Raw genomic sequence first — 110,963 nt, forward strand, 5'->3', positions numbered from 1 at the left:
GAAATTATGCCTGCAAAGGCCATCAAACCCAACAACAAGGGCTTTGAGCTGGACCCAGCTATCCTTTTTGAAGAAGACCTTGTTCTGTTTTGGTTTCATCATCTAGCTACTGACAAAGTTCTTGGTTTCAAAGTAATTCAAAAAGCCTTTCTGATGCCTGTTGCTGATAGAAAACAAAAAAAAAAAAAGAGTGAAAGGAAAAATAACACAGTTATTCCCTAGAATACTAGCTTTCCATTGATTAAAATAGTTAAACAGATTCTTCAGGAGCTGCAAAATCTCTGTAAGTGATATAAGGGATGGGGAAGAGTAATAGCGAAATTATAACTGCGTGTTTCTGTGATAGTTTGTAATCTACCTGCAGCATGACACCTTACCCGTAAGCATCTGTAGACCTTCATTCTGTTCCAGCATACTGCGGCTAAAATTAATATTATGTTGGCATAAATTAGCACCGGTGCCACAAAAAGCAGAAAAGTTCACTTCCTGTGCCTGCTTGCTCCTTCCTGCCCCTCTGCATGGCAAAGCTTTTGAGCAATAATGGCATGTGATACTGGAAAACAATTTAAGTTGAAAACATTTTTCGCTTTATAGGGACGTTTTAAAGCTGGATGTGTTTCCCAGGCTAGTTCATTCAGTAGCTAAAAACCACTGTGCTGATGTTGGCAGGAGGGTTAACACATGTCCAAAGATCAGGGACTGCTTAAGCTGGCACCCGTACATACCAAAAATAAAATACCTCGTGTCATTGTGTTAGCCACCACTGTTTCAGTTATGCTGGTATTTTTAATGTAGTCTTATGGAAATGTGGGGGTTCTGTGTGGTTTGGTTTGTTTTAATTTAGCAGGTGAAGCTTTTGCATTACCACATGTCTCTGGCATCAGTATCCTAGCTGTATGAATGCCCGAGTATCACTTTGCTGTAGGGTATGGTTGAATTCCACTGAGGGTGTTAATTCTAGAGACTGTAGCAGGCAGTGTATGTATGGAACATCTCACTTTGGTGTCTGGGGTTGATATTGAATAGGATATTTTGGATAAAATGGTCAAAGGGTAATCCAGATCTTACCTGTGTGGTGGCTTTCTGCTCTAGAAGTATTTCGGGTGTCCTCTGCTTTGCTTTCTTGGAAACTGAGTGACCTTCAAACATCAAGGTCCTCACTGAAAGGCGAAGAGCTAGCTAAAACATTCCTGTGAACAGCTAGCCAAAACAGAATTTCCAACACAGGGAAGTTCTGATGAACAGGATTTGTTTGGGTTTGGGGGGAACAGCAAAGGACAGTGGGTCTTTTTCTTCATGGAAGTCAATTGAAATTAACTTTTTGACGCTAGAAATTCACATCTTGGTTTTTTTTATTGGGAATGTTGAAGTTGAGCTGACTTAGGTTATTTCAACCTGCATTTTGCTACTGTGCCATATCATCTTAGGGTGTTCTCATTTAGGTATCTCAATATTTTATTTACCCAAATGAATCAGAATCTTTGGTCAAGTTATGGCTTTCAAAATGAAAAACTTTCACCCAGAGTTTTGTGTGCTGTGCTTCCTGCACAGGTAGGTAGGAGGCAAAAAAATCGTCTTCTAAGGAAGAGATTGTGATCTTCTGAAAAAAGTGAGGGCTTTAGGAGCTTGGAGAAGAAGCTGTCATGTCTCAACTTTTGTAGGAAAAAGAAGTTAAATTAGTTTTGAATTACATTAAAGCAGAGCACATTGAGTTGCTTTAAATAACATGTTGAGATGTTCCAACTCAGATCAGGCAAAGAATGAAAAAGTGCCTTATGAGTTTGTTGCTTGGAGAAAGGAAAGCTTGCAGGAGAATTGAAATTCCCTGTGGAAACGTTGATTTAATGAAAACTGCCTTACTGGTAAGAAAATACTTAATTTGAAGAGATCCTGACAACATTTAAATTTAATAAGTAGTTATCTCTACGTTGCGTATACTTTCCAAACTACCTCTGTAACCCTGACTTTCATGTGTGACTGGTATGAATGAAACAGAACACAAGGGCTCCTGCTCCAGTTCAAGCACTTGATCTGCTAGTCGCCTTGGCTTTTCCATAAAGCCTCTTTACCCTGTTGTCAATAAAGTAGTAATCCTTATCTTTCTACTTAAAAACACTGAGTGGCTTTGAGTGTAGGAGATGCTCTACTAGACTAGCCTGAAGATCCCCACAGTTAGTGTCCTGTCTTGAAATGACAGTAGTGAATGGGTAAAAAATAAGACAACACTGTGCGAGCCTTCCTTTGGCATATCCTTCTCCTTAGTGGGAAACAGTAATTTAAGAGCTTCCTGAGCTACAATTTGTGCTCAGTATTTAGTAATCTGTAATGGATCTGTTGTTCATAAGTTTGTCTAGCCCCTCAGCTATGTGATGTGGCAGTGTGTTCTGCAACTCAGTTTTATTTTTAAATTAAACATAATATTTTTTTCCCCACTAGGTATCCCCTGCTGATTATTGTTGTTCTGGGAAGCGTAAGAAATATTTCCTATTCATTTTCTTATTCATCATATAATATAGTCTTAACCTCATTCATCTCTTGCCCAGACTGAAGAGTCAGTCTCTTTAGTTTTTCCTTCTTTGGAAATAATTACAAAATTCTAATAGTTCTTGTCAATTGAAATCATCTAATCTCAAAAAAGATGGAGAGACAACCACACACGCGACGTACATGGTATTTAGGTTCATACCATGCAGTGTTTGGGGACTTCAAAAAGTTCATTAACTGTGTTTTGGGGTTTTTCAAGTTGGAAAAAATCTGGTCCCCAGAGCTCAACATCTTCATGTTTGTGATGAGTTGACCTTAAATTTTAAATACAGTCAGCAGAACCTTAATTTCAGTTTAGGAATGTCTTGGAGGATTTCTCAATAACTCTGGACATTCCCACTTTCATTTTTCAGAACTGGCTCCAAAGACTTTGACCAAGACAATAGCAGCAGCTTAACTTTATATTTGTACTACTGCTGTGTAGTACAAAGTAAATCCTCCCTCCCCCCCTAATCTTAAACAGTTAAAAGTATTTTCAATTAATGTTATTAAAATGGCAACTAGTACTACAAAACAGACTTCTATGGGCAGTCATTTCCACTTTAGTTCTCCTAATTTTATTTGTCAAACTGAATTTATCTAAATTTGGTTGTAGCTTTGAATGTTGGGGTTTTTTTTTGTCGTACTGCTTTTTTAAGGAAGAACTTATTTCACTTTGTTAGAACAACTTCCCTCATTCATGACAGTATTTTGAATTCTCAATTTCCCCTCTCATTTTATATAAGTACACCTAACAGCATTCTTCAGAATATAGTCTCTTCATGGTTGCCAGATCCAAGTATTAGTACGTCAGTCTGAGCATGTGAATGGACTATCCATCATGGTATCCAAAGTGGTGGTCACGCCTAAAACAGTAGTAAGCGTTTCATTGTAAAGGCATGCTGCCTTGGAAAAAAGCCCTGTAAGGGAAAAGGAAATGCTGGTGAATTTGATTTTATTTTTTTAAATTGTTACTACTTAGTTTCAGGGAGGAGTGGGGATTTAGTGTAAGAGTGAAGGGGCACAACTTAGGCAGCAGTGTTCTAGGGTGTAAGGAGGCAGGTTGAAACCTTTCCATCAAGGCTGATGGTGGAAGAAAGGTGAGGCCGCTTCTAATGCATGCATTACACTTAACAAAAAGGCTGTCACTAATAATGTGAAGCTAAAAAAGAAAGGCAAAATGAATGTGTGCTCTAGCAGTAGTTGGTTTGTGAAATTGTGTCTGGAATGCTGTCATAGAGTGGTAGGAGAAAAAACATCTCGTTAGGAGTTAAGGCACTGCTAGCACGGTGTCTCTAAGGTGCATGCACACCCACACATACCGAATCCTTTGGTAGAAAGAAACCATTTTTCCCCAGATTTCTTTTTGAAAGTGACACTTGCTGTTGGTGTGTGGTGGAAACTGAAATGGAATTTCACATTCATAAGTAACTTTATCCTTTAGGGTTAAAGAGGAGTCTGTTTCACTTCCCTTTCTCCACCCTTCAGTCAAATGTCACAGAGTTCTGGAAACATCAAGAAGAATAATTTCATTCAGAAATTGGCATCTGAATATCTGGGTTAAAATAAATGATTAAAGAATTGCTTGACTTAAATGCTTTTCTAGTTTGGAAGCAGTCATGCATTGTTGGTGTTTGTTTTTATTTTTTTAAACAGAGCTCTCTGAAGGAAGATTCCAATCTGGCCCTTGAATAATTATTTCTAAATGTGAGATGACAAGTTTAAATGACATGGTGCCTGCAGAATAAAAATAAAAACTTTTACATAACCCTTCTTGCATTTATGGAGAGTACTAATATAGGTACCTTGCAAAATTTTGTTTTCTGGATTGGGATGGTTTCATTTTTACTTATCCTCTGTTTTCGTTGTTAGAAAGCAAGACTTCTTTAAACATGCAGTCAGTGTAAGGAATACATAGGAGAAGAGACAAAGTCCTAATCCTTTGTTTGGACACCACACTGTACTTGATTACTGTGAAAAGATTCGTATCATAAAACAAACGATTAAAGACTTTGGATAGAAAAGCTTTTAAGGGAGAGGGACTTTTCTAAGTTGTGGGCTCATCCTCATGTAATTTCAGACATTTCAAAAACAAGGAGTGAAAGACAAACGCATGCAAGCAGGAAATGGGAAAATTTTAATTCATACACTTTCCAGTATTCTATGGAATGTAATTAATTAGTCTTTAAGAATTCTTGATTATGCAATTCATTAATACTTAAATACAACTTATAATTATTTCCATGCATATAAACTCAGTATTCCATCTTTAAACTAATCCCCCAAAATAGTACATTCCTTCAGATAACTTCATTTTTTTTTTTTTTTCAGGTTGAAGGACTCTGAGTTAGGTTTCCTTTGTATTCATGAGAAACCCCTATAATCTATCCTGATACTGAACTGCAGTAATTTCCCCGTAATTCCACATTCTAGTTATTCCAGAAAAAGTCACCACTGCTGTATCTCCACTTGCTTCTATTTTTTTTCGCCCCTGCTCTGTCCCGCTTTCATCATGTAAGCATATGATTACACAGTGAAGCAGCTGAAAACCAAAACATTTTAGAATGTATTTATTTTTAGGCAGATCCATTCACCAGTTTAATTTGTACCATTGCTACTTTCTGGAAAAGGAAGGAGTCAGCTGTGCTCTTTACAGCAACAGAGCCAAGCTGTTCCAGATTCAGCAGAGTATGAAACAAAGGTGTTTGTTGTCACAGGTCAGAATTATGAGAACAAGAAAGGTTTTTATTTAAGACCTCATCTGTAGAGGGGGGAAAAAACTTAAATAAATCTTACAATCCCTCAGAAATGTACTACGTGCATTACTAACATGCCTTAAAAGACCCCAACAACAATGACAACAAAAACCCCAAGCAAAAAAACTTTAACATTGTAGGAGGAATGAATGAAAATTAATCAAGGAAAGGAATCAAGGAATCAATGAAAAAGCCTGGCCTTAAAATCAAAGTCTAAATTAATCAGTGATATATATCTTAGTGACTGGCTAGTAATAATAAAAGCTGTATCTTTGTGTTCCTCAAGTACAAGGTCTGGAAGAGGCAGGCTCATGAACTGCATGACAAAGTACTGCAGTTGTGACACAGCTTCCAGGAAATCCCTTTACAGAGTCATTAGCGCTTTGCATTTGCATCTACATTTGTGCATTGGTTTCAGAGGTTCATTTCTGTTCTCTGTAGTGCCACTGCAGCAGTAACAATAGCAATTGATCTAGGCTCATTTTTGAGTTACCGTAGAGATAAGACTAAATTCTGTGCTGAGGAGCACAAATTTACTGTGCTAAAGTATTAAAAATGCTATCAAATGCTGTCACAAAAGACCTTTAATAGGCAAACATAATTTTTAAAGTTACGTTTTGAAACCACTAGCTATTTTGAATTCACAGGTGATACTGGACATCGCTAACAGATTACTAGATTAATTACCAGCACCTGAAAAAGGGAAATTATTCTTAAAGAAGATCCTATGTTCAAAGATTTTTTTTTTTTTTAAATGACTATATCTATAAACAGATGGACTCTTGGCAAAGAGATTGAAACATAAATTCTTTGGATGCACTCTAGGTATGCAGTAATAATGCTAGGTGTAAAGAAAATTTGTAGGGAAAAGAACTCTCACGTGTCCTTTCAGTCAAATTTGAAAGAAAATGGAATACGCTTCTGTATTTCAAATTTACTATAACTGTACCATGACAAAATAAGTATAATGCCATGTTCCTGGAATGGGGCAACTTCTAAATACATAATTTCCATTTTGTGTAGGCAGGGATTACCAAGGCTAGATGTTTGGAAGACCAACATGCTAGATCTTGCCTGAGCATTCCCTGCATTACTTCTTCAGGAAAGGGTTTTTATGAGGCAGTAACTAATTCCGAAGGGTAATTCCCCACTGTTGACACTGGCCTGGGATGACCATTTCCCAGGGCAGGCAATCCATATAAATGTTGCTGATGTTGCAATGTGAAGATAAATTTATGTTAATTTTTACATTCTTCTTGTGGCATTAGTTGGGATATCAGGTTTTTCAGTGGAGAAATGGCATTAATGCTAAGATGTTATATATTAAAAGCAGCTCTTGGGTAAGGAAGTGTTCACACTTACAGTGCATTTTTAAACTGACTTTAAATACAAAAAGACATAGTGAAGAGGAAAATACATGCCAATGTATTACATGCTTAAGTATTGATTCTCCATGTGCACAATAGTGAATTTGTCTATTTCATATAAAAAGATGTGAGATGCTCATTTCTTCTCTAGATTCTCTACAGTATGAAAGTAATTTCAGATCTGTCAGGGAAACTGTACACATAACTAAGACAAAAATAAAGGTTTGGGGTTAACTTAAAATACTTACTATATAATAAAAAGCCTGTTTGTGAGCAGTAACTGTACAACAAACAGTTGCATAGATTAAAGAAAACACTGACTTTTACTTTTTAAAAAAATTAAAAGTAATGTTATTTTGCAGGGTATTTTACAAATTACTTCAGTGTTGAAACTAGAGAAATAAGTAAAAGTTTAATATGCCATTACAGTATAAAATGACAAGGAAAATAATCCTTCGGGCCTTATTTGGAGAGCAAACCATGACGTGGGATTAGCAAAAGCACTGTAATGAGCAGTATCGGATTCAGACAGGGACGAACAGAGGGAAAGGAATAAAAAGCAACTGAGACTGAAGGAGATGGCACAAGAACTAGTCTTTTAAACATATGAAGTGTTATGTTAGAAGTGAGTACACCAGGTGGGTGAGGATGCACCTAAAACCAATACAGTACTCATATCTGGTGGAAAATATGGAAAAATATCATCTTCCTCCTGCAAAACACCACAAGGTAGTTTACTTACAGTATTTTTGTAGAAATAATAGAAAGTTGACAGATTATTTTATATGACATCTCTGAAGAGGGAAAGACTTGAACGTAAGTAGAGAAGGAAACTTGTTCTTGTAGAAGTTAACTCTTGGCTCCTTTGTTCTTGAGGGTGGATTTTAGCAAGTGGTAGTGCCATGCCATTTCTGCCTAAATGAAGACTTCAGCCATGGTTCTTTTTTGAAAAAAACCATTGGTGAAATCTTCAGAACAAGTTGTTTAGGTTCCTTAATACCTGCATTGTGACCTTAAAGGGCAGTTTTTACTGTTTTATCAAGAGACCAATACCTACTTAATGCTAAAGCCAATTTTGAGATATTTTCTGGACAAAAATAATGGGCAGGAAGTGGTGTTTTGAGTAACAAATAACTTTTTTCCTTTTTTTATTTTAATACCTGATTTGGAAAACTGCACATATTTTTCCTTATCTTACTTCATTCTACAGGGTGGTAAATGGAAGATTCCTCTGAGAAAAGACATGAAAGGTTTTTATATATGTATAACTTCAGAAATTCTTTTTAACCGTGCAATAGAGAAGATGCTGCTACCCAGCTTTTTAAAAAATATCTGAATTATTGAAAAATTAGTGTAACTACCTCAACACAAGCTGCTGTTAATGAAGCTGCCATTTTCCAAGCCTAAACCACTTTGCTTTTCATGCTGTTTGTTGTCATTGCCAAAGCATGAGGGGTTTTGAGATAGGACAACATGTTTTATAAACCAATGTCAAGGTAATCGGGTTAATATCTAGCATCTGTTACTTTTGGTATGCATTTATGGACTGATGGTGCATAAGACCAGTAAATAATGAAGCTAAAGCCAGAGCATAGTTTCAAAAGAAAATAGAAGAAATTCTTAGAGGTGTCAGTCCTTTTGATTCAAGACTTGTAATATCAATGTAATGTGCTAGGTTGAATGAGTAGTGATTTGGTGTTAAAAAGTATGTATCATGCCTAAAGCATTAGATGCATTTTGGGAAAATTGTAATTATTGGAAATATATTTTTATACAAGAGGTATATATATATATGTGTATGTTAAAAATAGTGATACCATGTAGGTTAGTTTTATTTCTGATTGGCATGTTTGAAGGCTGAAAGGATGAGGCTTAGGAACCCCTTGTGAAATAAGAAAGTCATTTGAACACATACTTTATTGCAAAACTTGTACTACTCCTGTGCTGTGTGCGGGCCTAGTCAAAAGTTAATTATGTGCCAAAGATCATGAACTTACTGGTATGTACTTATCGGTATATTTTGTTAAAAAAGTAAGCACTGGAAGAACATTATAAAACTTTCTGGTTTTTATTTAAAATAGAAAAACTTAAAAACCTTGCAATCTGGAAGAGTCTTTGTCAGATAGAGCTACCAGCATTCCCACAGATGTATTTGTACCCCACAGCCTGGTTCCAAAAGCAAATGGGAGAGTAGAGTCATGGAAGCCGCAGTGGTATTAAATAAGAAACAAGAATTTAGGTTCAAACTAAAAACTGGGGAGGCGGGGAGGGACTTGAGACCTAAACCAGAGAAATGCCTTTTTCCAAGTGGAAAAATAGTTCATTTACTAATAAATCCCATAGATAAATGGAATGTCAGAACTAAGAGGCAGCTGTGCAGCATTGAAGTTGATTAAGTAGGGGAAATTTCCATATCACCAGCCTTTCTAGATGGGATTAGATCAGGTATTGAGAGAAGCCATATTGCAGACAGAGTGACTCATAGAGCATGTTCTTCTAGGGTGTGTTGGAATTGAGGGAAGGAATACAGAGAGAGCCAGTAAATAGTGTTGTTCTTAACTATGGTCTGGAATTGTTTAGTGTGTTTTCCTGTACTTGAAAACAAAAATGCAGTCATGGTCTTGTATCCAGAAGCTTGAATTATGTCTTGCTGAAATAAGCTTCTGGTGCAAGGGTGAGGGGAGCCTGGTAGGAGGCCCTAAGCGCCTACTGTGCTTTCTCAGATGCAGTGACTCCAAAGAAGGCTGTTGCTACTATCTTTATTTGGGACAAGCACCTCAGGACCTCTGCAAGAAAAGAAGAGACAATAAGCTTCTAAGAGCTCTTATGAGGTCTGTGTCCCTTCTTACTGTGGTTTGGTCAAGTCTATGGTAGCAGACTCATGTCACTATCACTTCTACAGGGAGTAGGCTGCTGAAAAGCCTTCTGTGGTGTTGGTAGATAAAAGTGTTACTGTGGAATTAAGTAGAGTTTGATAAATTAAGTAAAGCATACCAATTTTACTCAACTGTCCTGTGATTTTCTTGCTCCTCTTTCTTTCTACAGTTCCTGTTTCTGAGTTTGCTTAGCCATGATAGTGTTCTCTAACGTATGTGGAGTGAGGTTCTGTAGTGACCTATGCTTTTTAGATAAAATATTTTGAGTCTTTATCTGTCCCTTGTATTTATAGTCTTTGTAATTGAGCACTGTTGAAGGTTCAGTTTCTCCTGCTTTAAAAGTAAAAGTCTGTAGCCTTGATGCTTAATGTTGACGAATTCTTCATCTGCTACTCTGCATTATTCTAACTGAAGGATAAAGTAATAATATTTCTATTGGCCTTATCCTTTAATTAAACAGTAGTCAAGCTGTTGAAGCTTACTGTGAGGTACCTTTAATTTATTACTACATTATCACAACTTATCGTATCCCAAAACATGACCATCTTGTTTTGTCTTTTATTTTGCCAAAGTTGCCAATAATAAAGAGACGTTCCTGTTTTCTATATTTTTTCTTCGGGACGGTGTTTGTTGCATCAAGTCTGGGACCTGCGCTTCCCATGACAGCAGTGGTGAGATACTAGCAACAGAATTTGACAAGTGTAGAGTTAGCGCTGGGGAAAAAAAAAAAAAATCCAGGATTTGCTTCCTGGGGTATAGCTTTTACACATGAATTGAAGATGGGAAGAATTTCTTTTGGAATACTGTGTGTGGGTGATGCTGAAATCTTCTAGTAACTAGTGATGAGAAAATTCTTAATAACACAATAATACTTACATAATAGCTTTAACTGCCCAAAATATGTGCCTTAAATTAAATGCTAGTGGTTTTTAATAGTTTCTTCTGATTAGGGCCATTTCCATTTAAGATAAGCCTGTTTGATGCTACTTGTTCTTATTTCCAAAGGAGGAAAACAGTGCATGTTTGGTAAGAATACGGTGGTGCAGGCATTTGGTTATATCCAGTATTTATACAGATATTAACAGCTTTTTCTGTATTTTCATTCTTCTTTTGTGCAAAATAGAAAATGTGTAAGTCCCTCATCTCTTCGTAATAAAAGGTTAGAACAGTTAGGAACAGTGCATTGATGAGAGTAAGGTTTTCTAACCGTTTTTGTAGTAGTTAGATAATTATAATTAGGGTAAAGCCATTGATGAATTCTGATTAGGCTGTAACTTGCACCACAACTTGTTGTGATTACCTCTGTGTATATTGTATGTGGAAAGATCTGTGATGCTGACATTTTAGCATCAGTCATCAATGGGGACTCTTGAGGAAGTGAATCTCAGGCAAATTGTTTCTCCAGTTAATTCTCTAAAGCAGTAACTGTGTCACAGGCCCTCCCTTCCCTCCCCACATATTTTCCTGGTGTCCTCTATGGAAAAAGCTTCTTACTAAGATCTTTTTTCTGATTGCAAACTGTATTTTTCAATAGATCATAAAGGAGTTGCAGGTACAGCAATATTCAGTTTGTGGAATGTAAGTGCGAGGCATAAAACTTCCTGAAGTGCCTTTTCAGGAGGTGGCTGTGCAGCCAGGCATGGCACACGCCACAGCTGTGATTCCCTGGAACCATTGGCATTGATGAGAATGCAGTAATTAAATTATTTTGTCTGTTGTCTTTGCGAAGACTATGGAAGGATATAAGTCATAAAGTTGATGATAAATTACGAGCTTGACTGAGGCAATTGTATTTTTTATAGGCAGCTTGATTAGAAATTTATACAGAGGGTGAATTAAAACTTTAATTATGACCTGCAGGCCAGTATATTAATTGAATGTTGAGGATAGCCTTGAAGTTAGCTCTTGCATGACTTGTGCCCAGGAATCCTAAAAGACTGGACAGTCTTTGATTGACATAAAACTTGGAGAGACATCTTAATATTTGTTTTAGCACGGTTATTTAATTTTTGGAAGGAGGACTGGGATACACAGTTCTCTGTATTGCGCTGCTAGCATGACGGACCACCAGAAGTGTATTAGCCCTTTACACGACTCCTGTTCATACACATAAATGTGTTCCAACTTCAGTGCACCCAGTGCTTCCTCTACAGGAGTCTGGGAGTGGCTGCAGCAATGATCCTGTATGAACTCCTCCTGCCGGTCCTGATTGCCGGGAGACATTTGGGTGGGTGAACTCTGCACTGGCAGGCTGTGGGCTGGATCGGGTATCATCCCTCATCCCAGAGCTGGCATAAAAGTAACACAAAAGCTGTATCAGCTGCTGTAACTAATTTGACAGAAAGGCAATAATCTGCCCACATCTGATCCGTGTGTCGAACAGCTCTGGCATCCAGAACAATATATATGTGTAATACAGTCGGTACCATGGCCAGAGCGTCCTGTACCGTATAGACACCCTGGCCAGTCACGCCATAAGGCTGCAGCAGCTCAGTTTACAACAGTTCATCGACTGTTAATCCAATCACTCTGTCCTGCTAATCAAATCAGTCAGCTCCAGGAGCATGTGGTGGCAGGGTTGCATTCGCTCCCAGGCTAGCGTGAATGGCGTAACATGGAGCTGCAGTGAAGATGAACTCTGGCATTTATAAGGTATCCTAGTGTAATTTTTAAATTATGTTATTCAAACTTAAATCATTGAATACTATGGTTTTGGTATTCTGAATGTATGTGTGTTAAGCTGTTTTTAAAATTTATCTGCTGGTTCTGAGTATGCTCTGAATAATAATAATAATAATAATGAGTATTCTCTGAGCTGGTGTTAAGTCATACTATTGGAAAGGATGTATTTTCTAATAAGGTGTGTGTACACTGAAGATTTTAGGGAACATTTTTCAGACCTTTGGGTGTATTTTGACATCCTCATCAAATTTACTTTTGAATAACTGTCTTCCCAAAATTACTTACTTTAAGCAAAACTTGGTACTTCAGGTGTTTTCATGTGTTATATGCTGCTATATATTAGTTGCATTTTTAATGTAGAATGCATTTATTTTATTTACATTAAGAAGTATTTGAATACTGTTTACCACTGACTTCTGCAACATGTTACTAAATAGAGGATATAGTAATTCATAAACATTGCTGATTGCTTACGGATGATCATTTAGGTCCAATTTGTGCATGGAACATTTTCCAATTTAATCAAGGGTGACTGTTCACATGTAGCACATACATATGTGCAAGACTTGCATTTATTCTAGCTTCAGTCTCTGAGTTGGGGAATGTCTACAGTAGTGATTTGGCTCAGTTGGAGAAAATCAGTAGATTGAAGCAGTTGGTGCTGTGACCCCCACCTCTACATATTCTGCTGTGCAGCACTTTTATTTTGGACTAGATGTAGTGGAGCTTCTCAGGATCAAATATCCACGTCACAATGTGTGTTGAAACTGTTCAGAGCTGTTACGTGCTTGGACCTGTGTGCCCCCTTAAGGGTTGAAGCATGACAGATAACACCATTGCATTGGTAACACCATTTCCAGACTATATTTCTCTGGAAAGAATCTACCTCATGTATACAAAACCAAGTCTGTGAAAAAAATGGTTGCACAGTATGCAGGAGTAGTGGGGAGAGGAGAAGGATTTGCTTCTAAATTGCACTATTGCTCTGAACCAAAACACTAACGTCAACATAGCCTTCAGCTAACTGAACAAGGCCTTCTCCTAGATTTTACAGGCAACAGATAGAGTATGAAGTCAAATAGATTCTGTTCTGTTAACTTCAATTTAGCTTGACATGAATACGAGGACAGGGAGGAACATCATGGGAATGGAAAATGGATTTATGATAAACGAGGAAGCATTCACTGAATATTTACATGCCTACTTATATGTGTGTATGCACGTTTTATTTTTGATTGTGTCCCCCTCCCCACCCCCTGACAACCATACCTTTAGTTTAATCTCCTCAAATCCTCTGCTGAAGCATGCTCTCTTCATATATATAGAAAAGATACGAATATATACCCATGTGGACACCCAGAGTATGCCTTCTATAGCATTTACAAATGTGCTCCAATTGCAATGCTTTAGACTGAGAACAGTCTTGAATGTTATCCTTACTTTGATTGACCTGAACTAATGACCTTTCGTTGTGGATTAAGATCGTGTGTCCTTTTTCTGACCGAGGCAGGACGAAGAGGTTACTGTACCTGCCCTGCCCATAGGGGTTTGTTGTCCTGGGCTGGAAGTTGCAGCCCTCTTAGATGTGTCAGCAAATACCGCGTATGTGGCTGCTCTCCAAACCAGTTATTTCAGGATGCCTGCATTAGCTCAAGTATTCTTAATATCTAAACCAGGTCACTTTGACAGAACTCCATTAGGGAATAATGACACGAGAAGTTGTGCTGAGGGATGAGGAGGAGCTGTTGTCTCTGAGCACAGGTCAGGGAGGAGCTGTTGCAGTGTTGCTCTTTTCACCTGGTGCAGCTGTAGCCAAATAGCACTTTGGCCTGTGACCTTACCTTGTTCTTGTCCATTTTTAAAAGAAAAAAAAATTATATACAGTATATTTTGTTAATAAAAGAAATTAAAATCGAAGTTTCTGCTTCTTCAGAGAGAGAAAGCAAACATGAACTGAATCTCACCACGTTGATGGAAGGAACGGAAATGTACTGTTTTACAGAGGGGAAATCAGATATAATTATGGTGTGTGGGATTATAATTTGGGCACTTCACTGTTGGATTATACCTCTGAGCAGTGCGTTGTTTTTCTGTTGTTTTTTCTGCGGGCTGAGCTTTTGAGTGTCATTGATCAGTACCCCATGTGGGGAAGGAGATAACAGCATGCTAAAATGAACTGGGAGATGTTATCTTTTGTTGCCTGGATAGTTTGCTCGATAACTTTCCCTCACACTTGTTTTACCTTTCCATTTTATATCATTTTCCTTTTTCTTTTGATTCTTCCACAATGCTTGAAAACTAAACATCAGCAGCAAACTCTGGCAGTACCTTTGAATTACTAAAAATAAATACTACCCTGTGGCGGAAGGCATTGGATGCTGTAGAAATGGTAGTTGGCACGAACTGGTTGTCGCCAGCATTTCTGGCACGATCGTGGCTGAGGATGTGGTCTTGCTCTTACCCTGTTGCCTAGGGGCACTCTGCCAGTTTTTATCTCTCTGAACTAACTCAGCATAAGATCGGAAAAGTACCCACGCAGCCCCAGGGTAACGATAGCAGGGGAGAAGCAATACTGCCCGGTTGGATGTTACCTGCCTGTTCCAACACGTTAGCTGTATCATCAAACTGCACCGTAACTGAGGTGTCAAGAAGTAGGAGCATAAACTTTTTTCATTACTTAATCATGTTCTTTTCTCATTATGGTACTGAGATGTAAGTCATTAGTATCTAACATGAGACTTTGAGATGTCTTGCATTGTATTTCATGTCATGTCACCGTTGCATAGCAAAGTAGAAATGTATGACTTGGGCAGGCTTTCTTTTTCAGTAGGAAAAGAGTAGAAGTACAAGTTTGTGGTCTCTGTTTTTGCCAAGAGACTGAGTTTAAATATGCCACTAGTTCAGGATGAAAACTCCTATATATTGGGTTCTATACCCAAACCCTCTGTACATTGTAGAAGCACTCCAGTTCACTCTTTGCAAATCTGGATGAGAAACACGTATGTAGCTGTTACCACTAGCAGAAATATTGAAGCAGAATATTCCTGAGCAGTTTTTTTAAGTGGTCCTGAGCAGTTTTTTTAAGTGGTCCTAGGGGAGTTAGACTAATCAAGCTGAAACAATCTCAAAAGTCCCTCACTAAAGCTCTGAAGCCACATGACAAATTGTGTATCACGGATTAATTACTATAACTTTTGTGTTATAAATAAAGTGTAAATAAGATGTCTTCAAGAAGAATTAGAGGATTAGGAAAAAAGTCTCCTTTTAGTCAGAAAGAGCAATGTCAAAGCAGGCATTGTTGCAGACTTGGACAATACAGCTAAATATAACAGTTTTCTTTATGCAGTTCTGTTTGCTCTATAAATCATCGGGTTGGGAATGGGTTTTTGCGTCTGCTATTCTAGAGTTCATCTGTTATCTCTGCAAGGTACCTGGCTTTTTGGATGAGAGGGATGGCTTCCTACTTGAAAAGGGCATGTCCTTAATGGGTGGCCTTTCAGTATTGAAAGACGTTAGTAGAACTTTGTGCCCAGTAATCAATACTGTTTGTAACAAAGATTTCCTGCTAGAAAATAAAAATATCTTGCTAGTAGTAGAGATCTTTCTCTGAGAATCTTGGTTTTTTTAAATCTATTTTAGAAGGTCAAGAGAGGATAAGCAAGACTATAGCTGTAAACTGCTTTTTTGACAATATATCAACTTTGATTCATGGGTGTTTTGTTTTTTTTTTTTTTTAATTTAGCATTTCTGGCGTAATACTTACAGGTATTTTACTCAGTCTCTACTAGAAAATTTTGAAGGCATATTTCTCCATAATGACTTTCTTATTTGGGGTAGCATTTTTGTTAACATATTTTAAGGTACAGTTTCATGGAAAACTCAATAGTTTCATATTTCTAGCTGCATAGGTTTATTAAGCCCAATAACTTTACTAAAAAGTGAAATAACCAGAATAAAAACTGTTCTAATGTATTTTAATATTTCAAATAATATTTGGACAATTTATATTGCATTATTGTCTATAAAATGTATTGAATACAACTGAGTACGAAGGTAAAGGTGGAGCTGATTTTTATTTGTGTGTTGTTGTTTTGGTTGGATTTTTTTAAGACATGCAAACAGAGCTGTGCAACATACTAATGACAGAAGAGCATAGTACAACACCTGCAGGGTACCACATGAAGCTGTAGGATGTGTAGGGATGTTGTTGCTGGGATTATAATAATAGCAATAATTTAACCCCACTGTTGAAAACCAGGCAGGACATTATGATACCATGCCACGTATGAAACTGAGGTGCACTCTTAAGAGACTCTGTTGTCAACAGTCATATGATTTGGTAATGAATCATATGGCACATATGTGTACCATATCTATGTATACCATACATACCTGTATTTTCCTTCCATCCTTCCAAACTGTTCTGTAGACGTCCCATTCGGGTAATGCTATGCCAATAAATGTTACTGGTCTTCAGAGGTTGTCCTAGGTATGTGTGATCTTGGCTTACATGCGTGGTCTTTGTTCATGTGAGGTTAAGAGTTAAATTAATAAACAATCCCCCTCCCCAGCCTTTTTTTTTACCTAACCAAAATAAGATAGAGATGTGGAAGAAAGCTGTGTTGGCTGGAGGTTTTACCCTAAGGATTGGCCTGAGTAGGAAAAGTGAATAAAAAGGGAAATCCCAAGACTAGCCTTGAACTTGCACCTCTTTCTGTAAAAGAATTCCCTTTCTGCAGGACTAGCATGACTGGCATGAGTTTTGGTGCGAGGCATGAGCCACTCTCCCTGCAGCTGCTGCTGTCTGCCCCGTCTGCTTTACCCCAGTGCCTGAATTCTTTTAGCCTGTGTGACCCACATGCAGTTGTAGCATGTGCATGCTTAATACTTGTGACATAAATATCATCTCCATTTGCAGATAAGTGAGGCATGGTAATTTGTTCAAGTATGTGTATCAAAGTCTCTGGCCAAAACAACTTCTCTGTTTTCACAAGAACAACCACCTCTAAAAAAAAAAAGTATTATTTGCCCCAATTTTTTGAGCTGCACCATATTGCCCCTGGTAACAAAAGGATGGTTCACTGTAAGCAAGAGATTCTCGCATATGTCATATGCTAAGTAAGCAAATTATTCAAACAGTATCAAATTGATAAGTTTCCTAAGGTAAATACACTTTTATACAGCATATTTAAACATGATCTCTGTATTCAGAGAGAGAAGTCCTATCCACATCGAAGTTGGTGTCAAAACTTTGATGAGGGCAGTGGTGATTGTCTACTGTAATGCGCCATATTCAGATTCTTGTGCAGGCAAAATACTTACTGAAGAACAATTTTGGTATTTTAGAACTTCTTTTATGAGATGGAAGTACCAATCTGAAGTTTAAAGAGAGGAATTTCTAGTCAGCAGTGAAAGACTGTAAGCTATAGAGCTACAATACAGAAATATAAGACTATTTTAAAATCTGTTTACGCGTAGCAAATTATTTGCATGCAAGTTGCTCACTTGAGTTGCGTATCTGCCCATGTCTAATGTTTAATTTTCCTTTTTAACAGGTAGAGAGAATTGTTGACAAGAGGAAAAACAAGAAGGGAAAAACAGAGTATTTGGTGCGATGGAAAGGATACGACAGTGAAGATGATACCTGGGAGCCAGAACAGCACCTTGTTAATTGTGAGGAATATATACATGAATTTAACAGACGCCACAATGAAAAGCAGAAAGAAAGCACATTAACCAGGACAAACAGGACCTCTCCAAATAATGCCAGAAAACAAATTTCTAGATCTACCAATAGTTCTTTTTCAAAGACATCTACTAAATCTTTAGTTATGGGTAAAGACCATGAGTCAAAAAATAATCAACTCTTTTCTGCCACCCAGAAGTTCCGGAAAAACAATTCACCATCTCTTTCTGGAAGGAAAAATATGGACCTTGCAAAATCAGGTATTAAAATCCTAGTGCCCAAAAGTCCAATTAAGAGCCGGACAACAGTTGATGGCTTCCAGAATGAAAGCCCGGATAAAATGGACCATATAGAGCAGGATCAAGAGGACTCTGTAGCACCAGAAGTAGCAGCAGAAAAACCAGTGGGAGCTTTACTGGGACCTGGTGCGGAGCGTGCTAGGATGGGGAGCCGACCAAGGATACATCCATTAGTGCCACAACTGCCAGTGCCAGTAACCGCCACAATTGCATCAGCATTAACAATAAATGGAAAAGGTACGTGTACGAGTCATTTTTGTGTAGATTTTTCATTTGACTGATCTTTTTTTGCCGTTCAGATGCAAACAAATTACCCACTCTGTTTCAGCCATGTTAAGTCAAGTCTGGAGAACTTCACAACTTTATTTTACGTAACTCTGAGTACAAAGCCATTTCGAATTTTGCCAGCTTTTGCTTTCCTCGCAGAGATCCATTGGTATTTGTGTTTTCAGAGTCACCATAAGCTACGTCTGTGTTTGCCTTGACGTTGTGTGGTACACATATTCAGTGTACCATTTCCAGAGATTACATCATTGCTTTAAGTTTATTTAAATAGGTCAACTTTGGTATGAATACTAAAAACATAAATTACAGGAATAGATGAATGATGTGAGCAGAGATTCTTTGTAACAGTTTACATATCTATTTTGTTGTAAATATTGCCTGGAAAAACCCTGTGAGTATGATTTTGCTTAAAAAAAACGATATGGATGTTGCGGTGAAAATTTGAGCCAGTTGTGGAGACACATATGCCTTCTGCCTGGATTGAATTCTCTCCTCAGTATATTTTATCAATATTTTGTTGTTTATACCTTATTTGATGATGGGAGCTTATTTAGGTTTGATGACTGGCTTGCTTTTATCTTACTTGATGACATTTTATTCAACTTGTACTGTAAAATTGATGATGCCAAAGAAACCCAAACCGCTGTTGTGGGAGGAAGCTGTTTGTTCCCCAAACCCAGCTGAGACCCCCATGGAAGGCTTTGTGGTCCTCATTCTTGTGGCCCAAACCTTCATTCTTCCCTGACAGACCCACGTTGTTGTGTAGTCAAAAGCATGCTTTTGGGGCTAAATTTTCAAGTGTAATATTGCGTCCTCAAATAAAATGTAGTGAGTTAAATCTGCAGGTATGGTATTTGATGATGGTTTGCTAGAAAAATTGCTTGAAAACCGAGGGCTGGGCAAGCCAAAAAACACACTTAGAGACGAAGAGTATAGGCAAAAAAAAATGTGTTGAAGACTTTGGGAGAGTTGTGTTGGATGCCTCAGCGTTGCTTGCATTCAGGTTTTCTGAAAAAGCAGCCACAGCAGCAGGGAGAGGTTGAAAAGCAGTGGACAGGGGAGGAGTATGCTCCTGGAGCTGCCGTGTCAGGTCATGGACCAACCCATTTTGCTGCAGATGAGCTAGGTAACCATGGTAATGCACACAGGATGTGTGTGGATGCCAGGAATATCTCTCCCTTTGCATGGGCTAAAGAAGGAATGTAAATCACAGAGGATGTAAACAAAGCTGGAGGGGAAAGCGCAAGAGATGCCAGTTTGTGAGCTTTCTGAGTAGGTGAGGTAGAGGAGTGTGTTGGCACATGTGATGGTTTTGTGGTAATTAATATGCATTTTGGAGTATGGTGGTGTTCCTAGCACAGCAGTTGATAAGTGTTGCCTTTGGTGTCCTGTCTTTTTGCCTCGTGGTGTTCAGGAAAAAAAAAATAAAATAAAAAGGGACACAAAGGACCTTCTTGGGTAGATCAGTAACCACAAGTGACGAAACCATTCCCACCAACCTTTCCCTTTGTTAAGAGTGGTACAGCAAGGGCCCAGTTACAGGGCATCAAGTGGAAGTTGAAAGACCTGCACAGGAATGGTAGCGACACATAAAATATTAACAGAGCTGCATTTATCTGTTTCACTGACATGTTACCATCTCCTCTGCTACCACCTCCTTCAGACATTTGTCTGGCAGCTTACACTGAAAGTTATCAACTGACCCTAGGGATGATGGCAGTACGAGATTTTTCTCGCACGTTTTCACGAGATCAAAGGTGTAGATCAAAAAAAGGAGAGCCAAGGAGATAGTGACAATACGTGGTTGAGCAAAAAGATACAGTATGTTTCCACCTTCTGACTGCTACTGGAGGGATATTAGTACAAGAACATTAACAGAGGCTTTCCCTCTCTGTCCTAATAACCTGCTGCCAATCACCAAGCTGAGCTGTGCAGTCTGCTGGGAAACAGATGCTAAACATCCACATTTATTACAGCTTTGCAGGCAGTTGTGCTCATCTGCAACACTTTTGGGGCTAACATCCGTATCATGCAGTAAACCTCTGGTTGTGAAAGTTAGAAACAAGGTTACAATACAAAAAACCCCACCAACCAACCTTTGCATTTTTATCTGACATCAGTCTTTTTTCCTAGCTCTTGAGGATTTCTTGGACAAATATCTTTGTCATGGAACCCCAGGCTCCAACTCGGACATTCTGCATGGCCAGAGTGGATCGTTATTTAGAGAGAAGCCAGGGGCGGCAGCCCTGTCTCCCAGAGCTGTCCTTGAGCTTTCTGAGCTGACGCATTCCCTGTCTCTTCATTAGAGCTGAGCTCTTCTCCTTGCCGTTTTTATTTTTAACTTCGCACTGCTATTCATTAAAAACATAGTAAATCGATGCTTCCTTCCCCTCCCCTGCATGGGGCTGTCGCGGTTCAGGTTCCCATTTCCCTCCTTATTCAGGACATTCCTTCTGTCTTAAACGGACACCTCATCACATTTTCAACACCACCTCGGGAATCATACGTACGTCACAAGAGGTGTCCATGGCACAGGAACGCCACCAGGTTCATACTCTCGTCTTCATACGCACCAGACGTGACATATTAATAATACAGATGATAGATCTGGCATTTGGAGCACTCTTTGCAAACTTCCCACCTCCTCCGCATCCACCTTCTGTTAATTTTAAGAGTTCCTACTGCCACATGGAGGATGCTGTCAAGAAGACAAAAGTGTGTTGTAAAAAAATTAACTTTTTACTTGAGCTGGTTTAGGAATTCTTTATCAAAGCATTTTTGTTGGAAAAACCCAGTTAGTCAAAACAGAAATCACTAATTGGAAAGTATAATTTTGAAATACTCTAGAAAAATACATATTACACTTCAATAAAGTTTGGGACAACTTTTTAAATTAAAGCTGATTTAGATTTCAATTTTTTTAAAGTAATATTGGAAAAGAAATTTAAAATTTTAATATGAAAACATTGTTCCTAATTTTGAGAATATTGCTATGACTGCTTTTGAATGGCATGAGTCATCTTAGTTTTTTAGTCCTAGTTCAGGATGGTGAAACTCTTCAGCTTTTAGTGTGTTCTTTCTTTGTTTTCCCCAGCCTTGGATTTTTTTTTTAATTTCATTTATAATAAAAATACACAACAGGGAAAGAAAAAACACTTGTATGCATAAGAAAATCCCATGACTGCAATTACTAGGAAATATTAGTATTATTTTAGCACCTAGTCCTGCCTTTCATGAGACAAACCTAGAGTGCAGTTCTTGTTCTGAAGTTCCTACAAGCTCAGAAAAGAAAACCAGCAAATGTTTCTACAAATATGCAGGAATACCAGGGGAATAAAATAACGGTAGTGTTTGCTCTGGGACTTGGTGGTTTCAGCACACTAAAATCTAGTTGCTATCCAAAGTGTATTTTTTAATAAGCAAAACCATTGTATGGAACATTCATATTTTAAAAGCTTGGCCTTGAAAACCGAGTTGGTGGAGTAATACACTACATACAAGTCTAAGAAGGGTGATATATGGAAGAAGTGGGAATGGGTCACTGGATGAACATTACTGTGGTTCTGGGTTTTTTTGAATTATGTGGTGATCATCAGCTGTTACTAAAAGTTAATAGAAGTGACCCTGAAGGAGGTGAATGAAAAAGACAAACACCACGAGAGAACTGAAATGTTGTGGAAAAGATGTTAATGGCACCTAAAAGCAGTGCATATTACTCAAAAGTAGGGAAGACAGAAAGTGGCTTCCTGTCCAGCAATAGGTCTTTAAAGTTTTTGAAAACTTCCTTCATCAAAATTGAATTAAAAAAAAAAAAACTTTGAAATTTTATTGAAAAAGTTTTCGGCATGACATACTCATAATATCCAGGGAAATTGTATTTAATAGAGTACATAATAAATAATTTGTAAAGGGAAACTAATCTATCAGTCACACAAGGCTAGAGAGTTGTCCTGTAATTTTAGAAAGGACTAAAAGACTTAATTGATTGTTCATCTTCTGCAAAACTTGACGATAAACCAGGTGAATACCATTGCTTGGCAGATTCTATTTTTGTTTTTTGTCTGGGTCACTCTAAAATTGGTATAGTTTTTACTGGGCTAACAATGTCCAACATGTGGATGTAATTGAGAATAAATGCCACAAGAAGGGAGATTTTGGGCAGAAAGGCATGCAAAGCTCAAAGTACAAACTGAGCAGGAAAAGCACATCTAGCTGCATATGTTGTTATAATTAGAATAAGGCAGGCTGGTGTATGGGAAGGGGAGGAATACAGGAAATACAGTGAATTACACCACTTGTTAGACAGACAAGCACAGCCAGCATGCACAGTGGCATTAGCATCTCCCTCCTTGCACATATTAGTTGAGATGAGTAACCTGCAGGAGCAGCGGGGCTGTCTGACAATACAAAGATGATTGCAATGTATCACCCTACAAGGAACAAGTGTGACTGCTGATTTTTCGCTTGGATAATGGTGCTGGTTTTGTCTCAAAACAATGGTGTAAGTACCAAAAGAAAAGCCAAGCATCAGGGAAAAAATGACTAAAGTTCTGTTTGTTACCTGTCTCCTTTACACAAAGCAGTTTATGGGATTAAAACCCACAGATTCAGAAAACCAAAAATGCACTCTAACATCCAAGGAACATAGTGCTTGTTGTTTGATTAAGTGCCTGATATCTTTAGTCTCAACAGGAAGCAAGAAAGCGTAGAAGTGCGTATGGAGGCACCTGGAACTGGGGAAAAACATACATTCTCAGTACAATACCAAGCCAAGCTGAAAGGACTTCAGCCGTTCCCTCTTCCCTAGGGTGAGGGGAGCTCACCCAGTTCCCTCCCAAATTCTCCCAGTTATTTTCTTCCCTCTTCCCTGTATGTGTCTGGATGTTGGGCTTTATGTGAGGGACAGTCCACTGCAACTAGCACAACGCATGAGGCCACCCTCAGCGAGTCCCGTGGGGAGAGCACAACCGTTGACAAAGGTGTGTTGGGTGTGAACCACACTGATTGTCCGGGTGGACCACAAGCTGTGCGTATAGCCCTCTCAAAAAGCAAACTTAAGAGGAGAGTTGCAGAAGTTGAGGTTGCTGTGTGAATTAGAGTGGGCAGTGCAACTAAAGGAAAGTTGAGGTGATGTGTCACAGTTTTTTTCGATTTCTTCTTGGCATCCAAGAAGGACAGAAGCAGCTTTGATCCCTCTGTTTGTTTGGTTTTGGTTTTGTTAAGTAGTAAAATTTGATTCCAAAAAAAGCTCTAAGACAGGATCTTCCTTTTTCAGTGTTTGTACATTGCTCTTGGATGGTGGCTTGATCTCTGCTGAGTGATCTGGAAAACAACCAAGGATTTTATTAGTGCAAACAAAAGCCTATCAGATGAGTTAAAGTCCTTTGCAAAGCCTGCCTAACTTCTGAAATTACTCGTTAAATTTAATTGTCAAATGCAGCAGTGTGTAATTTTGTGTCTTCTATTGTGTATGCATTTAGCAAATCACTAAGGGTAAAGAGCAAACCAGGTTGCTTTTAATGAACCTTATAGACACCTTTGTTTTTCTTTTATTCTTCAGCAGTTGCATTTCGTTTAGATCTTATTCCTTAAGAGCTCAGATTATTACTTCCCTTATGCACTCTGTTGCATTTTAACCTACCATCAAATTCTCCATCTGTATTACTAAGTAATTTTCAAGTTCTTCAGCTTCTTTACTCTCAAATGAAATAATATTCTGAATTGTTGCCAATTTCTTGTTTATCTGTGTTTTCTGGCTTAATATAAATGCAGAAGTGTTAAGCAGTATGGTAGACTGGATGATCTGTATTGTGTGGAAAATTGATCTGTTATCCCATACTGTTCTGGTTTTTGTTTTCCCCGCCCTGCCCTGTTGCTTGTGCTTTTTGGTACAGATTATTTTGCGTGGTGCTCCAGGATTGAGAACTTCTTCTAAAAACCTCACCTCTTCAGGGCCATATTGGTTTATGTCAGTAGATTATCATAATAATAAGTCAGGATTTAAGTGCAGGGGGTGCTGGAGTTTTAAGACTGTTTTCCTGAGAACGTGAGGTGTAAGTGACTGGTTTCTTCCTTTTTCTGCCTTCTGCCGTCCTCCACTACTTAGAACGGAGTAGTGGAGGACGGCAGAAGTTGGATGCTACATTGGTGTAGGGTTTTCAACCAGCTAAGCTGGTGTAAAAGATGGTTTCTTTGAAAAGAGTGGTCTCAGTCCTTTTCCTTGCTTTCCCAACCCCAGGTTATAATATGGCCTACCCAACTGCTCCTTTAAGGACAGTCTTATTTTTATCAGCCTTCTGGAAGTGACAGTGAGGGAGAGGATGTGCCCCTGCGGAGGGACAGAGACATGCTTTTTCCTTGTTTTAATTCTGTCCCTGAAAAACCTCTAATGGTAACACCAAATAAAAAGTGTTTTTTAAAAAAGGGAACAAATTTGTCAAGAAATGCTCTGTTTGGACACAAAATCCTCAACCTAAGTTGACAGAAAAATTCCTGTTGTTTTCACTGAAATTCATACCACACCTGCAAGTCCCACTGGGGAACACAAAGCTCTTAGCCATGCAGATCTTCTGACCTTGCATCCGTTCACACGGACTGAGGATCTGGAGCCTAAATCTGTCTTGGATACTCAGGTGGGGTCCATGACGGTGAGCCCTTACATCCTCCTACAGCGCTTCTACCAACAGGAGACAAAAGTAATTTCTGAGGACACGTTTGTCATGCTTGCTGTGTCAAAACTTCAGGAAGCTGAAGCACAATAAAGCAAGGGCTCTGTTTACAAAGCTCACTTTCAACCTACTTCGCATGTCTATGCAGAGAAAAAGTGAAGATCAGACTGCATGAAAGAACAAAAGAGTCGAGGTAGATTTTTTATTTTGTCTTCCACCACTGTCAAAACTGTAAGACTTCAGAGCAGCTTTTGATAATAGAGCAGAAATGTGAAGCGCAGTCAGGAGTACTCATGCCGTGCCCTTTGCAGTTGTGCCTGGCAGAGTAACCAGAAACGGTTTTTGTCTCTTGCTGTGTCAGTTTTACAGAAGTTACATCTCCCATCTCTGTTAAGGCTGTGAAGTGCATGTTTGCTAAGGAAATTGTCAGTATGAATCTGTGTTCTCTTGACAAGAAGATTAATCTTAATAGGTTGGTACAAAAAAATAATTTAAAAATGGAACAAAACAATCGTAATACGGTTCAGGGAAGATTTGCCTAGATCATATTATCTACTTAAAGCAAAAAGTCAACAAAACATCCTCATAGGGAGACTGCTACAGGTGGGATAAGTGACCTTAGAATTAGTGAACAAACTATTGCAGGTTTTTTTCCATCACTGCTTGTGCAATAGAGAAAATTGTTAAATTCAAGGAGATGAAAAACTGAGATTTTTTTTAAAGCTGGCTGCTCGGATAACAGCTGGAAAGAGCTTTGCATTTTACAGGTCATTGCAAAAAAAATCTCTTTTTTTATAATGAGAACTAATGAAATAACCAGATCCTATATTGCCCTGGGATAGCCATACGTCCTACCCAGCCAGAAAAGTTGCAGTACTCCAAGTGGTATAATCATGATCCTGCACTGCTGCTGTGAGTTAATGATAATAATACAGCAAAGTATTACTCTTTTATTGAAAAGAAACTACAGAAGCTCTACTTTTGTGATACTGTATAATTTTTTCCAAATCAAGCAAAAATACCTAAATTATCTTCTGTATACGTATTTATATTTTAAACATATATATATTTTAAACATATTTTAAACAATAAAATGCATTAGGCCACAAATTATCAAATAGTTGATTTGGCTCTAGTAATTGTTTTCTTAATTTTGCAATCTTGGAATGCATAAAAAAGGCATTTTTTAAATTTAGTAAGTATTTTCATTTTAAAATGCTTTAAGGTTTATTATATTTTAGATGCCTTTAAGAAACAACGGCAAATCATAACCACTAGTACTTTGAACTAGAATATTCTGTATTTGAACACAACTGAAAACTGGGAATTTCTAAGATTTAATGTGGAAGAAGAGGAAGAAAGAGAGCATCTTAGTATTGTGTTAAGAGTTCTTTGAACATCTCAGTGAAACATGGATAAAGAAGTAAGGATTATAATTTATTTGCTTTGAAAATATTCCTTCCAAGAGGCAACTGAAGAAAGTAAGTAGTTGTGCTTTGAAAGGCTGCTAAGAAACTGGCTGGGAAGATGGAAAACGGAGTAGGCTTAATGGTTCATTGTAGCTGTGTCAGAAGGTTAACGGTGGGGTGCCATAAGATTCTGTAACAGGATCTGTGATTATTTATATTTATTAGTGATCTTTAAAAACAAATGCAGTGAGCAGCAAAAGTACAAAACTTGCAGAGAAACACTATTTATTCCTTAAGATACAAGAAAACGGGAAGTTCAGAGGGAACATCTCTAAAGCGGGAGGCTAAGCAATGTGATGAATAGCAGGAAGATAACTTGAACTGATTGTTTTCCTTGCTGGCACCTAAACAAGAGATTTTTAGCCCAGGATGCAGATAGGGATACCTAAACACTGTTAAGGGCAACTCCAAGAAGACTTGGCCTGATATCGGACTAAAGAAGCTCTCAAGGTTTCTCTGTCACACACATTTGTCATTACTCTTCAGTCAATCTTGGGGTATAATGGATCTGCAGAGACTATCCGTTGGCTGGCATAGTGTCTTCCATGCGTTAGCACTGCTGGCCCTCAGATTGCAGCTTGGATTGCCATATCATTTTTAAGATGGGCTTGAATGAGCGGGAGTGGAGAAACTGGCTGGCTGCCTTCTCAGACTAGTTCCATCTAAGACGTATGCAAGTGAACTTCCAATGTACGCACAGTTGGAGAATCTACACCAAGCCATTGACGAAAGCTCATACAGCAGGAACAAAGAGGATATAAAATAATCTTAAAAACCCTAAAACACATGTATCTGAAAGTAATAATGAAAAGTTTTTAGGGAAGAAAGAAATTATAGGTGTGATGAAATAATAACTTGATGTAGTTGGAAATTTCTGTTCTGGAACTGAATGAATAAGACAAGGGGACGTCTAAAGAAAAGGTGTCAAATTCAAACCAGAAAGGTAATAGCTTTTGGTATAGTTTCCATTTAGTCCTGAGAACTGTTTGCTAAAAGATATTTGAGTCCAGGAGAAAAAGAGATAATGACCATTTGAAAGAATTGTAGGCATTTGTAAGGTTAATGGAAATAAACGATGTCTACATGAAGGGTACAGTTTTATAAAGAATGTTATGTTCTCTTCCTTGAGAAGTAAGGAAATGTTTTGTGACATACCTGAAAACTGCAATTTGGGGATTTTTATACCTCTTTCTCCACTGTTATCCATTATTATTTATGGAATAATTATTATTTATTAAATTACTTTTATATTGTCACGCATTCAGAGATTCTAATTGGTGCACTTTAGGATATTAGGATAGGCACTGGAAAAGCGTTAAGAAGGTGGAGCTCCAGTCTGGTCCCTGCTGAGGTCCTTACTGGGAAACACCTTTCTCTACTCTAGATCCATATATGACATCCTTTAAAAATGTTTAGAGGACTGTATAAAACAATCATTTGGGGGTAAGGGGTGAAAAAACACAAAATATATACTTTAAGTAAAGAATACTGATTTTCATTCATTATTTTTTGTTTTGGGATAGTCAGCTCAAAACCCCTGCAGTGTAAACACATTTGTTAAGCTGTATTCTCCCCTCATCCCTGGGTTTTCTGGACAGATTTCTAATTCAGTGGGCACCTTTGAGAAATACACGAATGAGTTGAAACCAACTGTTAATGCAAGGGTAATCCTTATTTTACCTGGCATAACTTTTTTTTTTTTTTTTAACATAGATAATTTAAAAATTATTTTAAGCATATTGAAAGAATATCCTGCTAGGACTTCTCTTAAAGTTGGTGATTGTGTGAAGATGTATTTGTAGCACTATAGGGCAACACCTGTTCACCAAGGAATTCAAAGATAGGTATTTTTCTTATATTAGTGCTAACAAGAAAACTTAATATGGTAATAATGAGTATTTCAAACAATTCACTGTGTGTTTTGTTGTTCCCTGTTTTAATTTCTGAATACAAAGGATGACAGACTATTCTGTGTTCTTAAGTTTAGAGAATCATCTATTTTTACTTTTTGTGCATGTGTAGGCAATTACCTGGAAACCTGTTTTAAATATTTAAAAGTTTACACAAAACACAAATTACATCTTTGATAACTATTATTGAAAGCTAGTGAGACATTTTGTTTTCTTGTTTCTTTGCTTTGCGTGTTGACAGTGCTTTATGTTCCATTAGCTTTATGGGGTCCTGTATAGTCAGTTAGGCTGGGAGGTTGTTTTTAGGAATGACTTTTCTGAGCACTAACAATGGAGCAGCAAAGAAAACTTATTTAAATATGTGAGAGTGAGAAAAAAGAAATTTAGACATATTGCTTATTTTATATACCCTTTTTGGAAGTGGAAAGTTTTCCATTAAAAAAAAAAGAAAAAATATAGATAATTGTACTATTAGGAAAAAAATTTTTGTTGTTTTGTTATAACTATACAGTGAGAGAACGTGTTTTCTCAGATGATCATGGTAGTGTAAGATAGAGATGATAGTAAATGGAGTGGCTGCCCAAACTGTGGGTCAGGATCCAGGACCTGTTTTGGAATAAGTACACTGAAATGAGGGGTTTCTGAACTTGATGTAGTTCTACGTGATGTTTCTGCTCTTAAGAATCAGAGGAAATGTTTATTTCAAAGGTTTTCTTTCTCTTTGTGGAATGCTAGATTCAACAACCCTTTAGATGCTTTAAAGTAAAAGTAACAAGCGTATTATGTTTAATCAGCTTTGAAAGCAACAGGTAAAATTATTCAAGCAACACATGACAAATCAGTGGTATCTCTCCCCACCACCCTAGTTGACTATTTAGATACCTATAGTGTTTATTGACTTCATGGGGAAGAGCTGATCCTCTGCATCTTTTGGAAATCAGATTTGTTTTGATTTGCCTTTTCAAACACAAATGTATCTGGCTGACATTAAAGGTTGAGCTCTAAGTCTTGGAGTGAAGTAATCCAAGCCAAAGCAATCATTATCCCTCACTGATCTCCATTTTTTTGGCTTGCTGTGAAACTTAGAGGAAGAAAATGGACTTCTTACAATGGTATGTTAAGATATCTTGCTCTTAAGTCCTTTTCTAGTATTCAGCTTTACTCTGGCACAGTGGTAATCTTCAATAAATCATTATTTCTCTTGTTATATATCTCCTCATAGTTAAGGCTACTGTTTTGTTGGCACAGTCCAGTTTGAAATGTCATCTTATAATTGAATAAGATATGTTAATAGATTAGTGATTGATGCAGGAAATGTTAAGGAGCACTCCATGCTCTATTAGATATTTTATGCATCTCAATAATACACCTTTTTTTAACAAAATAATAAAAGACATAATTGCAATTGTGTGAGCTTTGTTTTTGAGAAGACAGTGAATTCTTATCATAAAGTTGCACTTATTCCCAGATTTATAAAATTATTTTGGTTTCTATTTTCAAATTCCTGGTATAAATTCTGGTACCAAATTAATTTATATCATAGTTGGTTTAGATTGTAGCAGGTGAAATTTAGGCCCCAGTGAATGTAATACATCTGTCTAGATTCTTTTCAGTTAAAGTGTGAAACGAAGAAATTATTACTGCTCTATTGTGTATTATAAATTGCAAACCTAATAGGATAACAATACAAATAGGCCATATACTTACATATGTTAGGTTAAAAAGGGTGGGGGTAACACTAAATAATTTTTCAGGATAAACCTGTATAGAAGTCACTCAGTGGGTTTGTTGTTGACCTGGCGCTAACATCCCTCTACTTTTGCTGTAATTTTGGCTAATGTTTTAATATTTAGTCAGCATAAGAATTAGCTATGCTATGGTCTTCTAACAATTTAGTTAAGCTCAATGATCACATTTTCAAATATGTGCTGATTTTTTAAATATATTTTTTAATACAGTTAAATATTAGCCTATCTTCCTCCTATAAGTACTTCATGCATTCTTTGGGTAGGTCTCATGTTCTTTGAAGACTCCAAAAAGAAAAAAATCGTACTGAGGCAATTTTTGACGGGTTTTAATTGCAGCTTGACTACATATTTTTATCACTAAAGCACTTCCCTCCCTCCTGGGTGGTAGGTGCTCTCTGTCCCCTGGCTGAGCCCTGCTGTGTCCCCAGCACCCTGGCTAAGGTGCTGTGCCTACTCTCCCACCACCCAGGGATGAGGGACCTGCACAGGAATGAGTTTGGCAGCACCGTGTCAGGGTGAGGGAAGGCCCTTGGGAAGGCTCTTGGAGCCGCTGGATGAGAACTGAGATGCTGCAGCATCCCTGACAATCCTCAGCAGTCAAAGAGGATTTCTGCTGGTTGCAGAGTGATACTTATGTGATATTTATGTGATCCTTGTGTGCTTTTACAGACCTTGTCAGTAAGTTCCTTGGTATGTATCCAGTTTTCACAGATACTCTCATAATTCTGTTCTAATTGTACTGCAGCTTCACTTAGAAGGAGTAGAAACTTTTTGTAGGTAGGGAAGTTAGGTAGGTAAATTGGTTTGGTGTTCATCTATTTTACGTTTAGATTTTGCAGAAATTGCTATGAGAGCCTGGGACTGCTCTACCCAATGTTTGTTGTACCACAAATCAGTCTCGTTTGCATCAGTTCAATACTGCAGAATGACTGTTTTGATCAAATCAACAAATTACAGTACAGTCGAAGTGATAAAGTTCGCAATGCTTAGGCATTGACTTGCTGATTCATTTCAAATTAAATAATATATTTAAAAAATGTGGTTTAACAAATAAAGAACTATGAAGAAAAACACACAGTTGACATTTTGTTCACAGTGTTCATGGAAAGAAACATTGCTAAAGTTAGTTAGGGTAAAGCCCATCAGAGGAAGGGATGAGAACGGGAGTGTGCTTTGATCTTCCCTTAGTGGGGGAAGTAAAACCTTCCTCAACTTCTGAATTTTCATTACCATCATGAATCGTAAGCTCTCTGTCTCAGCTAGTTTGTATTCTCATCAGGGAGCAAGTAGAAGACTAAAGCCAAAAGGTGACTACCTTAATTTCATTATTTCTCAGATACAGTAAGTAAGGGGGTGAGGGAGTACATTATTTTTAAACATCTTAGTATCTTGTGAGATGCACTTGTAGAACTTGGGTGTTTTTAGGAAAAAAGGTAAGGGAGGTGCAGACAGGTCTGAATAGTCCTTTCTTACTGGGTGATCTGCTATGGTTTCAGCTAATGCTGAGCTGCTAGTCGGCTGGATTTCCGTAGGATTAGTTTTGGGAGAGCCTAAGGAGGAAGATAGAAGCTTGGCAACTCCTTCATATGGTACTATCAGAGCTTAGGTTTCTCTGTCATCGTCACAGCTATAAATTCCAAAAGGAGAGAGACAGAGAACACAGGATCAGACTGGCTGGCAATGCTTGCAAATCGTTTGGGCATCCACTTCAGTATGAAAAACTACACGGGAAAAACTACACAAACATGAAAAATCAAGGTTTCGACTTTGCTTGGCATTCTCCAATGATATTTGCATACCTGTTAAGTTTTCTCGGCTTTCTGGATATAGCAGAGGGGTGAAAAGCAGTGATGCAGGCTAATCTTTTCAAGGGTACTAGAGTTAGGCAAAATCATCCAAATAATACTAATAATGGGCCAGACTTTTCTAGAAATAAGAATTACACATTTAAACCTAAGCTTGTTTTTTCACTCTTAACCATGTTCAGACACAACAAAGTAACGTGAGAGTAAGTCATTGGTAAGAAATGGAGTATTCACACTAAAATTTTTGTATTTCCCTACTCAATTTACCTTCATAAATACAAAAAGATAAAGAGGATATAAAAATTTCTTACTGATACAACTATGATTCTTTATACTTCTATCATTCTTGAGTATGAGAACTCTGGGTACAAGTCTCCTTGCGATGCAGTTAATTTGGCAAAAGGTACAGTTTCTTCATTTTTACAACGTCTTTAGCCACGCATAGCAGTTGATCGCAACAGGTGGTTCACAGATGGAGATGGACCCAAAGGATCCATCTTTGGGGACTGCTGCTCTTTTCTGAAGGAGATGGAGAACCCTTTGAGCAGCAAGTGCAGTCCAAGTCCAGAAGTTCTTCGCTTCCCCTCACTCCCAGGAATCCAGGCTTGCAGCTCCTGCTCGTGGGAGGGAAGCCTCTGCTTCCCGCAGCAGCTGTGTGCCCTGTCTGGCAGCAGCAGCTCTTCCAGACCTGACTGGTCTGGGCTGCTGAATTTAGACCACCATGGTACAGTGTATAACATAAATATTCCTTGAGCTAGTACTAGTATTCTTTCAGCATGCTCTTATTTAAAAACAAAACCAGTACATTGTTAAATTCTTGAAAATATTAGAGCCATCCATGTTCTTCATGCAGAAAATTCTAAAATCACTTTAGTTTGTGGGAGTTCAGTAAATTTTAATTGTCTTGTTTGAAGATGTGATGAGAGGTTGACTCAGTTTTCGTGTACCACATTGTACTATTGTGTGGTAAATGAACCTCTGTACATCAACACACTTGGGTAAATATGACTTCCCTCTTAAAAGGAAATGCTGCAGTATCTGTCTGGTGCTGTAGCGTGTCCAGAGAAGGGCAACAAAGCTGGTGAGGGGTCTAGAGCACAAGTCCTGTGAGGAGCGGCTGAGGGAAGTGGGGGGCTGTAGTTTAGAGAAGAGGAGGCTCAGAGGAGGTATTATTGCTCTACATGAAAGGAGGTTGTAGCGAGGTGGGTGTCAGTTTCTTCTCCCAAGTACCAAGAAATAGGATGAGAGGAAATGGCCTTAAGCTATGCCAGGGGAGGGTTAGTTTGGATATTAGGAAAAATTTCTGTAATGAAAGGGTTGTCAGGCATTGGAACAGGCTGCTGGGGGAAGTGGTTGAGTCACCACCCCTGGAGGTATTTAAGAGACTTGTAGATGTGTCACTTGGGGGCATGATTAAGTGGTGGACTTGGCAGTGTTATGTTAATGGTTAGACTGGATGATCTTAAAGGTCTTTTCCAACCTAAACAATTCTATGATTCTAGTAAAGGTGGCACACAGTGGTTTCAGAATTGAGGTTTTGAGTAGGAAGGGTCAGGGGAGGGGAGCATTTGGTAATGTTTGGCTTTCTTCTAGATTATTTTATATCTGTATGTAGTGATAACGTTTTCTTTAACATTACATCCTTCCCCAAGTCTTTGCAGTGGTTGCTTAGGCTTTGCCGTGATTAAAGGTCATGATTCAGGATGAATTGCATAAAAGCATAATATGAAAGCTGTCAGCAGTGTCATACAGAATCCTACAATACAGTGACTGGGTGGCAGTATTATTAACATAGGCTATGACAGGATTTCTTGCCTCCTGTTTTCCTTTGTATAAATACAAAAAGTTGCATTAGGCACTATGACTAACCTTGGGTCATGAGGTTTGTCCATCAAATGTGCTCATCAGCACAGAGACTGCAATTTGTGATTTTTTTTCCCCACAGTTGGAACGTTTGGGTTTTTTTATATATAACATTTAAGTCAAAAGACACTGCGGTCATCTAGTCTGTGCTCCAGTGTATTACAAGTCATTACATTTCATCATTTATTGCTCTACCCTGAGTTAGCTTGAGTTAGCCTAGAGTATTACCAGACTCTGGAGACTGAATTTTTGTTTGTCATTTAATGCTGAATAGCGGGGAGTTGATTAGAAAAAAATATGCTCAGATGAAAATACTTGTTTTGTGTCATGTTCTGCATAACGTCTTGAGAGGATGCCATCTGCTTCTGAATAAATAAATAAACTGGATTCCTATTAAAAGAGCTTGCTTGCAGAAAAGCAGCTTATGTTTCAGCCGTGTACACATAGCCTAGCCCTGGTAATGTGCCCTCCAAACACTTCCTTCTGGCAACCTCTGCTCTTCCCACCAAGACCCATGCAGATTGTTATGCCTCCCTGAATGCCTGAGTGTGCTGACAATGAAAAACTCTGTAGGCTGGTTATTAAAACTTCTGTTGAGATCATCCTGCTAAAGGGCTTGCTTTCACTGTTAGCAATTTCTTAGTGTCCTTCTCAACCGCGGAAGAGAATAGAGGTGGGCTTAGACGATTCTCTGCTGAAACTCTGCAGCATAAACTCTGGAGTTTCTCTTGCATGTGAAAGTTGATTTGGCATAAGGGGCTTTATGAAGAGAAGATAAATACAGAGGGGTTTTTTGTTGTTTCTCTTTTTAACAAACAAAAAAAAGGGTTGGGGTTGTTTTGTTGTGGTCTTTTTATGGGTTTTGTTTTGTTTATTTGTATTTGTTGCAATTGCCTATAGTGTACCATATAACCAGAGAGATTTTTGAATTTTACGTGTCAAGCTGAGCTGTAGCCTAGAAAGATTCAATGTGAATATATTTTAAGATAGAAGGTCTAACAAACATAGTGCTGGGTTTTTTTTCCCTTTTCTTTTCTTACGTTGTCCAGGCTATAAAGTTCTGGAAAAGTATTTTAGACTTAAAATTTTCAGAAAGTGGTTTCAGAAATATTCTCGGGTTCCCTGTACTGAGCCGTCAGAAAGGTGGGAAAGATCCTGTCAAAAAGAAATGTGTTTTTCTCTCTAAAAAAGTGTTTTAGTTGTTTTCCCTGTGTCTTTAGCTCGACCACTAACCAAACACTAATTAAAAACTGAAGTATCTTGTCCAGATTCATTCTGTCTGTTGTATGTGGCTTTTTCAAAATCATCAATCTATACTGCTGCTTTGAGGGAAAGGAGAAATACAACCCCAGATGTCTATTAGTCAACCTAGCCCAAGCCAGCTGATTTTCCTCCCATTTAGAACTGTGGTTAAACATTAAGTAGAAGTGCTTCCTACATCTGCTTGCACAATGTCTTTTTTTCCTTCTATCTCTCCATCTTATCACTCCATGGCTTTAGCTGCTTGTTCCTGTCCATATCCTTTAATTTATGCCAGCCCACGTAAAGGGGCTGAAACCAGCAGGCATTGGGCAGAGGAGGATCTTTAAACTGGTGCTGCTGCTTACAGAAGCATGCCTTAGATGTGTTTTTGAAAATACTTTTTTTTTTTCTTCTACTGCTAAAAACATCTGATGAAGTGGTGGAGAGCAGTAAAGAGCTGGTTCCTTGGCGGAGCGAAAGCTCTTGTTACAGTGAGTAGCGATACAGAGATAACTCTGAGGTCCCCTAATTAATGATCTATTCAGTGCTTATAACTCCTACGCAACGTATCAGTCTCCTAACCCCCTCATAGAAGCAAGCAGTGTCTCTAAGCAGCTTCTTCAAATACAGGCAGTATGTAATCTGTGAACATTAAAACCTCTGAACCGAGTTTTATACCAGTAGAAAGATTGCTTTACATCTCAACTGAGCTAATAGTCTTTTTAATGGAGATTCCCTCAGCCATCTTCACTCTGCATTGGCAGCTGTGGCCCTGTGGATGGTAAGAATGGAAGTAACTGACTCAAAACTTTGCTTCACCCAGGAAATTTATAATTCAGGCCCAGCAAAATGTGGCCTGGGCCATTAGTCAATATGACTTCTTGGAACTGCCTGATGAAGAAAGATGCCTTTTGACTTCATTAGACTAATGTGATAGCAGGTCACAGAAAGCTAGATGCTAAACATTTTAAAAAGCAGTATTTAACAGAAAAATACATCCCTACTCTTTACTCAGCTCTATAATAAGAATAATTATCAAGATCTAACAGGCAGTCCAGTAAACAGAATACACTGAGTTGTATTTTGTTATTCAAAAAAGATTATGTGATTCAGTCTTGTGCTTAAGGTCCTATATTTTTCCCTTCTTCTCATCAGATGTTCAGGTATCCTCTTGAAGGTTGCTCTTCCACACATTTTCGTGATGCTTATTCCAGTGCTTGTCTACCACATGGTGAACTTTAACCTGAATTTCCCTCATTACAGCTTCTTTCCATTGCCCTTCGTCCTTTAATGTGCACCTCCAAGAATAATCTGGTCCTGCTTCTGTACAGCCAGCCGTTAGGTAGTCAAATATGACACAAGTAAGATCATCAGCTCTCGTTAGGTGTTTCTTTCTAGTGTGTTAGGCCATCCTACGTAGACTGTGGGAAGTAAAATCTGAATAGTTTTTGGTTTTCCTTGTTAACTTTCAGCATTGGAAGTCTGATTTTGGTGGAAGAAGAGGTAATTTCTTAGTTCTGAGAATCTTCCATCCACTTCATCAAATAGTCAAATAAGCTTGTAAACGATTCAACCTTGTTGTTGTTCAGTATTAGTTACTGTTTGAATAATCTGATTATTTGGACCTGTAGCCTCACTGTCTTTGTTACAAATTTGGAGAGTTTGAGAAATCAAGTAGATGCTGTTACCAGATGGAATTTCTGTGGTGTGCGTTCTGGAGTTGGTTTAAATCTCCCAGAGAATTGAGGCCCCCATTGGCTTTGTCTTTAGTGGTGTGGATTTCTACCAGCAGCTTCAAACTAGAAAGTTGATATGTGTTTATAGTAAGCCTGTTACTCAAACACTTTTCCTCCATTGAGGAATACCTAAACATCTTAAGAGCTGTGTAGAACAACATGTCACTGAAGCAATAAATATTGACACTTGTTCATACTACGTTAACATTGAAACCGGGACTGTGCATGTGGAAAGCAGATTGGTTGGGGTTTTTTTCTGAACCTCAGGGATGTAGTTAGGGCTGCAGCTTGGACTAAAGGAGATTTTGATCAGCTTAGTCCATCCTTGTACTGAGAAAGAATTGAGCAAGTGTTTGTTTTCCTTGACAGGGGTTGTATAACTTGTTCTTAAAATACATCCGTAATGGGGATTAAATAATCTCTAACTCACCTTCCATGCTGCTTTGATTAGAAAAGTCCTTTTCCTTTTCTTTCCCCAATGTATTTTAATTGATAGAGGTTAAGCCAATGCCATTCAGTGGTGATTCTTCCAATGAACAATTCATATTTGACATGCACATGCTGTGCAAGCTGTCAGAACTCTGTACTACTTTTTGCAGATTAAAAAGACCCTATTCCTTTCACTTTTCTTCATGTCTTGTTTTTAAATCTCTTGTCATACTTTGGACAGTCCAAAGTATGTCTCTTTAGGTATGGTACTCCAAACTGGATTGTTTCAGCAGAAAATGCATACTACTAAGTGCTTGGGAGCTATCTCCTTGCACACGTAAATTTTCCTTACCTAAGTGCTTCAGAATAGGGCTTTGCCATCTTACATCACACTGTTAAGTGGTGCATACTTTGTGATTGATTATAACCCAAAAATCTTTCCTGTGTTCTGCTTCATAGTCTGTTACTCTACATTTGTAGTGCGTGTTTTATTTTTCTTCCATACAAGAAAAATTCACTTTTCAAGCTGTCTTCCAAATTCAGCAATATAATCTAGAAGAGTGATCTTCCCCTTCTGAAGGCTTGCAGTCCTTTCAGTTTGTTGTAATCTGCTCATTTCATAAGTATAATTTCTCTTCCATTATCCAAGTCTTGAATAAAAAATACTGACTGGAATTGGGCCCAAGGCAGACCTTTGTACTTGAAAAGTATTTTTAGTTTGATAGTGTATGAATAATAATGTTTCTGCATATATTTTTTTCAACCGTTCATATACCTAGCTTCTCTCACCTCTCAATGGTTATTACCCTTACGCAATAATTTCTTACCTTCTTATGCCACCAGTGCCAAAAGCATCTACTCCATCTTTTTCTTCCCTCTACCTCTCCTTAGAGATAAGTAATTTACTTGATTTCAAGCAACTTGTAGAGCAGGAGCCAAAATTTTATTGAAACAATAACAGCCGTGGTCCAAGCATATTTACAGGTGGAAGTATAATACTTAGGTGAGGTTTTTTTGCTTCAGGCCCCGCTGTCTATTCGTATACCCACTGCCCCAGTAACCCTCATGATCTGTCACAGCATACATTTTTCTGCTTGCCTAGTCCAGCAGCTATGATTGCCTTCCTAGTCTTCCTAACCTTGTTTTGCTGTTTCTCGCACTGAGGGGTGATGTTAGCACCTGTGAGGCTTTCTAGATTCTGCAGACTTCCTAATTTCATCCTTGTGAAGCTAAAAAGGTGTGGTGAGGTTGCTAGATTGTGGGTTGGGTTTGTCAGTGTTCGACTGTGCAAGATTGGGCTGTGCTCACTGTCCTACCTTCCTCTCGTGTAGCGATGAGTAGTGCCCGTGGGCTGTTCAGTTGTAGCCCCCTCTCCCAGAGAAGAGTGTAGCGATTGAGTAGTGCCCATGGTAGCCCCCTTTCCCAGAGAAGAGTGTAGCGATGAGTAGTGCCCGTGGGCTGTTCAGTTGTAGCCCCCTCTCCCAGAGAAGACCGTTGCACGTCCTTTAGGGCTGTGTGTGATTGCAGCCTCTGAACTCCCCCGGGTAAGGTTTGTCCATCCCACTGTCGAGCGTGACCTTGGGCTGCTCTGATTTGTGACTGCCTTGCATTTTGTCAGGGTTTGTAGATCAAAGTGTTTGCTGTTTCTGAATCAGTTACAAATCTGAAATGTTTTGCCCATCAGATTTTAAAGATCACTCTGGAGATTAGCAGCCCAAGTCAGTGTGTAGATGTTGTCTGTACAATATATTGCTTGCTCAGTCTGGTCAGGTTTTTGCCTACATTTGCATCACACAGCAAATTCACTTACATCTTCCTTTTTTTAAAACAAATTCTCTACACTTTTTTTTTTTTTTAATGTTGGACTTTATTGGACATATTTCCTTTTGGTAGCATTAACTATGTGTTTTGATCAAGGAACTCTGTAATTATAGTTATTGTAAGTATTGATTTTGGAGGAGGAGTGATTTGCAGTACATGTCTTTTCCATGGGAATCCTTCCCAGTGCTTATAGTGTTTATAGGCAGTTTCAGTAGTTGACACTGCTGAATCAGTTGCACTTTCTGTTTCATTGTTAGCCCCAGACATTCCAAAAAGTTAAGCACTACTTGTTTCAATAATTTGGATTTATTCTTGTTCCTGTTCATACCACAGTCACAATGCTTTGTTTTCCCACATATTTCCCACTCTGTGGGCTGTGACTTTGTAGGAAAAAACAGGCAGTTCCTAAGTTTTGTATTTGTTTCAGGTAGTGATCCTCATTTTTTTTTTTTTAAACAGCACCATAGTTATTTTAATCTCTTTTTCTCCATGAAGGCAAATGATTTATAAATCACTTATATGCAAAATACATGGATTAGTAGCCTTGTTAGTGGACTTCAGCTCATATAAATTAAAGTTTGTGATTCAGAGGGTAAGGGGAAATACTCATTCTCAAAGTATCTCATAAATTAATGTAATGCTAGACTATGTACTGAAATAATGACTTGCCGCGTTTATTTTATTTTATCACTCCTAGCTTGAGATGATACAAGACAGCATCTAGTTCCATACTGTTTGCTAACTGTGCAGACTGTCGCGATGCACACTGATTGCTAACTGTTACAGAATGTCCTGTTCAAACAAAATACCTGGTTAGGATTTAAAAGAAGGTGCATAAGGGTTGAAGTCACTAATTATAAATTGGCAGAACTTCAATTCAGTGAATTTCTGCTGAGAACTTTTCCTGTCCGGGCTCTGGCTTCCTGTCACAGGCTTAAAGAAACAGCATGCACATCCTAAAAACCCACTTGTCTCTTTGTCCTTGCAAGCTTTTCACTTTAAGACTGCTACAATGAAATTTGCTGTAAGCAATGAAGCGTTACCTGGAGACTTTCTTGAAAACCTTTGACTCTACTGATTTTAAACATATTCTAGAAACTTGACAAATTTAGCCTGCGTTGGGTTTTTCTTCTTTGCAAGGCAAATAGGACCTCAAGCTTTTTAAAAACCAACTTCACAGGCTCACCACTCAGCAGGATTATTTTACAGTTAAATTTAATGACAAATTTTCTGTGTTTAAGGAAAGGAATTACTCAGGTTTGTCCTGTCCTTTTCATTTTGCACTTTTTATGTTTGTCCAACAGTGTGACAAATAAAGATGCGCATCTCCAAATTTGAATGCAGTCTGCAGTTCATGGGTTATTGCAAGGATCTTTGTAGTTCTGGAAGAGGTAACATTTTGCCAGAAGGAAGAGGCGATATACCTTCAAGAACAATATACCTTTCTAGGGGATAGTTGTTGCTGTAGTCTGGAAAGCCTGGAGTGTAGAGTAATACTTTTGATACTGGATGGTGGCAGGAAAGGCATCCTCACTCACTGTGCAAACAAGAAACTGGTCTTAGTTTACAGGCTGACCAGAAATACTTAATTTAGGGCCTTTTGTGGTTACATGCAGTTGCAGGGTTGCTTTTGCTTTTGTCAGTGGCAAATCATAACTACTGCTATGTGAAGGCTATAGTGGGATCGCTTCCTTTTAGTGCACCTGTGAGGGAAGTGGCATAATATAATTCTCAAATGTGGATTTTCTAAGGAGAAGTCTTTATTTATTTGGTAGTGTAACGTGTGGTGATGTATATGCACAGCACTAGGACTGCGTTACTGATGATGCGGAGAATGACCTCAAGTGTCTAACATTAAGCATGTCTAATATTACCTGCTCCATAGAACTCCCAACACCGATGCCCAATTCTTTAATCACTCCTTCAGAAACTCCTGCCTTGTAAATTCACAGATCGGCATTAATACTTATGTAATATATAGCCAACCTAGTTGGGAATCTTTGTGATCTATAGGCAGTATTTAATAGGAGAGGGGGATTTGTTATATCTGAGTTAGATTAAATCCTCTTTAAGCAACATACTTTGTTTTTTTGTTGTCAGCATAACAAATTTTTGCCTACAAGATCAAACTCCAGGATCAAGGTTTTTTTTTTCCTAAATTAGGGAGAATTCAAATTTCATTGCCTCGGTCTGCTTCTCTGAATTAATAACATGATTAAATCTAAGAGGTAATAATCTCCATATCTCTACCTTAAATTTACGACTCTACAGAATTTAATAAATTCGGTTGGTTTTTGGGGTGGGTTTTTTTTGCATGTTATTAAAGGTTGGGATAATAAGATCCCATAAGGCTGTGTTTGCAAGTACACGGAAAAGCCCTGCTTCTCAACTGTTCTGCTTTCTGGTCATGCCAGAGACCTAAGCTCAGGGTGAAGTCATTACAGCTCTTTAGGCTGGTGCGAAATGCTGCAAAAGTATCGGGTTGATCTAAATCCCGAAATTTATGAAGACAGTTATGTTTGGTGAAAAGTAATTTCATTCGTGAACATTATGGATTCTTGCCACCTCTTTCATTTCTTTTAGTCTTCTCATGGTTTTCTCATGTGATTCTTGCAAAATTGAGTCCGATGGGAGAAAGGCTCGGTAGCAAATCACTCAAATGCCCACAAAATGTAAAGTGTTTTAAAAAGGGATTCTGACCACTATTTTTTGAGAGCATCTCATCAATGCTTTCCCATGACACATCTGAACTTACTTTTCTGGGCTTAGTTTCAGTACATAATATAAATAAAATAAATGGTTCCAACTAGGAGGTAGAGCCGTCTTGTTTGCGTTACAGAATCTAAACTTAGGAATTTAATAAACTTCTTACAGTAACCTACAGTAATGGATAACTAATTGTAGCGTTCCTGAGATTTAGATTTTTGGCTTAAAATAAGCAAATGTCAAGGACATAGTGCTTTTTCAGTATCGCATAGCTCATCTTATGTTATGGAGACATATGGATTTGTTCTTTCTTACGGAGATTTTTTGCTGATTTCCAGTATGAGCATTCATTAAATTCACTGGCAGGTGTTTGATTTACTCATAATTAAAGTTGGAGTAATTCTGGTTGTTAATTGCTTTATAATTTTTCAGATAGTTTACCATACTCTGATCTTTCCATAAAGGACCTAGTGTATCTTCAAAGCTCTAGTTTGTGTTCTTAATAAAAAGTTGATTTTCACTTGTGAAAACATGCGGATGTATTTTAGGGGCTTTGGGGAATTTATTTTTTTTGGTCTTTAATGTCAGTATATTCTTTTACAGTAGAGGCAGATACTATGATACTGTCCTATGCTATTGTTACTCAAACACAAAAGCCCTTACCTAATATCTCAACACCAAGTTCAGATTTATACTTTTGATTTCTCTGTATGTTATCTTCACTCTTTCTGTCATCTTGTTTTAGCTTTTCAGTGCAATCCCCATAGTAAAGTTTTGCATTTTGATACTAATAGGCTTCTTTGCTTGTTGGACTGCTCTCTGTTTTTTGCCCTTCACTGCGTAAGATTTTCTCAGTTACTGGGTGGTGAAAAGGCACAGGGAACAGTAGCGAGATAGAAATGAACCCTGCAGAAAACCATGTTACATTTTAATTTCTAGCTTACTTGAAAGGATTCAAACAGCAAAAATCTGTAAGATGACAAGAAGTGTTTAATAAGAATGCCACAGGCTTTAGTGAGTAGAAATCTACTTTGAAAGCGCATTCCCCCAAATCTAACCAAGTTTCTAGAGTTTCTTTTTTCAGCTGAAGATTCCTGTTTCACAACCCCCTTTTTTTGCCAGTTAATTTTAGCGTGAAGTCCTACAGAAGGATGCTCTTTGCTTGCTTGGTCCTAGTTCCCTCTTTAAAATATTTAGAGTTCTCTAGGATGTCAGTATTTGTGGTTGGTTTAGGGACTATATTTGTTTTTTCCTCTCACAACTGTTGTTAGACATTTTAAATTGTGAAACAGATTAACAGCTGAAAGGCAAATATTTTAAAGTTCAGAGGGTATTTATTTTCTCTGTGTATCTTTCTCTCAAATCATTGTACCTGGGTATAATCTAAAGGAATTCCACAGACAAACACTATTTGACCAAATGTGTTTGCCTGGTAATTCTGTTATATTAATTTTATTGCCATTGTTACAAGCAGAACAGAAGTAATATTCCGTCTATTCCCCACTGCTGTAATGTTGATGCTGCCATAATGTTGATATTCTTACTCTCTCATCTCATAAAGTTACAGTCAGGCTTGTGCTTTCTAAGTTGCACTGGTCTTTTTTGCTCTAAATCTCATGTTGATGTTCCTGGACTACTCATAAATGTGTTTTTATTCTCCTTATTTTATTTATTTATGAAACTTTAGCACTTGAACTTTTAATAGGGATGTGAATGACTTTGAATGACTGGCTTTCACAGTATATCAAGTTTGAGAAAAATGTATATATGCAGAGAAGTGTCTATGTGCTTCTGATTGTTTACATCTGATTATAAAATAGCAAAAGTGAAACACAGTAATACCTAACACAGTGCACTTTGTCATATCTTGTAAAAAAAAAAGAAAAACAGGCCTTAATGTGGTCACATTGTTAAATTAACCAAGAAATGAGTCTTTGCCAAGAGATAACAAAAGCATTTTTTGAAATATAGGTTATAGATGTAAATTAGATCAGCAAATGTTAAATGATTTTAATGCAGTTTAATGCTAAAATCCGCATAGTGAAAGAATCAATTACACTGGCCAAAAAATTACAAAAACTGAATTCAGCAATAATTGATTCTCCTGAATCATAAATGCAGCTTTGCTAAGCAGATGAGAAGGAGCAATTTGCAGTGCAAATTAACCTATTTTACTATGGTAGATAAAGGAATATCCTTTCCAGGAAGAAATTTTAAAACAACAACAAAAAAGTTTACACAGGATTTTTAGTGAGTGTATGTTCACACAGGACAGCTTTTATGAGATTTCCACTGAAAATCTTAACAGGGCGTCCTTGTTATATGTCATATTTGTGGGTGTTGGATTTGGTTTTAGCCATCTTATTTGCAGTATTTAGTCTTTGGGACAGTGATGAAACTTTTATTGGTTTGAGATTTTAGCCTTTTGGGAAAGGAGTGGCAAAACCCTCAGGCTCTTCACCTATCAGTGAAACTTTAACGCCCTACCAGATGAATAATGGAAAGGAGAAGGAAACAGTCAATAGCAGAAAGTTCTGTGGTGAATACTGGGCTTGCATCAGGGGGGAATTATATGGAAGAAACGTGTGGGATGTCAGGAATTCCCATATCCTGTGGACATTATAGTTGCTCAGCAGTTTGCTTTCCAAGTATCTTACCTGTCCAAGAAGGATCACCTGCTTCTCCAAGGAGCCTTTGTGCAACGATTTGCAGTTCAAAAGAGCTTTGGCCTTTGTGTCAGACAAGTGTCTTTGCATCCGTCCAGACTTGGCCACCTTTTTTAAGTCTTTCTAAAAATGTTTGACTGCGTGTACACTCAGCAAAACCCTCCTCGGTTTTTATCCGTTACGCTGCCTACACCCAACAGAGTCTGGCTTGGAAGCGCACATCGCAGCGCCTGCAAGCATTTCCTGTTCAGACAATGCCAACAGCAGAGGAAGCAGCCTCCTTTTAGGGGAATGGATCTTCTCAACATAGAAATACCGCACACGCTAGCTAGGCCTATGTAAAAAGACTTTTTTGGGGTTTGCTTTGTTTTTTTGAGGGATTAAGTTTCATAACCATCTCCTCCTACTATCGGAGGGCTGTGCGACTGGATCAGGGACAGCTGAGGCTCTGGACAGGCCAGGTGGGAAAGGGGCTGCTCACCAAATCACAGCCAGCTGTGGCTGCCCTGCTGGCACCCATCTACCGGCTCTGCTCCTTCTCCCCCACCTGCCCCCTTCCTTCTTCCTGAATTTCATCTGCCTTTTCTGTCTTTCTGTGACATCATCCCATGCTTCGCCACGGAAGAGTGATGACTCCCTGTGCCCTTGCCGTATCCTTTCCGCGTCTGCCCCTGAAGCCCACCTGTCTCCAGCCTGGGACAGCAGTTGCCACCTGGTGAAGGGCCAAAAGCACCCCCCTGGGTGAAAGACCCTCCTGCAGCTCTTGTTCAGCTACTGAGCCCTCTTTTGGCTCACGGTGATGCTTCCCTGAATGAAGCACTGCTTGGTTTAGTGGGGTGGAAGGAAGAACCTGAAGCCCCTCGAGGGAATTGGATCTGCTTTGGCTGAGGCTAATGGAAAACCTGATTTCCCCTTTCCTCCCCAGCATGCTTTGGATGATCAGGTAACTTTAAGGATTCAGAAATAATACAGTGACAGCGGGCAACGCTGTACAGACAGTTGCAAAACCCCTGTAAGTCCAAGAAAGGGAAGACATACCCTCAAAAAGTAACTGTTGCCATCGCACCTCAGTAAATGCCGTTAGCCAGGGAAATACACTACTCTTGCCCTCTATGTCCACTCTTGCTATTGTTTTATCAGATATTCCCGGCTCCCCCATATCAGGAGAAAAGCGATGTCCGCACTTAAATGCCAGAGGAATCGGACCAGCTTTACTTCTCTGGCTGCAACCCTGCTAAATGCTAGCTTAACACCGAACGTTGCAGAAGGTCATCCAGGAGAATGGCTCGTAGGATTGGCCATAAACTCCCTTGGGCAGTCCAAAAGGTATTGCATGAAGTTGATCCAATAATAGTACGCAATTTAATTTAGATAGTATTTTGGTTGTACTGAAACCAAGGACGTGAGCGGTTTCCTCTGATGACTCGGTTCCTTACCCTTGGAGAAAAGGGAATTGTCATTTTTAATCTGATCGTTTGGAAGTTACCTCTTACCACAGGCTATTTTCTCCATCATTATTCTGAAACTGTTAGAAGGCTATCATTTCTTGCACCCAGTCGTAGAGTCCAGTCTCCTGGTTTTGAAAGATTTTACGAACAACGTATAAAACGGGAGTAATTTTCGCATCAGTGTGGCCACTGCAGAAATGATTAGTTCAGGATGGAGACTGCAATCCACAGGAACGTTCTTACAAAGCCCTTACACAGACCCGAAGCTTTGTGGCAGAGGTACGGATACATGTGGGAGCTGTGGTTGCGGCTTCCCAGACAAAAACGCAGGCATCTCCACAGCGGAGGATTTCCACCCCCCCAGGGTTCGTTCCAGGGCAGAGGCAGGAGCTCCCCATCGGGACTGAAAGCGGCAGTTAGCTAAGAATCCGATTGTCCTTGTCCACAGTTTGCTAATCCCGCTTGATACCATGGGTCCACGTAGCTTTTCTTTGTATTCCAGCTTTTCGTAAAGCAGCCGCTTTCAGGCCAGGACAAAAAGGTACAAACGCTACAGCAGGCGACCACAGGCGCATCCCAGAGTACAAGGAAATAGGGCTGGAAGAGACCTTTGTCATCCAAGCCATCCCCCGGCCTGCTCTGCAGACGCTGTTGTTGATTCAGGCAAATGGGTTTCACATGCAGGGGAATCCCTCGGGGTCACTGGGAAACACCTGTAGCTCGGTGGTTCGGGAATGTGCCCCCTCGTAAAACGGCTGGTAAGCTGTTATGTTACGGAGCAGAAGGAAAAGGAAGGAACTGCAGAATGGAGGTAGGCTCCCTCTGAGGGTCAGCCGCTGGAACAGGAGGTGTTTTAGGTGGTGTGCTAAAGTCAGGATGTCGTCTGCTTTTGTAGGTGCCCTTGGGACGTGAGAAACAGTGCTAATTATAGCTAGTCACGGGTGCTGGGGGGGGGAGGGGTTTAATGACAGTGAAAATAATCCACGTGTCTCTGGAGATGCTTGGGTTTCTGTTGAGCCATTTTTGCCTGTGAGGACTACCAAATGGGTGAACTTCATTTTCCTTTTAGAGCCTGGGTTGAATTTCCTTGTTGTTGAAGTATTTAGTTGCATCAAAACGTGAAAAGCCACCTCCCGGTCGGTGGAATTGCAGCACTAGGTCGGGGATGTATGTTGTAAAGGGACCACGTTTCGCCCCTTTTGCTTTGGGGCCCTGGTTATTGGGGTGGTTGTTGTGTATATGACGGTACAGGGTGATCAGCACTAGTGAGCCCGTGTGGGACAAATGCCTTGAGTTTTGTAGAGGAATCCTGACTGGGAGAGGGGTTGTTCTCCAATGCTTTTGGTAGGAAAATAGTTGTGAGAAGTTGTTTCCAACTGCCTTGTGACCACTGACACCTGTGGGTTATTTAAGCCACCGAAGCAAAGGGACACCATGGACAGACCCTTTCAGAGAGTGATTTTGAAACAGCACAGGCCTGGATTCAAGCCCTTTGGCTTCCCCTTACCACAGAAGGGAAACACTTCTCCAGTCTTACAATTTAAAATGAAATAGCTTCTGGCTTTCAGCTAAGTGCATGTACGACTGAAATTATGGTTAATATTAAGTTGACCTGTAGCATATATCATTGGGGTTTGTTCTGCTTCAATTTTACGCTTCCTCAAGGAGAATATAACAGGTTAAATATTGTATTAGTGTTTGCAAACCTTATTGTGTTTCTTATTTATCTTTGCTATGAGTAACATGAATAATATGTATTCAGGTTTATACAGAAAATAATTAAAACTAGTGCCTTAACTCTAGTAATAAATGCTATAATTTTATTATTCCTGAATGGATACGGGCAACATTTTTTTGACAATAGAAATTGTAACAAAAGCAGAGCTTGGAATAAGGAAGAGCAGAATCCTATTTACAGATTAGTCCAATTCATTTAATACATATCTGACTTTGTTTTGAAGCGACATTTTTACTCTGGTTCAGAACAGTTTGAAAGATCTTGCATATGAGGAGTAAATCTGAAAACAAAAGAACTACCTCTTTAAGTGGTTGTCTCCAGTCAAAATCTATTATTTGCCCACTCTTGCTCTTTAGGGCTTCCCACTTCATGGTCATCATTATATTCCTCTTTCACATGTTGCAAAGAACATATAGAAGCTACATGAAAAGGAAGGAGAAATTCTAAATTTTAAACCTTATCCAGCCTAAGAGAAAGGGGAAGGCTTTGCTTGCTGGTGGGTGTATGCAGGGTAATGCACGGTGAAAGGGTTGTCTGTGTAAGGATCAGTTGTGAGAACCAGCCGGAGTGGCGTGGTGTGAGTCTCCGAAAACAAAGGTGTTTCGTGGGCTGGTAATGATGGGCACCGTGTCATCGCACATGGAAGGAATGTGTTCTGACATGAAGTCTGCTATTTACTATAGCCATTAATTTAGGAGAAAAAACACCCCAACTTTCCCAGCAGCTTCAGAGGCTGTATCAGTTGTGCTGTGTTTGTGTCCTTCAGAAGGCCGAAAATGTCAGCAACTAAACAACTGTAAATTGGCTTTTTGAGTACATATTGTGCTAGTATAATTCTTGGAGATGTCAGGGCACACTCACATTTTCCAGGGGCATACTGCAGCATTTACTGGGCTGATTCGAGGAGCCTCAGCCTGAACATTGGTCTTCTTTCTGATTCCATGTAGTTTACTCAAGAATCATTATAGTCCAAAGTCATGCTGTAGGGATGGACAGTCCTGGAGCTACAGGGAACAGGGGAAGTCCCCTTTTGAGAAGAGGAGGTGATGAATAGTAGCGCTTCTCTGGCTGTCCCTGTCCTTGCTTCATCCCAGCGCAGATTGTGGCGGGTGCGTGTTGCAGCGAGACGTGCTGTCCCCTTCTAATGCCATGTGTGATGTCTTTTCTTGTTTCTTTGCTTTCTAAGTAAGAGCTACTAAACTGAAAATTGATGGCATCAATGAAGTATTTTTCTTGCACATACTTGTAACAGTTTTTTCGCATGATTTTTTTGTTTGGAAAAGCTGGAAGAGTTTACATCACAGGCTGTTTTCTACAGTATAAACAAACTAGTCCAGATCTGTTCTAAACTACACGTCGCTTTATGCTTGCAAAATGTGTTCATAATCTCAATGTTTAGTGAAATATTATAAAATCACAGCACGTGGGTGGTTGGATTTTTTAAAAAATTACTTAAATAGCAGAATGTTAAAGAGTACATAGCACTACAATGATACCTGTTCGTTCATGATTTCAATTCCGCCACTTTCCCGTGCAGACAAATCAGTGGTGTTAGCGTTCGTTTTGCAATACTGGGACTCGATCTCACAATTAAAAGGCTTGCGTGAGGAAATACCTACTCTTTTCTATGACTGTTGTCTGCTACTCAGTACATATTTTTAAACCTGAGAGAAATATGTTGCCATTCTCTTTAGACGTGCTTTTACATGTTACTCGCAGTTATCCTGTCCTCTCCTTCCGCTGCCCCCTTCCCACACATTCTTCCTCCCTGCTTGGTCAGCAGCAGCACTCAGGAACTGCTCAAGCTGAAAGCTAACCCAGCACATCCAGCAAAATTGTTTGGCTTGTTCCTCCTGTTAAATTAATTTTGACAGTTTTTGTGGGATTTTTGGAACGTCTTCATTTGTTTATGTCAGTTTATTACTCATTTCTTTCTACTTAGTCATAAGTTGATATTTCTGTCCAAATAATGAGCCCAGAGTAGGAAAACACTAATACTTTTTCCTGGATATTCTGCTGTAGTTGAACTGAATTTAATGTTTTTTGTAAATTTGGGTTGGGATTCCAGTTGTCTTGTCTTATGACTAGGTAAAAAAGCTGATGATGGTAAATAGTTTTGAACTGGATTTTGGGTTAAATTTGGAAGCTCTTGTGGAATTGTTCAGTGGATGTATCAGTGGAGGAATGGAGGGCATTGAGGAACCCAGCTGCCCTGTTTCTGGGTTAGGCAGAAATACCTGTGCTGAGTGACGTGTATAGCCCCTGTCTGACCAGAAACAGGGAAGAAACAGAGCCGTGGAGGGAAACAAATCTTCGTGTTATGTAAACTAGATTGATAATTAAGTACCAATGAGTAATTTAGTATGTGCTGCTTGCCCAGATCACAGGGTTATGGTGAGGTCCATGGAAGAAAGGCCCTTGGCTGGTTTTTCTGAACTTCCAAAGAATGGAGCCTCAGGACAGATGTGAGGCAGACTTCCTCCTCCTTGCAGTAGGGGTGGGCTTGGTTAATGCATTTGCAGTGTTGGTCTGATCTGAGTCAGTGTGTGATCATGCAGTTTCTTGCACGTAGTCTCGTATCTGGTTTGACAGAAAGAAAGAAGAAAAAATGAGAGGGAGAGAGGAAAAAGTAATCCTTTTATTAAAAAAAAATCATATTTTTAGAAATTTCAGTAAGCATATAATTTAAGAAATAAGGAAAAAAAAGAAGGTGACCCACTGCAGCACTTCAATTAATGATAATGATTCAAAGAACACCTTGAAGATAAAATGCTATGGAGATCTCAAAGGAATTTAACTGATCTATGAGGAAAAATATCTGATGGTTTGGTGGTGTCTTCTGTGATGTAGCTATACTGGAAAGGTCATCTACCGTAGTAACTAAAAATAGACACGGTGTTTGCGTTTGTAAGTAACCATTGTGTTGATGTATAGATAATAACAGAATAGAAAACTGATACCTTTGTTTCAGTTAACTAACGGCCTGATGGCCATTATCACCGTTATGGCATATCACTAACTAGTGATATGGCAACATATCAAATGGAGATGCAGAGTTTATTATAACTTTGTATCTCAAATTCCCAGCGACAGGGTGTTACACTAATCCTGAAATCTTTGTTACTGACTTCCACTTTTTGGTATCAATAGAATCTTTGATTTAGGATCATGTAAAATTAATTTTAGTTAGAAAATTTTTATTTTTCAATGTATTTCTGATTTCATATCACTAAGAGTAATTCTATGTATACAGCTTTGATGCTGAGCAAAATTCGGTTGCTCCTGTGTTGAGATATTAAATTCCTGACATTTACATTAGATCTAAGTATACATGATGATAAAGCCTCTGATGCGTGTTTTGTAATGGTATGAAACTGCAAAATATTGGTAAAATATATGGCAAGTAATGAGTGAAGTCTTGTAAGAAGATGCAATTTCTTTGCAGTGTCCAATATGTCTCTCCTGACTATTTCTTTGGATCCCTGGTAGGTTTTAATTGGAAGGGCACCTGTGAAACATGGCTTTGTGAGAGCAGTCTTATTTATAAACAGAAATACACTGAAGAGGTTTAAGGTGGCTTTTTAATTTTTTTTTCCAACTCTTTCTGAAATTATATCAAGTTTTATTACTCAAGGTACCTTCTAGATTTGCTGGACTTTAAGCAAGCAAGTCTCAGAGGTATTTCACTTACTATAATGCATTTCCTATATAGACTATCCCATTTGTCTGTTTCCCTTTTTTTACTGTAAGTCAGCAATCCTGACATGTTCAAGCCTTTTAGTCTGTCATTTATTAAATGTACAATCTATTCATACTCATTATAACTCTCTTCTGGTTTCTTACGGCATGCTGGTTTCCCCACTAATATTTTAATTGACTTTAACTTACATGATACTTCACTTTTTAAAAAAAAAAAAAATAAAATCTAATTCCCCTCTTTTTTTTAATCACTGGAAAAATAATTTGTTTAGCATCTGTAACTATGAGAACTTTAGAGTTTTACTTTGCATTTCTAATACCCGTTCTTTATCTGTTTTAGCATCTCCCTGTATTCTTCCCAGTGTTCTTTACTTCCTATTTTCTTGTAAGTATAGCATATTCTATTTTTCCCCTCAGTTCCTATTGACCTGTTTAACCATGTGGCGTTAATTGAAGCTACATCTCACTCCTAAAGAAAATAATTCAATTACTGTATAAGTTTAGTTCCATTTATACACCCTCTCCTTATGACTGGGGTGTCTTGCTATTTGTCTAAAACATATTTCATACAGTATCTTTTTACATAACACATCTAAAATTGCACAGCATTCATCTCTGTAGAAATTTAATTTCAATTCTGTTTGCTGATACTGTCCTGTTTCTATTTTCCTTATTCTGTCTGTTTAGTGGTTGGAATCTGAATTGTACAGGTGGGTCCCTGGCAGCCTTCAGGAAACAACCAGTCATGTAATTCATCTGTCATTTTGTCTCATCTGTGGCATGTTTTAAATGGTTTCCAAATTAAAATTGAGCTCGCAATTGTGACTAGTTATGTACTAGTCCTGTTATTTGTGTGTACGCAATCTTTGCATTACTTAATAGTAATTCTTCTCTCTTTTATGGAGTGACTTTCTTTGATATTTTTGGCTTCTCAGTGTGTTCTTAATGGATTGTTTCCTAAGGCAAGATTCACTATTTTAAGAGTCCACTGTATCTAAACATATTCAGAGCCTGTCACCCATGAACTACTTCTTAGTAAATGTAAGTCCGAGCACAGCTTTATGAACTTCCCACTGAACATCCGAGGCTCCAGCAATTCTGGACTTAGAACTGCACCAATTGGAATTACAATTCCCAAGCCCAAAACTCAAATGGAGATTCCCCACCACCACCTTCTCAAATTACCAGGTTGTGGACCCAAGTCCTTCCATGCACTCGCAGTGATAGTATTTATAAAAAAATCTACAAATTGACTCTTGAACGATGATCACACCAGTATGACTTGTGTGAAAAGATGTGCTCCTACCTCCATCTCCAAATAGTCAAATAAACCTTGCTTTCCTATTCATTGCCAGCTATGCAAGCTACAGTATTCTCTCTCAGGCCACTGCAGACTTTGGTTTATAGCATCAGATATGATATACTTTGTTCTTGTTTTAGTGTAGCAACAGGCATTATTGTACCTGGGTCTCCCTTGGTTTTGGTGCGGTGGATAGTAGTGTTGTGAAGTCCTGCTCTGCAATGGGTCTTCACTGCTTTGTCTTTTAAACTTGTTCTGAAACTTGCTTTAAACCTCACTGTTTTTTCTGTTGTTTGGGGTGATGTTTTATCTGCCACATCTCTAACTTCCTAATTTCTTGATTTCCTCTCCTCCCCCCTCTTCAAAATTTGTCTCCTTATATTAGTTTTCATAATCTCTTAGAGGCTTCTTTGTGGTTTAACCCAGCCAGCAGCTAAGCAGCATGCAGCCACTCGCTCACTCCCCACCCACAGCAGGATGGGGGAGAGAAAAGGAAGAGTAAAAGTGAGAAAACTTGTGGGTGAGATAAAAGACAGTTTAAGTAAAGCAAAAGCTGCATGCACAAGCAAAGCAAAACAAGGAATCCATTCACCACTTCCCACCTGCACTTGCACTGCTTCTTGTAAGGTTTGTCCTCCACTGGTTCAGGTGGTCCCTGCTGTAGTAAATCCCACAGCATGCAACTCAAATCATGGGTTACAACAATTTAAAGGTATTTCCATTACCATCTCCACCCCCGGGCCCTTTGGGCCAGGTTATAGGGTTTAACATGGCAATGAACTCCTCTCCTTGCCCCAGCTCTGGCTTGGACCTACCCACAGCCTGCAGTCCCTGGTACAGGGGTGTACCTGCTCCATGCAGAGCCCTATCTGGGAGCCACAGTCTCTCCAGGGGCATACCTGCTGCAGCATAGATTTAGCCACAGTCACTTTGAGGTGTGCCTGTTCCAGTATGGCCTTCTCTATGACCCACAGTGCCTTCAGAGATGTGTGCTCTAGGGTGGCCTTACCCACAGCCACAGTCCCTTCGAAAGTAAGCTGCTCCAACACTGTTTTACCCATGGCTGTTGTCCACCCAAGGGGGTTTACCTGCTCTGCCATGGGCTTATTCATGGCCACATGTTTTGAGGTGCTCCAGCATGACTTCATGTGCAGCCACAGAGGCTTCAAGGTGTACTTGCTGCAGCACAGGCATAGCCACAGGTGCTTTGGGATGTCCTGCTCCCGTGTGGGCCCATCCACAGGTCATGGTCCCTTTGGCTTGCAGTTCATGCTGGAGTTCCAGCCTGTCCAGCACAGCAGCACAGAAACAGCGGTGATGCGCTGGCCATCTGCCAGCCCAGGCATGTGGCCCATTGCTGTTATCAAAATGTTCCCAGGCACAGCAGCGTAAGATGATAAGCGGTATGGCAGTGCAGCAAAAGCAAAAAGCAGCCACTAACGAGCGCTAGGCTCTAAAATACAGTGAGGCAAGCAAGCCCCATGGCAAGCACAGAAGCCTGCCAATTGACAGCTAAACAGCAAAAACAGCTATAAATTCGATCTAACGCATTCCAGTCAAACCTGTCGTTACCTTGAACCCTTCCAAGCCCCATGTTGGGTGCCAAATAGGACTGTTGTGGTTGAACACCAGCCAGCAAGTAAGCACCGCGCAGCCGCTCGCTCACTCCCCCGTCACCAGATGGAGGAGAGAATCAGAAGAGTAAAAGTGAGAAAACTCATGGGTTGAGATAAAGGCAGTTTAATAGGTAAAGCAAAAGCCGTGCACACAAGCAAAGGAAAACATGGAATCCATTCACCCTTCCCATCGGCAGGCAGGTGTTCAGCCATCTCCAGGGAAGCAGGGCTCTGTCATGCATAAAGGTGACTTGGGAAGACAAACGCCATCACTTCAAAAGTTCCCCCCTTCCTTCTTCCTCCAGCTTTATATGCTGAGTGCGATGTCATATGATGTGGGACATCTCTTTAGTCGGTTGGGTCAGCTGTCCTGGCTGTGTCCCCTCCCAACTCCTTGTGCACCTCCAGCCACCTTGCTGGTCGGGTGGGGCCAGAAAAGTCCTTGACTCTGTGTAAGCACTGCTCAGCAACAAGGAAAACATCCCTATGTTATCAACGCTGTTTTCAGCACAAATCCAAACCCAGCCCCATGCCAGCTGCTGTGAAGGAAATTAACTCTGTCTCAGCCAAAACCAGCACAAGGCTGTGGTTTCATATTAACATATTGGTGGTGCTGAAATTGTATCGTAGTGCTTATTCCATTGCTTTCTTAGCTGTCTCTTCTGACTAGCAGTAGTATCAATATTGCTACTTGTACTTTAAACTAGGTATGTAATTTCTGGAAAGAAAAAAAAAAACACTCTAGTACTTCATAAAAGTAGATTTTTACAGGGGGAAGTGGCTTTTGGGGATTGAGGCCACCTGTAACTAATAATCCTGGCTTCTGTACAGGCTCTGTAGCCTGAGGGACACTGCTTCAGCAGCTCTGCACCATTTTCTATGTATGGCAGTATGTGTTAACTACTTAATTAGTGCTTTGTGGAGTTATCAGTTCAAGGTTTTTGTCTGTGAGGTTTTCCCTTTGATAGACTGTTCTACTTCATTGATTGTTGTCATATTTATGGAAGCCTGAGGTCTTAAATGGAAACTGATTGCGCTTCTCAGCAACATGACAAGTGCACCCGCAAACGCTACCCGTGCACGTGCGATCCATCCTGCTGTGTGAGGGCAGCTCGCTGCCTCCTGTTCCTCACAGCTGCTGGCTGAGATTGGAGCATTACCTTTTCTGATGGCTGCTTCCAGCTGTGGTTATTGTCTCGCGATTTACCCTGGGCATGCTTTTTTTATTTGCTTGTTTACCACTGTATTCTTGATTTCAGAATTTGGTGAAAACATGTTCTTATGATGGGTGTTTTCCCAAGACTCATGGCTGTGTTCAGGATCTTTGCTATCTCTGCAAATCCCACAACATGAAGAAACATACCATTTGTACTAGGGTCAAGCTGTGGGGCAAGATGATGTGAAAACAACTGCCTCCTCTGTTTTCCAGTAGTTGCCTGCAGTGATACAGGACAAAGCCTGATTGAGGGAGGATATCATAAAAGTTTTCCTCATGCAAAGCATCCAATCCAAATCATCTACTCTCAGTAGTATCCTACTGTTGACTTTAGGACTTTCTCTGGGGTTTTTGTTAGGGGGTGGGGTGTATAATTATTATTCAATATAGGAAGAATAAAGAATTCTGGATATTCTCTGTGAGTTCTCTAGTTCAGGCATGTCCTCACAGACCTGCTGATCCTAGCTAGTGTTGCCAGAAACTTAACCGGAGAGATCAGATTCAGCTTGAAAAATATCAAATTGGTTATTAGGAAATGTTTCTTTAATAAAAGGGTTGTCAGGCATTGGAACAGGCTGCTCAGGGAAGTAGTTGACCTGTCATCTCTGGAGATTTTAAGAGACAGTGTTTAGGGGCATGGTTTAGGATAGACTTGGCAGTGCCAGGTTGATGGAACTAGATGATCTCAAAGGTCTTTTCTAACTGGAACGATTCTATGATGCTATGAAAGCACAGGTTGTATTTACTTAGTCCTTCCATCATGCCTTATTTCAGCTGTTGCCAGTAGGTTATGTTTGGGATTAATTCCTCTCCAACAATATAAAAAGACAAATTTGGCAAGGTGATAACACTGTTCTGAACCACTTTTTCAGTTCAGAGCATCTAACTATCCAGCACCTGTTGCATGGGATACCCAAAGATATCTTTCAACATCCTGCTTGTCATGTAGGCTTGTTTTCCCAGGATATGGGGAAAACTTGGGGAGATTGCCTCTAGAACAATTTGTGAATGCCTCTTTAGATGTGCTGCTGTTCTAAACCCACAGTTCAGTGCTTTTCCTAAAAGCTGGGTCTTTAAGAAATCTTCTTGGCTCAAATATTTGACTCTCCAGTGGAGACTTTTAGTTGAGTACCTCTGAATCAGAAGTAGGAACCTGCTTGGTACATGTGTTTCTGAAAGTGCTGTTCAGCTTTTGAGGTACCCAAAATCCTCAAGTGAAGACTGAAGAGCTTTGTGCTTCTCCTTCCCTCCCCAGCCAGTTATTTCTGTCAAGGCTGGCAGTTTCTGATAAAGGGAGTGCTCCTGCAGAACAGGTTGCCCATGTCAGTAGCAGGGGGCAACGTTCTGTGTTGCAGGCTACCCAAGTCTGGGCTGGAGCTAGCTGTGTGCTTTTGTGTCCTGGAAGATGCCCTCTGTGCTACAAGCTCCTACAGCTTCAGGTAATCTATTAATCGGCCACCTCTCAACGAACCTGTTGCTGAATGTCCCACAGGAGGTCAAGACATCTTCTATTAATGACAGATGTTAGGGAATGGCTGGAAAGGCACACGTAGCCCCTTGAGGTAGATGTGTGAAAAATAGAGACGCTTCTTCAAAGCAGGGATGCTCACTCCAGGTACTGTCCTGTAAAGCTCAGTACAGACACATTTGGGTCCTGAGCCTCCAAAGTCCTCTTGCCTTGTTTGCCGGCCGCTTTTCTGCATTGAAATGCCAAGTGTTTGGGTGGGTGGTTGTGAATTCAAAGTGGGGAGATTTAGACTGGGTATCAGGAAAAAAGTTCTTCACGGAGAGGGTGGGGAGGCACTGGAACAGGTTGCCCAGAGAAGCTGTGGATGCCCCATCCCTGGAAGTGTTCAAGGCCAGGCTGGATGAGGCTTTGAGCAGCCTGGTCTAGTGGAAGGTGTCCCTGCCCATGGCAGTTGGAACTAGATGGTCTTTAAGGTCCCTTCTATGGGGACCCAAAACCATTCTGTGATCTTGCAAACTCTGATATTTAAAGCCTCATCTATGTGGTAAGAATGAAATGTGAATACTTACTGACATGTAAGGTAGATGAAAGCATTCTGCCAACACAGTGGGGCTATGTCCATCTATCTAAATCTCATTAATAATTCAGCTGAAATGCTTTAGAAAGTTTTTATGTCCTTACAAGAATTGTGTCATGTGTGCGTGGATTGTGTATGTTTGTGTCTCTCCAGGGAACTGCCTGGCATGTCTTTTGCCAGGGTCTGTTCTGGGCCAGCCTTACATTAGGGCAATCTTATTCCACAGAAACAGAGCCAGTTTTTAAATCACTTTGTGGATTGAATTAAATTGCAATGAAGTGTTCCTAATACAGAATGTGTTCACCTTAGGATTTAGTGTGAAATAGCTGGGTATACTTCAAGTTTAAACCTTAGCCTATTCTGCAATAGCTTTCCTCTACAGATGAGCCCTGAGAGATGTCCTTACTTAGCTCTCGATTTTGAGAGCATTTCAAATGAACGCTGAGGTATCGTAACCTGCAGCTCCAAGAATATCAAAGGACAAGACAGGTGATTTCTTCCTTATGAAATGTTCCTGGTGTCAAAAGGCCTCAAAAAGGAGTCTCTGACCTGGGGAAGGGTGGGTTTTTTTTAATTTGTATTTGTTTGTGAGAAAAGGAAACAGGACTAACTCTTTGCTTCTCCCACCAAATACTTCGGTGCATGCTACTGTGAAATATGGCTGGGATTTTTTGACTGGAGTAATATCAGAGAGGCCTGGGAACTTATTTTTTCTTTTTTTTTTCTTTTCCTTACAGCTATCTTGAGTAACAGCTAAAATGCTGAGGGTGATCATGTGTGTTGTTTTCTGTTTGTCAGTAGTATCCTGATTATAGATTCAACAGAAGAAAAATCACTCCAAAATGAGTCTAAAACTGAAGTGGAAGGGGAGAGGAGAGCAATCCTAATTTATCTGGATGCCATAATAAACGAGAAAAAGAATTTGCTCATTCAAGGAATGTTTATATATTTCCAGTGAAATAAAAAGAATGGAGATGTATTTGGAAACCCTTTTGCATTTGTTAGGGGGGAGGCATTTTTTCCACTGTAAGACAGCATGTGGAAAGTTTGCTTAATACCTTATGTATAAATTGCAGAGGTCCTTCTTGAATGTAGTGAAACTTAATCAGAATTTTAAGAACTTTGTGCTAAATTACATATTAATGTTATCTTTATATTTATGGGTATGGTTTTAACTAGTCTTGGTCTGAACAAGGTCTAGTATTTTGTTATTCCCATCTTCTTAAAGTACATAAACTTCCTTTTATTTCCACTTATATGACTTAAAAGAGACTAAGGGAAACCTATTTAACCTGAGGGTGGAGAAATGCTATTTTCTGTTGTAACCTTTGCCCACTTTCAGTGGGAGAGTTTTATGTTCTGATGAGTTGCATTTTTGGTTGGCATTACAAGTTTACCTTTACATGGATGCTCATGCTCTGAGAAGGGAAGACAGTGAAAGGCAAAAATAATTAAATAGCTTATAAATATCCAGTGCAACCAGTAATGCTGCCATCTTCCTTACAGCATAAATGAATATTTGATGGATGCTGTAAGTAATCAAAGAAACAGAGAAATCTATCGACAGAAGGAAAAAAAGGCGACTCTAGACCATATTGGTCTAAATGTGACATGGCAGCCAAGATAAAAATCGGTGTAGGATTGAAAGACCTGCAATCAAGTAGAGAAATATTAGCAAGGGTTACATGTGTGTATGTCTCTCTCTCTCCACGGGTTAACTTTGTCCACAACAGTGTCCTGTAAACATAGATTTTATAGGAGCAATGTTTCAAAGTAGATTTTATAGGAGCAATGTTTCAAAGTGGCATTTAAAATTAACACCTGTTCAGAATATAAGGAAAAGAGGAATTAAGGGCACGAGAGAGGCTTTATTTAGGAATTGAAGATAGACATTGACAACCAAGCCTGCCAGATACAGCGGGACTGCTTACTGCTGAGTTGTAGCTACCCATCGCTGATGTTTCGCCAGGTGCTACCGCAATGATTTGCCTGTTAGCCTGTGCTTAAAACCTACATTCTTTATGTATGGAAAGGTGGTGTATTTGCAAACACGACTGAAGGTGGCTGAAGATCACCTCATGGCTCCCTATGTAACTGTTTCCTGGAAACAGAAGCAAGAAGAGGGTAACTGTATTTGAAAAGATAAAGTTAGTACACACCCCCTCCCTGCAGTAAGAGATTTGAGGAGGTTTCAGCACCATCAGCAGGCCAGATTTCGAAGAAGTCTGACCATTTCCCCACCCAGGCATCTTAGGGGATGCCTGTCCTAACGCCGGGGTATGGGCAGATAATTATTGGTAGCACTGTTGGTTTGTGCGCTGCATCAGTGTAACAACATATTCTGGAACGGTGTAGGTGAGGTGTATCTTGTCTTTCATAAATGGCTTACACCTTCTGAACACTCTTCCAGAAACACAGAGCTACCCGGTATTTTAGGTGAAATGTACAATAAATTCAGATTTTATTTTTTTTCTTACAAATATTCATAGTGAACCCTGCAAAGGAAGCTGGAACTTTTGTCTGATTCCTGAATGTAAGTGCTGTAAATACGTAGACAAAACATGGGCACATATATAGGATTTTTAGAAGCCTCGCTTTGAATTCCTATGACCTGTGCCAACACACTGCAACTCTAAGAAATATTTGCTGTGTAATTGCTGAAGCAGAGGTGGAGAAATTACTGGAAAGTGTTATATATTATGTTTGCGTTGTGGTATCGCTGTCTGGGGTTGGTGTCTCATTGTGTGAAATATTTGCTGTAGTGCAGACTTAAGGCTGGCAAAGGCTTAACAGTGTTTACAGTTAGAGCTTGCTCGTGCATATGAACATGTAGCCAAACCCTACCGTTTGTAGGCAAAAAGGGAACGTGAGGCAACCCGCGCTGGACAAGAAACTTGAAGTCTTGTGGATCATATATATGGGGGACTAGAAAGCAGTGAAAGGATAGAATGGGCTTTGGAAAAAATACAACTTCCTTTAGCAATGAATTTTTTAATTTTAGTTTTTCCCGATCAGTTTTGCAGATCATATTTTTCCCTCTCCGGTACTTGAGCTGTAATCAGTTACAGTGTTATTTTTGCAGTTCGCGCTTTACAGAATTGTTGTTGCTGGTGTTTGTTCATTTGCTTATTCAAATAGGACGTTTCTTATTAACCGTTTCATCACTTGGTGTAGGAGAGGTTGGTCGTGAGGGTACAGGAAAGGCGTGAGGGTGCCTGAAGCTCCTGCAGACATATCTGAAAATACTGAGTGATTTTGTGATTAAAAGGAGAGGTTACTTCCAGCGCGGATGAACAGGGAACAGAACAGGCTCCTATGCAAAACTCAATGCCTCTAGCAAATCATAAAACCTTGCCTGGACAATGAGTGGTTCCTGATAACGTGTTGCTGCTCAGGAAAAGGGAATTGGGTTTGTTTTGGGTGGTTTTCTGCAAAGACCTGCTCAGTGCTAGTTAAAAACAAAATCTAAATTATTTTGGAGAAGGAATGGAGGACAAAGGAGAAGGCTCGAATATGCCACGTTATAAATCCCCATCTTGACTGTTGTGTGCCATTTTGGACCCTGTTGAAAGAATCAGTATGAGAGGAAAAGGCAGGGAGAAGAATGACAGGATTGAGCTGGCTTCTGGAAGAAGAAAGAAGGGATAAATAAGGTTGGGACTAATCAAGCTGGAAAAGGAATGTGATGAAAGGGATGCAGAAAGTAAAGGTGTACATTGTGGCACAAAAAAATACTTTAGAAGACAAAATCATAGTGCTTTCAAAAGTAAACTGGACAGTCCCTTGCAGGTTACAAATTACATGAATTTGGGTGCATCCTATCGTTCTGGGCATGCAAATTTTGGGAATCCCTATATTTCTGGTGGCTGGAGCTGGAGAAAATAAATAGACAACATCTTTCACGCCTCACATCATCTTATGCCCATCCCTTACAGACCTGTGCTAGGCCTTTCAGAACCAGCGTAGTCTGTCAGACAAACCTGGGGATGGGTAGTGCCGGCACTAGTCCACGTGCGGTCGAAGTGTGCGGAAGACGCTTGGCTGTCCTTGGAGCACCTGTTTGGATGTGTCCCCAGTATTGCTGCAGGCAAGGGACTGCTTGTACTCAAGGCTTGCTACGGAAGCTGGACACAACTTCTCCAGAACTTGGGAGACCATAACAGTGAGGCATGAATAGCTTAGGGAGGAGTTTAGGGTTGTGACTTTTGGATTCTTGCAAAGTTGTGTGTTACGTGTTTTGTGTTTAACTCTTTCTCTAGATGTCTGGCATCGTGCATTTTTAATTGTTGGCCCCTCATATTTTGGAGAGGTGGCTTTTTTCTGTCTTCCCCCAGTGGAGTGGGGATGACTATACTTTTGCTGTTCAGCCCCTTTTCCAACTCCTGTATTTTGTGTCTGTCTTCCTTTTGGATAAGAGACCAGATCATTTCTTATCTGTTGCCTGTAGCATTTTTTAATTTTTCCACTCGAGAAGCAGCTGGATGAAAACAGTGACTGTTAGCAGGTTTTGATCAACAGCTGCAAAACCAAGTAGTCCTCTTAATTTTATTTTGCATCTGTATGGTGAAGCTTTGGGCAGCAGCATTATGTCTTCACTTTTGAGAAGATCACATTAAGTTTGCAGTTGGAAGGGTTTTTAACTATAAGAGCTGTTTGTTTACTTCTTAAGCAAACACAGTTCTGCATCAGTTGACAATATCCAGGGTAAACGGTCTCTTTTCCAAGTCCTTACTGGTTTTGGAAGGCTCAGTTTGAAAGGAGAGGGCTGTGGTGTTTTGTTTGTCCGCGGTACGCTATCTCCATTAACGTATTAAAATGCAGAACTGCTTTTGGTGTGTTATGAAATCTAGATTTCATAATTGTAAAGTATAGTTGTAATTAACCTGCAAATAAGTGACCTCAATGTGAAATTTTCAATTGAGGAAATCTATGGCAATGCACTTAAATGTCTCTGGCACTTTTTTTAATTTTCATCCTCACTTGCTGCAGCACATGTCCAAGACTGACCCATGATGTAACCTTTGCCTATTTATATACAGCATGAATACTGTCTATGCCTCCGAGTTGTCTCTTCGCTTTCGGGGACCAAATGCCCAAAGAGCAAGCTCTCTACACTTTTAGGTATAGATGGTCACAATTGTACATCGATAATGACAAACACTAAGGAACGTATTTTAACTGTTGGTGCTGGGTTTTTATCCGGACCCGCTGGCCAAATCTCCCTGCGCAGAGGCACAGTTTCTAAAGCCGACAGGCTTTTGATTCCAGGCTAAGTATCCTGATAGTGTGTTTCCGAGATTGGATGTAGGAGAATTCTACCACCAAACTGCAGCTGTTGCTTCTTTGTGGTTTGAAACTGGGACCATTGACAAGTGCAGACAGAGTTTATACGAAAACTCAGGAGGCCTCTTGCCAGTTCAATAACATGAAGAGCGGCGTGTGGTGTTTACATCTTGGTCTCTCCTGCTCAAAGTGTATAGTCATTGGTTCTTATATCTCCAAAGTAATTTTCTGGTATTTGAGTATGTCTTTGGAAGTGTGAGCTGTGGGAAAAGATCTACCCAAAGCTCTTACACAAGTTTATTTACTCTTCTTTTTGGTTTAGTCTAGTCCACTGTGCTCTCCTGGTTCTCCTTTTATTTTTTTTTTTTTTTTTTTTTACTATGGCTAGGAAAGAAGCCATAAAGTCTTGTATCAGGGTTTAGAAATCAGAGGTGATTGCAGTTGTTTTAATTTACCTTTCCCATGGAAAAACAAACCATTGCGGCCAGTGAAACCATTTCATCTTGGTGTTCTTAATGAAATATGGAGCAACACTGGTGTTTCTGCAAATTGCCTTTGAAGAGAATTCTTTTCAAGGCATGTGATCAACATGGTGTGGTTTGCAAGGGGGACGCATTGAAAGCATCCCTCATCGATTTCATGTTTGGTATGTGTCAGTTTTATTTATTCTGCTGAAATGGGGGGGAGGGAGGAAGGGGAATTTGATAAGCCATGAAAAATTTAGAAATAAAGGTGAAACTTTTGTGACAGTATAAAATATTAATGTTCCATTTAATTTTGTTCACGTCTGGTGTCTGAGACTGATCACAAACTGAATTCCGTTTCTTACTCCTCACTTTAAACAATGGAAAAATCTTGAGTTGCCTTTAACCTCTACACAAGAAGTGATACAGTAAGGGGACTGACACAACAAGAAAGACTATACATCATAAAACCTTATTATTGTATAGCTCCTCTGACAGACAACTTGCCTGATTGATCATAACAGATTTATAAGCAAAGATTTATTTGTTAAAATTGATTAAAAAGATTAAAATAATCACTATAAAGACTTCATTAATATCTGAAGGTCGTTTCTGTCATACAAATAGAAAAATGTTTAATGTTCTAAATTTTAATTTCATTAGTCTTTCTCTTGGTATCTCTCTCATACTTCATACGGGTCAAAGTAAGCAACATTTGAATACAGTTAAAATGGGGAGATAGATGATATTCCAGTTATTTAGGCGAGCCTGTGTAATGTCTTCTCTGGACCCACAAGTATATGAAGTATCTTGTACAAAACATAAAATGAAAACAAAATTAAACTAAAAATCACAGCATTGCATATTATTAGAACTTTGAAAGCATAGCTTCTCCAGAAAGCTAATGATGAATAAAGCAAGATTCATCAATGGCTTGTTTATATGTGGCTTAAATGTACCTTTTAAATGTACCTTTCTGAACTGGTTAGCATGATGCTCTGAAGTACCTGTTTGTGAGATGAGGGCTGCGGGTTTCCAGTAGATTTTAACAAAGTCTCAGACCTCAGTTTTCAGGAAAAGACTTTCAAAACATCCCTGTTTTAGACTGAAGCACATTTTTGCAACTCTTTTAACCCCACTGACCCCACCCCCCTCATGCATACTCCATTGCTTTGATCTGACAAATTTGATGGAGATCTTACATGGAGACTTTAACATACAGATGGATGATAGATCCAAGGTGTTCTCTTATGAGTGCTGAATATTTGGTATGATGTTTCTAATGTTGAGTAGAGAAAAACCTGTCCCTTCTGTGTCATGAGGAATGGCCTATTTACTTGCATGCCTTTAAATTCCAGCTATTTAAGTGACTGGGAACAAGACCAGAAAGACAAAATGCTCCATTTGCCAATTCTAATAGCAAAAATTGTTTAGACTTGAGCACTATCTCATTGTCTATGAATCCATTAAAATCCCCCCTCACTGCATGGATCTTGTTTCCCTCTCACAGAAGTATAGTCTGTATTTCTTCATTTCCATCTTCCTTTGAAGACTATTATGCTTTATATGATCTTGTCAATCAAGTTCTTTATTTGGCTTGTTGTAGGTGTCATTTTCTTCCGTGTATTAACTTCTTGTGGCATTTGAAACAAAAGGCTGCTGCTTCCTCTTTGCGATCTTAATGCTGTTAGACAACTTAAAGACGTTGGAGAGGGAGAGAGCAGAGGGCGAACCTACTGAGTGCATCGGTATTGGGAACCTTGAATAAACTCCCTTCTGAAAATAAGAATGTGGTGGTTGGTCTGTTTTGGCTTGTTTAAAATGTATTTTCTCACCACTGTAAAATGAATTTTTTGGATCCCTTTGTCACTTGATTTTGCTCTGCACACAGCGTCTATTTTGGTCACTTCCAGGGGCTGAGCTTCGTGTTTACTGTGTGTTCTTAGTAAGACCAGCATGTCGAAACTGCCGGGCTAGTACCATGTCATTGATAGAGTGTTCTTGGTTAAACCCTTTCCAGGTACATCCACCTTTATGGAAGCGTTAGCAGCCAATGGTACAACCAACATACAGACATCCGTAACGGGAGTGACAGCCAGCAAACGGAGGTTTATTGACGACAGGAGAGATCAACCTTTCGATAAACGGCTACGCTTCAGCGTGAGACAGACGGAGAGTGCGTACCGGTACAGAGACATTGTCGTCAGAAAGCAAGACGGATTCACGCATATTTTGCTATCGACAAAATCATCTGAAAATAATTCACTAAATCCAGAGGTCGGAACGATTATGATTTTTCTGGGGGGTGGGGGGAGGAAGAAGGGAAGGGTGCTGGGGGAATTCGAAGTCCGTGCCTCACTTGTGCCTGTTAGTCGGGCAGCAGCGTGCACGAAGCAGGATTCAGGTGGTTGCTTGCAGGATGTTGCACACAGAACTGGCGCTAAGTGTAATTCAGTTGAGCTGAAGATCTACGTTACCTGAACAGGCAGACACACTATCTTTTACAAGACGTGGCGATTTATGAAGTGCAACTTGAAACAAGCTTTAGCCTGAATTAAGGTTCTTTTTTTATTTTTTTTCTGAACTGGTTGCACATGCCATCTGCTGTCCAAATTACAGAAATGCTGGATGAGTGTTTTAGTTACAGGTAACACCTAAGAGATCTCTTCTTAATGATTTCATTATCTTAGTCTAATTTCTAATTACATTTTTGAAATACAAAGCTTCTAATGCTTCTTTTTTTAACTCTTAGTTTTGGATAATGAAAAAAGTTCACTTTTCTAATATGATGGTTGAGTGGATCCTAAGGAAAAACTGAAGGTGCCCAAGATCTCATGGGGGGAGGTGGGGAGGAGAACAGTATGCTAGATTTAATGGTGGAATAAAAAGATTCTAATGATTTCTGGTGTGGTTTTTTTTTTTTTCCCCCCCACAGGTAATGAAGGAAGTCCAAAGTGCACTGAACACAGCAGCTGCAGATGACAGTAAACTTGTGCTGTTCAGTGCAGTTGGTAGCATTTTCTGCTGCGGTCTCGATTTTATTTATTTTATACGACGTTTAACAGATGATAGAAAAAAGGAAAGCACTAAGATGGCAGAAGCTATTAGGTATGTAAGATTGTCTTCAGTCACCTGAGTGGGTATTCTTCATCGTTGTAGTCTGGCTTGGTTTCTCTCTTTTATTTCAGAAGCCTCTGATTCAACAGGATCCCAGACATTCACCTGTTGTCTGAGACAGTGTGCAGCACTTGTTTGTACTCCTTGTCCCTTTCTACTTGGGTTGACATTTCATGTATCACTATTTTTATTACTAAAATTTAACTATGGAAAATGGTAGTATGGGAATGCCTCCCCAGTTGAAACCAATTTTAAAAGACTTAAACAGCCATAGGGTTTCAGGAAGACAAATTTAACATACACAAATAAAGATGTGGGTTGAATGAGTAACAATATAGCACATTCAGAGCAGTGGTACAATGGATAACTTAGTGGTGGATTAATACTAGTGAACATCATTCCAATGCTAGGTACCAAATCCAAAGTTTAAACAAGAAGAGCTGAACCACTACAAACGAGAAGAATATATATTGAAAAGTTAATGGATCTTAGAGACAGGTTTTAACATTACAAACAAGTTATTCATTTGAACACGGGTTTTGAGGGCCTGGGCTCTCGGATTAGTTCTTGTTTTCTTCTGAAGTATCTGTAAGTCCTTCAGAGATCTGTGTTCTGTTGTTTTTGTCAATATTCAAAGGCCTTGTAATATATAAGGCCTGTTTCATCAGAAGCACAGCTGCTTCACAGAGATGATAATAGTGGTTTTCTGTGGTTTTTTTCTAAAGGAAATTTTTCAATCATTCCATGTAAAAGTTGCTCATGTGGCCAGGGGACAGAGGCTCTTAACACTGAGCTTCAGTCACTAGTTTAATTCATATCCTTCCAGAAGGCTGATTTGTCACCTGTTATTCATTGTTAATAAAATGGATAAAGGTAGCATAAAACAACTAAGAACCCCCTCTTCAACCATCATAATGGTATGTTTTGTATATGTGCTAGAGATGGTCCTTGCTGGAATATTCAGACACGATTAAAATCCTCTTAGGTCTCTGGATGGGATGTTTGTATGACGGCTTGCCTAAGATGGTTCCAGCAGGCGATTTTTTTTTTTTTTGCCTTCATCTGTTTCAGCTCACTAGAATGAGTAAAGAAGCAGCATATGATAACCTTCAGTGATAGATGCAATACAGTAAAAATGTCCTGTTCCACAGGAATCAAAAAATGTGTAATGCAGATAAACAGCAAACTTGAAAATTACCACTAAATCCCCCTTTTTAAAAAAATTGATAAAAATCCCATACTTCAGCATCTAATATTGAAATGAAAAATCATCTGTCATTCAGAGCAAAGGAGTGTTTTACAGGTGCTGACAACTCTATTGTACATTGTATTCTAATCAGAAGTTGTCATTTACCTGAGGTAAATACGGACAACTTCTTTGTTATACGCGGCAGCTACTAACGGAGAAATGCCTGCACCTCCCCTTTGAGGTTTTAGAAGTCTCTCCTTGGTCCAATGTGTGTGAACGCACATGCACGTACGCACACGCTTCCTTTTTCCGAAGGAGCTCTTGGAGGAATTTACTATTTGAGAACAGAGAAGCATGTAAGCATCCGTGCGTCGTGGGCGCTGGAATAAATTGTCATTTGGGGTCGATAAGGAGAATGTGCATTTGTAACTTAATAGCGCAGCACCCATAGCATTGTGACCAACCCAGAGAGGGCATGGCACGAGGAAGGGGAATTTACAGGCGTGTGGTACGCGGTAATAGAGCTCTACTAATTATGGCTTGGTCGTAATTTAAGAAGGCAGATTGATTTCTTAAGAAAAGCTGTCTCCCAGAAGTTCAGACCTACTCCTTAAGGAAACTCATTAATGCATCACTCATCTTCACTTATACACCTTATACCTTCACTTAAAAGTAGAGATAGGTACCTTATACCAATGTCATACGTAAACACGGTGAAGACCAAGCAGGGCTGTAACCACAGTTTGGGTGCCCGGAGGAGAGGTGTGACTACAGCCTCGTCTGAGGGAGGGCTGTGAGGCATGTGAATATACCACAAGTGCTGTATCGGTTGGTGCTTGTAGGAGGAGCATTAAATCCGCACCTGTCCAGGTACTGTGCTTTGTTGGGCTGGGAGAAATGCCAGTCTTCCACAGAATCAGCGAACGGCTGAGGTTGGAAGGGACCTTTGGAGGTCACCTTGTTCAACCTGCCCTGCTCAAGGAGGGTCATCTAGATCGGGTTGCCCAGGACCATGTCCGGGTAGGGGTTTTGAGTATCTCAAGGAGGGAGATTCCACAACCTGGCTGGCTGCCTGTTCAGACACCCTTACAGTAAAAAAGTCTTTCCTGATGTTCAGAGGGAATGTCCTGTGTTTAGTTGGTGCCCAGCACCTCTGGTCCTGTCACTGGCACCACTGAAAAGAGCCTGCCTTTTGCACCTTCCCTTCAGGTATTTACACATACTGATGAGATCCCCGTGATTCCCTGTTCTCCAGGCTGAACAATCCTGGCACTCTCAGCTTTTTCTCACAAGACATGTTCCAGTCCCTTAATCATCTTGGTGGCCCTTTGCTGGACCATCTTGAGTAGCACCACATCCCTCTCTCACTGGACAGCCAATGAACTGGACACCAGTGCAGAGCACAGGGGAAGGATCACCTCCCACAATCCACCGGCAGCGCTTCTCCTAATGTAGCCCAGGATGGGCTGTTCTTACCTGGGTGCACGATGTGGCACAGTCCCCTTGTTGGACTTCATGAGGTTCCTGTCAGCCCGTTTCTCCAGCCTGTTGAGGTCCCCATGGATGGCACCACAACCCTCTGGTGTATCAGCCCAGTTCTGTGGACTCAGCCCCATCATCCGGGTCATGAACGAAGCTATTGAACAGTACCGGGCCCTGCACTGACCCCAGGGGTGCAACACTAGTTACTGGCACCCCACTAGACTCTGTGGCACTGATCACCACGCTCTGGGCCAGCCGTTCAGACATTTGTCAGCCCACCTCACTATCTGTTCGTCCAGCTCCTACATCAGCAGCTTGTCTAGGAGAGCCTTACGGGAGACAGTGCTGAAAGCCTCACTGAAACGTAGGTAGGCAATATCCACTGCTCGCCCCTCACCCACCTCAGCGTGGAAGGTTACCAGGTGGGTTTTGAAAGTGCTGCTACTGTGGAGATGAATTGCTACTGAGTTTTCAAGGGTTGGTGTATTTTACTCTCTGTCTATGTAGTGAGCCGTGTTTCTTTTTCTCTTCAGGAATTTTGTGAATACTTTTATTCAGTTTAAGAAGCCTATCATTGTAGCAGTAAATGGCCCAGCCATTGGACTCGGAGCATCTATCTTGCCTCTGTGTGACGTGGTTTGGGCTAACGAGAAGGCTTGGTTTCAGACACCATACACTACTTTTGGACAAAGTCCAGATGGATGTTCATCCCTTACATTCCCCCGGATAATGGGCCTGGCTTCTGTAAGTAGCTTGCAGGGTAGGGGCTGGCAGCTTCAAGCGCAGTTGTGATAATTTATCCAGATTTCAAGACTTTTTGCCTTTGCTGTCTTGTCTTCAATATTTTTTCTCTCGTGAAAACCCTTCATGAGAAAACAGTATTTATAGCTTCTCTGCTCCACGCTGTTACAACCTAGTCTTCACCTGCGCACACAAAACAGAAAGCGGGCGCGGGGCCTAATCCTACGTCCTTAACCCCGATGGTGGCAGAAGGGTTACGTCCTGCCTACCAGGATACACCCTCCCTGCTGATGCTTCGTGAGGACCAGCCACCGGTGTCTTGCGTTCGGCCCAGCACCGGAGTGTAGCAGAGAACGGGCTCGTCCGCACTCGGCGTCGTTAGGTAGCAGAGCCCTGTGCCACCAGCTGTTGGCAGCCTCGTGCTAGCGTGCAAAAGGAGCAGTTCCGCTTTCAGGCACTCCAGAAGCCGTGTGGAACTTCCTCACTTAGCGGAGGTGTACAGACGATGAACGCTAATGCTGTGTTTCGCGAGAACTACTCTGTCCAAGCCACCTTTGTGAGGGATGTGGGTTTTTTTTTCTAGTCTTGCACTCTTAGTGTATTGCTGGATTGAAAAATGGTAACACTTTGCATTCTTGCTGAAAATATAAGCCACGTGTTATTTTAAGATCTCATCTCTTGCTTTCCAATTAGATGAAAGAATCGAATGTAACAAAAAGCTATTTGAAAATCTTTTACCTACCTTATTTTCATGTTGCTTACTATTTTTTTTTTTATGCTGTGTTCTTTGAAAACTGTTAGGCTTATGTCCCATTCCAATCTGAAGTTGAATGGTAACAGTATGAAACAAGTGCTTGTGGCTGCACCTGGTTTTTCCTGAACTACTATTTACTATAAAAGCCAATTTTCCCCTGTAGGTATTCATTTAAAAACATCACAGATTTTGCTGTATTAAAAGCATCAGTTTGAACAGCTCTAATGACTAATTGTGTGATGCTTGACTTTAGTTAGTTATTAGAAGAGAACAGAAAAGGTAACTGAAATAGATTAACAGTTAGAAGAGTATCTTTTAATACCGTAGCATGTTTCAAACTACTGATTGTTCCTTTCCCTTTTTATTTGGCCATCCATCCATCCATTCATTCATCCATCCATTCCATCCACCCCTGTCCTGTAGAGACTTGTGGCTGTTACTTTTCGTTTCTTTAGAAGAAAGCAGCTCTTCCCTAGTGTGCTCTTTCATGTGTGTTTGTGAATGGTCTCATGTTTAAATACAAAGATTTAAATTGAAAGCTTCCAGTGATAACAATTCCATAATATTCAGTGCAAAAGGGGGGTGGGGGGGAGGGGAAGTCCACAGTTTTCGTATTATCCTCGACCCTCCGCAGCATAGCAATGTCAGTGCTCTGTGGGACAAAGTTGGGTGGTTAATCAGCAGATTTAATGAAATATATTCAGAATCCATACAGAAAATGTTGATGAAGTAGCCTGTTTTCTATCTGTGAAAGGGAGAGAGAAGCCAGTGGAAAGAAGAGATGGTATGAGTGAGATGAGAAACATTCAGAGGAAGAATTAAAATAACAAACAAAATAGAATGATGGCCTCTGCCTGCCTCATAAAATTTGCTGCAAGTGTATTAACTCGGCAGTGTTAGTCCCACCTTTAATTCCTGTCAGTCAGATTCAGGGCGTTCTTTTGTACCATCAGCAGCTATGTAGGAATCTCCAATGTCACGACTGTTGGAAACACCACCTCCGGAGGGTCCGGCCTGGCTGGTGAGCAATTCTGTCACAGAAGGCTGTTCTCACAGACCGTGTTTAACAGAGTTCATTAGCACAGGAAATCTGAAGCCCAGACCATAGGCGTCAAACCCGATCCTGTATCGGGAGCACCAAGAATTTCATACGGGTGCTTAAACTTGGCTTTTGAGTTGGGAAAATAGCGTATAAGAGAGATTAAGGTGAGGTCTGTTTGGGGAGAGACGTTACTGTGTGTCTGCTGTGGCATTCTTGGTCTGGGTTTCTGGATATAAAGCACAGGAGCCATGGGATGAAGCTTCACCCATTGGGTTTCCCTGTTGGTCTCCGGCACGCCGGGCAGCGTTTCTTAGGCTCTTCTGTCAGTCGCCAGGGCTGCGTGCTTCCACAGTGGCTGTAGTCCACATCTCGGCCAGCATCCACACATTACGGAGACCAGCTGCCTCCCCAGTGCGAGAGCGCTGAGGTGCTCCGTGGCAGCTACCTCCCGTGGGCCTGCACGGAAGGTACCCCGCGAGCCCCAGAGCACTTGGGGTAAAAGGGAGACCAGAGGTTGTACTGCTGAAGTTCCCTGTATGGAAGGAGAAAGGCAAACTGAATAGAGAGCTGTTACAAGATTTTTGTTATCAATGACATATTTCTATTACCTTAATTTCTAGAGCTGTATTGTAATTCTCGGGAAGTAACGCCCAAGCGTGTTAATTGTCACAGCAGACACGAGGCATGGCTGCATGATTAAAACTTGTGTAGCGCTGGGTCTCGGGCATACTTTGCGTATAGGTCAAAAGTGAAGATGCCAGAGCAAAACGCTGCCCTTCAAAAGCTGCCAGCTGAGAACGCTGATGGGAGGGCTCCTGTCATGAGGTTTGCTGCTAATGCTGTGTTACAGCTGGCAGAAGTAAGATAACCGCACCATTAGCACTTGTGGTTTTTCACCACCAGGAGAACTAAGCCGTTGCTACTCAGTTTTGGGGAAAAACTAAGGTTTTCCAGCATTGGGGTTTTATCCCTGTTACTGAAGATACACGTGACGAATACGTAGGCCTGACCAGCAGACTTAAATTTCTGACTTCCCTAACTCCCAGCTAGATTGACTTCACGATTCGATCTTTGACATAAATGTTAAAATTATTTTGGAAGGGGTTTTTTTTTCCATATCTCCTTAGGAAAATGATTCCTGGTTTTAGCCAGACTTGGGTATGTCACTGATTTTTGGGTAGTGTTTCAGGTTAGTTTCATTCACATATAATCTGGAAAATTAGAAGGTAGAGTTGTGCTAGGTAATGAACCGTGTATGTTTGGGTTTGCTTTCAGAGAAGTTAGAACGACAGGGGTATATGATTTGTACCTTTAGTTCTAACTCATGTGAATCATAACTTTCCATGCTGACTTATGAGAGATGTGCTGACAATAAAATTTTACATAAAGAACCTAGAAAACATCTCTTTCGTTTGTTTTTTTTTCCCCATGCCTAACGGCCTGGGAGTCAGCAACCAAACTGCCCGTAGAACCTAGACCTTGTGTGCAAAGGGGCAAGTAATGTGACTCCGAGCTTTCAAATTTCTTCGTGTGTAAAATGGCAATTCTAGGAACATTACAGTAATTGGATGACTTGAGATCCTGAACTGAACGTTGCTGTAACCATATTCCCAGTAGCAGAAAACATTAAAAACCTCAGAATTTTGTCCTCAGAAATGCTACACCTGTCAGGCTTAGGTTCTTGCTTAAATCATACAACTGCCTTATTTCCCATATTCCAAGAGTCCAGCAATGAATGGCTTTGTCATATTTCAATGTAAATTAGTCATTAAGAAAGAGTAGAACTGATTTTTTTTGAGGTTAACACTTTGACTTTTTAACCTTCACTGGCTGTTTCTGTGCAGATGTCACCGCAAACAAACAGCATAACTAAGTAAGAAACTTCCCTAAGGGTAGAAATTAGCCTAAGTGGCTGTAGTTTTAAGGGGGAAGCTGATAAATAGCGACGTGTATGGTAATTACGAATCAGGAAGATGTACAGAACTAGAGGTCACCTTATTGCAACACCATAGCACTCAGTTCTGTACCTTTGTTAATTAATATTTTTCAAACTATGTACAAGATCTTTTAAATAGTGGGTGGTGGTTGGTGGTTGGTTTTTTTTTTTTTTTAGTAAGACTGCTAAATCAGCTTTTGAAAGGATTTATCAGTTCAATACTGAACTCCTAAATAAAAGGGGAATGTTTATTTTCGATGAATCTGATCAGAAATCAGAATACCTGGGGGTTGGAGGCTAAACTCCAAAGATGAGCCAGCTATTTTAAATGTTACGCCATAAACGAAATACTACGCTGCTAAAGACTTTTGAGGTGTGCTGAAAATAAACCATGTATTTAGGTTTCAAACACTTTCAGTAGTTTAAAGAACAGTTGCAATATACGTAACTGTTCTTTCCCACCGAGACTGGCAGCTCCCAGGAGGTCTGCTACCAAAACTGGCTTAGCTTTATAACGTACAGATAATGTAGATTATTGTCAGAAATTTCATTGCTGCAATGAACATAAAGGGCAAGCTGATGTCTCCGTTGCTGTTCTTCCAGGTCTGTCAGGCATTCTAACTTATTACCACATATACAGCTAATCAAGGCAGCGGCACCACAACAAAGCTAGAGCTAATGAGCGATTGTAAGTGGGAAACAACAAAAGATGTCTTCACATTTAACCCTCAATCAGAGGCCTCCGTAGTTTTATAACTACTGTAGTATAGTCAACGCCACCGGCCAGCTATCTGTAGGCAAGCCTTTAATCATTCATAGTTGGAAGAGCTCTAGTAAAACTACTTCAAACAGTGCAGGCATTTTCCTTGTTTTGAACATTTTTCCTTTAATGAGTTTTGTCTCATTACATTTCATACCAGAAGTAACTTTTTATCCCTTCAGGCCAATGAAATGTTGTTCAGTGGAAGGAAGCTGACTGCGCAGGAAGCTTGTGCCAAAGGACTCGTCTCTCAAGTGTTTTGGCCGGGAACGTTCACGCAAGAAGTAATGGTTCGAATTAAGGAACTGGTCACATGCAATTCAGTTGTAAGTTTCCTTTATTTTCTCACTATGCACTTTTATGATTAGATTAATCTAACTATGGTTAGACTACGTCGTTTATGTCCTTCTAAAAAGAGACCATTGTCATGAAACTTTAGCGTAGCAGTGTATTTTAACGTGATTCTATGTATCTTTTTTGCTTCTGAGTTTTTGAGGGTGCTTTTTAAGTTTGTATCTGACTATATCGTTTGCCACAGCACATTGTGGCTGAGAGCATCAAACCAGCACTGGGCTCTCTACCTTTTGCTGTTAACATAGTTACGTAAGTCCAACTTACTCTAATTAACAGCTGCCCTAAGAACTGCACAGAAACCCAGAAATCGTGAGTTGTAATTTAATGTCTTGAGTTGTAATTTAAATTTCCAAGGAAATAAATGCAGCCTTTGGCATTGCGTTGAACTTACAGCTTTATAAGTATCACCTAGTGCATCCGTGGTTGTACGCACTACTTAGAGTTGCACAGGATAGCTGAAAGTACCCGTGATGCTCTCTTAGAAGAGGAGAGTTAACTGTTGTGAGCAGTAGAAATCTGGGATTCTGAAACAGTTCGATAGTTTTCTAAATGGAAAAGCAAATTAGATTTTTGAGTCTATTTTACATGCTCAGGAGACTCAAGGTGTGCCTAGTGATTGGAGCAGCTCTGGCTAACAAACACCGTTATGATTAGCCTTCACCAAAATTGAGTTGGAGTTTTCTCCAGTTATTAATATAAAACCACATATATATATAACTTTTTTTCCAGTTACGATTTTGTGATTTTCATTATTTCCACATTTTTGTGCACTTACGTATTGTGCTGGTGTAGGGGAAAGGAAATCCCATGTGACGCTACAACAAAGACCCCGTGAGAAACGTTTCTGAGGGTTGTAGCGCATCCATGAACTAATAAGCTAGCGTTCCTAATCAACTTCAGGCTCTGCCATACAAATCTGTAAGTGCACACGTCGCTCAGTTCTCATCTAATACTAACCCTGCACCCTGGTCTTCTGGCCTAGGTACTTGAAGAATCCAAAGCTTTAGTACGTAACATCATGAAGGTGGACTTGGAACAAGCAAATGAGAAGGAGTGTGAAGTTTTGAAGAAAATCTGGGGCTCAGCACAAGGGATGGACTCAATGTTAAAGTATCTGCAGAAGAAAATCGATGAGTTCTGATGAGATGCCCATTGACACTGGAATTGTATTTCGTGGACATCAGGGCAAACAGAACATGCCCGTTTTAACAAAACTATGTAAACTCACCCCTTGCTCAGCTTGGGAACAGGAGTGGGACCCCTCCCTCCCCTTTAATTGTCAAGGGGTTTAAAAGTACTGTATCGCTTCAATTTGAACTAAACTCCTTTCTCCCTGATTGTTACATACAGACATATATACACACACACAGATATATGTGTGTGCATATATATGTCTTTTTATATATATATATATAAAGGTGTGTGTGAGTGTGTATGTAGACACACACACAAGCTAAAGAAAAAAAGATAGAGTGCACTACCAAACATCTCTTTAAAGGTTCTAGTTTTTGTTATCTTTGGCTAGTACTGTATCAAATAGAGGATGGATTAAAAAGCGAATGGCATTGCATTATTGTCTGTGTGGCAGGGAAGTCTGGAAAAACGCTTTTCTTTCTCCTTAGAATACAGAATTGAAACGGGTATTAGCCAGCCCTTACTCTCACTGCCCGACGAGTCAGCTAAGATAGGCGGCATTGTCTCAGAAGAAGGTTGAAATACCTCAAGCAATGCAACATTCTAAAGTCCTGGGGAACTAAACCCTACTAAATCACACGTATCCCCCAGCAGAGTGTGCTCAGGATTAATGCTAAGAAAACACTCTGTCCTTTTTTGGGGGGAGGTATAGAGGGGTGGGAGGAAGGGGGCAGGAATATGTTTAATTCTTACCCAGATAGCATGAAGAAACCACTGTCTCTTAGGGAAGGGAAAGGGGAGGGAAATGGAAGGGGGAAGGAAGAGAGGAAAAAAAAAAAAAAGCTTGTTTTGCAGTATTAGTGAATCACTGAATATCTTATGTATGACTATCCTAAGTTATAAGTTAGTTTTAGTGGGTTTTTTAATAGTCTCTGGGTTTGGGGTTTTTTTTTTATTTTATTTTGGGCTTTTTTTTTTTTTTAATAACTAGAAAAGTGCTTCTGTTGCTGGGTGAGAATACTACTTTATATACAGTTTGGGTTTTGGTTCTTCTTTTCCTATTTGCTGATTTAATTGATGTATTACACCAAAAATGCATTTTATGTTCATAAATATTAGTTTCACTTAGAATATATTATTTAATAAGTTAAAATTCTTTTGGCACACTATTAAGTAAAAAAAAAAAAAAGAAAAACTCCTTTAAAAAAAAAACTACCTTATATTAGATGTTTAATGTTCTTTGTCTATGCTTTTTATTATTTTAAATATACACTATATACAGTATGGTGTAAAAGAGTGCCCTGTGTAAATAGACCTATTTTGCATTCCTTTCAGGAGTGGTTATGGATTCCTGACTGCAGATATCTATGATTACTTGGGTATCTGTGCTTGCAATCTTATTGAATGTACTATGAAGAATGAAAAAGAAAACAAACCTTATTTTTGTACAGTTTTGAAGTTTTTACTTGGAACTGACCCACCTCCCCTTCCCAGTGGAGAGCTGTACAGTGTGTAAATCTGCCTTTACCTTGGATTGGTACAGTATTTTTGCATCTGTGGGACCTACTTTTTTGTTCTAGTAGTTTAAACTATATATAAACTGTACAATCTGTAAAGTTTTTATAGAATAAATATTCAGCTGTGAAAACTGGTTAAATAAAACTAATATTTCTTAACACATTTTAAACGCGGTTCTCAGAGTTGTCTTTTTTAAGGACCTCTTTTCAGGTAAGAGCTGCTGAAACACATCTTGCAAAGTGAAGACTTCGGTATTTATGTTTTATTTTGCTCAAGTTAGAGCAGCTCTTAATTTCCTTCAACTGAAAAGCTGAAAATTAATTTGTTGCTGTAAACTGTCCAGAAGTTTGCCCTGGGAGGACTTGGATGGGGGAAGACGACACACAGGAAGTTGTTCCACTCAATTCTTTTCTTAGAGCTTTAAAAGAATATTTGATAAAGGTTTCTTTGCAATCTCTTAGAAATGGGTCGTTTTCCCTAACAAAACGCGGGAATCCCTTAGTTGAATTTGATTTTATTGAAAAAGGGGAAGGAAAGATACCTTACCTACCGTTCTTCAACGTCAAACCTTATGGAGTTTGACTCGGATCGAAGCAGTTGGACATAGGTTGCGTTATTTCAGCCGGAGGATTATTTATGGTTCCCGTAAACATGAAAGAATTTTATCATAACGAGGACTGGATCTAGAGACATTTAAGATGAATTAAACCAATTGAAGGTGCAGGCAGTTCAAATGGAAAGTAATTTGACTTGATTGATTTTTGTGTTGTTATCAGTCAGGCTGCCCACAATTTGCATATTAAGATGTGAATAGTATCACAGAATGTTCTGGGTTCTCTTCAGAACCAGTTCTTTTCAGTATGGGTTGGATAGCCATTCTTTGATGCCTGGGAAAGTTACAGTAAAGTAAGTTTAGTCTTTGCAAAACCATAACAGGACAAAGAGCAATTACAGACTTTAATAGCAAACAATCAGGCCTGAGATATCACAAAAACTGACTTAAGACACTTTAAAATTAGTGTTTTCAGGGCTTTTCCTCGCAGAAGACACAGGTCTGTCTAGCCTGTTTCATTGCTGATGCTTGTATCGTCCTACCTAAGCCTGCCGTAGGGCGTAGATGAATTCACCCGGAGCATCACATTTAGCCCCTGATGCTTAAGCACAGTTGCCACCACAGAGGTTTGACTGGGCCCAGGGAGAAGCTGAGGAGGCTGCCGAAGCCAGCAGCACTTCTAAAGGCACCTTGCCTGGAGTCACCTTGCCTGGAGTTGCAGCCTCACAGGGGTGGGGGTACTTCAAAATGGCTTTTCTACCTTGATTCTAGTACCCATGTGTGAACAACTCGTACCTGGAGAACTCTGGAGCAGCACAAACTCTTGGACACAGGTGCAATATAAGAACATGGAAACACGATCTCTCAGACTGACGCCCAAGAGAGCTTACAGAATCACAGAGCTTCCATATGGCTCTTTTAAATTATTATTTATTTTAAACACAGGAGACTTTTTCCTCACCTTTCTGCCTGAAGGAGAAAAAAACTAAGTGCCAGCACCTGTTTGAGTGGCTGGCAGAACTGGGAATAATGGTATCAAGATAAGTTTCAGCTAGCTTTAGCCTTGCTCAGTCCTGACCCCCAAACCTCCTGTCACAGCTGTCTGAGAGCTTGACTGCATCACTGTGTAGCACACTCTGCTTAATTCCTTACAGAGCAGAGAGACGAGCCGGAAGGCAACTGTCCGCATTGGTGCCCAAAGTTAAAAGTAGCACAGGAGCCCTGACAAGGCAGCGTGGCATCGCTCTGGTCCTGAAACAGGCAACGTCTCAGGCACCAGCAAACAGCAACTTGCCAAGCCATGGCAACTGGACTGCATGGAGGTCATAGAGTATGCTTTCTTCACGAAAGTTCCATCACATTCCAAGTTTATTTTTGGAAGCAAATATGCGAACTTTTCCCCTGATCAGGAAACTACCAGAGAGCCATGGGTTGAAAGTACTTGGAACTGTTTGAAAGCCACCTGTGTGCACTTAACTACACCTTCTGCTTGAACAAAAATAGGAAGCAGAGCAAGTTTTAGCTCTGTGTAAGCTAACCTACAACAAAAGGTAGCTTGGGGAAATCTGAAGAGCTGAACTCACCTATAGGTGTTCAACGTTCCTAACTTCCATGAATCCAGGATGTGAAGCAGTTTCCTTCAGTGAGTCCTTCACTGGATTGGCAGCATTGCTAAAAGGCACTCGTTTGTGCTTCAGAAGCTGCAACTCTGTCACTCTGAAAACAAGGTTCAGGGCAATCAAATCATCACTTTAGGTGAAATTAATTTCTTAAAGTCAGACATACTCAAATAGAAAAACACATAATGCTGAGCTTTACTTTGGTATAATTCATGCTGTACCCAAACAGTGGATAAAATCAGACTGCAAACATCTAGGGAATGAAGCAGCAAACAAAATGTTTCTGGCCAACCAGACAGGAGAGACTTTCTTCAACAAATGGAGCCTGTAATCCACACCAGTTTGTTGGTGGAAGCCAAGGCATTTCGTACTCATCTGGGACATGACAAGGATGCTTCTGAAGAGCGTAGGAGGGAGGAGCTACCTCAACTCAGAGTATGCCATATGATTTTCCATCCTAAGGAACTGCCAGCAGCTGTCAATGCACCGGCTGCCTTGCAGAGCTGTAGCAGAGGCTGAGATGGCAACCTTAAGCCACGCAGCATGGAAGCTCAGTTGTACTGGAGATGGCACACAGGTAGGAAAATTATCCTTTTCAAGGGAAGAAGTATCAGGAGGAGAGTCCCTGTATAGCACAAGATCACCACGGTCCTGTCCTGTACAGCCTCTTAGACTTCTCTACAGAATACTTCACTCAGGTCTCTGTGGGGTTTTTTTCCTAGTCACAAGGGACACGACTGGCAGATTACGTCATGCACCAGACTTGCTAACAAACCACACCCAACATGATTACCTCATGAGATACTTGCAGGATGAAGAGTGGTTTGATGTGCAAAGGTTTTGAAGAGCAGTTACAAAACGAGAAGATGATGATGGAGTCCTTCTGGTCCTTCCTAAGCCCTCTTGCACAAGGAAAGGCACAACAAATATGGGGGAATCAGGAACCACCAAGAAACAGGAGGTAAGAAGTCAAAGGAGCTGAAGAAGGAAGTAAGGGAGAAAAACTGCCATTCCTTTAAGTCCTCATTCTTTTCATCCTCAGTGCTGGCAGAGATACAAGTGACACACACCTATTCCATAGAGCAGCGCGGAGCAAGCTGCCAGTACCTGTGCCTAAACTCAGGCAGACTACAAGTCTCACATCCTCATGGGGGATTTCAACCACCCTGATAACTCCTGGAGGAACAACACAGACAAAAAGGCTCAGGGGGATCTCCTCAATGGAAACCTGGAGGGAGACCACAAAGAGGATGGAGCCAGGCTCTCCTCTGTGGTACCCAGTGCAGACCAGAGGCAACAAACACAAATGGAAACACAGGAGGTTCCCTCTGAACATCAGGAAATGCTTTTTCACTGTGAGGGCGACTGAGCACTGGCACAGGCTGCCCAGGGAGACTGTAGAGTCTCCATTCTTGGAGATCCTCAAAAAACTTCTGAACATGGACCTGGGCAACCAGATCTACGTGATCCTGCTTGAGCAGAAGGGGGTGAGAGGGTGGGACCAGATGATGTCCAGAGGTGCCTTCCAACCTCTACCGTCCTGTGGAAAAAAAAATAATACTTGCTTTCATTTTCCAACTATTCAGCCATCATCCACCAAACTCCCCCTACAGGCTTATCAGGCTCTCCAGCACCATATGCTTTAGCCTTTGAGAACCCAACATCTTGTGCCGGGTGATGCCAAATCACCCAGAACAGAGAGAAGTGCAGGTCAACTCGCATCTTTCAGGTAAGACAGGGATCATCTTTTACCTGGTCTGTTAAAAAGCATAAAGAATATCTTTCTTTGAAGATAAACAGGATTGCAATACTTAACCAGAACAAACCTATGCCTTATACTGTACCTGAAACATTTCTTTGGCCTCAGCAGCTCCTTGGGAGTTTTGCATTTTTGTCCCCCCAAGATCTGCCTCAGTCAATGAAGCTGAGCAGTAATTCACCCACTGGCAGTCATCCTGAAATGTAACCACACGGGCTATTCAGGAAGACAGCATCTAGCTGAGTCTTTAGGTCCAATGCAACATACCACAGAGGACATAGTAAAGGTAACTTACTAATGGCACCCTATAGAGCAACCGTGTAACTGAAGGTGAGAAGTCAACTTAGAAGGTTGCAATAAACCAGTATTTCCTAGATGCTGCTGTCCAACCCTCATTCATTTTAACCCTTTACTTCCATCTCCAGCAAAATGTTCTGATTGCTAAGCAAAACCTAGAATAAACACGATCTTCAAATTCTCGCTTGTCTTCCCTGCCTCCCCCTCATTAATTTTCACTAAATCCACCGTACCATCAGTCTCGGGAGGAAAAGGCACCCACTGAGGCCACCCTCAAAGTCACCCCAATCATGTGCTGGGCAAACTGGCTGCTGCCAGCAGCAACTTCTGTGAAATGCAGATGTTGCTCCCTAGAAAAAGAGTTGGTTCAGAATTCACTGAGCTTGTCAGGTTGGACAGGGATTTTTAGTCAAACATTATTATTGAAAAAACAAACCTAAAACCACCTGACAACCCAGGAATAACTGAAACACATACCTCTACAGAAATTAGGCTTGGACTACATGAATTAACAATGGCAAAAGAAGTAATATAGTTTTCTTTCCATGTTCAAATGTCAAAAGACAGACACATCCCCATATTCCTCCCCTTTCTTCTCTCCACTACACACACCCCCTCTCCCAGACTTTATGCTCACAAAGAGCGGTGGGGTTTGAAGCTGGAAAAGTAAGAAACCCTGAACCTATGTGCTGGAAGAATTATTTGTGGATGTTAAGTAACAGTTAGCAAAATGAAAAACAGTGCAAAGTTGCGAGTTTTTAAACTGTATGACCCCTTGAATCAAGGGGATCAAAACAAGAAAGTAAAGGGAAGACACCTTGTCCATCCACCAGAATTTTTCCTGCTTGCTTCTTGGTAGGCTTCTCAAGACCAATTGTACCCAAACTGGCATTGGCAAACCTAACTCTGTTATCACAGACACTGGAAGGTGCTATAAGGTCTCCCTGGAGCCTTCTCTTATCTCAAGAGCTGGGCTGTCACCTCCACAGAAGTATTTGTGAAGCCAGCATTATATTACGTCAAGGAATAATTGAAGGCACACTTTCTTTTTTTAATGCTTCTGAAGGAATTACATGTTCCTTCATGCTGACAGAAAAATTGTTTTCTGGATAGAAATGAAACGAGTCTGTGGATCCAAGGGAAGGGAGAGAAAAAAGTCAGGTCTTGACACCAATTTTCTTGAAGCAAAGTAAACCACAACAGCCAGTCTGATGCAGAAACCAGGGGCAACAACTGCACAATCTTTTGGGTATTTTGGACAACCTGTTTCGGCTCATGGGAACAGATTTATTTTCCCCTAGAATCGTAAGGACATTAGGTTATTTAAATTAGCCTGTGGGGCAGCAGAACTCTTTCTGATTCCTTCAACAGATCTTTGCAAATTGTTAGTCCTAATGACGTAAAGCAGGAAATTTGGAGACCTTACATAACCCAGCTCTGAAGTAGAACAAACACTTAAAAAATAATTTGGATCCTCGGTGCTTCTGAGAGGTCCTGGCACCAGAAGATAGGCTATTGCCTATGCTCCTGACACAGAGGCATTAAAACTGTAATTTTGCCAATGAACCGGTTATCACTGATTCTCAGCATGTCACTTAAGATCTTTCTTCTTCATTTCCCTCTCTGGTGCATTGGCTTGGATTACTGAACCTTCAAAATCAAATAAACAAGTAATACAGCAGTCTGTAACACTAATATTAAAAAAATAAGCCATATAAAAATTGTCCAGATGTTCCCGAGACAGGTTGGTTAGCTGAAAATAAGTGCAATTAGGCCAGTGTCTAGAAAAAGACATGCACAGAGTACCCTGACTTCACATTCAGAGATTTCAGAAGCCTTCAACATAGTTTTGCACCAAAAAAACCTGGTTTGAACCCAGGAAATTCCCTGATGGAAAACTCCTGGCTAGCAATCCGCATTAACGTGACACGCCATCATTACTTCCCTGTCCCTGACATTCCTGGTGCCCCTCTATGTTCACACTGCTGAAGAGCAACTGAAACCTGAGCAGAGCTGCAGCACTACCAGCAAGGACCCACGGCGCGTTCCCCAGGAACGCCTTATCGCTGAACACACAGCAGCCCAGCAGTACAAGGCACGAGCAAGATAAGCGCTGGATTTTCTCTCGCAGACCAACGCCTCATCACAAACCCAAACCATCTGCAGAGACAAAGGAGAATCAGAGCGACCCACCCAGAACCTACATTGAACGCATGGAAAGAGAGGCTCAGCTCCCCTGCAAGGATGACAGGGGAGATTAAAGATCTTTTACATCTGTTTTTCCTATCCTGCACAACAGGAGCTCTGTTCGAAAAGCTGCGCAAAGGCATCCATACGCCGCGCCTGGACTGCTGCCATGCTTGGCCCTGCAAATCACTGATGGTTAAACAGCAGAGTACAGCCTTGCTAAGGTTACAGACTTGCCTGGTTTCCTCACTAGATCAACACACTATCACCACCTCCCAGGCTTTCTCATGTACCACAGAATGGTTTGGGTTGGAAGGGCCCTTAAAGCCCATCTAGTCCCACCCCCCCTGCCATGGGCAGGGACCCCTTCCACTAGACCAGGTTGCTCAGAGCCACATCCAGCCTGACCTGGAAGACATCCAGGGATGGGGCATCCACAACATCTCTGGGCAACCTGTTCCAGTGCCTCACCACCCTCTCCAGAAAGAGCTTTCTGCCTGATATCCAATCTAACCCTCCCCACTTTCCATTTAAACCCATTACCCTCGAATCACCCCCCTCGACCTGCTGGCCACGCTTCTCTGGATACTCCAAGGAAGCTGCGATCCCAGCTCACACCAGCAACATGAAGCTGCACCTTCCAGCACACTCCCCCTGATAACTAAAGCCACCCACATCTACATCTAGCCAAAGAAAGAGACTGGGAATAGTTAGAAAGGAGTTATCTAGGAGCCTGACAGCAGCAGTGGCATATTCCTCCTGGAGACTGTGAGGCCAGAGGCAACAGCACGGTAAACACCGAGTTACTCGAGGGCCTTCAAACCATGCGTACCTCATGGTACTTGCACTCCAAAAGCTGCTGGGTGGCCAGCATCTGGTGCCACTTCTTTTCTTCCGATTCAGGTTTGTGGAGGGGCATCAAAATTACCTCAAAAGCGTTCACCAACCAACTACTGGCAACTACCACAGGAATGGCGTGGCCATAAATGAGGAACAATGCAAATGCCAAAGCCTTGCAGCCTTTGAGTTAGGTGTATACTTAGAAATTCTGTCTTAAACCATAAAATTAAAAAACCCCGAAGACTGTGGGTGTCCTAGCAGCAAGACCTGCCTTTGTTGGTTGGGGCCAAGCAGGGATTCAGTCCCAAGGAGAGACACTTTTGCTTGCTGCTGCCTCTGCAAGGACTGCATTTGTCAGAGAGCCTCTGTGACTCCACATCTCTGTGGGAACCCCTAAGGGGAAAAATCAGGGTCTCCTCAGAACTGACAGGAAAATTTAAGACTTCCTTGAAGAAGAAAAGCAGCAAGGCAGAAGAAATCTGAGGGGGAAAAGTGGAACTATTCCTAACAATCATGATAATTGCAGTTTTGTAAGTTAGGTTGGCTAGGTGCCCAGAATGGGTAAACAACCCCAAACCAGTTTAACTGACAAGCACATTACAGTTTGCATGGCCCTGGAACAAAGCAAAATGACCTCCAACTTTTCAAAAATATTAGCTACATATTTTCCCTCATCCCATTATTTGTGTAAATTGATAAACCTATGCTCTAAGATAGTGATGAAGTTTGGTATTTCTGACAGTAACCACAAGGGTTAGACACATAGCTGTCAGCAAAAGCAAATGGGAAATTTACTTTTTTAGATCTAAATTTTATAAATCACTTATTTAAATATATTTACAACACATAAACAGCTGGTTGTACACACACAACGCATAGCGTGCAGTCTTCACACGTATATTCTGCATGGACATCTTACCCAATAAGTTGACAAGGTCTTGCCCATCATAAGTTTTAAAAAGAAATTACTGAAAGAAATGTGGTTAAGTATGTTTTACTAATAAGTCACCCAATTACCTTTGTATCAAGACAACCTTAAACACAGTTTTATCCCCCGTGCCACACTGAGCCAACATTGTTCCAGCAGAATTTCCGAATTCAAGACTTGTGAAGATCAGAGGTTTTCATAAATCTACAAAAGAGGGCCTGCTGGCACGGCTTCAGGAGCTTTGCTTTGAAGATTCATGCTCCAAGACTATCTGTGATGGGGAAACTTTCACAAATGATTCTGGAAACTGTAGATATGAGGCATCCTTCTTGATGTCCTCTGTTGTAAGCAAACAAACAAAATTATTCTCTTTTTTAAACAGAGACGGAACAGCACAATGATTTTGCACCATTATTTGATCAGCACAGGGTTTTCCTGCCTATAAAGAGTCAATCTGAACAAGTAGTTTTCTTTCTTTAGCAGGAACCCTGCATCCGCTGATCAAACTGGATGGAAATACAGAATTATAAAAAGCAGCATCCTTCAGGTTTACTGGGTGTCGGGGCAGGAGCCACTTGAAACAGGAGCCCCTCAAAGGCTGTGCACTGCACCCTTCCTGCCTTTCGGATCAGCACCCACCTACGTATTTTACACCCCTCAGCCCTCGCTGCTGTGTTGCCTTTACCCAACAGCACCCTTGAAGCAGAACTTCACTGACGCTCAACAGCTCTTGACAAGGGTGTGTAAAACCATTCGCCAGCTGAAGAGGTCAGCAACACCTGTGAAAGGAACCTGGGCGCTGGAGGAAGCCCGGCACCCCTCCAGCTTGACCTACCCCGAGCTACTGCTGTACAGCGTTAAAGATACGAGGGCATTTAGGCTCCTAATCTCCCGTTCACGCATACACGAAGCAGGCCATGAGCACTGTCGGCTACGCTCTGCCTCAAATTATATTTACTACCTAATTTTAATAAGCTTATCTATCTTCAACATCATTCTGTATCAGGAAAGAATAAGCAGTCCCTTGGGATCCAGTTCCTTTTCTCTTTAGGCCTTTTTGATTTGGTAGTTTCTCAGCCCCTGGTGCCAGCTCTGCACATACACGGAATGATATAAATCACAATTTTATCTAATCTATGTGTTTTCTAATAAAAAGCAAGCCTATTTCTCTCTTAGCATTACGTCAGTATTCCTCTTTGAAGTCCCATGGAGCTGCATCCGATTCGTACCGGAGCACAGCAGCCTTTTGGTCGCTGTCATTCAAACCCTTCAGCCTCCTTTGCCGTTACCCATCTCTCCCACAAACCCAACGGACACAATGCACGGCACGTTGGCTCCGGACTCACTGTTTATGCTGCTCTTGACACTTTTCCCTGCCCCCTACCATCTCAGTGCTTTATTTATTCATCTGACTTGTGCCAAACACTGAAGTCATAGTCTGAGTTTTCAGTTTACTCACATCCCCAGCTCTTTTTCTTATTCTGTAGCTGCCTCCTCCCCTTCCTCATAAACATTATCAGCTTTGAATAACGCAGTCTTTTTCATACCTGCCATATATTTACATAATGGACAACTGTAGTTTATTTTCTTCCCCCCCTCCGCTCCCCAAAACCTGGCAGCTCAGTGCTCGGTCCTTGTGCATTTGCACATCATCTGGTAAAATCTGGACTTCACAGTGACACAGGGGCTAAGAAATATGAAGCTTATTTTGGCTCTGTTGTGAATCCGGCTCCTAGCAGCCAAGTTGCCTCTTTCAAAATGTCATTTTTCAACAAAACCCACAGGGTTTAAGACTTTAATTCATCCCCAAACTACATGCAGATGAGCAGGCTCCAGCCAGCTCTCACTTGCCACGAAGCCAACATGTTAATAGAACTCCATCTTTGCTTTCAAAAGCCTCATGACAGGCTAATTAATTTAATAGCCCAGACTTCTCTTTGGTTGGCTTCAATTCCATTCCCCTAGGTCTTCACAATATCTTGAAACTGGTTTTCGCTATCTCAGACCATTACTGTTCTTGCCAGTCTGTCCCAGGATTTTCCATGTACCAACCTTCTCCATCACCAAGGCAAGCCAGATGCTACTGGGAGAGAAGAATTAAAAATAAGGAGCGACAGATCCCTTTGGTAATTCCCCAGTACCTCCCAGACCTGGTAAATAGGACATTATTCTGCTGGCACTAACACCCTCAGAACAGCTACAGGGACATAATTCAACAGGCTACATGTCTAACCACAGTACCACGGGGCAAGGACAAACTTTCTGGACCTTGTTTAAGAACAACAAATCAAGTTGAAAAGCATTAGCTTGAGTGAAACACTCCGCAGTGCATTTCTCTCTTCGCCAGCCTCCCTTTCCTAGTAACAGCAAAATCTTTTGTGTGACTTTTGCTGGAAGCACAGGAAGGCAGTGAAGGTCTCTTGGCACATTAGTAGTGCGCTTGACACAATGCTCCTACCAGACTACGGCATTTCATGTTCAGTATGAGAAGGGGTTAGAATCTCAGTGAAGCGCTTAGGGGTCACAGTGTTTCCCCACGAGTGTGCAACTACAGGTGGTGAATCCTTCACTAAGAACATCCAGGAAGTTCATGCAGAAAGGTTTTAGCAGGAATCAAGTTTATCCCCTCTGTAATATAACTGACTAGTAATTTCCAAACTACAGACACCCTGAAATATCTGTGGGGGTTAAATAATAAAAAAGAAAGCACACTAAAGACTGGTGAATTTGGGAGAAACTTAAGTCCACATAAAGGCTGCTACTTATTTCTACTTCTAAATGGAAGCAGGATTCTTTGAAAAATCTGACTCAACATGTCCCCACTCAGGGTCACACGGAGGTGACAAGAGGACACAGCGCTAGTGGTCACCATCACCAGATGACGCCATCCACAATGGTACTTATGAGCCAGCGTACCCACAGGTAGTTTAACAAAATGAATTAAACGTCTTTCATAGGCATTTATGAAGAGGGATTTTTTTCTTGTCATATTTACACAAGAGCAACAAACCAAGAGGATTTATTACAGTGCTGACCAGCTTCTTGATTTTTGGACAGATTCTGGTATTTGTAGATCTTCTCTCAGAATAGGGCGGTATCTTATCCTGTTGGAGTGAGAATGGATCACCTAAACATGCTTAGAGGTATTTGGCACCGCTCCTTAGGAAGAAAAAACCTCACATTTTTACTGAATTTAGGGCACTATGGAAGAACCTGGGAGTTCTCTATTTGCACTGAAATCAACCATTTTAACACATTCTGTCCTCTTCTGCCCACAACTTGGAGCCTGCAGAAAAACACATCAGAGCCTCAACTTGGTCTTAAAATACCAGATCTTCTTCTACGTTACCGTTCAAAGACCCAAGGCAAAGTTTGCCATGTTTAGTCTCAGTCCAACAGCACTTTCTAAATTCTAATTTTTTTCTCTATCCACTTTGGCTTTTTTGTTGAAACTGAATTCAGAGGGAAGAAGGGGGGCACCACAGTCACTTCAGAGTAGTAACTGTGTGAGCTGGCACACTTTAAGAGCCCAAGATGCTTCTACCATGTCCTCAATTTACAGGGACAAGCACTTACGACATTTTGAACAAAATCTGGTTCGTGAAGCGATTTCTGTGCTACTGAAAAAGCCTCAGCCAACCATCTGTCCTACATTACTACTGCAGTTTTTGACCTCTCAACTCTGTTTCCAAATCACATTTTTTTGGGGTCTTTCGGAAAAAGGGATGTATTCCTGAAATTACTGTCTCTGCGGGGAAAACCAAACCAAACCAAGCAACATCTTGGAGGTACAGCAGTTGTGAGTCAAAGAGGAGAGCAAGCTCTCAGTGCTGAGGGCTTTCTGTCTGGAAGATGGTTGCCAGGCTACTCTTCAGAAGAAAGGTCAAGAACTCCACAGTGTATATTCCCTGCAAGCAAATCCTGCTTGCTCATCTACACAGGCTGTGGCAACTGCTGGCCAAGGGCTGGGTCAGGCTGGGCGAGCAAGACACTGAGCAGGGCCCCTGCCTGCAGCAGGGCCCATCTCCCTGGCTGATTCCTCACTTGCAGCACAGGGAACAATTTTAGAAACATATGCCAGTAAACCCAGGAGTACCTGAACTTTCTGAGTCAACCCACCAACACATAGTCCTTTCTGGAGTAAGAAAAGAAAGAGTGAGCTGCTCCAGACTACCAGAGCAGTCCTGGATGGGGCAGACCTACCTTCACAGCTCCCCTCCACATATAATTCGCTTGATCAACCCAAGCATTAAAGAAGGAGCAAACAGCACCTGGATCTAAAGAAGTCTCATATTTAGCTGAAACTTAACAGCAACTCCACTTTCAGACCCCAGGGAAGAAAAGCCAGCACAGATTGTCGTTCACAAAAGAAACAAATCTATACAATAAAAATGGGCTTTTCCACGCAGCCTATCAACACCAGTGAAGAGCTGTGCATAGGGCATGTGTGCTTTCTTACTTGGAAGTGTCATGGCTATGCTCCAAGCTCCCAGTTCTATAGGAGCTATACAGAGAGTTTCCCACGGCCAACAATACCTTGGGGACTCGAAAGGAAGCTACAGGAATTCTTCGCTATTTAAAAATGCACTTGCATTTCTTCAAGTGAGGGCACAAAGGAGAGAGGTTCCCATGCAAAGTAACACGGGTGAGGTTAGGCTGGAAGCCCTTTTGGAACCACATCTTACATAGCTTCCTGAAACTGTCTTCAATCCCTGCTAAATCTTGCCCCACTGAATCTTCATGCAAGGCACGGGGCTTGGAGTTCACTCTCATTTAATTGGGCATAATGTCTAAATGTTTTCAGCATTGCTTGGGGAATAACAAAGGAAACCTGGCAGCAAGAACTGGAGGAAAAGGAAAAAAAAAAATTAAGCCTCCAACCCTTTGAGAAATCAGGGAACCAAACAAGCATCCTACCTATCCTGCAGATTTTAAGGGACTTCTATCAACAGAGATCAAAATCTGGCTCCTGACACTCGCATATAATCCCCAAAATAAAGCTCTGGCTGCTTCCAACTAAATGCATCAGTTTCTGCCTAGATCACACAGAACTGTAAGCTTATAATGGAAGCCATAATTAACAGTGTTTCAACAAAACAATACATGGGAATTTAGCCATGGCGCTCTGCTTGATTGAAAGGGAAGTCCTACAGCTAAAAAATTTCAGCCTTCCTCTTGGGGAGAACAGAACAATGAATCTCGCTGCAGAGTGACATATTCCAGGCAATTACAAGAGCTTCAGACCTCAAAGCCCCACTCTGAGCATGACTGGAACATAAATAGATTAGCAACTGCTAAGGATTGCTCTCCTCCTGATTTGGAAAGCATGTTCCACTTCGCTTTTGTAGCCTTTAATGATGCACAACCATTCTTTTAACAAGAAAAAGACATTTCACATTTTTATAAATATCCCAAAATGCTTCGTGTTACCCTTAGCTACCCTTCATCCCTCTGTCCTCTACAATGCTGCCGACTACATGGAGTCATGTTTTCCAGCACATGACAGTCTTGCCTTAAGTAGGGTAAACCCCATACCACTTCCTTCACTTACATCATCCTCCTGGCAGGTAGAGGAAAGATAGGGCTTGTTTTGCCCTGGAGCCTAGGTCAGAACCCCTCCTCCCTGATCAGCAGCCTTCAGATAAAACAGATGTGGCAAGGGACGATGCTAGCTTCTGCAGTAAATTCTGTGAACACTAAACAACCACCTGTGACACTCTCAAAGTGCTTTGCAAAGCACGTAGCACCCCTAAGCCTGTTGGACTAAATGGGAAAGTGTCAGAGCAGCATAGAACTGCAAAGTTATTTGTAGGTCACTCAGCACTTTATCAGAGCTACAAGTAAAATCCAGATGTCTCTATCACAGTTCTTCAGGCAACCTTGCCCTTCTATCTCAACCTGCTCCCCACCCTCCCAAAAAAACCCCAACACTCACCCCACACGCTCCCCTCCACTTCCATCAGAGCGGGGTGAGCTACAATCTGAAGGTATGCTGTAGCCTTTCAACACTGTCTACCAGCTAGTGTAGGGAGTGCACTACTCAGTATGCCAACTCTTCCGGATCTCTGTTCTGAGCACAGGAGTAAATGTGCTTTGCAGGACTGGGTATCCAGCCAGAAGGCCGTTAACGCCATTGGGAAATTAACTGCCCCCAAGCAGGCTCCGCAATGCCTTTTGACAATGCCCTTTACAGATCAAGTCTTTTACAGGCCACCTAGGCATCACTGCTTTTACAGATCTAACCTGAGGGTGCCTACTTTGAAGGTTTAATTCATGGACCTTGCAAACCCATGCTGTCACACAAATACCTTTAGCCATCTGGCCAAGGCATCCATTACTCTGAATTGCCAAATCCCTGCTATTCTTGCTGACCTTTAAGTCCAGCGTGGGTACAGAGGTTCCACATGTCTCAGACTAAGATTCCACAGTATTTAACAGGACAGATGAGAGTCTCGACACACGGTACAGTAGTGCAAATTTGTGACCTGTGGAATACACAACCACCTCTCTGTCAAATCAGTCACAAGTACAGGATATGGCATTGATGCCAGCTATGGGAAAACAAATGATATCCAACTGCCATAAAGCTTATAAAAACATCTGAGCACATTTAAAAAGTTTATGGGGTTACAACATCTTGTTCTGACACCGGGAGCTCTAAAGTTGGATTTAGTATCTAACTGAAAAACAGGCTCAAGAACCAACGTATCACTGCTTGGTTTTGTGCCTGCCCTGCAAACGCTAACTACTTCAACTCTTAGCTTGCTTCAATAACAAAGAAGCAACCTCTCTTCGTAAATCGTAATCGGTGTTGTCCCAATGGCAGCGCGGTGCCTAGTTCAGCAAGGCTTTTATCCCAGTGCCAAACTACAGAAACTTTTGAAGCTTGCAGTGTAATAACACTAGGTTTCTCAGAGTCTTCAGCTATACCCTTTTAAAAATGCATACTCCATTTGGTAGCATTGAAGAAAGGCACAGACTTGGTAAAAGGTACAACAGTGACAAAGACTGGAAATACTTGTCTTTGTGAAACAATGAATAAACACGCTATTTTTCACCTGCAATCTCATAATAAAACATAGTCCCTTCGCACTCTCTGCAACCCCACTGGCATGTGATGCAGAGACATTGTTGGCATCTACTGAACCTACCACCAGTCTTAGACATTAACAACAAGAACGTTAATCTATAGTTTATCTATAGATGGTTATCTATAGTTTACAGTAGGGGGACGGAACAGCAGATACTACTGCTTAGGATATTATTCAATTCCCCAAGTAAAACATACCCGTATTGAATAACTAAAGCCCACTAAATTGTTCTGATAAAGCCGGCTAAAAGAAACTTGGCATAGCCAAGGCACCCTGCACCTTGTTCTCTGTGAAGCTGAAAACTGCTCAAGTCACTTTAGCTCCCTCTTCTTGCTCTTGCATATGTCAGCACTAATACAAATATTTTTAAGCAGTTCAGGAAGTTACTCCCAAGGATGAAACACCAGCCACCCATTTATGAAGAGTTGCCTTACAGTAGGTATTTCTGAAATTCTTGTTAATACTCAGAAGGTAGTGATTTCATAGCCCACTAATTGAATTAGTCTCTGGTTTTGGTCTTTTAGCTCTACTTTGTGAATAAAAATTACTAAGAGAAACAGTTCAAGCATTTTCCAGTACAGCTACCACATAAAGAAATACTGAAGACAGTCAATTGCATGCTTTAATCTTTAATTAACAGCATCAGAGGAACTGTAATTTGGTAGCTAAAGTACTGGACTAGCCACAAGCCTTCATTCTCATCCCAGAGCAGCCACCGATTTGCTATGCACCTCCCATGAGAGGGGGAAAAGAAATACCCCTCTAAATTCTCATTTTCCTTTTGATGTTTTGTCTGCTCCACCATTTATCTTTGCAGTAGTTGTAGCAGCAGCGCTCTCTACACGTGCAAAACCCCACGCTGGCTCTGCAGCACGGGGTGAGCAGCCCAACTGCTAACTGCAATTAACACCGACATCAACATCATGCAACCTGTCTCAAGACAGTTTAAAGCCTTGGGTGTTTCTGTAACGCTCAGAAACCTTACAGATAAACCAAAAAGCTGCAGCCTGTGGCAAGGAATAATAAAAGCACACAAATTATTTCCAACAAAAACATGATAGCCCATCTTTGAGCAATCTCCCTCACTCCTACGATCGCTATGCAATCCCCAGGCTGAGGAAGTATGAACCTGTGTTCTTGTTGGCTTTTTTCCAGACATCCAACTTTAGATCTTGGCTAGCCTCTCCAAAATGGATCTTCCCCAGTAAAAGACAGCACAATGCAGCCAGAACAAAGCTTATACTTCTCCCTCCATTACACCTCGTCACCTCTTTTTCAAGCAGCCTTAGGTTAGCATGTTCTTGTCTCTCCCACATTCCTCAGACCTAGGCTGTGCCAAATCTTCCTCATTTTCCTCTGCAACCACAGCACCTCCAGAATCTATTCTCATAGTGAAAGTTCTTTTTCTCACCCTTATCTCCAGCCTTCTCTGAGTCACCCTTCCACTCAGACACTAGTACACACAAAATACTACCATCACCATTAGACTCCCATCCTTGCTATTATGGGATTTGTACCTTCATTTCTCCAGACAGGTCCCTGACTCAGTCAGCATCTGCAAATATATTCTGCTTAGAGTGACTTTGCACAACACACGCTATCTAACCGCCTCAGCTTTCATCTCCCCTTTGTCAACACGTTTATTCTCTATTTGTTCCACACCCACCAATTTCTGAATACACACAGCCACTTATTCCTGTGGCTGGAAAAGCACACCATTCCCTTTCCTCCCCCCAGCTGAGAGGCAGCTCAGTAGAAGGGCTGAGGTTAAAGCACAGCAGTTCCCTAGCTCGAGTGTCTTATCACAGTGTGTCCACATACCAGGACAACAAAAACCTGCAACCAGCTTGCCCCAGGCTTGCCTCTGCATTCAGGTATTTGGCTCTCCTTCCCGGTGGTAGATAAAACACACCCCAGAGGGAAAACTCAGTAAGCACTCAGCCCTTTGATCGCAGCAGCCGCCCCACAGCTGCTCCCCCTGACTTCTGCAGCTCTCGGGAACCTTTTGCATTTCCCTGTCCGCCCTCACAGGCAGGAACAAAGGGCAAGAGCATCACCTTCCCCCACCTTTCATTCTCATGCAAAACCTTTATCTCCACCTCGCGTGCCCAGCCCAATTCCTCCCTGAGTGACTGCCCACCCGGACCAGTCCCAGCTCTTCCCTCCTAACCTGTTCCCTAAGCATGTGAGCAATGCCTTCTTGTTCATTTTCTCAGCAAGCCTTCCCTAGGCAGTTTCCTGGGAAGACACAGTATTTCGTCTGTCCTTACAGACAGTAGGGAACAGGCTGCTGTCCCTCATCCCTGGAATATCTTCCCTCAGGTCAGAGTTGTTTACAAGTGGTAAGAAATAAGTCAATTCCATCCCACGGTTTCTTTCTGTGCAACCACAAAGCCCAGCAAGCCTGTCTCCTGAAAGACAGGGACACCATCGGACCTTGCTAGGAAAGCATGGATCTGGATAATGCAGTTATCACCTGACAGAGTCTAAGAGTAGACAAACTGCAATGACTCCCGACAGCACATGGTTTTCAATGATATTTTGTACAAGTTTAAAGAAAAGCCAGAAACAAACTAAGCATCTCAAATAAGTTGCAAGATCCCAACTCAGGAACTGAATCCTTTCCTTTGCTAGAAAAGCCGTCTGAAACAACCACCAGAAAGCAACCAGGGATTGCAGGAGCCAGCACAGCCAAGTGACTCTGCCTGTAAAACTGAGCTTTGAGAAATGTTTACAGCCCCTCGCCTGCGCAGCTAGAAGGCAAAGCGGCTGTTGACCAACCTTTTGAGATTTCTCTAGATATCCATAAAAGATTAACCTTAATACTCACACGCAGAGAAGTGAAAGCCGAAACGCCTGCTCCTCAGCCTGCCTTCCAGAACAGGCTCAGTGGGGCTATCAACCACCAGCACCTCCGCAGCAGCTACCGCATCAACCATCCCAAGGTGCTCCGCAGCAGGTGCCCATGAGAAAACTCACCTGGCCCTACTGGTGCCCTTTCAGAGCCAAGGCCAACAGCTGCTGTGCTCCTGCTGGGAGTAGCATGAGGCATATGCATAAGCCTTCACTCCTCTCTCAGTTAATAAGGGAAACAAACCCAACAATCAAGATTCTTAATTCTGGATGGCAGTTGGGGCTTTTTTCCCCAAGCAGGATGTATTTCCGAGTGTATACACGTTGGGGGGGGGAAAGAAGTTCATTTTAGTAGACTGACAGAAAGATGAGTGCATTTGCTGGAGCAGCTAAAAAACTTCATAGAGATTTAAGGTTTTTAACTTTGTATTAGAACTTTTGCTGCAGGTGTAACTTCCAGGGAAAGCCCAAGCATTTAAGAGACTTTCCAATTAACAGCAAAAAAGACGACACTCTGGTTACTGGTCTCTTGTGTGAAAGTTGACACGTGGCATAATCCCTGAACAGACACTTTCAAAAGCGCACTTCTGCCAACAACCAAAGCCTTTTGCACTGATGCATAGCAATGAGACATGTCTGAGCCAGCCATGTTAAATATTTACTAGTCAAGTGTCAAGCCAAGAATCTTCCCAGACTCTTGTCCATTCAGTTTGTGATGGTGTGAGTTTATGTACACGTGACAAGGTGGCTCTTCAGCTCCTGGTCACCTACTAGACTTACCTCAGGGCAGGATAGTTTTGAAAACCCACGTAATGATTTTGAAAACTGCTTGCTGATTCATCAGAGCTGTGTTTGTGAAACGTGTAACAGACCACAAGGAAAAGGCATTATGTTTAGTGGAGGTATACAACAAACAAATGCTATCCAGTGATTCACCCAGGATGAGTCTTGTTACACGCAAGGAAAAGGCATTATGTTTAGTGGAGGTATACAACAAACAAATGCTATCCAGTGATTCACCCAGGATGAGTCTCCCCACTGAGGAGATCCAATAAACAGATTTAAAAAGACAGCTCAACTGCTTCCCATGGGCCTTCTGCTTTTCTGTGCCACTCACCCTGACAGGAGATCTTGATGTTTCCACTATAGCTATACCCTAATTTCCACTACCAATCTCTCACTCCAAGTGAACAACCTCCATTTCAGAACTTCATTGGTACTTTAATGATACACACCCACGCCTCAACACAAAACCCAAACATCCCCCACGCCCCTTCACCACCATCCAACCTTCCATGGATTTCCATAGGAGTTCACCTGGATTCTTTTACAGCTGGCTGTGCTCTCAGCATTACTGCTTACTGTTAACAACACCTGTTTAACTGCCCTGTTTGAGGGTACATCCACAACATTCTTCCCAGACACGTGTCTGCAATAACGTGACAGTGAAGTCTTAGCTCCACGAGTTGTCCTGTAAGCAAGGATCACAAGCTACTTTTAAAAAAGTAGAGATTTTGAGGGGGTGTGAGTGTGTGTAGGTCAATTAAGAAAGCAAGCATCAGCCTTCTGCATCACTGTTAAAAACCAACTTCTGACAGCCACCAAAAAGCAGGTCTGTAAGCTTTTACTTTTTCCACGTTCAGTGAGTGCTCCTCCCACCGTTACCTACCTCCTCCTCCTTACTAAATTATGGAGAACACCTCTCCCTTTTTATTCTTATTTGTCAGCATGTAGGCTGAAATGTGTTAAATGTGAATTTGAAGGGTTTACAGATCTTTAATGTAAAGAAAGAAGAAAACTAAACCCCCAAATAAGTTTTCCTCCCAAATATTTTAGCTAGTAGTTTGTAAAACTAACTTTCAGATTCCGAAATTACTCCTGGATAAAAGGAAAACACCTACAGTCAATTCCTGAGAACTTAAACTCTCAAAACCATATTTTCCTTAAAGCTAGAATGTGAGGTCTTTATGAAGGCACTGTACGACAGTGAAGAAATGAAAATCCATTCCTTCTGTGGTAGGCCATCCTTTAAGGGCTATAAATAATGGAAAAACATATGCAGCCTCTTAGTACGTAACTTGTTACTTAATTACCTTTTTTATAAAAAAAATATCTTATTAGGTTTCTATACAGCAACGTGGGATTATTAGGAAACTCCCTCTGGAGGCATAGCTTTATGGAGGACAATCATCATTAGTTCCTACAGCCATCTGAAGCCAGTAGTCCAGATTTCTAAATATGACAAAGTTGTACAAGTTCTCTCCTCCCTTGTGGAAACCATGTTCACTTTCTCTCCAGGAAACTGGGCTGTCTGCAAACCCATGCACAGTTAAGGTCAGCCAGTATGCCAGTTTTGGTTCACCAAAGTAGCAACTGCAAGGAAGAAGACATGGTAATCAATAATTAAAATGGAACAGAAAGTATGTTCAAGTATACAATATAAAGTTTAAAAAAAAAACCCAAATAGGCACTTTAGTGAACATTTGTAATTAACAGTTACAAAACCCCAGCTTTAGTACATAATAAATATTTTCTTTTGAATTTATTTATCAGGAGACATTAGGAAATGAAGTAAGACTGACTCTTGATTATTCCTACCACACTTTTAGATATGGCAAACCTGCAAGTTATAGCAAATGGAAAAACTTCTAAGTTGTAAAGTAGCTGTTCTTTGTAGCAAGACAGTGCATCCACTGTCTTGCACAAAAGAGATCATTTAGTGATAAAAACTGCTCTTTTTTGCTATCAGGGCAAAAAAGACACCGGAGGAAGAAAAAGGCTATGCTTGATACAAATACTTTTACCACCAGAAAGGAAATGGATTACAAATCATTAAAGCCAGATATTATCCACTGCTCTTTAAAGTAGAGAATAAAAGCCAAGGAAATTTGTGTTCCAACCCTAGCCTAGGGAGATTTTCTGCATGAGATTTGAAAATTCCTCAGAGTAATGATCATATTCCAGGATAAAGCAATAGCAAGGTGGTTTTGAGTCAATGCTACAATCCTTATCCTCCAGGCACTTCAAGAATTGTCTCACATGGAGCAAGCAGCTTCCAGAATTTGCCATCAGTGGCACCAATATACAGTACAGACAGATGCCACACTGATCCCATGATACACTACTACCATGTAGTTTGGTACTGAGTTAGAGCCACAGCTACCCTGCTCACCACTGTCCAGTGTCCTGTGCTACCACATTTGATTCAAAAAAACACTCACTATACATTAACTTCTTCTAGGGGCATAACCACCTTGAAGTACTTTGTGATACTGTTTTTAGTATCATACATAAAGGGATTTCAATAATTTCCATCACTAGTTAAAAATATTACATCAGACATATTTGAGGGCATCTGATTTTCACAGATGGGGAATTTGATAAACACGGAGCTCAGTGGAGCTACTGTTTCTTAGAAATCAAGATAAAATGCAAAATCATTACTAGAATACAGGGCAGGCATTCCCTAATATGGAGTATCCAAACTTGTGTGTTGCTTTTTTATACCCATGTTAAGCTTCCAGCTCACTTCCTAATTTAAAAAAAGTCTTAATTTTGTATATTTCAGTATTTACATCCAACAGAAATACTGAAAAGCAGTATCTCAAAGTGATTCCCAAAATTAGAAAGTGTTAAGAATACAAATGTTGTCTTAACGTACTACTGTCAGCCCTTACCATAGCTGCTCCAATAACTGAATTATCTTCTCGGGAATTATAAAGCCTGTGATTGTGCACAAAAATGCTTTTTCCACTATTGTGCTGGGCTGAGGACAGCAATAGGTTGATAAGAAGCTAGATGATTTGTTGTCTCTGAAAAAAAAACAAACACACACCCCAAAACAACTAAAATAAATATACTTTAAATCTTCTACAGTAAGTCTTAGTAATCCAAACTTGCACCAAACAGTAGTATCTATGTACATCATCTAAATTAATATCTAACCAAGTAATGGCCAAGCAATAATATACAAGATGATATGGTGCACCTAAACACCACACAGCTGCTCACTCACTCCCCCCTGTGCCACAGGGGAGAGAACTGGAAGGGTAAATGTGAGACGACACATGGGTTGAGAGAAAGACAATTTAATAGGTAAAGCAAAAGTTACACATGAAAGCAAAGCAAGCTAAGGAATTCATTCACCGCTTCCACCAGGAAGCGGACGGTTCACCATCTCCAGGAACGGAGGGCTCCATCATGTCTAGCTGTCACTTGGGAAGACAAATGCTGTCACTCCGAACATTTCCCACCCTTCCTTCCCTCAGCTTTTATGTCTGAGCATGCCACCATACGGTGTGGGATATCCCCCTGGCCAGCTGGGGTCAGCTGGTGTGTCTGTGCTCCTCCCTCCCAGCCTACTCACTGGCAGGGCACCCCAAAACAACTAAAATAAATATACTTTAAATCTTCTACAGTAAGTCTTAGTAATCCAAACTTGCACCAAACAGTAGTATCTATGTACATCATCTAAATTAATATCTAACCAAGTAATGGCCAAGCAATAATATACAAGATGATATGGTGCACCTAAACACCACACAGCTGCTCACTCACTCCCCCCTGTGCCACAGGGGAGACAACTGGAAGGGTAAATGTGAGACGACACATGGGTTGAGAGAAAGACAATTTAATAGGTAAAGCAAAAGTTACACATGAAAGCAAAGCAAGCTAAGGAATTCATTCACCGCTTCCACCAGGAAGCGGACGGTTCACCATCTCCAGGAACGGAGGGCTCCATCATGTCTAGCTGTCACTTGGGAAGACAAATGCTGTCACTCCGAACATTTTCCACCCTTCCTTCCCTCAGCTTTTATGTCTGAGCATGCCACCATACGGTGTGGGATATCCCCCTGGCCAGCTGGGGTCAGCTGGTGTGTCTGTGCTCCTCCCTCCCAGCCTACTCACTGGCAGGGCAGGAGCAGGAGGAGAGCCTACTCACTGGCAGGGCAGCATGAGAAGCAGGAAAGGCCGTGACGCTGTGTACGCACTGCTCAGCAACAGCTAAAACATCCCTGTGCTATCAGCACTTGTTTAATCACAAACCCAAAACACAACACCACACCCACCACTGTGAAGAAAATAAACTTTATCCCAGCCAAAACACATGGGTACCCCCACCTAAAAACACAGTTCAGTTATTCAAGACTACAACAAACACTTAAGCGCATAACAGACTTCCCACTTACAGAAATGCAACTTTCTTAAGTCTTACTTAACTGTTCCTTAAAATAAACTGTGGCTTTCCTTAATAAGTATTTAAAGATCATATTCAAATACTTACAAGCTAACTTGATTCATGACAGCACCCAGCCATTCAAACAGTTCCTCTGTACTGCAGGACTCCTCTGGCTTTCCTTGTAGTTCATTACTTTGTAACGCTGGACACTGCAAATCCCTTAGTGTGCTGAATGTTATTTTTGGCTTCAGGGCCTGTATTTGGTTTTTTGAAAAGTATGACATCAACGTTGATCCCTCTGCACCTTAACAACACAACACCACAAAGAGCTGTTATGAAACCACTAAACAAAAGTAACACTGAATACATGAAACCTTCAGATATGTATGCAAGAAAGTGCAGGGTGTAAAATCGCTTACATGCTGCTAGCTTTGGCAAAAGCCATAGAATCTTCAGCTTCCTTATCTTCTTGGAAATAAAAATAAGTGCAAGATCCAGCAACTCAGCATAGCTCACTACATTTACTATTTAATTACCAAGTATAGATCTGTCAATAGAAAATTCAAGTAGGATTACCCAGGCAGGTAATAAAACGAACTCATTAGAAAGAGAATTCAGAGTGTTCCTAACAAGAACCCATGTTAACTGCTCCCCAAGACAAAGCGGTCTGCAAATGCACCCGCACTGTAAGTACACCCTCACCTATCTAGATGAGGCCAGAGAACATTTGGCCTTTGATGCCTACACGTACGTTGCCCCGGTGCACAGGTACTCGCTGCTGTGGTGATTTCCCAGGTGCAATGACCAACTGAAGGTAGGAGCTGTAAGGTCCCAGAAAAATTCTTGCTGTACCGTAAATTGAGAAATCACCTTCAGATAAGGTATATTTGGAAGATCATGTAGTCATGAAGACTAGAGACTCTCCTACCCAGCCGGCTAAGGTGCCTGCCATCCCAGAACACCATGTCCCCTGAACAGTGGAAGAGTGAGCAGGTGACTACAGGTCTGAGCACAGATTTACCAGTGATGTCAAAAGGAACTCTGGGATAGTCTGGGGGACAAGGATTGAAGAGAGGAAGAAGGAGGGAGGGTAAAGAAATCAAACTATGTCACAAATCTCACTTTACTAGGATCAGAGAAGAAAAAAATCCAGAAACAAACACTGTAAAGTCTTCAAACGCAGTATGGCTGTAACAGATGTACCATGATGGACTTCAGGTGTTGGGGAGGTAGAGAAATCACGGGCAAAGCTCAGCTCAGGAAGAAGGGAGGGGTGAGGGGAAGGTATTTGAAAGATCTGGTTTTATCTTTCATTATCCTACTCTTCTGCCCTCAAGTCAAGTTTGTTTTGTCTGTGACCATAACTGGTGAGTCCTTGTCTCAACCCACTGGCCTTTCCTTGTGTTTTCTCCTCCATGTCCCACTGGACTGAGAAGTGAGTGAGTGGCCGCGTGGTGCTGAGCTGCCAGCTGGGCCAAAACCACAACCATAGAGTGGTTTGGGTTGGAAGGGACCTTAAAGACCATCTAGTTCCAACCCCCCTGCCATGGGCAGGGACACCTTGCACTAGACCAGGTTGCTCAAAGCCTCATCAAGCCTGGCCTTGAAGACATCCAGGGATGGGGCATCCACAGCTTCTCTGGGCAACCTGTTCCAGTGCTTCAGGAACAGGTTAACCAACTTCCTTTTCAAGGCAGTAAGATAATTGATGTGGAATCAATTCTTCAAAATTTTAAATTCCAGATAATGCATTCCATTCTCACAGAGTAACAATGAGTCTCTAGGCAACAAAGAATTAGTAACTTATTCATTAGAAAACTGAAGTCCAGAATAGCATTTAAATACCACAGGAAAGGCATGTATGAACATAAGAAACTCAAGAATAGGACAGAGTTCACTGAAGAATACAATATCCAAGATGTACTATCAAAAATTATGGACTGCCTAAACTCCAGCCGCCATAATTATCTCATCAAGGACAATCATGTGAGGAAGTAGACTAAAAAGGATCAGGTTAGCCCTCTTTTTATATCCTTCAAGAAAGGCTGTCCAAGTACCGAAAGGCACAGTGACAGACAGCAACCGAGCCCTTGTTAATTTAGTATTTTTATACATATGTATTTAAGTGTGAAGCGTGTTAGAACAGCTGATATTCCTTCAGTCTGTACTTCCTATTGGCATTTGTTAGACTAATAGGTTAAGAGACTGTATAATATTGCCTTAGAATCCTTAAGTATCAAAAAAACCACATTTTAAATGTCTGCTCCATATGAGCGCCTCAGCTATAGTCCTAACTTAAAGAAATCTGAAAGACTACAGTCAAGATTCCAACAGAACAATTCCCCTAGCTACAGCACAGCTCTGCATGCCAACAATAACCAGGCACACTGTCAAAGTTTTTGAGAGTGAATTTCTGCCAGTACACATTTAAAACTGTCATAGAAATTACAGCAATAGAAAAGAGAAGAAAATACTGTTTTGCCTGTCGTTGAAGACATGAGACGCTCCATATTCCCTTTTTCTGTTCCTCCTAGTGCCAGAACCACTAAGTGGGAAAAACAGGTATAAAAACAAAAATCCTGCTTTTGGAAAGCAAATTGAACATTTGCAGGTTTGCAACAGTGCTGGCCAGAGCAAGAAACACCAGTTATCAGAAGAATATTCATGGAGGACATGGATTCTGTCAACAAAATGTATCCCTCTTTTCCCCTTCCAGCAGAATCTACATGACACTTCATGTCTATTAATAAAAAGCTATAAAAGTTTTATTTCATTAAGGAACTAGAGTCTTTTGTGTGTTATGAGCACAAGATTCCTGCACAGAAAGGCATTCAGATTTACTCCATGTTCAGGAAATGGCTGACTTGACAGTTTTTGGATGAAAGTGAGGAAAAGGAATGGTATTCTTCCCTAAATGCTGCTACACTGGCAGCAAACACAAGAAACATACTGGCCCTAGAGGCATTTTGCTCTCTGCCCAGGGCCAATAAATCCAAGCAAGCTGAGCTTGAAGATCCGCCACCTTAGTTGGATTTGTGTCACCATTTATGGTAGCAACACCCTTCACTGTGACTCTTTCCTGAAGACTACAAGGATGGGAATTGCAAGCCTTTGACCCAGTCCCATGTGACAAACAAGGAAGGATCCTTGTATGATCAGTACTTAAAAAGGGGGAGAGTAAACATGAAGGACTAAAGTGGAACATGGCACACTGCTAAAGGAGCTTGTAAGCAGCTTTAATTTCTCAGAGCAGTAACCCCCTCTCAGGCTTGAAGAGCAAAGGAAAAACACACTAAAAGCTGCACAGCTGGGATGAAGACAAACTTTTTTTGCAGTTCAGACTCCCACAGCTTTTTGTCAATTCTATGCAAAAGCTACATATCCCCAGATACAGCCTGTGCTGAGGCAATACAAGCAGCCAAGGACTTTGGAAACTGACCCTCAGAGGAAGAACAATACTTAAATCCCAGAAGAAAAATTAATGTAATTAGAAAACAGTAGATACACAAATACTAGAGGAAAAGTGATTTGAGACACAAATACTACACCAAGTATGTAACTTATGTGTATGAATAAAAAAAAAAAAATGAAATGTGTATTAATAATGGTTATGTGTGTCACAAATTTATAACAAAGAGGCAGCACCATCAAATAGGCAAATTTACGCCAGAAAGCCCGGGCAACAGAGACAAGGAAATGAAGCAACTGATTTATCTCCTGTGAATGACTGTTGTGTTCCTAAACTGAAATGTTCTGCTGTGTTGGAAGCAACACACCCATCCCCCACCTCCAACAAATAAACAAACCAGACAAAAAATACCACCCAAACACATTCTAATCTAAATTTTCCCTCCACTAACAAAACATCAATCCCTGGAAAAGAACAGCAAACTAAAAATATTTGGACCTCATGTCAGTTACGTTTTAGTTTTACATTTAGTTGTCATTACCTGTATTATACCATGCCAGTAGGAAGTCAAATTCCAAAGGTTTCTTTTCTTTCAAGGCCCAAAGCACTCTGTTATGTTTCTTGCCATCAGGGTGAAAGCCAGAATCAGTCAAGTCAATAGTTATAACTGAAAAAATGCACAAAAGCGATTGTTACTCAACTGAAATAGGTTTTGACAACAAATTCATTAAGAACTAAAAGAACACCAAGAAACTAAAGAACATTAAACTTTCTCTGCACAGATACAGCATCTTTGCAAAGTGTGATTATGCAAATAGGACCCTTCATTATGTAAATAGATGTTCTCCTCCTGCTGACTTTATTTTGATATAATCTGGAACTGCCTTCTAGCGACTGGAGGGACAGATTCCTTTTGTAATGACAGCGACAGAAGTCTCAAAACAGTGCCTTAAAAATATCTTGGTAATTAGGCAAGCTATTAGCACCAAAAAAAGTTAGAATTTCTAACACAAAAGCCATGTGTACACCAATGACACTTTTTGAACTGCTGTTTTTACACTTGGTGAATTTGTCCCAGGCTAAGTTACATTTATGTTTCAGACGGCAATTTCATAATACCTTTTATTTGACAAACTGAATGGTAAAACGATGCCCTGCTTTGCTCATATTCTTATTATAGGTAAGAAGCTTCCCCTTCTGAAGATTTTATCTAACGACCTATCAACTACTGCAGGTTCTAATACACTTGAGACTGCACAGTGTTCATGGTTTTATTTAATTATTTAAAACCAACAAAAACAAACAAACAAGAAATCACACTTAGTAGGTCCCTCTGCAGCTGTTAAAAATTACATTTTCCAAGTACTTGATATATGAATATTACCATTTTACATGTGTCAGCTGTAATACAATTCTCCCTTTCAAGCAAAAAGTCTTGGGTGAGGCTCTTCACTGATTTTTTTTACCTTAATCAGCTTAGCACTTTCTGGTTTAAATCAGAAGGCATAGATACTGTGAGAAGTATATAAAATTTCTTGAGTCCTACACCACTGCAGTATAAACAACACAATGAAAAACCCTTCAGTTAAAAATTTTCCAGAACACCCAGAAGATCACGTTTGTTTCCTTACAGCTGCCTGATTATTCGGAAAAAAATATTTTTTCTCTTCATGCAGTCTTTGCATCTGCATCTGGAAAAATATGACCTAGACAATAACCAATTTTAAGGAAAGGGAAGTTCCATCATTGCTGGTTTAACATCCAAACAAGGTGCTTCATGGAGAGATCTGAAATAAGGACTATTATTTATAATACTTACTATATCTCATTGCTTTTTTACCAGAATACTGAGAAGGGTGACCTTGCAGTCCAAGTTCCTCATAAGTATCCTTATCCACTGACAGAATCAGTTTTCCTATAAGCAAAACAAACTTTAATACAAATAATCTTCTACTCAGTTCCCTTTGAAGCCTTCCGAGAACCATATATTTTATACGTTAGCTTTGGATCAATGGAATTACTAATCTAATCCAGACTCTTTAGTTCCAGTTAAATGGATTACCAGATTAACCCTTAAAAAAATTATAATTCAATTACTCTTTTTTATCGAAGAGGTGGTATGAACTAGAATGAGAGGAGTGTAATATTATTCCTGAGGTAGTCATAGCTTTTTAACTGCACTACCTCTCTTCTTTTCCCCAGTCTTTCCCCCAGTTGTTCCCTAGCATTTGCTATGCCAGTAGCTGAATGGTACATTACACTAGGGACTGATCCAGTAAACATTCATGCATGCACTCCTCTACTAAATGTAGAGAGTACAAGAGCAGCTCCTCCCACTCCAGTGGAACTACTCACATTGAGTAAACTGTGCTTATGAGCAATGAGCAGATATGCACTGGAACAACTTAGTTTCCACGTTCATAAACCAAATCTGGCAGCAGCCACTTGGTACAGAATTTCACACAAGACATCTCCACTACAGTCTCTTGATTCTACTGCACAGGGAACAGTATCATACAGACTGCAACCCATCGAGGTTGTTGCTGAAGATTTCAGATTGTGACATCACCAGGACTCGTTAACACTCTTCCTGCATTACCTGTGCACAGCTTGTAGTAACTGCATCATACAAACTCAATCACTGTCAAGTATCCATGCTGCTAGGCCTGTGCTAACAGAGCAGATAAAAGACTTCCTCTGCTGAAGAATCTGAATTTACTTCTGCCCTGACGAGCACCTGTCATTTTAGTGTCTTAGGCCAGAGGGATCATAGACCAATTTCTGTTTCTATTATATCTGATAGATCGTTAAAAGGAAGTAAGACGCCGTATGTGAAGCCCATTGTTTCCTCTGCATGTAAAACCCCCCTCTGAGAGGGAATATTGTGTCATAAAACTGTGATGGATCTGCAACAGAGTATTTTAACACATCACATCATTCTCAAAGAATAAACACCAAATATTTAACAAGTTTTCCTAAGCAGTGCTGGTAATTTTCTTTTTTGGCACAAATTCTGTCCTTAAGACCAGTAGGAAACAAGAAGTTGGAATGCAACATTTTCACAAAGATAAATTGCATTGAAGACAAATCGTAGCAACTGCAATTACAGTTGAAGGGTTGACATCCTGATGCCATCCATAAGTGAAGGAGATTCTTTTTTTATTTCCTTTAGATGAAATAAATTATGTAACAGCATGAATGAAAAAAATAGGCTCAAATGACTCTCTTTCTGATTCACACATATTTCTAATAAAGTTGGCAAGTACATGTGCTGGGTTCAGTCAGGAGAGAGTTAACTCTCTTTACCGTGGCTGCTAGGAAGCTGTGTTCCTGGATGCAGAGAGCAGCACTGATCAGTTCTCAGCTGGCACTGAGGAATGCCTGCACCAGTTTCAAGGTCTTTCTGTGCTTCTGATCCTGCAGCTGCATTCCCAGCTCTTGCTGTCTCGCTACAGGCAGCGTAGGGGACACACAGTTCAGGCAACTGACCCAAACTGACCAAAGAAGTATTTCATGCCATAGTACGTCACGCTGGGGGCAGAGGCGAGGAGGGGGTCCGGTCGCCATTACTCTCTCCCTTACTCTCTCTCGTTCACTCCCTTACACTTGCTGCCCCTCTCCCTGACTCCCACATTAGCTGCTTTGCTAACTCCTGTGCTGGCTTGTTTGTGAGGAAGTTGGTGGGTTTGTTTAGTTTTCCCGGTCATGCTATTGCTGAGAGGGTTTGCTCGGAATCTGCTGCGGCAGCACCCGGGCTCCGGCCCTCGGCCTGCGGCTCTCAGGTTCTCTGGGTCTAACTCTCACGACTCGGCACCTGGTTGTGCATTGGTCAGCGAGTGGTGAGGAGTGGCATCACATTGCATCACGTGTTTTATTTTCAATTACTTAATTCTTTATTATTAGTAGCACTTGTATATATTAATTCAGATTTAATTAGTAAATACTTCTTATCTCAATTTTACGAGCTTCCTTATTTCTTTTTCCTCTGATTCTCCCCCTCTGCTGGAGGAGGGGAGGGGGATTTGTGAGAGTGGCTTCATGGTATTTTGCTAGCCGGAGTTAAACCACAACAGTACAGTAAATATTAAATTTTCCAGTTTAGATAATTCCAAATGAAAACAAAAACCAAAACCAACCAACCCCAAGACCACAATCAACCTGTATGTCTTAGTAACAACAAACCAAAACATACCATTTGGTAGCAGAGCTGCAGTATTATCTTGATCAATTCTTGTGTTATAGGTAAGTGCGTAGCATGACCCTTTAATTGTAAAGCAGAAAACCATCAGACTACACAGCCTCTGAAGAAAGACACGACAATATGAAAGACTGACCTCAAGCGAATCAAACAGGCCAAATACCATTTGAATCACTCTAAATCCTTGTGTTTTCATCAACTAACTTTCTTCCAGCTTCCCAAGCTAAATAGCATTCATTTTGTTATTATTTTTATGAACCCTGGACTGGCACTGTTTTAAAGAACCCCTAATACAGACTAACAACACGCCCCAATATGAAAACACTTTCTTTCCACCTGTGACCTTCCCCACTCAGCAAATGGAAAGCCACTTTTTTTTTTCCCAGACACACTTCTGTTCTTAGTTCACACGAAGACAAGGTGCGACACAGTCACATCACTAAATATATTTTGTAGCATCATCTGCCACAACCAATTTAATTCTTAAAAATACAAGAGTCAGATCCTGTAAACTTGGTGTACAAATGTCGTACTGCTTCCATATAACTGCTGGCATAAAAGCCATCCATAAGACTAAAGGAAATCCCCCCCCAAAAAAAGTCCCAGACTCAGAAAATAATAGATCTCATTCTCCTGTTTCACCCATACATCTCTCTTCTCCTCTCTTTTCTCTTTAAAGCTTTTTTCCTCCCTGACAACCGTCTGAAGGGTACAACATTTACCATGAGCCAAACGAGTGGGGTTTGCTCGACGGAAACAGCGTGCCCCGAGCACGCAACATCACAGTGGCTGCGCAGAGGCTGCATCTTTCTTCACATCCTCTCTGCTCTTACCATGTCAGGCCAAGCCACTGCACCTCCATCAGCAGAACCACGTCCCACCCCACCCCCTACAGCATATTTTTTTCCTCTTTTTCTCTTGCATGCTGTGAAACACAGAGAACACAGCTCTGCGTTGAAATATGAAGAAATCAGAAACGGAGAAGGGAGCTGATTTCTGCAGGAATCTGCGAAAAGGTGAGATGTAGAAGATAAACAGGTGTGAGGATACATGGCTTGCAGCTTGACAGCTGGCCTGAAGAATTACCATGAAACAGGGAGAAACGAAGAGCGAACAGTCAGAAGTTTTTACTGGGTATAAACAAACGTTGACACACCCCAAAGCAGAAAAAAAAGCAGATAAAGAAATAAATGCAGAATTTCCTTAGTATTTTTTCTTCCTTTCCTTTAAAATACTTTCCAGAAAAAACAAATGGATTTTCCTGTGTTGTGAAAAATATACATTATTACCGCATCTGTCGTGTTCTGATTACCTCCTTACCTTTCTTCACAAAAGCGTCAATGAATTCATGCGTGACCAATTCATGAATTGAGAGATTCCTCACCAGGTAGTACTCTCCAAAATCCGCAATAGTACTTTTCAGCACTTCAGGAAGCATGCCACATTCAGGGATCAAAAAAGATACCTGTTAGGAACATATTTGTAATGTGAATCATATCCTAAAATCTGTTCTGGAAGAAAACCAAGAAAGAAAAAAAAAACCCTATTCTTTTCAAAGAAATCAGTATGCTACACCAAAATGAGATGAAGAAAAAATATTTTCAAGCTATTGCCTTCTAAATGTATCAATTTGCAAAAAGTCCCCAAGTACAGCAAAGATACCATTTGGGGTTTGCATTTTACATGCTACTCAGCAGCATCTGAGGTGTTACACAGAGGCACGACATTACATGGCGTGCCTTAACTAAAGATCTTGTTTCATTACAATTGTAGCTTGAACTCACACTGAAACACTTCCTTCAGTCCTTGCTGCAGGAAGCAGTTATAGCTAAACATGTAGGCTAAGCATCTATGTGATCTCAATGGAAATGCAAAGACCAAAGTAGAATTTAAACCAGTTTATGAATATACGCATTCTCCTCTGTTGACCATTTTGGAGGTCGGGAGAGTGAACAGACCATCATAACAAAACCTGAAGATGGGCTTACAGTTTTCAATAAAAGTCACAAGGCATATGTTAGGGCTGCAACTTCTGCAGCAGGTTTCTAGTTGAAGGCAGGAAACTGTCTTTCAAAAGGGATGAGCACCTAACTTTTCTTTCTAAACTCAGCTTCAGAATTTGGTTCAACCGCTGACCTTTAATTTCCCTTTTGTTTAAAACCTCTCCTGTACGTGTTTTGTAGTTCAGGAGAACTCTTAAGTCCGGGAGACTAGGGCAAACGAGGTTATTACATGGCCAAGGACCAAGTTAGCTGCTGAGAAATCTGCTGAGGAAACAGCAAGGGGGTCTGACTGGTACTTGCAGCAGCAAAGAGGAGAGCGAGCTGGCCAGAACTGGCCTTCGCAACACCAAGCTGTCCAACGAAGCAGTCGGTGCTGAGGTTGATGAGCAGTCGCTGTCACGATACTTCGGCAGGAGGAGGGACACGCGCGAGGGGACTTTCAGGGTACACCCGCAGCCAGGTGCCTCCCTCGCCGCTGAGGCACCTCCTCAGCCCCTCAGGGCTCGGACCAGCGACGTGTGGGTGCCGGTACCACTGGTCACCTCTCCCACCCGGCCACCTGGCGCGACGTGGAGCGCCAGCGCCGCGCCCCGTGGGGTTTGACAGGCAGAACCCCCAGGAGCCCTCCCTCCGCCCGTGGCCGAGGGATGCTCCCCCGGACGCCCACCGGGGCG

The 110,963-nt window shown here is 40.7% G+C and overlaps 2 protein-coding genes across 2 annotated transcripts; one reads left to right on the forward strand and one right to left on the reverse strand.

The window, feature by feature from the left end:
• The first annotated feature begins 17,735 nt into the window (after window positions 1-17,735).
• Window positions 17,736-75,862, forward strand: CDYL (chromodomain protein, Y-like). The gene is given in 7 exon segments (XM_010153825.1): window positions 17,736-18,430; window positions 38,574-38,602; window positions 65,388-65,623; window positions 66,282-66,454; window positions 69,668-69,878; window positions 74,550-74,693; window positions 75,704-75,862. Coding segments are annotated over 7 exon segments (1,647 nt in total).
• A 21,708-nt stretch (window positions 75,863-97,570) lies between these two features.
• On the reverse strand, window positions 97,571-109,745 carry RPP40 (ribonuclease P/MRP 40kDa subunit). The gene is made up of 7 exons (XM_010153826.1): window positions 109,607-109,745; window positions 108,281-108,349; window positions 105,908-106,003; window positions 104,630-104,755; window positions 100,785-100,983; window positions 99,178-99,312; window positions 97,571-97,873 (listed from the first exon to the last, which is right to left on the reverse strand). Exons 1-7 carry the CDS (start codon window positions 109,722-109,724, stop codon window positions 97,675-97,677), a joined length of 942 nt encoding a protein of 313 aa, XP_010152128.1. The 5' UTR covers window positions 109,725-109,745; the 3' UTR covers window positions 97,571-97,674.
• Window positions 109,746-110,963: the final 1,218 nt, after the last annotated feature.

The sequence above is a fragment of the Eurypyga helias genome, unplaced genomic scaffold, assembly GCF_000690775.1.
Source record: "Eurypyga helias isolate BGI_N326 unplaced genomic scaffold, ASM69077v1 scaffold1186, whole genome shotgun sequence".
Taxonomy (NCBI): Eukaryota; Metazoa; Chordata; class Aves; order Eurypygiformes; family Eurypygidae; genus Eurypyga; species Eurypyga helias.

Excerpts from the sequence above, each read along its gene's own strand:
- RPP40 (XM_010153826.1), bottom strand. The coding sequence starts at position 109,724 with ATGCTTCCTGAAGTGCTGAAAAGTACTATTGCGGATTTTGGAGAGTAC. Across the intron at positions 106,004-108,280 it reads TGCAGCTCTGCTACCAAATG|GAAAACTGATTCTGTCAGTG; the intron begins GTATGTTTTGGT and ends TTTTGCTTATAG. Across the intron at positions 100,984-104,629 it reads ACTGGCATGGTATAATACAG|GTGCAGAGGGATCAACGTTG; the intron begins GTAATGACAACT and ends TGTGTTGTTAAG.